Genomic DNA, 143,622 nt, shown 5'->3' with positions numbered 1-143,622 from the left:
CGTTTTTGTGAATGACAAACTCATTAACAATTCATCAGCACGGGGCCGCTCCATCCGGCCCCCGTTGCCAGGGCGACCGCCACCGAGGCCTCATCCGATTGGCCGCGGCGGACACAATGTGACCCGGTGGACACGCCTTCCCCAGTTTGTAGCCACTCAGCGAGCACCGGCGCCGCAGAGAGAGACAGAGGGGGAGACAGAGACCGCAGAGCGCCGATTCACATCTCGGACCGAGCGCAGGAAGAGAAACACGCGGCGCCCCGCACGCACACAAACAAGACGCGCTTAACCCGCACGGCGCGCGGTGTCTCCGGCGCGACCCCGGACCGTCTGCTGCAGGAAGAGGAGCCGTGGAGTTATATAAGAGCCCCGGCGCGACTCATTGAGAAATCACACGCACAGACGCATGAATGATCGCGAGCGGAGGCATCGATCTGTGAAGGAAACCCGCGTCCGTCCCGAAGCGCGCGGAGCGCACTGAAGGATTTTAGACTGAGCTTCTATTCCGCACTTTTTCTGCGCAATTTTTTTTGCTTTATTGTCGCTGCCTCCGCGCTGCAGCCAGAAAACCTCTCCAAGGACCTCACTTCTCCAGATCCTGCCCCCCCCCCCCGCCCCCCCTCGCACAACCTCCAACTCCTGCTTATAAATGCTCGACAAGCTCAGACCCGTCATCCAGCTCGACTCCGTCATGGCGATAAGCAAGACCGTGTGCTGGCTGCAGGAGCAGCTGGAGACGCGCAGGGACGGCCTGCTGGTGATGGACTGCCGCGCGCAGGAGCTCTACGAGTCGTCGCACGTCGACACGGCCATCAACGTGGCCATCCCGAGCCTCATGCTGCGCCGCCTCAAGAAGGGCAACCTGCCCGTGCGCTCGCTGCTCTCCGACGGCGAGGACCGCGAGAAGTTCGTGCGCCGCTGCACGACGGACACCATCGTGCTGTACGACGAGTACAGCCGCGAGTGGAACGAGAACGTGGACGGCGGCTCGGTGCTGGGTCTGCTGCTGAGGAGGATGAAGGACGAGGGCTACAGGGCCTACTATCTGGAGGGTGAGCGCGGTTCATTCACGTTTTGGGCCAGATTGCGCAGAGACGGAAGCGGAGTCTCCCGCTTGTTGTCATTTGAGCTGCGTCGTGTTTACAACTTTTGGAACTTGGGAGTCCAAAATATCGTGCGTGTGTATGTAAACACGAGGGTGTAAACAGAGGATATTCAAATAGAACACGTGCAGAACAGAACCTGATTGATAACATATCCTGTTTGCTCTTCTTTTCACCCCAGGTGGCTTCAGTAAATTCCAGGCCGAGTATCCGGGTCTGTGCGAAACCAACCTGGACGGCACCTCCAACACCAGCTCCCCCACCGCGCAGGTGCTGGGCCTCGGTGGCCTGCGGATCAGCTCCGACTCGTCCGACATCGAGTCGGACATCGACCGGGAGCCGAGCAGCGCCACGGACTCGGACGGCAGCCCGCTGTCCAACCCGCAGCCCTCCTTCCCGGTGGAGATCCTGCCGCACCTGTACCTGGGCTGCGCCAAGGACTCCACCAACCTGGACGTGCTGGAGGAGTACGGCATCAAGTACATCCTCAACGTGACCCCCAACCTGCCCAACCTCTTCGAGAACGCGGGGGAGTTTAAGTACAAGCAGATCCCCATCTCGGACCACTGGAGCCAGAACCTCGCGCAGTTCTTCCCCGAGGCCATCGGCTTCATCGGTGAGTGATCACCCCCCCCCTCTGGGCTGTTTAGTCCACATGCTCGTTCACGGGTTGGGGGGCCAGTAATGATTAGGGATAAACAAAAAAAATGATGTCTTTAAACGAAATGAATGCATTCAAGAAAAGTTGCGTTGCTTGTTTTGTTTGGCCAGCAGAGCCAAACACGTGATCATAATGACACACACACACAGGAAGCACATTCATCACATTTGAGTAGCAGGAAGCGACTTAATTATTGGACTAATCATTTCATCACTTAACCCGGTGGTGTGATTGTTCTGAATGAGGCGGGCAGCAGATAATAATCAGTCGTAATCTCCTTTGATGGGACGCGTTGTGCAGCACAGGTTAGACGAGGTGTCCCCCCCCCCCCCTGTGATCCTATCAGTGAGCAGAGGAGGACGAGTCTGCCTCTGATGGCGGGCAGGCCCAAGTGCACCCTTGTACCAATGGTTTGACTTCAGTAGAGGGGGGGGGGGGGGTGTCCTGGCCTGTCTCTTGTCCCCCGGCGCTTGAGTAATTTGCAGGCACAAAGGGCGGTGTTGAAACAGGAGAACACTGGAGGGGGGGCGGGGGTGGATGAGGGCAGGGTGGTAATTTGAGCGTGACAGGAAGGAAGTGGCAATGAAAGTAATCTAGGACATGGCATTGCCCTCAACCCCCCCCCCCCCTCCCACCCCATCCGCCCCCTCACATTACAAAAGGAGCCATTTACAGGCCCTGTTGACATCCTGTTGGGCCTCGTGACTCCTACGTTTACACGACCAAATGGCACCATTGTTGGAGTCTCCCTGGCGAGCAGAAGAATGGTTTAATAGACCGTAATAGTCAATTTCCCCCCCCCCCCAAAAAGACTGTCTTCTGTGTTTTGTGCACCCCCCCCCCTTGTTTGTGGACTGTCACGCATGGGAGATAGCCGGGATAATAACTTCCGCTGCTCTCGCTGCGGCTTCCAGCACAGCTTGACTTAAATGTCACAGATGTTTATTGCGGGCTTTGTTCGCTCCGTGTGGAAAAGGAGAAGAAGGAGGAAGCAACGCTCCCACTAAAGAACTAAAGAGTTCAGAGGTCAATGGCCCAGAGTGGTCCCGTGTTTTTCTATTGGCGTTTCATTGGATGGTTGAGAACGAGGCCTTTGCGTGGTCCTCCTCGCGCAGTCCGCCATGTTTCTATAGAAGCTCCAGGTGGGCTTCCTGTTACCTGCAGGCCGCCGTAGCTCCACAACATGCTCATAAAGGCTCCGTGTTGTTCTGGAAGATGTCTATAATTTTTTCCATTTTCTTTGCTCCCCAGACGAGGCTCGAGGCCAGAAGTGTGGCGTCCTGGTGCACTGCCTGGCGGGCATCAGCCGCTCCGTCACCGTGACGGTGGCCTACCTGATGCAGAAGCTCAACCTGTCCATGAACGACGCCTACGACATCGTCAAGATGAAGAAGTCCAACATCTCGCCCAACTTCAACTTCATGGGCCAGCTGCTGGACTTTGAGCGCACGCTGGGCCTCAAGAGCCCGTGCGACAACCGCATCGCGGCGCCCAGCCAGCAGCTGTACTTCACCACGCCGACCAACCACAACGTCTTCCAGCTGGACCCCCTGGAGTCCACGTGAGGCGGCCCGCCGCTACACCCCCCCCCCCTGCCGGAGGGTCTCGCGGGCCTCCCCCCCCCTTTTTTCGGAAAAGCTGCAAAACGCTTTCTCTCGTTTTTTCCGCCCTGCGGCGTGGGACCGGGGCGCCACGACCTCATTGACGCGGGCGCCGCTGAGCGGGAACGAGCGGAGGGCCGACGCCGTCCGGCCCGACGCGCAGCTGCTTGCTGACCAGATGAGGAGAGACAGCGAAAGACACAAGGGAAGCGAGATATCTTCTTCAATCTTTACATCGCTGCCGGGGCTCCTGTGGTTCCCCCCCCCCCTCCCCCCCCTCTCTTTTTGTCATTGTATCTTGACAGGACTTAACGTGATTTGTTGGACAGCTGATGCTTCAGAGCTCCTGGGCTGGTGTGCCAAAGAGACGCGATTGTTCGAACTGGACGGATCTAAAAAAAAAAAAACCTCTCTGCTAAGACGGCAGGGTGCGTTGTCTCCTTCGTCTTCTGTGAAGACCCTGCCTGTGGGGGGGGGGAAGCCCCCCCGGCTTCACACGGCACGCTATGAACGTGACTCGATTTTTGCATTTGTGGAGACTTCTCACACATTTATACGTTGTGAATATATCTTCTATATAATATAAAAGTAAAAAGCCTTGCTCTACTATCTACCCTTTGCAACAAGAGGGTACTCATTGTTTCATATTCTACTTTCACGTAAGCTAACAAACTGCATATTGATCAGTATGTCAAAGTTGATTATGCCAAAAAAAATCAAGTAGGATTTTCCAAGAATTGTGCAAAAATATGTACATGTGTAATATATTTGATGATCGCTTTACGTGTGAATTCAGCCGACGGGCCTTGTTTTTGCTCCCACCCCCCCCACGAATCAAAGTCACCTTGGTGGTTTGCCTTACTTTTTCGCTCAGAAGATGTTTTTATTTTGCATTAACCTTCAGAGATTCCCCCGTTTTCTTGAGCATCCCAGAGATTTAAAGTATATATATTTTCACACAAAAATACATTATTTTTTTCCATTTGGCACCACGCAGAAGACAGCGTCCGTTGGAGGCCGAATGGTCTGGATCTCTGAAGGTCAATGTGCGACGTCCTGAGCTCTGCACAAGCGCCAACAGTCTGGGACAATTGGACTAAAGTCGGGCTTTGGTCACCTTCGCCTCTTCAGGGAAATGCAGTTTTTATTTGTGAGAGAAAAATAATGCCCCTCTACAAAGAAGGCCATTTTCCAGAGGAAGCCATCTGTGGCAACCCCCCCCCCCCCCCCCCCCCCCCCCCCGGCCCCCTTTCCTCTCTTACGAATGTAAAGAAAAGATAACTTATTATGAATAAATTGCTATTTTGTCTACACTTTACCCGCCCATGCCTGTTTTTGCATTGTTTGTCGTCTGTTTCCACGGCGACGCGTTTACGTAAGCGTCTCCTCGACAGCCGTCTGTGTCAGAAGCGACGGACCAGAGTCACGACCACAAAACCAACGTCTTCCCCCCCACCCCCGTCCCAACAATCATTCTCCGAGTCACCAAGAACAGCCTGGACCACCTGAAGCCTGAAGGAGCCTCTGAGGTTTCTTTATTTAGTTTGAAGTGGAAACACAAAGCCAGTGAATCATTGGCTACGTAACAAAGGCCCAAACCTGCACGCGCTCGTCAGGACGTAAATGATTTATAGAAAGAGTCACTCGCTGCTTCGCCCACTGTCCAGTTCAAATGAGGTTCACTGAATCCTGAGCAATCATTTAATATTACAATGACTCGTAGAAACAAGGAAGCACCGTTCTTTGGTCTAACTCATTCAAATTTTCTACAAATCGGAGAGTTCTTATTTGGCCATTTTACTCACGAGAGTTTGCAGGGAACAGTTTTAATAACGTATTTATTAGGGCCGGGACTTTAGCGCGTTTTTTACGATTAATTAATTACAATGTGAATTAAGATTAATGTGTTATTTTTTGTGTAATTAATTAAACATTTTTAACGCATTTTTACACTTATTTTTTGCACCGCGGAACATTTCTCACTGGATGAGTTTCGGAGGACTGATTGTACTGGAGCACCAACTAGCGTTCATGACTTCAGACAACAAGAAACCACAGTGAACGTGAACAAGCTGACGAGACTGTGTCGGGTGGCCCCGTGAATGGGAAATCTTATAATAAACACGGATGGAAGCGTCGATAAGAGCGTGGTTGTGTGTAAGCTGTGCAACAAGGAATTCACATCGAGCCTCAAGTATCACCTCAACGCAACACAATTAGCAGCTAGCGTGGACGTACATGGACCCACACCCAACCCACACTGCACCAGATGACTGGTTTAAGGACCAGGGGAACTAAGTCCACGTCTGAAAAAATAACCAATGTTCTGTACTTAAAAAAACATAGTTTACAGAAGGTCTACTTACCTATAGGCTACCTGAATTTCTGAAAGTACTATATTTCTAAATATGCTATTTCTACACTTGTCTGCTGGAATTGGTTGAACAAAAATAAAAATCCATGTGAAAAAAATTACTTCTCACTGTTCTCAGACTGACTGTTTGCCAGACTGTCAGTTTAAGGTTGTCCACAGGATGCCCTGAAGTAGACAAACATGTAATTGTCTTGAAAAATGCCCTCAGAGGCTGTAATAAGTTTCATGTCAGTGTGACCACTGAATGAGACACATCTGCTCATCTTTACTGACTCATCCGGCCTTCTCAAAAAGGTGGAACCTTATAGGCTACGTAGCATGGCTAATAAGTGCTAAAAGCAAAGCAAAGCAATTAACATCAATTTTAGCCAATTCATCATTCAAAAGATTCTTCATCATTCTTGACAATGCCATCATAACTCAAGTGAACCGACTTGGGTTTCTGCATAAACCCCAGCGTACACTTCTCTGAAACAACCAGTGGGGACAATGCCCCCACAACTACCTCCACGGTAGTGCGCTCAAGACTTGGCAGGAGCAGGATTTGAACCCACTGGCAGCGCTTACAGAGACTTTCAGCTCCTTCTTGCACCCCTACACTACCAGTCCTGGTCACATTTTGGCAACTTTGATTCTCCTATTTAACCTTGAGCATGTGAGTTAAACCTCAAAACTCTTTTTAAATGCTATTTCCACATGTGGGCTTGAACCCACAACCTTCAAGTGCAGTGCAGGGGCTTATGTCAGCAGCTCTTCCGATGTGCTACTTCACCACACACTAATCGGCCCTTTGTTTGTTGTATTTAACCTTGAGATTGCTACTCAAACCTGAAGTAAAGCCAAAGGTTCAAACCCAAGACTGGGCTTGAACCCACAACCTTCAAATGCAGTGCAGGCTTGTGGCAGCAGCTCTTCCGCTGTGCTAATTCACCACACACTAACCAACCCTTTGTTTGTTGTATTTAACCTTGAGATTGCTACTCAAACCTGAAGTAAAGCCAAAGGCTCAAACCCAAGACTGGGCTTGAACCCACAACCTACAGGGTAAGAACAGTAGCTCCTCAGCTCTTGTGCTGCACTACCTCACCATGCGCAAATTACATTTTTGTTTCTCGTATTTAACCTTGAGACTGCTACTCAAACCTCAAAACTCTTTCAAAGACGAAGTGATGTCTGCATGAAGGGGCTTAAACTCACAACCTCAGACAGCAGGTTGGAGCCTGCAGCCCTTGAGTTGTTCCCTTGTGCTATTCAAGCACATGCCTCATTGTGTCCGTTTCTCATATTAGACCTTGTATTTCTGAAAGTACTATATTTCTAAATATGCTATTGCTACACTGGAATTGGTTGAACAAAAATAAAAATCCATGTAAAAAAAAATGACTTCTCACTGTTCTCAGGTCAAATATCTGTATGTATAATATGTGTGATTAATTTCGATTAATTAATTACAAAGCCTCTGATTAATTAGATTAATATTTTTAATCGAGTCCTGGCCCTAGTATTTATATATACAGGGTTTATAGTGGAGAAACTTGACAATTTATGATAAAAAGCTTGTAAATCAAGTACTTTGAGGTACTTTTTAGCACATTAATCAACCTTAATAAGAAAAACTAAACAATAACAAGTAGAGAGAAAACACCATTCATTGTAGTTAAAACAAATTGTGGTCCGTTTTGATGAATGTTGCCTAAGACCAAAGACGTCACCTCTCCTCAGTCCAAATAATTTCAATCACTTTCATCCACTGGTTGCAAAAAGTTGACGAGCGTAATCCAAGATGGCCGCCGTTCCAACTTCGAACTGGAGACCTCGGATCTACTGTTCCAAGACGAAAGAGTGATAGTCACGAATAGTCACAAAGCTGAATGAATCACGTGACCATTGAACATCCAGGGTGCACGTGGTGAAATTCAATACCTGAAGGACACGGTGACCGGTTAGGTGGTTGCCGCGGGGATCAGAGGTGTGAATCTTGCAGGTGAAGTGACAGATGACAGATGGCTTCATATCGTCTATCAAAACCTCCACTCCAACTGTAGCCGAGCTCTCATCCTTAGCACAGGGCTGGTGTGATGTCACGATGGGGTCGGGTGGGGGGGTTCACGCGGCATGCCAAGCTCCCCCAGGGACGTTCTTCCTCTCTGTGGCTTGGCCTTTGGTGGTTTTTAAAGCTCAGGATTAAAGGTCACAGGAAACTACCGGCACTAATTTTAGGCAGGCATGTAGGTGTCCCCCCCCCCCCCACCCCCCTCACTTCTCTACTCCCTCAGCCAGGCCTTACAGGGACCTGGAAACACGTATGTTCTGTCAGAGGGGGCTAGGCACGTAGACATGTGTTGTGATGACAGAATGTACAGTAGTCAGGCTGCTCAGAGGCCGTAGCCCACAATGATTCATTTAATCCAAGATAAACTCTAAGCAGCGTTTCCCAAAAAACTAGGTTTAAAATGAGGAAAACTGGATTTGAAACCAAGCAGAGTAATAAAAACCCAAATTAAATACATTTAAATCCATATGGAGATGAACTTTTCCCTAAAGTAAGTAGGCCTTTAATTACATCTTCCGAGGGAGTTATGCTGATAACAATAATAAAATTGGAACTTTGACCTTTATCGTCACCAGTAGGCGTAACTGGAACATTTCCAGTGGCAGTTTGGATTATCACAGAAAACCAGTTCTGAGGCAAACACACGTTTATGGATCTGAAAAATGAACCTTTAAGCTTGTTGTCGAACAACCAAATTTAAGGCAACAAAAAACCAGGAGAAGAGGAAAAGCAGCCAAAAACAAGCGAGATCCAGACCTCCAGAAGGAGCTGCATGTTGGATTAATAACGGCTCATTTGCTGTTTTGGCTCCAGAGTTATTTAGTCGCAGAAATGCATCACAACTCCAGCTGCTGGGCGATAACGCCGCCCTCCATTCGGGAGAAGAGGTTTTTCTGTTCCAGAACATGAACATTGGGCCCAAATTGAAAAAAATAGGAAACTTTTAAAAGTGTGAAAGCGGCACCTGGACGGTGGCTGAGTTTCTGGCAACTTGCTCTGCTTTGTGTTACCGAGGAAGAAGAAGAAAAGGCCTCATTCCTCCCGACGCCTCGCGCAAACTAACGTCTTGCGGTGTTGAAAATGCCACATCCGCTGGCACCCCCCATCTGGCACCCCCCATCTGGTCCCCCCCCCGCCCCTTTCCGTTGCCATAAAAATAAAGGCAAGAGAGGGACCTAAACTTGGCGCCCCTGCTAATCCTCAGCTAACGGTTCCTGTCCCTCTTACCCTCCGGCGACGGCGTGTTGACAGCAGGCTCCACCCCCCCAGACTTCATCTCTGCCTCCTCCACCCTCCACACACACACACACACACACACACCGCCCACCTGTCTCATGTCACATTGCTTCCCCCTCATCCACTCCAGCAATTTCCTGTTGCCCTCGGAGATCGTGTTACAAGTTCCAAAAGTGCAGACACACACACACACACACTCGGCCTTCAGATGCACTCTGAAATCACACAGACATAAAAGGGAGTAAACGTTAACACACACACGCACTGACTCACTTGCCAGCCGTGCTATAATTTTCACTACCAACCCTCACGATCTCATCACTACAACATCACACTTTCCAGCTCTTTCTCTCTCCAACAGACACACACACACACACACACACTCACACACACACAACCTTCCTCTAAACAGATTATTAATCCCGCTCAGGGAACAGGCTGTGACCAAAATCTCTTGGGCAGCAACAGATGGAGCAGCTCACAGATAAAGAAAAAGAAAACTAGCGAACTACTTCCTGTGTTTTATTTCTTGGAGACGTGCCCTGAGCGTATAAACGAACCCAAAAAATGTCAAACATATTACAACAAAACCTATTATGAAAGGGATGAAGTCGTAACCATGGTAGCGACCTGTCAATCACAGTCAATCGCCCTGAAGCACTCCCTGCTTCATGGTCTCTTTGACCATATTCACTGATGCTTGATTATTTTAGTCTTTTATCAGTCTTTTATCAGCCAGGAGGAGCCGGGCCCTGACGGACATCCGAGGGAACGCGGGGTTAATCCGCTGTGACCTCTTTACATTCTGCCAGTGAAAACCACAGACACCAGGAGCTGGGGAATGCAGCTATTACAGCATCAGGTCCTCGCAAGTATAGACAGAGCACAGACATGCGTGCAGGTTTCATCTACATTCTTTGCGCCCTGTGACACCGCCCACCAGCCCTCTGGAATGCTGGGAAGGAATGTCTGGAGTAGGGGGGGTGGGGGGGGTCAGAGTCAGAATGAAGATCTTTGTTTGAGGACCTCGTGTTTTTCTCTCCCTGTGTGTGTTTGGTTGGCTCGGTGTAAAACACTGTTCTCTATCACAGCCTACGCAGCTTCCACAGCGAGGCCGGTTTGATTTCTCAGTGCGACGGCGACCCGACTTCGACTCTGCTTTAGAACAAAAAGCAGTGACCTTTTGAAGCAGACGCCAATGTGTCTTTTGTCTTAATGAATTAAACATTTTCACTCATGGTAAAGCTGCAAAGTGTTTACGCTCCACACCCTCAGGCTGCAGGAGAATATTTAAATATTCAAAACTGCAGTTACTTCAGTTTCTTTCAACATATTTTATTTTTTCCATTAAATTATAATTATTATAATGGTTTAATGGTTACATATCAAATCATTCAAGGAAAAGACTGATGAAACACATTGAATCTTTGGTTCCAAACACAGTTCAGTTTTTCTATGAAGAAAACAGAGCAGTTGTGGTTGAAACTGAAAAAAATAAATGGCGCTATCGGGATGCAAACAGGAAGCAAGGATCTGCACCGCTGAATACACGTGATTCCAATCTCTGGGAGAAATGTGAAGCGGACTCAACAAAGGCCACGTGTTACATTTCGTGGTTGGTGTTTGAATCTCACTCCATGCTAAAACGTGTCCAATCAAAGCCAGACGCAACGACACACCACCTGCAGCCCAAATCCACAAAAGCTGGGTTCCCGAACCCCCCCCCCCCCCTCCCCCGACCAACTGCCGGGTGCTCAAATTGCAGATGTGCCCTCCATTTCTTTCTCATCGAGCGCCGCCGCCTGTGACCGCAGTCGCTCAGACGTTCACGATTTCCTCTTCTAAGGTTGGCGGAGACTGCGTTCCCGTCCCCGCTGCCACCTGGGCAGAAGCAACCTTTGTGGTTGAGAGGTCGGTGATTGAGAGGAAGTGCAAACGCTTCGTCAGCTGTGCGAGCAACAACGATACTTTGACGGTTTCCAACAGCCCAACAAGCATCGAGACACGACTGATGCTGACGATGCTACGTAATCCAGAGTGGGATGAAGCAAAGAGAACGTGGTTCAGCTTCTCCTGCGCTCCAGCCTGGCCGTCACTTTGACAGAAGTCGTCGTTCTTCACCTCCTTTTTCAATGATTTACGCTTACGGTTGTTATGTAGTCTTAGGTCTAAAGTCTCTATGCAGACGACTGCCACCTATAATTAGAATAACATTTTTAATTGAATATTCCTGTGATTCGGATTCAGCCTTTAATGTTACTAATATTACAAAATGATGTTTTTCTTCATCGTTTGTCGCTGATTCGTGACCTAAATGTTCCTTTTTAAACTCACTGTGTGTCGAATCCGAGGCTTATGAAAGCTGCCCTTGAAAAGGCTATCTTTGGCTCCTTGGTCGGCCTTGACTCGACGCGTCCTTCCGCCCCCACACGGCCTCCACCTGAAGTGACGGCCATCTTTCCATTACTGCTGTGCCGGAGAGAAGAGATGCTGAGAGGGAGATAAAGCCGGAGGAGAGGGAGAGCCACAGGAAAGAGAGAAGCTGTGGTTGACAAAAGGCTGTGAATCATCGGCGCTGTCTCCTTCGAGCCCACGCAGCAAACTCAAGAGGAGTATAAATAGTCATTATCATTCAAAAACATCACATCCCGCCCACACGCGCAGACCAGCTGTCGTGCCGTCTTCACTGATCCCGAATTATTGTTATTTTTTCATCATTTTTGTCTGTTTGTGTCTCATTTTCGGTGTCCGCATTCGTCAAACTGAAACCAGTTCTTCACAATCGCGGGGTACACGTCGACGCCTTTAGGCCTCGATCCTGTTGGGCGTAGAGAATGCGGCGCAAAACACGTGGTTTATGAACAGCAAAAGTGATCATTTCACGCAAGCGGACACGTACAAGCGGATCCCGCCTCGTGTCCCATCGGCTCGTTGTCCTCTGGTTCGTTTCAGAGGTGCAAAAAGAGGACGTTTCATGTGAACGCGTGAAGACGCGCGTCGGCTGCGGTCGCCGTAATAACATCCCAGTCGCCCCCAGAGAAAACCTCCTCCTGCCTCTGTGCCCGTTTCCCGTCATCAGCGTCCACCCACGCGGCGCCCTGTTGGCAGGTCGAGGAACAGGAAGCGGAAGTGGGTGATTAAGGCGGATCCCGGTGCGCATGCGGCCCAGGTATGAGTAATGCTGCTGACACAGCGGAGACGGGAGAGAGAGCTAATAAGGGAGGCAGTGGGAGGAAATGGCACTTCATCATCACCCCCCAGCACACTTCACCGACTGTTGGATGACAAACAGAAAAACTTGACGGGATTGTTGAGATCCACCAAAATAGACCCAAAGCGTAGCTGAAACATTCATGAAACATTCTTTAGGAAGTGGCTGGTGACGGCTACAGGTGACAGGTGAACGTTGGAGACTTAAGAGCTGCACTCTGAACGTATTCATTACATTTTGACCCCGTTCATCTGCTGTGTCTCCAAAATGCAAGTCTGCATATTTCATCTTTTGGTGGCCTTGGCTACCTTAGTAGCCCTGTCCTCCCAAAATGTTCTCATTCTCTGAAGATGACCACGAGGCATTCGGGGAAATCAAGGAAGGAGGTTATTTGAAATAAAACTCAGACCTGTCCTGGAACCTCTGTTACATCTTCTCCCTTCTTTATCTCTCTGTGCTATCAACTGTAATTATATCCCTATTCTGAGAAAAAGTAGGTAAATATAGAACACACCTCTTTGAATCACTCCGTTGTCAAGCCAACGGCGGCGAGATAAGTAAATACACATATTCAACCGGCAGGGTGGAGGCGAGCGGAGCGTCCCTGGTCTGAAAGAACCAGTGGGAGGGAGGAGGTGAGTGGATGCTGAGGAGCTCGTTATTTTCAGCATCGGCTTGTGGAGCTGAGCCATGAGGTCAGCCGGGCTTCGGTGATGTGCTCTAAATATCGAGCTGCCAGCTCCGTCTCTGCCACAAGACCATCCTTTAATCCATGAAGATACACAAGATGTTTGTTCCTCAGGTGACATCCACCTCTTCTCGCTCATAGAATAATAAAACTCCTCTCACATAAAGAAAAAGCAGTTTCTTTCCTTCGGGTCGTGTCTGCAAAGTGGTAAAGTCATTCATCTGTTTTCCGTACATGGAGTTCACTGCCCATCTGGTCCTGGAACGTCTCTGCAGACACGCACCGGAAACCAGTCTGAAGGCTCCGGAGCTCCTTCATTACTTAATGTGTGATTGTTGGATTGTGGATGAAGGTCAGACGCAGTGCAGATTAAACGGAATTTACTTTTCTGTGTCCTTGATGCATTTATTAACGCGTCCACATGCGTAAGATGAGGATTTTCCTTATTTAGCCTCCGATGTGCTCCAGTTGGCTGGACCAGTCGAATCCTCCCTCCATGGTCTAGCCATGGTTTGCGCCCCCCCCCCCAGCATCCGGCCTGAGCTCTTCTCCTCTCTAAGAGGAATACTTTTATTAACACCAATGTTTCATGAATGTTTTTTTTTTCTTCATTTTCACAGCACACCTTTTTAAAGGAATTCCGATGCCATCCCGCCACAACCAACAGCCTCGATCTGTCGGAGTGACACTTGGGTGAAAGGTGAGAAGGGGAAGCGTCCTGAAATCAATATAGCGCCTTTGTGGCTCGCCTCCCCCCCCCCCCCCCCCCCCGGATTCCATGACGTGTGAAACCACCGAGGACGGAGGGACTCGAGCGGATTTAGCAAGGCGATGCTATACTGTGCTGACGGAAAGAGGCTTCTGGTAACACGAGTTCTCAAGGAAACACCAAGAAACACGTCAATGGAGACGAATGCACTGAGCCACAGGGCGGCTCTGACTGCGCTGAAGTTCAGGCCTACGGGACGTCTGGAGAGAGTCATGTGACCACCCGCTTTCAACGTTAACACCGGGAAATCTTGCGTACGTGACGTTGGGACGTGGACTTGGCTACAGACGGGATGCTAACAGCGTTCACCTGGGTGAAGGTCCCGTTGTCTGACACAACGCATTTGAACCGGGGACAAGAAGTGTGCGGGTGTTAAAAGTGGGGGCCATTGGGTTCCTCCCCACATTTCTCCTCAGATTCCAGCCGCCTGTTCCCTCGAGGCAGGCTCGTACTACTTTTAAAACAAAAGTATTAAATGTGGCGTTCACGTGAGATAAAATCGTGTGTCTGCAACATTACACACATGGATCCAGTACACCAGAAGACGGACGCACAACTCAAATGCAGCCGTCATCGCGCTGAGGAAACACATTCAACTACTCACAAAGACATTGACTGGAGCGACAAGAAACCAGAGACACACATGGTTTAAATACACTGGGCGGGTGCAGGTGATTGGACACAGGAGGAGACAATCAGGGACACGGCAGGAAGTGAAGCTAACCGAGGGACACGAGAGGCAGGACACTGCAAAAACAGGACACAAACCCACACCGTGACAGACTCGTTGGGCAGCGTGACCTCCTCACCTCCGGCTCCCGGTGAGCTCTGTCTGCAGGTTCCCTCGATGAAAGCCACCATCAGGTGACACCTTGGGAGGGACGATGCACACAGAGGGGACTAAACTCAGGTGGGCCTGTGCGTGTTCACCACCAAGCCCCGGAGAGCCTCCTGCCTCCTCTGTTCCTGGAGACCAACGCTAATGACTAGCATTTACTGGCTAAATTACACATACACACACACACACACTTTCATACACACGCAAATTATGGACTCACACAGGAAGGCGCACACATGAAGTACACACTGCGAACACCCAAATGCAAACGTGAATACAGCGAACCTGTAAAGCAGTTAATACAAACGTATTCATGGAGTGTTTCTTTGGTTCAGAAACTTTCCTGTTTGAAACGTGCGACACACACACACACACACACACACACACAAAAGTGTCAGTCTCCTGTCAACCCTACAAGCACACACAGGCCCTGAGCCCTCCTGGTTTACTATGCAGGACCAGTGTTAAATTGCCTCGACCCCTATTTCAACTCGGCCCAATTGATCCCGAGGAGTGAGACGCGGGGGACGCCATTCGAGCCGGAGGCGTGGCGGGCCGGCACAGCGCAGCTATCCGGCCGAGGGCATAAAACGGTTGCCGAGGGCATAAAACGGTTGCCGAGGGCATAAAACGGTTGCCGAGGGACGCGTTATCCGGCTTTTTGTTTCACAAAGACCGGCAGGTGAACAGCTGTTTGGTGTCATGCAGTTTGCTTTTTGTCTTCAAAGTGATACTCCACCACCAAATGATCCGTCAGATGAAGACGTTATGGGCAGTTTCTCTCACAGATCCCAGCGCTAAAGCACCGAATGGTGGAATTTCAATATTCCGCCCCTTTTCCCCGTAGACCTGCATCGGGAAAGGTTTGTCTCTTAGTCACCGTATGAATCAACCGCACAGTACAGGTCTTTTATTCAGATCACTAAACGTTCTGGGAATGGAGAACGTTGGCATGATGGAGGAGGAAGATCCCCAGAAGATCAGAACGAGTCTTCAGCGCGACACCTGTTTGAGCAATCTACACCCACGGCTTCCCAGAGAGGCTGAAATATCTTCCCGTACACTCGGTTCTCATCCCAGTTCCTCTCCTTCTTTGCCCCCGAGGCTGGATAATAGAGAGCTGATGGCGGCAGCTGCACTTTAACTGCTCCACGAGGAGGGGGGGGGGGGGCAGTGAAAAGGAAAAAAGGAACCGAGAACAAATGGTTTCCAAATGAGAAGCAGGGGAAAAGGGTGCGAGTCAAAAGGTCACCGAGGTCGCGCCTCACCTGAGGAGAAGAGCAACGCAACGGGGTTAAAGTTAAGTCACTTTTACGTTGATGTCAGCCAACAAAAATGTCGTAAATGATTATTGTGGCGGTCAAATAAAAAGCGCCTCCTCTTTGATCGCTCATCACGGTACACTGCAGAGCACGCCAGCGTGTGGTGGGAGTGGAACATTCCAACCGTAGATCACGAAACCTGAAACATTCATCCCCACAAACCAGTTTCTTTCTTCTCCTTTTTCATGGTCTCTGAGTTCCAACAGCTGAGCATTGTAGTTTTTTCTTTTTCTCAAACAGGAAGAAATAAACCAATTGAAAATAACTCATAACACACCACCTGTCCGCCGCAACGGCGCGGCTCATTTATGCACTGAGGAAGAAGGATGAAGGCCATGAATACATGATTTGTGTCTTTTTAGATCAACAACCCTCACCCTTTTACTTTAATACTTCTAATAAACATTTTGTACGTGTTTTTACCGAAAATAATTCAACCTTTTACTTCAGTAGAAGATCTGAATCTTTCATCGCTGACTCGGATTATGTGTGTTTTGAATCTGGAATGACTCCAGGCCTGTTGGCTGGTTAGTCAAACAGGAAGCCACACAGAAGATGAAAAGTCCTGGATGAGAGATTTAAATACCCCCCCCCCCCCCCTCCCCCCCACTTCATAAAAGCCCCTAAACTCCTGCATCAGTGAGTACGCTGCACTCTGTATAACCCCTTCTTCCAGGCTAGCCACGGGCCATCGATCTGCACAAAGGCCTTATGGGGCCCCCGAAGGGAGGCGGAGCCAATGGAGAATGGATGAAAGCGAGGAGGAAGGAGAGGCGGTGGGGGGGGGAGTTGGGCGGGGGGCAACCACCGATGTGGGGAGGATTTCATGCTGTCTGAGAAGCACAAGTGGACAGAGCGAGGAAAACGCTCTGGATCCGTGTGTGCGTGTGAACGTTTGTGTGACTTTGTGTAACCCTGAGTGTGTGGGAGTGACTGGAAGTGTCGAGCTGATCTACCCAAAGGTGTCAAATGTTTTTTCTTTCTGTGTGTGTGTGTGTGTGTGTGTGTGTGTGTGTGTGTGTGTGTGTGTGTGTGTGTGTGATGTGGAGGAGGGATTAGAAGCAGGACCATGCGGGGCAGTAATCCTCTGGGTTTTTCTTTCCATTCCTTCCACCTCCTCCTGAGGCTCCTTCTGCTTTCTGCGATTTGGTTTTGCATTTTCAACTGTGAGAGAAAGTTGAATCAGGATGAGGGAGAAGCTGAATTAGTTTGAAGGAAGAGGGGGGGGGGGGATCAGCGAGTACAGGGGGTGTTGGAGAATGAAAAGACAAGGAGATGTTTGGCCATTACATGGACCATTGTTATTGGGTTAGGGTTAGGGTTAGACACATTCTATTTCAGCTGATTCGCGGTAGGAACATTCCCATTGGATAGTTTTATTGGGAAAAGAGTAAAGCAGGTAGCACCCTGATGGAAAGCTCCGGGCCACAGGTCTTGTGCTGGCGCGGAAATAACACAGGAGTGTGCTTGAGAGCGCCGGGACAAATGGCGTGGAAAAAATCATCACCTCAGAGTGTGAAAAAAAAATGAGAGGAGGGGTGTCCGGGGTTAAAGGTCAGGGGCTTCCTGCAGGCTGTGAGGCGGCGCTTCTTTTCTTACTGTGGTCCTTTTAGCATGCCGCTAGTGGGGGGTGGCAGGGGTCACTTCGGGGTCAAGAGGTCAGCTTTTGAGTTGACAGAAAGAATTGAATCACCCCAGGGATGAAAAGATGAAGGTGGTGGCTGCTCTATTGAGTCTGAGAGGAGCTGAATAGAGTCTGGCCCATTTTAGTTTATGTGACAGGGTTATATATTACCTCCCTGATTATCAGGATTTAAGTAAGAAGAATATAATCAGCACATGCAAAGATGTTCAGAAATCTCATTGGATTTTATTCTTGAAGAAACAGCTGAAAAAAATGCTTCTTTTCAATAAATCAATATCTCTTGACTTTTAATTCACTGCAAAGATGTTTTGGTTTAGCTCGTATTAAAGCTGGAAGCAAATGTTAGCAGTTTTATCTTGTAAGTTATTAGTTGTAAGGCCAGTCGCCCGTACGTTTACTGTTTAGATTCTTCAAAATTGGTTTAGACTGACAATATTATATTTGATTATAATTTAAATAACATTTTCGATGTTGGAAGGATCATTTGAAGGACAGAATCGCTGAATGAACAAAGATAATCACAATCTTGTCATCAATACCAGTCATCAAATACACAGCCACAAATTTTAGAACCAAACCTTACTATAAGCCTGAACCAGCCCTTACTATGAACCTGAACCAGCGCTTACTATAAACCTGAACCAGCCCTTACTATAAACCTGGACCAGCCCTTACTATGAACCTGAACCAGCCCTTACTATAAGCCTGAACCAGCCCTTACTATGAACCTGAACCAGCCCCTACTATGAACCTGAACCAGCCCTTACTATGAACCTGAACCAGCCTCACTATAAGCCTGAACCAGCCCTTACTATGAACCTGAACCAGCCCTTACTATGAACCTGAACCAGCCCTTACTATGAACCTGAACCAGCCCTTACTATAAGCCTGAACCAGCCCTTACTATAAGCCTGAACCAGCCCTTACTATAAGCCTGAACCAGCTCTTACTATAAGCCTGAACCAGCCCTTACTATAAGCCTGAACCAGCCCTTACTATAAGCCTGAACCAGCCCTTACTATAAGCCTGAACCAGCTCTTACTATAAGCCTGAACCAGCCCTTACTATAAGCCTGAACCAGCCTATACTATATGTCTAAACCAGCCCTTACTACGAACCTGAACCAGCCCTTACTATGAACCTGAACCAGCCTATACTATATGTCTAAACCAGCCCTTACTACGAACCTGAACCAGCCCTTACTATGAACCTGAACCAGCCCTTAATGTAAACCTGAAACAGGCCGTCCTGTAAACCTGGATCAGCCCTTACTATGAACCTGAAACAATTCAGTTTGTTTCATTTTTTTTTTGTAAAGGTCAAATGAAAAACTCTTCCATGGGGAAAGGGAAGAAACATTAGGGAGAACAAATAATAATGATGATGACGATAGCTGCAGCAGGGCCACGGCAGGAGGCAGGAACAGGGTCCAGATAGAACCATGATCCATGGAAACCTGTAAAACGAGAAAGCACAAATACTAAAAGAGGAAAGTCTGAAGCCTACTCTTAAATAAGTAAGTGAGTGTTTCGGCATCCCCAACTGAATGGTTGTTAACCAACAATATCTACCCAAGACGTATTTGGCTAAGCTAAAGATGACATCTCTTCTTCTAACACCAAAGGATTTCTCTTATCCGTCCGTCATAACGATTTGTGGATTCATCACTCATGCCCGGTCACACCCTAACGTTGACTCGTTTTGACCATTGTGCTCAAAGGCTGCCACGACTAAGTAAACTAAGAACAACCTCTGGTCTTAGAGTATATCATGACAGCAAGTATTTTCTCCTCAGCCGATAATGCATCTGTCGGCATTCTTTCCCAGATAAGCCGCAGGCCATAGCATCCCGTTGTGCAACACGTGCAGGACAAAGATTAGTGTTGTGAAAGAGTGTCAAAACAGACGACTGGACTGCAGTAAAGAAAGGGAAAGGTCATACTCCATGTTCTTCTTTGCAGTCAACTGTTATAAACAGAAGTTTTGATTATCAATAATAATGCTATGTATGGATATTTTTCTAATCGATGTGAATTGAGATCATTCCGTCCAGTTATTTTTGCCATAGTGAAATTATTTTACTAAGTGTTTGTAACTGGTTATCGTTATATAATATGAATGAAATCCAAGTCCAAATTTGCTAATATGAGTTTTGTACAAAGTTTATTAAGTAAACAAAGACATTTTCTTTTTCTTAGCACTTTAAGGTGAGAAGTGTTAAAAACTGCAGTTCCTCAAATGGCCACTTGAGACTGTATCCTAAAGTATGACGATCCCCATGGACGGCCTTGTTGGATTTTACATCCTTGGAGTGATTTATTTTACAACAAAAAGCTTTAAGCTTTGTAACTCCTCTTCAAAAACCTGCAGGTGGCGACTTCAGAGTCTATGATACAGTCTATGATACAGTCTATGTTACAGATTCTATGTTACAGATTCTATGTTATAGAGTCTATGTTATAGAGTCTATGTTACAGATTCTATGTTACAGAGTCTATGTTACAGAATCTATGATACAGTCTATGTTACAGAGTCTATGTTACAGAATCTATGATACAGTCTATGTTACGGAGTCTATGTTACAGAGTCTATGATACAGTCTATGTTACAGATTCTATGTTACAGATTCTATGTTACAGAGTCTATGTTACAGAGTCTATGTTACAGAATCTATGATACAGAGTCTATGTTACAGAATCTATGTTACAGATTCTATGTTACAGATTCTATGTTACAGAGTCTATGTTACAGAGTCTATGTTACAGAATCTATGTTACAGATTCTATCTTACAGAGTCTATGTTACAGAGTCGATGTTTCCCATAAGAGAGCACAGCTGCTGTGGAGTGATACTAAAACAGCATTTTTCAACATCCAAAAAGTGGATCAATCTCTCTTTTGCTCTCTTTCGGTCTCTTTGTCTTTTCCTCTTGTATCCAGACTTCCTCCCCCCCGCCCCCGCCCTGATATTAGCTAAAATAGCAAATACATTTGCAAGAATATGAACTTTTGTTCACATTCCCTCTTGGCACAAAAATACTCCCACACCTAAAAAGGTTTAAAGTCAAATACTTGTACAGCAGCTCTTCATCACAGCTTCTTCCGCTCCGAAAAACCCACACCGTGAAACAAAGTGAACACACACACACACACACACACACACACACTGTGAAACGGGACACCGAAGGTCTCTGGATCCATGCCGCAGCGAGAGGGACTGAACGGTTGCTGGCGCTGAGGAACACTTGGCGAGCACTCCGTCACGTGTGAGGCTTCTCGTCACGCCTAACCCGGTCTTTTCACGCTTCGCCCTGAAGCACGAAACAAGAATTCCATCCGGGTGTTGACCGTGTCTTCCTGTTTTGGAGATGAGTAAACTGGTCAGTTTGATGCGCGGACAAGAACAGATCGGATTCTGTGTTGTCTTTACTGCAAAAAGGAACAAAAAACAATGAAAGACGACGCTGCAGAGAGGAGCGAGATCCCCGAAATCAGAACGAGGTGTTGACGATGTCCCAATGTGGACTGATGTTAGTCAATTACGCGCAGCCAGCTCACACTTACAGACTAACTGTGCACCTAAGTGTTAAAAATACAGCAGGTGCTACGTGCATGTGTGGATGCCTGAGCTGCGACGACCTCGCCGCGACCCTGACAGGGGGGGAGGAAGCGCCGCGGCGAGGTGGGACGTGGCCCACGCGGGTGCAGCAGGTGAGGAACAGTCGAAGGAAAGACCTCGTCGACAATGCTGCGGTTCCACCTTCGCGTGGAGAAAAGTCTGCACGCTTTCTCACCTGGGTTTGATTTCACAAGCTGGAGTCAGAGAGGAGGCCCTTGGCCTCTGGAATGGCGAGCGCCGTCGGCGTGCAGATCTCTCTGAACACGTGGAATCCACGTGAGGGGTGTTCTGCAGCGGCACACGGCAACCTCGCTGACCTCAACTTGATCCCGCTGTCTGGAGCTTCAACCAACCGCACCAATAATGAGGAATGAAGCCAGTTTTTACTGAGAGGAAGTCACTAAATGATGGGGGGGTGGGGGGGGGGGGCGCTACCTGCCTGTTTACAACCCATCATATAAAAACGAGAACAGAGGGGAGCGGTGGGCTTAATGCGTTCTGATCCTGAGTTTCGGGTCCCGTTCTTTGATAACAAATGCGAACCTACAAAAAAAAAAGCATGTCTTTGATCCCGTTTCCATGACAACAAACATAGTTATCAGCACAGGTACATGTGTGTGTGTGTCTGTAACACTTCTGTTTCCCTTGTCTGATGTCAGGTTTTGCTTTTCCTTGTTGCATTGATCTGATGTTTTTGGCATCTTTATATAAATATAAATGAAATATATATATATGATCAAGGACAAATAAAGAAGCTCAAGCTCAAAGGGAACCCGACACGAACCAAAGTGTCATTTGTGATTCTTCCTTCGACCTCCTTTACATCGGTGGAGGTTTGTCCTTCATCCTCTTTCTTTACATCTGCTTTTATTGTTCCTCTTGATGACCGAGCACAGTGTGCAGAGCAATATGCTTCAGCTGAGTCAATAAAAGCCAACAGACGACTGCTAATTAAAGGAGCTGGAATGGAGGGGTGGGAGTGGAGTGGAGTGGAGGGGGGGGGGGGGGGGGGGGGGCGGTTCAGGAAGCTCCACGGCTGCTGTTTTCTTTCCCATTGCGGCGGGCTGGTAATGAAGGAGCTGCGGCTCGGCGGATGCGAGGCCGGCTAATGGACGAGAGCCGGGGTCGACTTCAAAAGAAGCTGGGGGGGGGCTCGGAGTGCTGAGAGGAGGGGGCGCTACTTCATGGCCAAACAAGAATGCCTGTGTTGTCCGCCTGGCTCGCTCCGGTCAGATAATGAGGAGGGAAATAAAACAGGACAAGGACTGTTCCAGGAGGCTGTCTCTACGTAAAATACACTCTGATCAACCAGCTCATGTGACCCACTTCAGCAAGAACGAGCGACCTCTAATGCCTCCACTTAACATAAAACAAACGCTGGGCTTACTCCTTCTTCCTATCACACACACACACACACACACACACACACACACACACACACACACACAGAGTGGCAGCAGTCCTCCCCTGAGCTGCTGCTGCATTATTGAAAGGCCAGCTCATTCATGTCAACAGGAACTTCCTGCCTGGGCAAGTGTAAGGGATACGCACAAGGACGCGTCCGTCTGCACACTCAGTAACCCGAGAAGGCCGCGGCCCGGGCAGAGAGGAGCCGCCACATCCGGGGGGGGGGGGGGGCGTGCGAGGGCACACCGGCCCGAGAGTTCGAGATGTTCCTCCTCCGTGATTAGTGATCAGGAAGCTGAGAAGAAGAGGGAGGGGGTTTGAATGGGGAGTTTGTGAATGGGGTCGCCACTCAATGAGTGCAGCGCGGTGGGGGAGGGGTCACATGATTTCAGTAACCCGGTACCCTAAAACTAGCCCATCGGCCCCCGGCCCCCCATCAAGACCACCAGGCCGACCTGGAGGATGTGATGAATCTTTAGGAAACAGACAAGGTGTTTTCACGCTTTCCCCCGGATGTCCAGTGGGTGGTAGAGAAGGCCGTTGAGCTTGTCTCATTTCTCCTATTTCTCAGGTCCTCGATTTGTCTGAGTGGCCAAGGGGGGGGGGGGGGGGGGGGGGGGGGGTAGGTCTCAGGAATGAAGGAGGTCTTTGGAGGAGGAGAGCTTGAAACTGAGAAAGTGAGAAGTGTAGCTGCTCATGTTTAGTTTCACCTGGTAAAGGCGACTCCAGCCTTTAAACTAAATGAAAAGTGACTATTAATATCATCGCCTTCTCTGTTGACCCTAAACAGCAGAGGAATCACGACTTTGAAGAAACACCAAACGAATGCTGCATAATGACCAAGTCCATAAAGGCCTTAAAGGCCACATTCTTCTGCGTTGGCTTTATTTACTTGACCTCTGAGCCCTGGGGGTCACGCGTTTGGCCTTTTTTCCAAGGCAGAGCTGCTCCCACTTGAAGACGGCGACTTGAGGAATTCCCAGCAGACCTTTCATGTCGTAAAGATTCCAGCGCATCCCGGTAAACAGACGCGACCTCGTCCTCGCAGGAAGTTACAAAGGTCGGCGGGGATAAGGCCGGGGGTCTTCTCACACACACCTGATAAGCAGCTGATTACGCCGCTGAGCCGCCGGGAGCGTCCCCGGTGACCTTTGACCTCTTCGGAAGACCGATCAGCGACCACACAGAAACAAAGGCCTGTGTGATCGCGGTGGCGTTGCGTCGATGCAGAAGAACTCAAATTCGTAATCCGGCCCCCTCGTATTAATAATTAAAGTCATTCCGTTAATCATTTTAAGGGTATAAATTATTCATTCTTATATAAAAATGATCCTTCAAACTGAATCACAGGTAGGACTTCGACCCACGCTGAGCCTTGTGTGAGAAACCTTTGTCTTAAGAACATTTCTATGCTGCCTTCATTAACCTATTTTAACCCCCCCCTTCGCAAGATGACGCAAGACAACCAAAGTCAGCCCGTCTGACTCCGCATGACGTCACCGCTGAGCGGAAGCCGGGGCTTGTGTGGGACTGAAATATTGATGCAGTGGAATCACAGGGGCCCCTGTGCGGAGGCGGAGGGGGGGGGGGGGGGGGGCGATGCTTTCAGGTTCAAATCCCACACCTAGCTTGTACCTTTCCCAGAGGGCCACAGGACATGATGATTTACGACCGAATCGGGTTCATTTTATGCACCGGGTCCGATTTCCCCTTCAGTCTGGTGACCCCAGAGACGTAGGTCTGCTGTCAATCACTGGACTGGAAGCAGCACTAAGCACAGAAGATCCTTCGCTTACGGGACGTTGCGTAATCCACCGGATGAGTCAGACTGGCTTTGGACACAAAAGGGTTGATGAAAACGGTGTGTGTGCAGTTAGATAAACGTGTTGGAGCGAGTTGTGCAACTGTAGCTTGGTGAGCCAGAGAGAATGAGCCCAGCGGGTCTTTTGTCCTCGGCTTCTGTGCAGGTAGAAACGATCAAGTTCCAATTAGAACTTAAAAGTGCCTTAAAATAACTGATCGCTGCTGCTGTCTCATGTCGCAACACAACCGAGTGTGAGAGACGCACACTTTAATGTACAGCAGACTCCTGCACTCGCCTAATTATAGTGAGGGTGGATTTCACTCTGATCTGTGGGACAAAGAATCAAATTTCTGATTTCTGAAGAAGCTTAATGTAAAATGAAACTACTTAACGACGGAAAAATGGAATCAGTGCACACAGAGCCGTAAACAGGTGAGTCACTTCCTTTATAATCACCATCATTATAAAGTTAACGTTGTGCAAACACCTTGTGTGACCTGCAGGTTGTAACATTGCTCAATGTGGGGGTGACTCATGGAGACGCTTCAGCCGCCAACACCACTAAAACTGTTGTGAGTCATCATTATTTCTTGTGTCAAATGACTTGCTCTCAGACTGCAGGTACGGAAACACACTGCTTTGTCGTAAAGTGCTTTTACGATTAACACGATTAACATTATGATTAATTTCATCAAAAGAGGAGGATGCGCCTTGCATTTCTGAACCCGTTTATTACGAGTTAAAGTTGTTAAAGTTACTTTAATCTAGTGTTGGTTCTGGCCAAACCTCTTATTCTACTGGTCGGGTCATCCCTCTCCTCCCTCTAAAGGTGCAAGGAGAAGCTCCGCCCCCCCCGCCCCCCCCCTGTCCGACTGCAGGTCGAAGGCGGCGGCGAAGGCTCCTCTGGATATGAGTGATTTTTTTTGTTCGATTTTTTGTGGAATTAGGAGACATGAGGAGTCCTGAGGAGACATGAGGAGTCCTGAGGAGATATGAGGAGTCCTGAGGAGACATGAGGAGTCCTGAGGAGACATGAGGAGATATGAGGAGTCCTGAGGAGACATGAGGAGTCCTGAGGAGACATCCACGATGGGCTGCAGACGGACTCCCAGTCAAAGGACCACCTGGTGGTGGTGGTTGATTGGGTAAGTTTTTAATGATGCATCTTGTCTGGGTTCGTGGGGGTTTCTCAGCATTAAACACAGGTGACGTAGGCTCCCTCCAGAGGACTCCCTTGAATGATGTCACCTCCTGGAGCCATTGCCGCCTGTCTGAAAGTGAGGGCAGGTCTGCAGCCTCCTGCTTTAACAACCATTGGTAAAAATAAATAAAGGAAAAGGTAGGGAGGGGCTCATGGGTTTTTAATGCTCTGGTGCTTTAGTAAGAACTAAGGCGCTGAGGTAGCATGCTGGTCTGTGTGTGTGTGTGTCTGTGTGTGTGTGTGTGTGTAAGCTCTCTGGCTGCTTTAATAAATTTTTGAATAATGTTAGGTCAAATATTGTAATGAAAACAATATATATGATGAATGCATGAATAAAATAAAAAATGTTTTGAAAAAAAAGTAATAAAAAAAAATGTATGAAAATTAATTTAAAGAAATGTTAGGTCAAACAATGAGGCTGAAGTCCCAGCTAAATCTGTCAAAAATATTCTTTTTTTTTGTTTTGAAAAAAAACGTTTTTTTCAAAAAGGCAAAAAAAAGAAAATTGGAAAAAAATGTTGAGTTGAAGGTTGAAAAAAAAATCAAAAAATTTGAGTCAAAAAATGTTTTCAACATTTGTAGAAAAGCCTAGAAGTAGAAAAATGTACGTTATGTGAAAAGATATAATTAAGTCAAATGTTTTTCCTAAATATTTCCTGTCATGGAAATATAAGAGAATAACAGAAAAAATGTAGGTCAATTAATTTCAGCTTTACTAATTTCTGTTTTCAGCAGTGATTCATTTCCAATGCATTTTCTGCAAGAAATGCCTTTTGTAGTAAGTTTGCACATTTAGCTCTTGCAGCTTTGCACGTCTCTAGGTGTCTCTAATGTTGTGGCATTGGGCTGAACGCAGTGATACACACACACTTTAACTTTAACACACTCTACTCCATTACACCTCATTGCATAACACATTATATATTTTCGGTTTGGACGGAGCAAGAAAATCCACGAGGGAAGTTTGCATGGCACTGCAGGATGACGTCAAAGGGAGGAGGGCGATGGAGGGAGGACCGGGCGGGGGGGTTGGAGGGGGGGGGGGGGCACAAACACAAGTAGGCCATTGCCTTTAAACAGGGGAACTACTGCACACAAGGATTTCCTCGCATCAACACCACATGTATGGAGTCTTTGATGGAGACTGATGTGTGATTCTTTTTGAGGTTTAACACATTTTGGTTCTCATCCTTTCAGCCTCGATACGATGCTTTGTAGTCTAGTTTATTTAGCGTTGTGTACTGCACACACAAATGTTTACAAGATTTGTTTACTGGTCTCATTCCCTATGGATGATGTCATGTGCTCCCGCGTGACGTTTCCTTTCCTTTAGAACCTCATCAAATTGTTTTGATGTGTGAAAGGCATCAGACTGAATGATGTTTGCACCCAACATCCATCCATCTTCAAACCGCTTATCCTGTACTCAGGGTCGTAGGGGGGGGGGGGGGTGGAGTCTATCCCAGCCAACTGTGGGGGAGAGACGGGGTTCACCCTGGATCGGCCGCCAGCCAATCGCAGGGCACCACAGAGACAAACAACCATTCACACTCACATCCATACGTGATTCATCCATGGTTTACTCGCTGCACCCTTAAACTCTTTTTCTCTTTCCTATTCAGGTGACAGAATTAGGCAGCTTTTCCATTTCACTGTACTGCAGGTGGTAAAAACACCTCAAAGGGGCCAGAAGCCTCAGAAGAAGGAAGCCAAAGTCAGGAGGTGCAAACCAGTCACAATAAACGTTATCCAGGTCAAAAGGTCATGCTCTTTGTCCACGACTCGTCGTGTCTCCTCATGACTTTGCATCAGCTGTGTTTAGTTATATTTACATTCAGTCTGACCAGCCTGAAGACAGATTAGTTCATCACAAAGCGTGAAGGCGTCGTCCTCCGGTTCTACTGAGGGAAGCAGAGTTTACGTAACAAACACGTAATCACAACTTTGAGGTATATATTTGTATTAAAGACTACAATCCGACTGAATGTTTTACCAGGTAAAGATTGCTCATTGTTATTGAGAAAGTATTTAGTTATAGATTCATACATAACTGCAGGACATCCTGTGCTCTTTGTTTCAGCCTAAAATGATGCAGTCGGGGCTTCTCCTTTTTTTATGAGGCGCAGTGCACCACCATTAGAATGACAGCATCAGCATCTCTGTTTCATTCCCTCTGTCTCCTCCCTTCTTCACCTGACCTCACCTCCCGTTGCCCCTCCCCCTCTCCCTCTTACGTAACAGGGCGATCGCAGCCGACGGACGGTGTGAATGAACGAGAAATCCTGAATCATTTAGCGGCCATTCTTAATCCTGGCTTCTCCTCGCATCCTCCATCTTTATGTCTCCCTCTCATCTCTGGGTCTCTCTGTAGCGTTTTTAGCTTCGCTTCTATTCTCGCATTTCTCTTCCTTTTTTTTTTTTCTTTCTCTCACCCATCCGCTCAGCGAGAGGAGCTGTTGCCGTGCAGATTAAGTGCTGTAATCCTGAAGCGCAGGGTTGCGGTGATTGTGTGCAGAGGACCGGATGTTCCTGGTTGCCCCACATACCACATCCCACACACCCCTTTCCATCATCATCAGCATCCCTGTCATCATCGCTCCATCTCTCAAGTTTGGGCGGACAGGGGGAGGAGGCGGGAGGGGGGGGGGGGATGCACAGCTGAGCCAACGGTGAGGTCATGGGAGGGATTTCTGTGCTCATTCAGGAAAAACAGCAGCTGGATGAAAGAGGGGGAAGGGAGAGAGGAGACTAGAGAGCCGGAGCGGGAGGGGAAAGCATGAAGTCATCGGAGGAGATAAACCCATTCAGAAAAACTGAGAGGGAGAGAGAGAGAGAGAGGGGGGGAGAGAGAGAGAGAGGATTCACAGTACCGAGCTGTACCAACACTCCGTAGGGCATTTTCAGCAAAAGAACGACCAAAGGAGACGGAAATGTACACAAGGAAGCAGAGGAAACCTTAGTGCTGTGTTGAAGGAACGAAGGGAAGAGCAGACTGTGTAGAAGCCTTCGATGACCTGAGGAGGGGGACAGAGAGGACAAAGAAGTCCACATGTTCCGTGAGGAAAGAAACAGGCCGTCCTGTTTTTGTTCTCGCAACCTTCTTTGTCCTGAGGAAACTGAGTGAGGGATCCAAATAACTACACAGTACACGGTGTCACGTTGCAAAGCGTCAGCCACAGAATAACAAAGATATGACATTCTGAGAATAATGTTACAAGCACTGGCCTACTTTCCAACATGGCCTTATTGGGAAAAAGGTGGATTCTTTTTTTTAATGTTCCCTAAATGGCTTCATTGACCCAAAGCTCGCTGATGTTTGGTAAAACGTCAGCGCTAACAGGGTCAGTGGAGGCCGGGGGCCCTTTGTGTTGACCGGGGTCCCACGTGTTCGCTTTTACAAACCAATTGACAGGGTGTCACAGCAGCTTGTTCTACACAACAGTTTACCTCAGAGCACCAACTGTCCATTGTGGACGTCTCCCGCTCTTCAGCTCATCAATTGACCGAACCATTGTTTGAGCCATATCCCACTTCCCTGACTGACCTCATGCGGGATCCACGTGGTCCAGATCCACGGGCCTAGGTGCGGGATTACCACAGATAATCTCATGTTGCAGTAGTGACCTCATGGGGTTATGGCTAGAGATTAGGATTAAACTCATTGGTCCTGAGAATGTACCTTCGTAAAGCCCAGGCCGACGCATGTGTGGACTTGGTGAAGGAGATAAGAAGGCACCCACACAAAGAGTGAGTTTGTTTAGACTGCGACACAAGTCTCCTTAATCAGTGTGGGAGAAGACACCTGGAGGGAGAGGCGTGGCTTAGTGAAGGGTAAACTGCTTGAGGTGTTCCCTTCAAGACATTTTGAACCATTTTATTTACTTAACTCTGCAGTGCTGCAGGCGTCAAAGATCCCATGACGTTTTTATTAAAATCCACATGAAATATGAGACTTGTGCATGATTCAGCACGCTTAAAAGCGTTCACGCAGGTGGCATCAGTCCACTGGAAACACCTGTGGCTGTTGTGGTTCCGCTGTGGTTCTCGATGTTTCAGTTGCCTTGGACGGGTCCTGACTTGTCCGGACGCATTGCTGAGCGGCTTCCTTTGTCTAGTCAGCATAGTGCTTCTTTGTAGTGTGTTTTGTTATTGTTGTGCAGCCTTCATGTTCAGGCAGCAGAGCGGAGAACGTCTCACCCTGCCTTTGGATATGCTTCCATCTTGTGGACAAAAAGGTCGGCAGCCTTTTAGTCCCTCAGCGAAGTTCAACTCGAACGGGTCCGGTTTGTAGTTGGTTCCAGCAGGTTATTCTCCTGCGAGCCAGTCCGCGTGATCCCATAGCAACGCTGTCGCTAAGCAACCGTCACACATATAGTCCAACGCTTTTTTTCCTCTCACAGTGACACTGAACTGGACTCGCACTGATACACCATTCGATTGCAAGCAGCTTTTAGTACAAGATAGTTTCATATATGTGAGGCACATAACGTCAGTATATTTAATAATATTAAGTGCTACTGCCCGAAAAGTACAAATTTGTTGCTAATTTCCCGAAAATTCTGGACTTAATACATTCATTTATGAGTAAATTAAATATAATGCAGTGTTATAGAGGGAAAAAAACGGCGAGGAAGGAAAGTAGGAAAATAAATCCTCCAGCCAACTAAAAGATTGAAATGCATTGTTGTCTCACTTCTCTGATAATTCTGAATATTTTTGATCATATTAAAGAGCCCATTGGGCTGCATAGTGAGTAATTTACATTTTGTTGATTATAAACTACACTTTCACTGAAGTGAGCATTTTGAATGCAGGATTTTTTCGTCTTATCGTCCAACATTTAGTTCTATTTGTCATTGAAAACCATTTGTTGTCAGTAGTGTGAAACCTGGCCAGGGAGCAATGCGGCCCAATGATGACTCATCAATTTGTCAGCCTTAATTGAGCATTTTATTATCGTTCTTGAGCCCAGTAGTAAGAGAAAACGGTCAATGGATGAGCAACTCCCTGATAGCCCTTTCATTGATTTACTTCAGGCTACGATGAACGAAATACAAGAACATGGTTGGTTGGTCACATTAGATCAACATTAGAACATTAGATGGGCAACATTGGACTGAGTCCAATGTCACAGTAGTCGAGCTTAGATGGAATAGAAGGAGAGGAAGGACTCAGGAGGGAAATTATGAAAAAAGACTCAACAAGACAAAGTCAACAAGACTCAACAAGATTTGTTTATTGAATTTGGAATCAAAGATAAAACCAAAATGAGAAAAGTCTTAATTGGATGCTCTGCACCTGAGATGTGAACTTGACTCACATGACTTGGAGATACAACTAAAACACCTGTTGAGACCTTACCTACGCTTGAGAGCACGCACAAAGGTGATGAAGCGCTCGGCGTTGTTTACCTTTCGACAGAATCTTTCCCTGGGACTCGACTCAGGACTTTCAACCCAACGACTCTGTTGCCCCTGCGCTTTGTACACGCACCGTTTGCCCCCCCCCCCCGACCTCCTGTGCAGGTTGAGTCTTCCCGCTGAGGACGGTCACGCCGATCCGTTCGCTTGCACCCGGGTCAACAGCTGCTGCTTCTGCGCCGTCACACCGTCACAAGGGGCCACGCTTCATCAGCGCCTGGATGTGAAGCTCTGATCGATTACAGTCGACGGACATCTACTCACATGTCTCGTTAGTCACCGTCTACCGTATCTGTCCGATTGTTCGAGGTGGTTGGCAGCGTAGTACGAATAGTTCTGACCCCTTTAAATGCGTTTTGTTTCAAACGTGTAAAAGTGTTGGAAATGTATTTTTGTGTTTTTGAATGTACTGTTTGTACGGTTTGTGTTTCCAAAGCAACACAACAAAACCGAGGTCTACTCGTTCAGGATTCCTCCCACCTCTGGAGAACTCATCACGACATGGTTGTGACCTGTGAGAGGCTGAAGGTACAAAGAATCGTTTCAGTGTTCAAGTGGTTCCACGTCAAATCCATTCAGACACTCGCTGTAAAGACATTAAGAAAATACAAAAGCATTTTGGAGTCCGTGACTGCTGATATTTAAAAGGTTCTCTAAAAAAACGGACATGAATGAGGCTCTCACATGTCTGCAGGAGGACGGGCCGTGAAATGTTGTTTACCGTTGCCTGGGGACCTCTTTGTGCAGTTAACTGAAGAAAGGTATGATGAGGAACATCGAAAGGGGGACTGGATCTCGCCAGGTCGCCTCAGAGTTTCTAAAGCCGGCCTTCATAAATCATTCCAGCGGGATGTTGCAGAGAAACAAACTCTATCCACAAGCTAAAGTCGAGCACCACAGCTGTTGAGTCCCTTCATTCAATCCAAAGAGAGGCCCTTGTTTCTTCATCCACTTCAGACTTTTTTGGCTCGGCATAAAAAAAGAAGGATTTTGTATAAAGTCTAAAGCCCATTTGTTTTGTTGTCTGATATTTATCACCTGCAATGTAAGTTATATGTGACCTTTGTGAATGTACACTTGGACCTTTGTATACTTGTTATAGAATATAACATTACTGCAAAAGGGTAATAATAATACTTTATACACATTAAGACGATGTATGATGCTTTAAAGCAGAGAAAGAGTTTGTTAATATTTATAGCATTGGTGATTCGTCAAAGCATGTTGGAACATCAACCACCACAAGTCTGGAATGCGACCTTAACAACGTGACTCGTCACTTCAGGACGAACTATTGGTGAGTTGGTAGGATCCATTCGCCCAACATTCATTGGCCAAATTTATATATGGAATACATTTACATACGCTGCACCAGGGAGAAATTTCACACATGCAAGCCCTAAGATTGTCCTGATTAAGTCGATTCAAATCAATTCATTTTATTTTGGATTGCCCAAAATCACGAATCACATGTTGGCCTCAGAGGGCTTTAGAGTCTGTACTCATACGACATCCTGTACAGAACAACCTATACTATGACAAGAATCAAAGTTTGGGGTTTTAAATAAGTGCTGCAAACTGTTTATTTCCATGTTTTTTAGCATTGGTCGTCATATAGCTGGAAGTCATGAGTACTTGAGTTGGACCTTGGTATAAATGTAATCTTTCACCATGAAGCTTTCCAACCGGGTGGCTGTGTTTGGCACTCAGTTGTAAAAGGGTCAGTGAGATCAATGAAAACAGTCTAAATGCATACTTAAGAACACCCGTGATACCGTACTATACTATACATATTTTACTATGGTGTTGAACATGTTCATTTGGAAAAAAATCCTCTTTTACACAAATGGACCTAATTCTCAAAAGATGTAGCTCATGCAACGAGTAAATTGTAAAATGTAGATTACATCATTACCATTTTACTCACAAAACACATCTACTTATTTTATTTTGTAAACCAGCGACTTTGAATGAATAATGTAATGTATATATATATATGATGTATATGTACATTTGATATTCGTGCTACCTGGTCTGCGTAAAGATCCTCACATCGAGAACAACGCTTGCTTATATCAAATGTACATTCCCCAACCAGCAACCTTCATCTGACCCGTCTCTCGTTGACTCATGACACGTCTAAATATGCCGTGACGAAGTGGTGGATTGATTTATTCTTCCTTTAGCAAAATAAACAGTTACCCCTGTGGCATGCAGCACAGCGGTGCTAAACGTAGTATTCATAGCGTGTGCATACTGTGCATATTGTACAGTTCGTCCAATTCCTCAGGATATGTGGGAATAATAGTGAGCCAGCTCAAGGGTATTTCGTCTCGGACAAGGTTTAAATTGTGGTGGACCAATTTCAGAGAGGGAATTAGTTTGAAAGGCTAAGAAACGGTGAAGTGAGCTAAAGTATATAAATATAAATGTATATAAAGCCATTGGCTGAATGGACCTGTACGTACAATAACTTAAATATATAAACACTCAGCCAATCTCCCTCCCCCATTCACACCGATGGACGGGGCCCCCATGCAGGCAGGGGGCCACGTCTAACATTCTCTGCAGAAAAAGACATATTGAGCATCAGGTGAATATCAACTGCAGCAAAAAATCGGTAGACAATTATTAAAAAATACAACAGACCTTTCAGACATCCCACTTGTGTTATTACTAATATGTTTTATTGGACTATTTCCTTTGGCCACCAGTACAGAAATGTCATTCCCAACGAGGACGCAACCCATTTAATTTATAAGAATTCAAAGATCCTCATAATTGTATAGAATTGTGAGTATTATTATTAACATAATAAAATGATTTCAGTAGTGTACTATTCAATGAAACTTCAGCCCTATAATAAGTTTTAAAACTGTAATTAAACTTAATCAATGATTCAGAAATGAAGGAGCATTGTTGTCATGTTTCAATGTGCATTTTAAAAAGTTGCAACAAAGTTGCACAATATCTGATGCCGAGTGGCGGGAGGCAGAACACCTGATGTCCACTAAAGCCCAGGTGAAGCACGGCAATAACATCATAAAGGGCCCCAAATGCCTTCAGCCCAAACCTTTGATAAGCAAAGGCCTCCCTGATGAGCACGACAAATGAAAAGACGCATGTGACAAACGTGCTTGTCTGCACTCCAACTGTCCCCCAGTCACACAGCAGCAGGCACATGACCGCCTTCAGAGGAGCTAAAGGCCACATTCGCTGAGCGGCGGACCAGAGACGACCCGCACAGGAGAGATTACAACGCATCCCGGGCCGCTCACTTTGGGACTCGCTCGGCTCGGGTTTCCGTGGCAACGCGAGGCGGCCGTTTTTTCCGCCTTTGGCCTTCAGCCACTAAGTGCTCCACTCCCAGCGCCGGCCCGGGTCACAATGCGCCTCACCACGGAGGAGAGGGTGGAGATGGGACTGAAGCAGCAGGGAACGGTCAACCCGGCGTTCGGGGTGAGTGTGCCGTCCTCTCGGATCGGACTCAAAAGACTTGTGTCTGCAAGTTTGAGATGGATCAGTCCGCTGTAAACCTTTTATGTTGGGATTTAATGAAGGGGAACACGCTTGTTTTTGCTGTAGTTACAAGCAAGAGCTGAATGTAAGCCACTGTGGAATGTGAAATGAGCGAAGCGCGGAGGGGCTGCAACAGAAACAGGATATTCCAGTGGAATCGATTGCATAGCTTCAGAGCAGCAGTCGGTCTTGAGTGAAGTCGGGAAAAAAAAGAAGCCCGAACTGGATAAAGCCTGTTGAAGTGAAGTCAGGGATGTGTCGTTTGTGTGTGAGCCCCCCCGTGGAGAAAGGTCAGGCTGCGTGGGGACGTGCAAGTGTACACAGCTGAGCCCGCGGTCCACGACATCCCAAATGAATGAAAAATCTGGGGGGAAAATAATGGGAACACCGAACAAAAGCAGCTTCGTCTGCAGATGGTCGAATGCGTCAAACAGTCAAAATAATACAAGCAAAGCTACGGGGCACCATTTATTATTATCGCCCTTGTATGGAACCTGACAGTCCCACACAAAAGGCCCAAGGAGAGACTTCCAACATCAATACAACACACGTCAAAGATGTTGAACTAGGATTTATACAGCAAACAAATGTTCAATGTTGCCGACTTTGAGGTTTGCATCATTCATTTTATTGGCTTTGAGGCTGTGGGTTCGTTTCCCAATAATGCCTTCAAAACATGTGGCCATTTTAGGTCACACTTCACTTAGTTGTTCATAAGATTTACCTGAAACAAAGTTTTTAGAGATGATTCCCCCCATAAAGGTGTCACGGTATTGGAGTCACTTCACTCTGTAGAAGACTTATTATGTCGCGTTGGCAGCAAGTACGACATGCATCATGCCGGTGGGAGACATTCCTGTCATACTGGAGATTTATTTAAGTTATTAGCATATCTAGTTTCCTTTTGGGGTCTTGTACAGAGAAGGAATCTAAAATGGAAGCGGATCAGGACCTGGTACAGAATGTCTTCTCTCAGGACTCACCGGGACGTTTGCTTGAATGAGCCTTTCATTGGCTTTGTGGAAGCCCTGTTACAGTTTCAGATATCAACGAGGGGTGGGGGTCCAAACCACCGCAAACAAAGGCCCCCGATTGTGTGCGTGTCTCACCTGTCTCTGTGCTGGACCTTGGTATTTCCTTGTTACTGGGACACTGTCATGGTCCAGTTTCTAATGCCGGTGAAAACACTACCTTTAATCATTGAATCACGATCGAGTGAATAATTGTCTTTCTGCCCCCCCGGAGGTTGGAGGAATGAGTCTGTTGGCGGGAGGCGCTCGGTGTGACCGGATGTGCACAGAACTGTTCGGAACTCTGTTCGCTGCGTGCGTGCTTGGAAGGAAGCGTGGAAATCAGGTGACCGGCTCACAGGCGGAGCCGCTCGTCCAGTCTGGTCTCCTCGGGCAGGTCTGGAGTCTTTTAGTTTAAGTTTGTCTTAGAAGTTGAGGCTACGGTGTACATGCAGATAGGAGCAGATGATGTACAAATGGAGCTGGAGCAGTGCGATTGTTAAGAACCCCGCGTAATGTGCTCACGTGTCTCTCATGGGGAAACGGAGGGTGGGAGGAGCGATGGGTTCGCTGGTTTGCGTCTTGGAGAGCCTCTCAGAGTCCGTGATGCAGAGATACCGAAGACGCTGTGACAGTCTGTGACAGTAAATTGAGACAGTCCAGAAATCGATGGAGGACATCACGATGACGATGGCCACTCATATATAGACCAAGTGATGTAGTTATTCTTCTATAATCAGAGCTCTGCTGCCCTGTGACTGGTTCCCAGTAGCCCCACTCTGAAGTGTTATTTGCTTGAGTCCGGGACAAGAACACGGAAGTTCACACCCGAACGCTCACCACTCATCTGGTGACCCGGAGCCGAGGTCAAGCTCACTGAGAGCAAATACAGCTGACGCTGACTCACCATCGGGAAATACCTAAACTGTCTCACACCCTTAAAAACAATTCACAAGTCAAGACTCTTTAATACATAAAGGAAGAAAAAAAATCCACAGTGGCCATGAATCCAAATGCACGGTTACATATTCGTTAAAAACGCACCTTTTCAACATTCAGCCTCCTTATCTACATCTGTGAAGATAAGTAAAAGTAAGAAAGTGCTCTCCAGTAGACTAACTAAGTGTATAATATACATACATATTACAGTACACATATGCAATACGATACGAACACGCAACAGTTCATGAGCACACTCGTTATTGTTTAGCGGAGCTGACCGATCTGAAACGTGTGGGGAACAACATCCAGCTGACACCTGTGAGTGGATTATTTCATGTTATCATTGATGCATCGCGCTTCACGCGTCGGTGTTCCTCCTTCGCCGGTTATTTCCGGCTCCTTCCGCCTGAACACGCCGGTGACCACTAGATGGAGGCACCTCTCCACCTGGAGCAGACGGCCTCTTACACCACCTGCCGAGGCCTCGGTGACGCAGCACATCAAAGAGGGAGGAGAAGTGGCGTGCAGATGGGACTCAGATGGGGGGGGGGGGGGGGGGGATTGACATTACAAATGCATTAATAATCGTGTCATAGTGACAGGAGGCCCAATGTGAGAACATGTGGAGCAACATCTTTGACCAGTAAAGTCTAGTTTATAGGGGATATTTAGGCTTAAACCTGCACATATTGGAAATGTTAACCTTTGTTGGAAGGAGTAGTAACCTCCCACTGGGAGGATGAATTAAAAGTGAAAGTTTTACTCATAAAACAAAGTTTTACTTGAGAAATGAAAGGAACAACCGTCTATGGTTTTCTATGTTTTTAAAGAAACCCCTTGGATAACAAATTCTGACCTAATCCTGATCCTGACAAAGATGACTATTTGCTACACCTTGTATTTCCACTTCTTATTAACGTCCCTCCTGTTTCTCCTTCTGGATCATCTTGTTCCTCCGCCCAATAAACCTGGACAGTAAAGGAAACGTCTCAAAAGACTTTCAATACTGAGGCTTAATCGCACATATTTTATGGATAGATGTGCACCGTCATTGACTGCTGGCTCCTGCCTCCTCTGAACCTGCTAAAAAAAAGATTTTAAGTGGCGAAACTCCGAAAGGACGACACTTTGGCATAAAATGCTTGATTTACATTTACACGGCGCACGTCTGTCCCTCACGTGGAAGCAGCAAGCTGCGGCGCTGTCGGCGTCGTAAATTTCACACAGAGAAGTTCCCCCGGCTGCAGACACCCTGCTTCATGACAAAGGTTCTTCATACTACTGGAGCTGCTGCTTAAAGTTCAACAAGTTGATTGCTGGCTTTTAATTAATCTGTTAAATTGCAAATTGGCTTTGCACAGCGTGGATTAGCCCAGCGGCAAGTGGACGTCTCCCTTTCTTATAAATCTTCTAGTCCTCCTCACGAGGTTGTCCTCCATGAGGCTACAGCAGGTTTATATCTGCTCAGACCTTGTAAAAGAGTTATTCCCTGTTCACAGTGTCCTGTTTAGAATGCAGCGCTTTCCGTTGCCAGTTTCATAATCCTTCTGTGTATTAATATAAAAACGGCACCATGGTTTCATTTAAAAAGATAAACAGTCTACTTGTATTTGTGATTTTCTCAGTCCAAAAGTCCCCATATGTATTTTTTCTTTGGAACTAAATATTCAGCTTGAATCCATAGTTTTTATATTTTTATATGATCTGTTTCAGTAAGCAGGACCACACATTAAACACCAGGGCGAAGATGTTGTCTCCCTGAAGGTCGACGCTCTTTGGAGGAAGCCATCACAGATTCTCTTCAAAGCAGAGATTGGCTGTAAATCAGCTTTTAGCACCTTAATCGTTTCACTCGGTGTTCCTCTGGGGAATGTGGGTCCTTCCTCTCGTACACATGGACGCCGTGTCATCGTTAAAGCGTGCTCACGGCCCCCAGAGACTGTTGACCTTCAGCCTTGCTTCCCCTCCAAGGACAAAGAGCACGACGGAGCGCCGCAGCTCGCCGCGGACGTCGCCCAGCCGCAGACGGAGGACCTGGACCGAGGGCCCGATCTGGTCTACGCCCTCAACGACCGGCCGCCCTGGTACCTGTGCATCCTGCTCGGCTTCCAGGTAAATCCCTCAGGTTAGCCCCGCCCCCTGGCACCTGTGCGTCCTGCTTCGGCTTCCGGGTCAATCCCTCGGGTTATCATTTTTGTTCGTGCTGAGTTTCCAAGAAACTTTTGCTGCTCGTATAACCCTTTTCACAAGAAACATGATGTGGGGCGAGGGGAGGCCTCGTGAATAATATGAAAGCTGAAAGCAACTATTTTGAGTACTTTTCACAAAATAAATGATTCCCCGGCTTACAGTAAATGGTCCCACGTGTTAAACACTGGTATTTTATTGCCGACTTTGTGTGATACCTTCATAATTGCTGCGAGCAACGCCTGTGGCATTTATTCAAACTCATTTCATCAACGGGGCTCTCTGCGGCTCGTCCTTTTTAGGGCAGACAAGATGCTGGGGGGGGGCGGGGGGGAGCATCTGCTTTTATTTAAAGAAATGATCAAATATGTGGTTTAGCCTTTTCTATACAAACCGCTGCCTCCATTTTGCTTCGTGCCAATCCATCAGCCTCACTTCAGAGGAACTCAAGGCCGTTTATTCATATCTACATTCAAGTGTTGGAAAGTGTTCAAAGTTCACCCCTATAAGCAGCTGTCATCATCAGGTCAGTATTGGGACGTCACACACTTGACACCCTGTGAAGCTGTCAGTATTTTAATGGCAAATGTCGCCTCAGATCCTGGTGGAGGAGAACTTTATCTGGTTAAAGATGACCGACATCTGGGGCCCGTCTGAGGGAACGTTTCTCTCTAAAATTTCTAGGAGCTCGAGTCTACTCAAGTAAAATCAGGGCAGCGCGAGTCATGAGTTTGAGCAACCATGACGTTTGAATCGTGCAGCTCAAGTTGTTTCAACGAAGCTCTGCACAGAATCACCTCTGAACAAGGTTTGATGTAAATGAAAACACTAAGATCGGCAAATGCTGAATCTCAATCAGCTGCACGAAGCGTCTCGATGAAAGGACGTCGGTCAGCGCGCACCATGAAACCATTTGGCTGCTCGGTTTCTTGTTTGAATTAATGACATTTATGACGTTTATTTATAACAAAGACCCACATTTTAGAATCCTTTTAAGATAACAAAAAATAATAGCTTCATACCCCCCTGAGGAAGGCAATTTTTGCATGTTTGTTATTGCGATTAGAGGAGGGTGGGGGCATTGTGTGAGAGCATAAAGAGCAATTACTGCTAATAATGGTCTGATAAGGATCTTTTTGGATTGAAGCCATTGACTGATTGCAAGCCTCAAACATTTTTGAAATAGTTCATTGCCTTGCCAAATAGTATTAGTCGATAGTTGTTTTATTGTAATAGTTTTTTCATTAAAGTATTTGTAATTGTATTAAACTGAAACAAAGGTTTTTATTCGGTAGGAGGCATCGTCCATTGGTTACCAAGAGGACTGTCTCTTCTCTTCTCTAAGCCCAAATGATTATCAAAAGTAACCTTTATAAAGCTTGTAGTGTTTATTCATAGAGGAGTCTATAGCGTATTTACCTCAGGTTACTTTCATATGAATGTAGTATTTTTGAATTGAGTGTCACCTTGTTGTTGAAAGCATGTAAAGTGGAGCCTCTGTCAATATGTGATTGAAACGCATTTACTGGAGATGTTTTGCGGCCTTTTAAGCAGCCTCCTTGCTAAAGGAATCTTTCCCCCAGTTCCTCGTCCTGGAACTGGAATCTCCATCTGATTTATGGGAGATGTCTGTTTGAAAATACCTCCATAACTCTGCTGAGACCCATCGACATCTGCCTTGAATTCTTTTTTCTTCCCTTGATCCAAATTCTTTAGTACCGACGGACATCTTTCTTCAACTGAACCGAACCTCAATCACGAGGTGGTACGAAGAGATCCACCCGTGTCGTGTTTGCAATGTTCTGGACAAAAAAAAATGTTGGGGGATCAGAGTGCTGGATGGGACTGTGGATGGCTGATAGGTGCCATTGTAGATGATGAACAACCTTCAGGGTTGGAGTACACCTCCACACGTGGGATCTGATTCCATGTGGCAGCTTCTCAGGCCGCTGCTGAGCCTCCCAAGGACGGCCCCTGTGAACCAAAGCTGCTCAACGCTTAATGTGATGCAGTTCCAATGTTCCGAGTTGGGTTTTCCGGCTCGGGATCCTCTTTGTTTCATGTCGTCTTCACACGTTTCCTCTTTCTTTTATTTTACCGTAAAGGCTCAAGATTGAAATCAATGGAGTTTAACACCTCAATGAATACATATTTTTTGGGGATTGAGGAGAACGTTTGTCTGCTGCTCACTTTACAACAAAAAAACCAAACAACGTCTTGATTTTGAGAAACCAAAGCAACAAATATGTCTCCTTTTAAGCCCTTCTGGTCCTCCACAGCACTACATCCTGGCATTTGGGGGAATCATCGCAGTGCCGCTGATACTGGCCGAGCCCCTCTGCATCAAGGACAACAACGTCGCCAAAAGCCAGCTCATCTCCACCATATTCTTCGTGTCGGGGTTGTGCACGATACTGCAGACGGCTGTGGGCACCAGGTAAATCCAGTTCCACACGTGGGAGAACCACTTCAGCGACTTCCTGTTCCAACCCCCGTCTGGTTTGAAGATTTATAGCTGGTGCAAATTGAGGGAATGCTCCGGTTGACAGTTGAAAGGGAACTCCAGTTTATAGCCCTACATTTAAAGCATTTCCCCCCGAATGCTTTACCGGTCTGATGATAAGGACGAGCGAGTATTTAAATGAGAGGATTACACAACAGTACAGTCCTGCTCTATGACAGGGCCTCCTCGCAGGGGTCCCGTGAGGGTTTTATGTGCAGCCGGAGCTTCATCGGCAGCAGCCCGAAGGTCCAACCCCGGCTAACGCCGTGGTTCTCGTGATGCCGACTACGTCACTCTGTCAGTTGGATATGAGCTTCATCCTCGAGGCTAAGTCCTGAGAACCTTTTCCTGGTTGATCTCCAAAGTTTACACGTCATATTCCGTGGGTTCCCTTTCGTGATATAGAAATCCTGGGAGCTGTTTGGCACTTTTGAAGGAGAATCCGCCTAAATACGATGCAACAATCTCGATGCAGAGCAGCTGTCGCCCACGTATACAGTGGAGTGCGGTGCACACGTCCCTTCCCCTGCATATACGAGTGAGCCAGAGGGAAGATGCAGTTGTGTCCAGTTTTTCACCTACACGGTTTGTCAAAGCTTAAAGGGCCACAAGCGGAATCCCAGCAAACACGTTGACATTTACCGATGAGTGAGTCCTTTTAGAAACAAAAGGAAAGGCATAAGAAGATAAAGTCACACGGGCACATTTATTATTTCCCTTATTTAATATCTAGGGGGGGCTGTACAATCTGTACAAATACATCAGAAAAGAACACAACCCTCTCCTCTCTCTCAAACCAACACACAGTGAGCTCTGACCTCTAACCCCCGTCACCTCGCTCACTCGCAGGTTACCAATCCTGCAGGGCGGGACCTTCAGTTTCATCACGCCGACCCTGGCCATCCTCGCCCTCCCCAAGTGGCAGTGTCCGGCGCCAAAAGGCTCCGTGACGGGCCCCACGCCGCTGCAGAACACCACGGGCCTGCCGGACAATGACAACTCTGATGAGGTTTGGATGTCACGGATGCGTGAGGTATGCCAACGATTCACTTGAGCCAGTGGTGGTGTTTTTTAAACTGGTTTTTAGCACTATGAGAAAATGTTTAAAAGTTTATAAAAAAGCTTGCAGGCCACAATAAACGCTAACAACCTAGCGGCTAAATGAGGGATTCAAAGTAACAATGAATATTCCAAAGACACTTTGATGATGAATAATTATACATAAATTATTAGCTCAGTCGCGTCCTTCTTGTCCACAGATCCAGGGAGCCATCCTGGTGTCCTCTCTGCTGCAGATCGTCCTGGGCTTCTCGGGGCTGGTGGGTCTGGTTCTGAAATACATCGGCCCGCTGGCCATCGCCCCGACCATCAACCTCATCGGCCTGTCCCTGTTCATCGAAGCCGGGAAGAAGTCCGGAGGTCACTGGGGAATCGCTGCTCTGTGAGTCCCTGGGGGGGGGGGGGGGGGGGGGGGTCACACCACTGCATTACACAAAAGTTATGAACACAATCCTATAGTGGAGGGTATATGTATGAAGCTTATATGCCTTTTCTTCAGTTTGGCCATGTATCGTAGCAGAAATCTCAATATTGCATAATGATTTAGGGCATCGGTCCAAATATCCATGTGTAGAAAATATACCTCTGCACAAAAAGTGCCTCCTTCCATTGTTGTGTTCATGAAGTCCAACACCCGGACTGCTCATTACTCGACACCCTTGACTCGTCCCTTTGAATTTTCACCTCAGGTCCTCTGTGTCCGCGATAGATAACATCGCACCGTGTCTTTGGCATTCACAAACACACCTCAGCAAGATAAGACACAGGAATGTAGGGAAACCAGAAACAGACGCCTTCTGTGCAGCTAAACCTCCAGTGCTGCTGCAGCCCACTGATCCACATGAATGCACTTTTGATTTACTCACCACCATGAGATCCGTCTTCATTTACCGCCGCCATCTCCAGATAATTCAGACTAAAGTCATTACACTGTGGGTTTTAAAAGCTTCGGCAGATCCACCTCCTGGTGCTCTGTACTGGGTGGTGATAAGTCATCCACCCTTCTCAGCATATGCCCTCACCCCCCTCAGCGCTCTCTCTGCAGGAAAACCAGCAGCTTCCATCTCCTCACACAAACAAACAACGCGACCGCTTTATCCCGATCCTTTATCCCGGAATCAGAACCCTGAGCGCGGACCCCTCCACCCCCCCCCCGCAGCCCGCTCAGAAGCGCTTGTATCTGTGCACTCAGTTCATTAAGTGCTCGAACTAATGTGTGAGCCATAAGAGATATTCCACGGTAACCAGACCCGGCCTGTGGGGGCCTGCTGTAGGCGTTTGCACAGCGTGGTCTCTGCCCGGGAGTCTCTCCTCATAACGTCCCGATACCGACGGTACCAACACACGAGTATTAGTCCAAGAACATGTCAATGGACATCTGAAGCGTCAAGGGGCTGCATGAACATAGATACAGTATGCATTTGCCTGCTTGTGCCCCGAACTGCTCGATGAAAAATGCACCATGATAATGCAACCCTAGCAGTGTGGATGGTTAATTTCATGGTATGAATAAGGTGAATTCAGAGGGGTTTTCTGCAGGGAAAGCTCTTCACGCTCCTTTATCACATCATCACACACTCCCCCCCTTCCTCGGGCCTCCTGCCGTTTTCCTGATCTTTCATAAAATACCCATTACAGTTCTCTCTCATTCTATATATTGAAGACATGTCGCTGCCGTTGATCCCTTGCAACACTTGGATGGGATTTGAGTGAGTCGTTTTATCTTCGTGGGGCCAAGACTGATAGAAGGGAACTCATTTTTTTCCTCTCCAGTAGACCTTTTATGGCCTGTGGACATTTCCACAGGCTGGAGACTTTCCCCCCGTTGAGATAACATGCAGCATGACGCTGGCGTGCCGCGTTCTGCGCACAGCGTGAAGCGCCTCGCAGGCAACACGAGACGCCGCTCAAAGGCAATACTCAAGTATTTTACAATGAATACACGTGGCCGTTTTCACTCCGACCCCCTCTCCCCCCCCCCCCCCCACCCCGCTGTGATGTATGGAAGCATAGCACGATAAGGCTGACTAACAGCGTCTGGTGAGAGGGCCGGTGCCTCTGGGGAAAAGCGGCGGCGGAGACTCGTTTTTCATCCCCGTCTCCCTTCCTCTCCTCCCGCAGCACGGTGTGTCTGATCCTGCTCTTCTCACAGTATCTCAGCAAAGTCAACGTTCCCATGATCGCGTACAAGGACAAGAAGTGGAAGGTTTTCCAGTATCCTCTCTTCAAGCTCTTCTCCGTGAGTGGCCACCACTATAAATACATCATATACAAAATCAGATCATTATACATCATATAGAGATATTGCTTAAAGCTGTTTTTGATCTGTAGTCAGATACTTAACTCTGAAAAAGTCATAATTCTATACTCAAAATGAGTACAACTTGATTTTGATCCGTTTTTTTTACATTGTCATTAATCCTATCTCCATTCATGAAGTCTTTGTGCTTTACATCTTACATCAAAATCACCATCACCCACAAAACACTTATAATTACAGTTTTGTCAGAAGAAATTTGCTAAATTTGTCAGATCGACTGTGGAGCTGAACATGCCAGCGAGAAATACATTAACTTTATAATAAATCTAATCTAATGTTTTATTTTTCTCTTCTTTTTCCCAACATAAAAATACAAGTCATTGTGACCAAGATAATTACACTCAAGCATCGGTCGATGTCGTGCAACACAGGGATGCACAACGCACTGCAGCGCACAATGAAGACACTACAGCATTCCTGTTACTACATTACATCACGTGTCATTTAGCTGACGCTTTTATCCAAAGCGACTTACAATCAGTGCATTTCCACATAGAGATACAAACTCAGATTACTATCATTATTATATTACATATTACTACCATGATAATGGAATAACATCAGGAACTCATGTCTGAGCATGTGAACATCTTCTAATCCAGAGTCCTGGTCTCTGTCCCACCGCCTGTCCGTCAAGTCCAGCCTAATCCTGGATGCCTCTGGATGTCTTCAAAGCCTTCCCTTTCTTTAGTGGGTGAAACTTCTTTCCTGGGCTTAAGTAAACCCAACCCAGGTCACAGTCTTTCGTGACTTCTGAGCCCTTCAAATATAATTATCTTTTGATCTTCTGATGCTGTCTGGCAGAGATCTCTTGTGATGATAAACCAACTCAGCAAATGTGTTTTAACCTGAATTCTCTCAGGGTGGGTTTTAGTGCCGCCCACATTACTTTTCTGACATCTGCCCTGCTTCACTTTTTAATGCAGTGGCATTCCTGCAAAACTGACCCGTGGCTGTCAGTGAGGCTCCGCTGATACGTGCGCTGCTTCTCGGTGCAAAAGCCACTTGTAACAAGTGATTCATATATTATTATTATTATATATATTTATATGCACACAAAGGATTAAGAGAGATGAACGCTGTGCCATCATAAAAACAGGACCTCGACAACAGGAAAAATAAACAAATGTTGACAGCAGCCTGAAGGCTTGTCAGCCTTGTTGGAAGCACTTGGGTGGGAATATGTGTGAGTGATCAGAGGTACACACTCCTCTGACTTCTCTCTAAGGGAACTCCACCAGATTTGCAGAATGAAAATGTTTAAAGTTGCGTTTTTAAATCTGCAAATGTCAAAATGGCAACCCCGGTGCCGAAGGGGAGTTGAACCAAGGCATAAAAATGTAAAATAGCGAGATTAGACTGTAAACATAATCCAAGACCTGCTTGTTTGATCGATGCAACAGTGGAGTTCGTTTGCACGAGGCTTCTTCTTTGGGTCAATTCATTGAAGGAGTCAACGTGACACCAGGCACGTGGTTGATTTGAATATTCCAATGTTGGGTTTTGTCATTTCGATGCCCTGAGACGCTGTGTGTGTGATGCCAAATCGCAGGCTTTGTTCGGGATGTGCGGCGCGTGGCTCGTCTGCTTCCTGCTGACCATCTTTGACGTCTTCCCCACAAAGTCTGACCAGTACGGCTTCTCGGCCCGGACCGACATCAGCCTGGACGCCGTCACCAACTCCCCCTGGTTCCACGTGCCTTACCCGGGTCAGTGCACGTGTTATCACTGTCTTCTGAGGGTGGAATATTAGATGTTTGCTTTTCAAGAAAAAACACATCTGCACAAAAGAAATCTACAAAGTCAACAAGATGACAACGAGATGAAAGACAATAAAATGATGTAACTAAACAGACATTGGGAGACGAGAGGCACCCTCTCATACGGATGATCCAATCACAAAACCAATACCAAAAGGATTGCCATACAGTTTTAAAGGTTCTTATTCCCATGGATCTACACTTGTATAACAGATTAAATATACAATAACGATGGGGGTATTTGTGGTGTCCCAAAGCGCTGCAGTGGTTATGCAATTAACCAACAATCTGTCAATAATGGGTGCGGCCATTGGGATTCACACCATTCAATCAACTTTCTTGCCTGCCTCTTCTTGATATTTTTCTTTGAGAAATTGCCAAAACTCAAGGACAGGACATACTGCTCCTTGGCTGCAAAACTGCTCGTCATTGATCCATAGAAATGTTTGACAGCACATAGTTAAGTGTCTAAAAGGGACAACGCAGGATCGAATTGCCAGATTTATTTCACCACGGCTTCAAGTTGATTATGCTGCTGCAATTGCACGCAACAATTTATGGATACTGGGTTTATTGGTAAATAAATGCAAAGGTCAGTTTGCTGTCAGTTTCCTTATTTACTATTTTTAATGCCATTTTTATGTTTTGGCACCTTCTGTTTGAAGACGGTACGTTCACTTAGACCCTTAAGTCCATGTTTACGTTGACATATGTTATCAATGTGCTTTTGAAGTCACTTCAGATGTCTTCTTTGGGACATTGACGTGTCCATGGCTGCCTTAAAGAGTTTCTGGTGAAAGCAAATAAACGTTGAATAACATCATATTCCTGCAATGACATGCATTGAATAAATCACTGAATCAAAGTGCCACCAGGTTTGGTTTGTGATTTGAATGATGAAGAAAAGATGATTCTTTTCTTATTGTTGTTTTTTCATAGATTTATGTAAGAGTTGGAGTGAGCCGGACATGGCGTCACATAAACCTTTCGGTTTGGCAGATGTTTTCTACTGCTGCATGTTCTCTAAATCCCTCGATGGTTTAAGAAAAGTGGTTTTTCTTTTAACAAGCTGCATGAACCCTCTTGGTCGGTCATCTGGTAGTGGTCTGCCTCGGGTCGAAAACTAAATATGCAACATCGTCCATGTGCGGGAACAAACTCATCTGGTATTTAAATTGATTGTGGAAATAATCCGGTCTTTAAGCGTAAAGTTGTGTCTTAATGTGGGTGGGATCTAAAAGATGTCTACCCCGCAGGTCAATGGGGTATGCCCACAGTGAGCGTGTCTTCGGTGCTGGGCATGACGGCGGGCGTCTTGGCGTCCACCATGGAATCAATCGGCGACTACTACGCTTGCGCTCGCCTGTGTGGCGCCCCCCCTCCGCCGACTCACGCCATAAACCGAGGCATCGCGGTAGAGGGCATTGGCTGCATCCTGGCTGCGCTGTGGGGAACTGGAAACGGCACCACGTCCTACAGCCAGAACATCGCCGCACTCGGTATCACCAAGGTACCGCTGGTCTCCCTGTGTGTTACCGTTCCCATTTGAGCAAACAATTGGGACTTTATACAGCCATGTTTCTGCCTAAATGGCTCTGTTTTGATTTCCAACAACAAAAATATTCAGTAAGTATTTCCAGAAGGTTGCTGCAATTAGCTTTGGTCATGGCTTAAATGGCTTTTTCCAACACCTTTTCCTTAATCCTGCTCAGAAAGATGACGGTTTTCTCTGATGTCTTTGGTGCCAGGGAACTGCAAGAACTAAAGCCTCCTGAAATTCACTTTATTCAAGGAAGAAATAAAGTCACCTGCCATGCTTTTGTTTTTCTTCCAGGGTATTACATTGGGTTAAATAAATCAAGGAATTTCTCCAATATTGTCAATGGATTACTCAACCACAAAACTTGTTTTTCGATAAGTACACTTTCCCCTCAAAAGGAATAACGATTGCTGCCTTTAGCTCTAATGCATCACAGTGAGAACTCAAGTTGAATTTATTGAGTTCAAACTTTCAGCCTGGGGAACAACATGTTATAAGTTCCTTTGCACATGCCTCAATGGAAGATCAAGCTTTATGTGAAAGGAAATAATTGCAAATTGTGTTCCAGTTGGGATTTAAGATGAATTATGTGGATAGTCAAATCCTCATTTTCTGAATAGCTGCGAATAAATCATCATAAATGAATCCCGATTGGTTTTGGCTTGTTTGAGCCTACAAGAGCTCACTCATGTGATTTACTCCTGCACATTAGGCACACAGTTACACATTACTGAGTTCATGTCAATGGTGTGAAGTCCATATATAATCCATCTCCTGTGTTTCACACAGCTGAAAAAGTGCATTTAACTCAATGACATGAGTGCAATCCGTTTTATGGTACTTTATACTCCACTACCTTTGGGAGGGCGATGTTGTACATTTTACTCTTAAATTATTTCACAGATTAAAATGCTTAATACAAAAACAAGTTAGATCATGTTTTTCTTCAATGGTTTATATATATATAATTCAATTCGTTTTTGTTGTTTCCTCTGCTCACAGGGTTGGATAGGAGAGTCTATATATATATATGTATATATGTAAATAATATCATCTATGGCGGGGACTTAGTTGGTGGAGTCAGAAGGTTCAGATGGTAGTTGACCTTGTTTGTTTATAACAATAATAATAATAGTAATCTCTGTTCTTCACATTCTCAGCGAGATTGAACACAAAATCTTCATAAAAAGCTCTAAAGCTGAAGACCTAGTTCAGTAGGTGCCTCTTTGGCTCAACCCAGTGTGTGAAATATGTAAAAACAAATGTGTTTATTAACAACAGCTTGCTGTGTCATGGCCCGTTTTCCCATTCTGCAAAATACTCTAAAAAATGAGAGCAATAATCGCACCAACCTTGGTGAAAATAAAAATAACTGAGTATGGTTGGGACTTGCTATGGCGCCCGCCGAGGTGTACCAACTTTCCTGAGATTTGGAGTATCCAAAGCCCCTGAAAAATTGTGAAAAACAAATTTGACCGTCTGGGCCTTTTTGTTCTCTGACCCGAATAACATTCTGTGAGAAAATTGAGTTTTGGATGAACCAACCATCAGGATCACACAGAGCATAAATAGTCTTGTTTAAAGTTGTATTTTTATTTAGTTCCTTACTAAAAAGATGAAACGGTTTAACGGCTTATTCTGCAGACTTGACTTGGTGAACTGTCCCCGAGCTTATTTCCCCCCGCTGAATAGTGTTCTGGTAAGACGGCCCAATGACAATGCTGGACAAGAACCGTCTTTAACAGGATTATTGATGTGTGCTCATTTCATGCCAGGTGGGCAGCAGACTGGTCCTCCAGACGGCCGGCATTCTGATGATCATCCTGGGGATCTTTGGGAAATTCGGAGCAGTTTTTATCACCATCCCAGACCCGGTCATCGGAGGCATGTTCCTAGTAATGTTTGGAATGATCGCAGCAGTGGGAATATCCAACCTCCAGGTATAATTATTTCAAGACTATAACGTGTTGCATTCCAATCAAATCACCTCCCGCATGGAGTGGTGAGATAGTCCGGCCCCATTTGTCTCCAGATCAAGACCCTGAGACAATTAGATGTTTTGTGTCACCACTGAGTCGATCTGGCACCAGGGGTGCTGATATGTCACTGACCCTGTGACCTTGAAATACAAGCGCAAAGCAGAGTATATATGGGTATACTGTATATAGAATTGCTTTTCCTTTGCTCACACGACTGAACTAGCACGAATCCTGGAACAAAATAGAAAGTTACAGCATTTTGCTGAATTCCATAACAAACAATGAACAAATTGAGTCTCTCCCTTTGTCTCTCTCCCTGTGTCCCTCCCTCTCTTCAGTATGTTGACCTGAACTCGTCCCGTAACCTGCTCATCCTCGGCTTCTCTACCTTCAGCGGTCTTGTTTTACCAACCTGGTTTCACTCCAACCCCGGCATCATTGACACAGGTAACTTTGAGACGTTTGTCGTTTGTAATCTGTGCCTCAATATTTTGGTTGTATTTTTTTACTTTGTGGAAAACATTTGGGGATCCTTGTCCCTCGATGCTAAGTATTGCATTTTTGGCCTCCAAGTCTGTCTTTTTCGTGAAAGAAATCGAAAGGTGAATTGAAATTGACACATTCAAGTAGGGTTACCACTTTAATACAGAAAAATAAGGGACGTTTGTGGGGTGGGTGGCACGGACGTTATAGCCAAAGGGGGAGACACGGGAGGGCAGGTAGTGCAAATTGCACGATTGATACCTCCCACTCTCGTTAGAACATCTGCATCCAATCAACCCAACGAGGGCAGCGAGAATTCTTCACAGAATTCGTGTGGGATTATTTGCATGGGATGCTGCAAACACAAGACAAACCCCGTCCCGTATTGATTTAAAACGGGACGCGCTATTTTATTCTCAAATAGGGGACGATTCCGTATTTTAAGGGACGGGTGGAAACCCTACATCCAAGCTACAAATCCTCCCCCGGAGAGTGACAAAGTGCTGTGACAGCGATTGGGAAGTGCTCCCACTGCTCCACTTACAGTTGGTCCTTAGAAAGTTGGCAGCGGTGCTGCCAGCCTAAGCTTTTAAATCCAAGGTGTTGCCAAATCCAACAGGCCCAGATGGCCCACACTTGGTTCAACGGCCTAACCTTAAATTGAACTCTAGATTCAGTCATTTGTTGGCCTGTTCAAAGATCACTTTTTAAGGCAGTCGGGTTGAACCGCATGGAAACGAACCACCTCATTGTACCGGTCCAGTTTGTTGGGCAGTTTAACAAGATTAACGCTGGAACCAATCAGCCGGTCTAAGCGCACCATTTACACTTCTTTGAACTCCTATTCTTCATTCTTTTCACACAACTAGGTCCTTGGTTTTTTCGGTTTTACCTTAGGTTAGGAGAGTGTTGTTGTCATGTGGAGTTAAAAATGTCTGTGATGTCCATCCCTTTAAGAGACCTTACACTGCAAGTATTTGGATTAAACAGGCTAAATGAGACTGTGCTGTTTGTAGAGAATCAACTTCCCTTTGTTGTAGTCACGACCCATCTCATTCATAAGTGTCTTTGTCATTTCAAGTTTTAATTGCACAAGGAAACCAGCACGAACACATCAGAAGTACACAAAGACCACACTTTTGATGAACTATGGATCGGCCCGCGGCGCGTCTCTCCTTGGCCCCCTCCTCAGGATTGTTGTCAAATAAGCAATTCACCAGATTATACAGATCTTTTTCGCAGACATAAGACCTTGATCTCATGAGTCATGTGACGCGAGTGTCTCCTTGGAAAGTGCTAATCCAGAATTTAACACTGGGCATGAGGGTTTGTCTGGGTCTCTCGGGTCTAGGCTGCTTACCTTCCAATCCGCTTGGCTAACCAAACACTTCACTGTCTGTAATCTGCGACGAAGCGCTCTTTCACCTGAGTTATTTTTCCCCAGTTGATAGTGCCACACAAGCGGAGGCTTTGTCAACACACTGCTGCTGCTCTTGCAGACGTCTTCAGAGGCCCGAGCTTTGGGATTTAAAACCAACTCAGCGGGGGGGGCCTGAAGTTTTTAATGCTTCCTCTCTAGGAGAGAAGGGGTCAGGAGGGCTCCTTTGAATGGGGATGTGTACGTCAACGCCTTTTGGTATTCTTGAAAATGTTGTTTCAATTTCATGCAACTTAATAAGGAAATTTACACACAATTTTACGGATGGTAATGTTTATTTGGAGCCCGACAGTGTCCCCCACAGTATATATGCAAACCACTCTGCCGTGAAGGATTTTACTCCACCACGTTTGAGATATTTGTCTCAATCCAAATACATATTTACTTTGTGGTGATTACAGACTTGAAAAACAAAATTTTAATCAAAGCTATTCCCAGTAAAATCTTAAGGATGAGGATGATGATTAGAAGTGGGCTTTGCTGGTGGGTGGTTGTAGATACAGGTCAAGTTTGTGTGCTCACTTTAATCTTCAGTATCAATTCTTATCTATTGATTACCGTCGCTGACTTTGAAAGCACCTAAACGGATGAAGAGCCGCTGAATGGTGACGTTAAGATTGGGATTGATCTGTTGAATGTTTCCTCACTTCACTAAAACGACCCAAACAAGACGGCAGCTGGCTTGACTAAGATGGCCAGAGAAGAAGAAGTTTCCTATTATGAATACGAGCAGAGATCAGGGTGAAGATGTGGATTTTTCCAGAAAAAGTTAATTTACTGCCTTCCAACTTTACTATATTCAAATGGTCTGGCCGAGGGGGGGTAGTAGAGTGTGTTCGGCCAGTTTACCAAATAAATCTGGTACCAAATATCTCTTCTCTTACTAGAGATGAATGCATTTTTGTACATGGTCACACCGGGCTATGTTCTTTGCATTTGATGCATATTTAAGTGCTCGGCCCCTCAGGATTCACCCCTCAGCCCAGCGTTGCTTTCGATTCAGAGGAGCTTGTACTTCTTTCTGTTTTAGCAGGCTTAACCTGACCTCTGACCTCCATGTCAGGAGGAGGTCAGAGCAGAGAGCCAAGGGAACATACCATCATGATTTACAGATGTTTTTCCCCAAGTCACTGAATGGGTTAGTAACACATGTTGTGTCGCTACTCTCCTCTGTTGAAGGGATAAAAGAGCTGGACCAAGTGATCGTGGTGCTCTTCACCACACACATGTTCATCGGGGGATTCTTCGGGTTCGTGCTGGACAACACCATTCCAGGTACGTCAAAGCACTCGTGTTGGTCATGAGAAGAGAGATCACTGACGCCGTGCCATCAAATAACCTCGCCTCTTCTTCTTCAGGCACCGAAAAAGAGCGGGGCATCAAAAGCTGGCAAGACGAAGCGCAACAGGAAAGCAAAAACCTGTGTGACGAGTCGTGCTATGACATCCCGTACTTAAACAGTGTTTTTAAACGGTTTAAATGTTTCCAGTATCTGCCATTCCTCCCTTCTTATAAGACCAGGAGATAGGGGACAACTAATGAACCATTAAATGACGTGGTTTGCATTGGTGCTGGCTTCTTAGCCCCATGAAATCATCTAGTTAACAGTAGTATGGGTTTTGTTAAATTACATGCATGAATCTAAACCATATATCGGCTTTAGGACTCCCACGTTGAACACATGAGTCTGTGTACAGACTGAAACATTAACTCAAACACTCTATTGACTTTCTACTACAAAGTGGAGGTTTCGTGTCTCCTTGCAGTTGGAATTTAAAACAAAAAAACTTGATGTATAGGTTAATAAAACCTCTGTAGTGCCTGAACAAACAAAGAGCAGCATGATACACTCACAAAGAGCTTACAAAAAAAACATATATTAGACCAGTGGTTCCCAAACCCCCTTTGACGATATAGTAACATGGAATTAATTGCATTACAATATACTGTATATATTTAAACTGAAAAAAATGTTTCTTTTAAAAATAAGAACATATTACCTCACTTTCCCACTTATTATTCATTTAAACTAAAATAAAATTAATTAATTACCATAATGCTTGTAACTTATTTAAACATATTTAGATAAAAATTCGAAAGTTCCGGTACTTTTCATCGTCGTTGTCTAAAGCCGAATTAATGTGTGCACTGTTTGAAGTCAGTGTGTAGAGACTTTCCAGAGAGTCATCATGAAGCTGCTCGGTAGCCACTGTTCAGGTGTTACAGATGTGTAGTAACGTTTTCAGTAGGATCATTACTACCTCATCTAGGACAGCAACTTACAGAAACAGATCATTGATGGAAGACTTTTTCACATTTTATAATGTAAAATTAATAATTATAACAGTATATATCTATATATAGATATACAGTATATCTATATATATACATTTATATACGGTTACTGCTTTATACATTTAATTGTGTCTTTTGTCACTGTGTAGCAGAGCATCTCTTTTAAATTATTTTTCCATGTGACGCTTTTGCATTTTCAAATATATATATGTGCAATTTTGTTGTGTCAAATTTTAACCTTAGCCCTAATTTTTGTACAATCATTTTCAAAGGGTCCTGAACTGTGATTGGTTGTTGTTAAATAAATTCTGATGTTGATACTGACTTTCCTGTGTACAGAGTTCGACATGAGATGAAGGTTCCACAGGCTCTGAGAGTACAAACCACACCACAAATCCACGCAATTCAACAGGTTTCATTTCATCAGATTTAAAAGTTATTTGGATGTGTGTATACATGTATGAATACTTCCCGTGCTTCATGGGTTTATTTAAAGTATATTTTAAAACTCCCAAGAGTTATTCACTACGAGGTAACAGAATCATCAATGTCAGTAGGAATAATCACCTGGAGACCATAAACAAAAGTAGTGAAGTATTCGTGGATGATTCATTGTCATGATATAACAAAGCGCATGAAATGCAGTCATAATTATACCTAACAAAAACCAAACAAATCAAAAACAGTTGTTTATTATTTGAACCAAACATCTGAGGGGTATTGCACGAAACCCGGATAAGGGATTAAGTCGGGCTATCCAGGTTATCCTGGAGGAATTTAGCTCCAACTTGGTTGCACGAAAGCGAGTTGAATTAAACCCGGCCAGGTAACCATGGCGATTTATTCTTTGAAGCTAACCTGCACCAGACCAGGCTAAGATTAATCCTGCAGCCTCGTGTGTAAAATCAGCTGCCGCTTTGACCCAAAACAAACGTGTTTCAAAATGGTTTTATATTTTATCTTGACATGTTGCCAGGATCTTTGCTGTCCAGTCATGTTTGTTCTGTATGAACATTAATTGTAGAAAGATATTTAGAATTGGACACAGCATAGAGATTTGTGTATTTTTTTTTGGATACATTTCCAGAGGAGGTTTCATTCCCTCTGCTCAGTTTTGAAACAATCATATTAAAGCAATTAAAACAAGAGTGTACAACTTTCATAGTAAGGAGATATCTCTCAATCCTTCCGCATTCAGTCGGTCCGCGATTGTCTGCTTTTTCTCTTTGTTTAGTTACAGCTGCCGTATTCCCTTTTGTGCTCCTGGATCGACTCGGCGCCTCCTTCTCAGCGCGACTCGGCGAACGTGCAACCGATTAAGCCGCGATGAGCAGGTCACACTAAGTCAAGCGGCGCTTAATCACACAGCCCTGATTTCTTTATTCTACTTTTGTGCGATACCCCCCTGGTGTGTGAGGCCAGTATCTTAATATTTAACAGCCGGGAAACATTGTCATCACCTTTGACCGTGGTTGAGCACCCAGCATCCGTGATGTGAACAAACATTCCGTCTTGGGTTTCTGCGAGAACATGTTAACTGGATATATGTGAATAAAAGGGACACAATAATGCTCTCATTGTCTGCCTCCACACACCTGGACTCTGGAATGCTACGTTTTAGTCACAGGCCATGTATACCAAGTGGACATGGTCATTGTGACGTTTTGAATCCTCGAGCTGCCGAAGCATCCCCTGTTTTATGGTCTATTTAACCTATGACGGACCAACCTGTACTAAATAAACATACAGTACTGACTTGAAACGGGGGTCTCAGACCATAAACTCATGACTCTGAAAGGTTTATTGAGGGAATAAACCAACAGAAATTAAATTTTCTCATGAACTTGTATGAAATCATTGGAGTCGCCCCCTGCTGGTCAGTAGAGAGAATGCCGTTTACACCACTCCAAGCTACACGGTGATCTCAAACATTGCATTTTTATTTGAGTGTTTCCTACAGTGTAAAAACAAGGAGGGTAGTAATTATAAGCCATGCAAGTCGTTAAAATTTTACTGGAAGTTTATTAGTCAGCAAACAAATGTATAATTATGGGCAACGTAAAACGTAGGTATGCTTTACTTTAAACAGGTGGTGAAATTTACTCAAACAAACTGAGTGCAAATTGTTACCTCACATTTATTGAGTAGATTGTTTTTGCATTGTTATTCATTTTATCCCACAGAGTCTGGCATTGACTTTAAAGTTAAGTATGAGATAGAACTGCCTCAAGCAGGTGCGTGAAATAACATTTGTCTCTGTTAACATCACTCACGCGAGCACACCTCGTACCCGACACACCCTTTGAAACTGGGACTTATTATTGTAATTATTTTCTGGGAGAAACCTTTCTAAGATCAAACAACTTGCATATTATGCACGCGGTCACCGTGCAATCAGAGACTATGTATGGGGTATTTGTTGCTTTCAATAAGGGTTAGTATCATTTAGACTCAATTATATCAAAGGAGGATCTATTCAAGCTAATCTGTCAATCGTCGCATTGTCGATTTCTGCTAATTTTCCCGCTTTTTAACGGTAACGAGGTTGTTTATGTCGTGGTGTGATTTTTGATACTTGTTGTTTTTTGTGTTCTTCCATTTTCCTGGCAGTAGGAGACGGCGGAGGGCGAGGTTGGTGCTGAACGAGACACACCTGGTTCCCATCCCACTCAATCACTTGTGCCATAAAGACAGGCTCTGCTCGTCACTCCAGTGCCAGAGTATCCCCGCTCGTACCCGCTGTAACTCGTGGCTCCCGGCTCTTTTCTCCCGTGCTCGACTCCAGCCCAGCCAGCTCAACCTCCGTCGTCTCCTCCGTTTCCAGCGCCTTGTGTTTTTTGTGTATCCTGCTGTGAGGATTAAACCTTTTGAAGACCATCTCGTCTCCTGTCTCTGCATTTTGGGGTCCACCGAGAACCGCACCGTGACAGAATACTCTGGCCAGTCATGGACCCCGCAGAGACTGACAAACTACGGCAGGCGTTATCCATGCAAGGCACCCGAGTTGGACAACACGAGCAAGTAATCCACGAAATCATGGAAACGCTCCAGAAACTCTCCTCCGGGGTCACCCAGCTCAGTAGTCGTCTGGATCAAGTAGTCACCCAGATCTCCTCGTTGGCCCCCACCGGAGATCCTCTGGTTTCGGCCGCGGCAGCAGCAGTGCCCTCGGCCCCGCTTCCCAGCCCTGTCCGTGAACCTCACATCCCCACCCCAGACAGATATTCGGGTGAGTTAGGGACATGCAGTCAGTTTTTACACCAGTGTTCTCTAGTCTTCGATCAACAATCTGTGACCTATGCTGCTGATAAATCTAAGATAGCTTTTATTATGAGCTTATTGTCTGGCCGGGCCTCTTCTTGGGCGCTAGCCATCTCAACCAGGGATTCTGCAGTTACAAACTCCTACCTGGCTTTTGTGTCTGAGATGCGCAAAGTATTCGATCACCCGGTGCAGGGTAAAGAAGCCGGTAACCGGCTCCTTTCCCTCCGCCAGGGTTCGGCGTCAGTCTCTCAGTACGCTATTGATTTCCGCACTTTAGCAGCGGAGAGTAATTGGGACGAGGCTGCACTACAAAGCGTTTTTCTAAAAGGTTTAGCTGATAGTGTTAAGGACGAATTGGCCGCACGTGATGAGACCCAGTCTCTCGACGATTTGATCTCCTTAGCTATACGGCTGGATAATCGGCTACGAGAGAGACGTAGGGAGAGGCTAGGCAGACAGGGAAACCCCCTCCCCTCCTTGCTGAACTCACCGTCTCCGGCCGAATTCCTACAGCCATCTCCGGTCACCGTTCCTGCAGCAGCTCCAGGTCCCCGTTTTACTTCCACCCCCAGTCGTGAAGAACCCATGCAGTTGGGAAGGATGAAACTGTCCCTGGCCGAGCGGGAGCGCAGAGTCCGGAACAGGCTGTGCATCTACTGTGGGCAGCCCGGACACTTCCTCGCCACCTGCCCTCAGCTGCCAAAAGGGCAGGCCCATCAGCCACCGGAGGGGCGCTGGTGAGCCGAACCACATCCCCCTCCACACCCTCCAACCGCATTCTTCTCCCCGGCATTCTCCGGTACGCCCAGAACTCCTTGCCATTACAGGTTTTTGTCGATTGTGGGGCAGATGATAATTTTATTGACTCTGAACTATGTACTCAAGCTAACCTGCCAACGGAGACTCTCTCTGAGCCCAAAGACGTTTTTGCATTGAATGGTCAGTTACTCGCTCATGTTACTCACCGTACTGCTCCTATTTCCCTCCAGCTCTCTGGTAACCATCAGGAGATCATATTTTTTTTTGTCATTCCCTCGCCCACCTGCCCTCTGGTCCTAGGTCTCCCGTGGTTAAGGTTGCACAACCCCCATATTGACTGGTCTAACTCGACCATCACCAATTGGAGCATTTTCTGTCATTCCCATTGTCTACATTCGGCTATCCCTTTCCGTACCCCCTCACTGCCAAACCCCTCTGAGACCATTGATTTGTCCAACGTCCCCTCCGCTTATCACAACCTCCAGGAGGTGTTCAGCAAGGACCGTGCACTGTCTCTCCCTCCTCACCGTCCTTATGACTGCTCCATTGAGTTATTCCCCGGCTCCCCCCTTCCCTCCAGGAAACTGTACAATTTATCTAAACCCGAAAGAGAATCTATGGAGCAGTACATTACAGACTCATTAGCGTCGGGCCTTATTCGCCCCTCCGCCTCGCCGGTGGGGGCGGGTTTCTTTTTCGTGGAAAAGAAAGATAAGACCTTGCGGCCGTGTATTGACTTCAGGGGCCTAAATGACATTACTGTTAAAAACAAGTACCCGCTCCCCCTGATCGATTCCGCCTTTGGCCCCCTGCATCATGCTACAGTGTTCTCTAAGCTGGATCTTCGTAACGCATACCACCTCATCAGAATCAAGGAGGGGGACGAATGGAAAACTGCCTTTAACACACCACTCTGCCATTTTGAATATCTGGTCATGCCTTTTGGGCTGACCAATGCCCCTGCAGTTTTTCAAGCCCTCATCAACGATGTGCTTAGGGATATGCTCAATCGTCTCGTGTTTGTATACTTGGATGACATTTTGATTTTTTCCAGAGACCTGGAGGAACACGTGCAGCATGTAAGGCTGGTTGTTGTTTAATGGTTGAGGAGAAGGTGATTCGGTGAGACTAGTTTTTCTAGTGCTTAAGATTCCGTTGAACTCAAGGCAATGCGGTCCCCAGGGGTGTTGTAATAAACAGGCGTCTCTATCTGTGTGTGGGAAATCATGTACGTCTCAAAGCGTTTTGGCATTTCCAAATTCTTTTAAAAACACACGCTTTGAAGTTTATGTTCGCCTGGTGTGTTTAGTCTCGCCTTTCATTCCTCCCTGATATGTGAAAATCTCTTCCTTTCTCAGGATTGGGGTCTACTGAACAGCAAACTGTGCGGATTCACAGGGAGCGATCAAAAAGGCCTCTGCAGTCTGCTGATTAGGCGTATCTGCTTTCGATCCCAGGTCCCAGACTTAATCCCTTAGGGTATTTATTGTAATCTATATCTGTAAGTGCTGTTTTTGCTTTTGTAGTATGATGGCAAACGTTGATGGGAACAAGTATGCAAAACATTGATATTTCCAGAGGCATGAAGATATCGTAGGTATCTATGAAATAAGAAAAGAAAAAGGAAGGTCCCTTATCCATTCACCTTTTTGAAGGCTTTTGTTGCTTTTTCTAGTCTTATGCATCAAATAGGAATATTCACATTTCCTTTGAAGCTATAGCGTCTAATGACATTTTCCCAACGTAAAACCTTTTACCACATGATCTCAATTATGACGCACATTCACTGTGTATACATCCTCAGAGTCATTGCAGTTGTGTTTGCAGAATTCCCAGTGTTGATGGGTAAAGGAGATGTGACCTGCCCAATCATACCTACTTAGTCTTGCTCTGAAACCGTTGGCCATTACAGCTGTTTGTCTGGTTGCACCCCAGTTTATTTAAGCATGCTGTATACATAATCATCACAAAGAAAGTTAAAGGTATCAACAAGAATAACCAGCTTTGTATAATGTGGCACCTTGGCTGATGACGCACCTCCATCATTCATCAAGTTGCTGTTGGCGGTTCACCGGCACCAACGTGTCCTTGTGACTTTAATAATGACACTTTGACTCGCCGTAATCCATATGCAAACATACGCATTCAAAAATGGTAAATGCAAAATCGTGAACTTAATGCAACACCATCGCACAACGTCCCATTGTACACTTAATACAAATCTAAACCCTAGTTCAAAAGGGGATCATATAGCGTACTTGTGATGGTTACATCAGAACCAATAGGGACGAGTCCAGGGTGGACGATGCCCAGATGCCAACAACTTAACTCACTGACGGTTAAACTGAGTGCATCAAAGCGGCGACACAGTTATTCATTTTTAGGGTGACGAGGGGCCACATTGATGGCGTCATTAGTTGGCACTATTTGAAAAGAAAATGTCTTGGTTCAAATTTGTATTTGTTTTGCTATGATTTATCTTTTTTCTTAATAGCAGCTAGCGGAAAGTAAGCCCGTTTTCCTGTGTGGAAACTCTCAGCTTAACCAGATCTGATCCGTTGAGGTACAGTGAAAACAAAGCAACATTTATTGTAGATTCATTAGGAAAGATGCAAGGCTTTCTGTTTGTGAAACAGCTGCCATCGCTACGGGAAACCACGACACGTCCTGCCGAAAGCCACCGATTACCCAGGTCCCTTTTTAAAGCGAAACACCTGCCGCTCTCCGAGGGAAAAAATGAGGGGTTGCTCACAATCTGGCATCTGCTAAATTCTTTGTCAGCCAAACTTTTCTTCTCTTCGAGCGAATACGTAAGACCAAATTCAAACTGGCACTGGCCTTCTGTGGCTGGTGTAATCAAGTTAGCTTCCCACCGAGCGCCCTGGCTAACTGACTGTAGCCTTCACCACCAACCGCCTACAACAAAAATCATACACAGTTTAAACGGTGAACCGTAGACAGAAAGGACCCATTACAACAAATAACATCATAAAATGCTGAGAAATGATCGAATGTTCAAATACTTTAATATCAAAATCACTCACATCAGCCGTTTTTCAGAAAAAGAAATATAGCAAACGTACACTCAGTCGAGTTTTCATGTGACGTATCAAGGAAAGTCTGGTTAAATCACAAGTTCCACGGCTATTAGAAACCCACAAAACACTGAAGTGGTCGTCTTATTTGAACGACAGTCCAGATATACAAGAACTGACACTGTGAGCTTAACAGTTAAATTTGAAAAGATTTTTAACATTTCAGCACACTGTTCAATTAGTAAAAAGAAAAACCTCCAAACTTAACCAGGAGTGATAGATGGGGATGAGAGCGTATGATGGTGGCGGTTTGTTTATCTTTGCTTAAGCAAGCTTTACTTGTATGATTCACCATACCTTGTTAGGCAATAATCTTTATCGAGTCATGATGATCCCGTAAAGTCTCCCCGTTGGTCATGGACATTTTTGGGGAGAGCGGATGGAGAAACCACTCATACCACCGGATTGGTTCTGAAGATGTAAAATTTTCTTGTTCTTGTCTTACGATTTACGATCAATTGCCCAGATTCCTGTGTAAAGAAAATGCTGTTCGCATGTTTCCACAGCTGGTGCACATAATATCAGAGTCAGACTCTGTGCCGTCTCCTACAATACAACTGCATTCCCAATTATGTCCCAAGAAAAACTTACACGTATTACAGACTTACTGTTAAAACAAAGACAAAAGTAAAGGCAATTTTTCAGTCATGTCAAGGCAACATAATCAAATCAAATAAACATATTTGTTAGGTTTCAATGGTTTTTCTTACAAGAAGTGAGTGAGTGATTTAAGTTTCAGATATAATTTGAAAGTAAGTAAACGCTGATTTCCCAAACAGGAGATAAGCGGCGGTTTCCTTGACAAAGCAGCTCTGTTGCATGGGATCAGAAGTCTAAGGAGACCAGGCAGCCGGACTGCATTTCAAAGGAGGTTTTTTTCTAACTGGAAAATGTAAGCATTCCCAAAACCACAGCCGTATACTGCGCATTCAGAAAGTACTCTGATCCCTTCACTTTTTCAATTAGTCTTTAAACTGAATCCTCATGCCAAAACTCGATATATGAAAGTCCTACTTTTCCTTCATCAATCTCCACCGACAAGATAACAATGTTCAGACAGCATTTGTTCAGTTCAGATAACATTGACAAAAGTTCTCAGACCATTTGTAATGACACCTAAAATTCAGCCCAGAAGAGGGTTTTCTCTCTCCCATTTCTCTTGATCATGCCTGAGACGTCTCTTCCCCTCAATTGGAGCGCACCTGTAGCAACCTCGACTGGTGAGGCGTGGTGTGGAAAGGCCCCCACCTGTCTGCGTGAGGTCTGTGAGGCCGACCTGTGCGGGTGAGGGAAGAAGGTCCCTGCAGGGCCTAAATCCGTGGGGGTCGGGCTTTATGGGCCTGCAAACTCAAACTGATATTCTGTGCTCCGATGAAGCCTCTCCTGCCTCCCCATTCCATCCCAATGGGGGGCGGGAGGGGTGCTGAGTGATTTCTCAGAGCCAGGGACTGTGGGAGCGGTCTGAGTTGGGATCTCAGCTAAACAGAGACTCCGACTTGAACCCTGTCCAACATTAACGTCCCTCCCACCCCAACACACCTGGGGAGGGTTTGCAGATGTTGTGTGTCTGATCGATGTCAATGTGATTTCAGTGCAGATGGATGATGGCTGAAGGTATGTCCAGAATCGGGAGTCGATATGAAATGACAAAGAAACAAAAGTGCAGTGCGAAAGCATCAAGGCAGCAGTATTGTCAATAATAAAAAAGGTGAAAAAACATCCAGGCTATATCAAGGCTTTAGTCGAGGCTCTGATGGCTACATTCTTATAGTCGGCATTCAAATTTATAGATTAAATTGCAGAAGACAGCCTGATGTGTGTAAACCAGGGTATTGGTTTGAGTTTGCTGCTTACGCAACATTCTCTAAAAAAACTGGCCTAACTTTCATTAGCATGTACAGATTTGTTTGTTTGTTTGCTTCTTTTTTTCTGATACACAATCATTGGATTTTACACATACTTGATTTATTATGACTAGTTTCTACCCTTTTTATGCCATTCCATAGCTGCTACGTTTGCTTCTAATGTTGGTCCTGTCCAGAAAACACAACAACAAATAACTGGTTTCATCGTGACTCAACGAGACTAAACATAAGCTGATTGTCATGGAATTAAACAGTTGCTTAGGAGCCTTTTCTGGAAGTGGATCCGTATCTGCCGCCTTGTCTTCAGCCGGGCCAGACACACCTGCAGGTGAAACATTAAGCCATTATCCAAGCATAGCAGTAAGGATTAGATATAAACGTCTATGAGGAAGTTCAATGGAAGAACGCCGGTCCCGTATTATTGATGTGATGCAACAACTCGATTGCAGTAGTTAGATATCCCTCTTTGATGTGATGACTGTATGTGTGTGTGTTTGTGTGTGTTTGTGTAGCACACCAAATCGACGTGATTGGTTTGGACATGGCATATGAAGAAGGGCCCTCTTTGCTGCGCCAATTTTTCCTCAGTGTCTTAAAAAAGCATTTGGTAAATGGATTTAAGTCCAAAAATGATCTGTGAGTTACACAGTATTCTGTGTAGGTTACCTTCTTTTGGAAAAGAAGATGTAAGTACTTAAAAATCCACCATTTCTGGAACGCTTCTAATGCATTTTGCACATTCCTTATAAATCCCTTTCAGATCTGGATTGTCTGAATTTGCATGACCAACCGCCGGGCTCGCAGAATCTGAGAATTTATGTCACCCGTCTAAAATATATATAGAGGTTCTCAAAAGCAGAATGTTCCTCAGACATTTTCTTATACAGTATCGTGAGCCCAATGAGGTCATTTAATGGTAATGGTACATTTAGTTCACATATTCACTTTGACCTCGAAGGCCAATCCGCAGCGTCTTTCAGTGGAATGTTTTCAATTTACTGTGAAATTGTGCCATTTGAAATGCTGGTGTGACAAAGTCTTAACGGGCGAGATTTTTTTCTCTGGGAGTTTTTGGAAATGAAAAACAAAGGTTTTAGCCCTCGAATCATTAATTTCACCTGAACGATGACCCAAAATGACAAAAATCATTTTTATCAGTACCGTAATGAAACCAAGACGTTACCCCTGTGTATGTATAAATGTCCCTGTGATGCACTCAGTTGTTGAGAAGAAGCTTGTATCTGCCTTCCAAGTGACTATGAACCAAGTGACTATGAATTTATTTGAACATACATTTTTAATATATTTTAATAACATACAATTGAATAATACAATGCAGTCTCCAATGTAATCGCATCTTAACAATAGTGTGAAAATATACATTTTTGTAAAAATATGAAAAAAATTTCAGCACCATAAGACATGTATATATACTTTGTTAACATTGTCATTCTGTTACATTTTCAATTGAAATTGACTCAAATTTTCTAAGTAAACATACACTGCAATAACATCTTTAAATTGAAAATACAACATTTTAATGTCATCTTTAACTCATCAATGGTAAGCCATGTCTAGTTTAAAAATATACATTCATTCTGATAAAATATACTATTCTTTTATAGGCTAAATAACTAAATCAAATGTTTCAAACAAGTTCATTTATTGCAACTATGTAAAAAAATGAGTCAAGTTGTGTTTGTTCACTATCCATACATGATTAGATGCTTTGTCAAATAATCTGTAGGCATGAAACTGTTCAATAAACGTTGACTTGTAGTCTTTTAACAATAAGAAAACTTTTTGGATGGGTAGAGCTCCTTAAACAGCTGATGATGATCTTTCATGGGGTGTTTCAAAAACACAGTCATACCCTCTGTGACTGAGGGGGAGAACACAATGTTGATGATCTGCAGAAGCAACAGTAACAAATACCAATGCAGGATTCCCTGAGGAATAACATCACCAAAAATCAACGGTGTGTTTGTTATTAAACAAATGGTGTGCAGCATTTAATCCAATGCCATTACCTTCACAGTCCAAGTTTATTTTAGTTGGCCGATTTGATCTTTCCATGTGGCCATAGTTAAAGGCATAGACTCGGTCTCATGAGCATTGTTCGTCTGGCAACATTTTCTCTGTAAAATCGTCTTCTGAATCAACCGATCAAAAAGAATTTTCCTTCACATACAAAAAACATTCAAGATGTGAACGTTGCACCCTCATTCTTACCACGCAAACCAGCCTGTTCGAGGATAGAATATCTTTCGAGAGGGGGTGCATCAGCAGCTTGTGAAAAGTGCTCCTGCAAAAGAAAAACTTTTGATTAATCATATGCGTAAGAAATGCCAAAAACCCAGGGATGAAGCTCATGGAAATTCCATCATATTTATGTGATACTTACACCTTGAGACTTAATGATGCCAAGTTTGGCTCTTTTAAACCAGTTTTTGCTCACGTTACAGTTTCCAGTCAAACTGAAGTAAACACTCGGGATTACATTGCATTTCATGTCACTACTCAAACTTCTAATCATTGCTGGATTGTGAAACATCTTCTGCTACTAAGAAAACGTTTTCCGCCCATCCGGTTTATGTCCCACAAAGATGTTTTTATAGTTTTCTTCAAACTGGACGAGGTTCATAATGCTTTGGACATGGTAAGTGTTAGTGATCAAGTCTGGTTTCTGTGAAATCTGTGAAGATTTCTCTGACTGGCCGATACAAGGAAACCATTGTGGGAAAAGAACAGTTTGTGTAAAATGGAGGAAACTTTTAGATAAAGCAGGCAAACATATGCACCTGTACCGTATGTTAGTTAGTTTCTCCCTGATGAGGTTAACCCACTCTAAATTAATCAAAGGAACGCAACCAGAGGTCCAAGCGTGTCCCCATCCACCTACTGACATCTATTACAATCCATCCTCAAGGTAAACCAATGATAGTTCACCCTTCTTCATTCTCGTTACTGCCCCGGTCACAGCGCTGTCAGTCCTACCCTGTCACTTCCACCTCATCAGCTCCTTCTGTACACCTGCTCGTCACACTCGCCTGTCTGCTCTACTCACTCCCTTCGGTATTGTAAGGTCACGGTCGGCCCTTATGGCCGGCCAGGGAGGACAAGTGCATGAGAGTTGAAAAGAAACACCATAGATTTATATGAAGGCAAAAAAACCTGTCCCTTAACGGGGAAGCATTGAGGATTGGAAGTACTATTGCTGTCTGTTGTACCTCACCCGTTACAGCCCCAGTCATTGCACTCCACCCCATAAGCAAGCTGTGGGGGCGTCAAAAATTCAAAAACATCCTCCACCATTTTCATTATTACTTCTGTTGTGTGTGATGGGACTAAAACACCAAAAAACACATTTTCTTGCAGGCATTCCACATCTGGATCTACTTCATTTACCTTTTTTCTAACTTCTTGTTCAATTCCTGGCCATTGCTGCGAGGTGTCCTGTATTCCCCTGTAGCTGGTTTCCTCTGCATCCGCGATCAATTCTATTACTTTCATTAGTGCTTCTGTCATGAGAGCCTTCACTTTTCTCTTCTTTCTGTACTACACACAAAGCACTCCTCCGCAGCTGCAGCTTTTAACCGTGGCATCCTTTTTCACATTTAACACGTGTTGACCTCCACATTTTGCATACCTTACGCTGCGGTGTTTTTTTTCTTTAGCGTGCATAACCCCCGGTTTGGAAATGTATTCCCAGACCTGTAGTTCATGTAGCTTCTGCACTGATTTAAAGACTGAGCTGCTACTAATGGGGTTTCCCTCAGCGAGTCTTCATCCTTGTTGCATCGAATTTTTATCATAATTTAGTCATTTTCACTTATTCAAAATCCTGGTTTCCATTAACTTTTATTTGCAAAATTTGCTAAAACCCAGATGAGTTTTTACGTTATCCCAAAATGGTTTGTTATTTTGTTAGTCGATCCCCCACCCCCCCACTTCCAAGGTCAAATATTTATTATTTATTACACAAAATGTGAATCCCAGAGTCGTAACATAATGATAGGATCTGCTTATCAGACATGTCACAGTGTTCACATTTTCACTAATAGACTACTTTTAACTGCTCCTTTTGCTGTCTGACACAAGTGGGACAAAGTCATCCTCGAAGGTGTCATGTGTGTTCATGCATTTGCAGCATGGTTCAATAAGAGTGGTCACTAAATGCTTTGTGCAGGGTAAGTTCGCTTGAGAAAGTCTCAATATGCTAAGGGCAATAAAACTGAAAAAAGTGCAGTCTGAATTGAAGGACATAACATGCATTGTTTGAACATGTGGGGCAACTTTGGTCTCTATGATATCTTTGGTTTTTCCTGGACGACGTCAAACGATGCGGTTGCAGTTGAAGCCTTCCTATTGTGTTAAATTGAAGGACATCTGCAGTTACCAAGCTCCCTGGTTATCGAAAAGTCACAAGGACACAATGTGGTTGGCAGTAATAACAAGCCGCTCCTACTTCATTTGACCCAGAACCATAACGTGATGGATAGGAGGCAGGGTGAGAACATGTTGTGTGCAAGGTTGATTATTGTTTATTTTATTTTACCTTTTTGAGTTAAGGGACTTTAAGAACACAGACAGGCTGGTGATCTCCGCAGAGAGATGGCAACTAGAGGACAGACGAGGTACGACAGGCCCTGAGAGGACAAGACTCGCACCAGAGACAGCAAAGGGCGTCACGGCATCCATCCTTTTAAAGCAACGTCACACACACCCGAGGTGTAGCGCAGCTCGGGAGTCACTGCTCTGACGGGAGGATGACCACGGAGGATACGCCTGAGGACGACGTGGAGGAGAGACGGGGCAAATATCTAACCTTCAAGGCTTTTTAAAATGGGATTAATACCTGCGTATCAAATGGAGCTAAAGTGCGTCTTTAACATATCACAAAATATTTCGTACAATTATGATCATTTTTATAAACTGTCAACGTTTTAAAACGTTTTTTCTCGCTTCACTCAAGATATATCTCTGTGTCAGATAAAATGAGAGGGGTCGGAATTCAGGACAAGTTCAGAGCCAAAATTAAGAATGAATAATCCAAGGAATTCAAAATGTCTCTTTCCTACGTTGAGGCGGGGAGGTCAACGCGTATTAATCGAAGCAATGAGTCAGCACCGTTCACACACTTTGCCTTCACAATAAATAGATAATCGCTGCCATTAACTACTGTGACTATTTTAGTTTAAGTCGCTGTAATTCAAACTAATCCTCTTGCTCCAACCACAGCAGTGTATTCATTTGGGCACTGACGTACCAAACTGGTTCCTTCGGCCACTTACAGGTAAAACCTATTAATTAGTTTGGGGGCGGAGGGGGGGGGGTAGTCGGTCATGCATCTAAATGCAAAACCCTCTGGGGGCCAATTACAGGTCTGTTTATTTATGCTGGGTTGGACATGTGAGGGCCCGCTGCCCTGCCCCGAAGCCAGTGTCACTGTGCACGCCACTACTACTGCTGCTGCTCGTCGAGTGTTGGCCAGACTGACCGCCTCTGCTTTCTTGTTGACGGGAGAAAGTGGGTCATGATCCGGCTCAATTAAAGGTGTTCAATTTGGAGGCATCAACCGTCCACCTGGTTCCGTGGCTGGTTACCTCGTGGCCGGCCTGTGAGTCACTTATCGGCATTGAACCCTGGGAGGGCCAGACTGGAGCTGCGCTGCGTCTCTACCCAACCGTCGATCCTCAGAACTCTGAATATAGTCACTTCCATTACAAGATTGGGCCCGCCAAACTCGGGGCTTCGGGAGAAAGAGACCAGAAGCAACGGAGGGCGTCACAGTGTATGATGCAGGACGTAGCATTGAATGTGTCGCGCTAGTGTGTTGATTTTCTGATTTGTGATATATGCTATAGTAACAAGAGTTCTGAGAACAAGACTTGAACTCGCGCCACATGCTCAGCTGGCCCACAATGCATTGCCTCTGGCTCACTTGAGACTAAATGGAGCGTACTGACGCCGTTGCTAGTGAGCACTCTGGAGCGGTTTGGGTGGGCGGATTAAAGCAGAAAAACATCTATTTGGTTACCACACTCATCAAAAAGGTTTTTGATTTGCTCTAAGAAAGAAAGTAAGTACATCTCTGAATGATCTTTACTATCAGAGATGAGTTTATTTGCTCAGAACCGTGTACAGAGTATCTGTGTGCGTGTATGTTGCTAGCGGCGGCCAAAAATCACCTTAATCCTAATTGCCTGTTTTGACATACGTCTTGATAGTTCCACTATCGGCTTTTGAATCGCTTCCTGTGCAGCTTCAGGGCAAGTGTGCAGGAATGTGAACTTTTAACAGAAATTAAAACATGTAACACATTTTACAGTTTAACCATGCGATAAAACACCCCGCTTTGGGGTCACAGTGAATCCCTGTGAGTGGGAGTTCACAGAAATGACTCAAGATAAGCAGCCCTGTAGCATGAAAGGTCATAAGGACACAACGGTTTAAAGTGCCTAACTTAAAAGAGATAAATACTCTATGTCTGTGAAATGCACAGGAGACACTTATTACTCTTGACAAAGCAGGTGTTAAATTTGAAGGAATGTGCTCCATTAAAAATAAGACCCAACGTCGAAATCCAAAAAGGACCAATTATTAAAGCCGAAAACAAACTTAATGTTTAATACATTTTACAGAAGACTTTTATTACTCTTGAGAAAGCCGGTGTTCAATTTGATGGAATGTGCTCTGCATATCTCACTCAGAACTGTGGACGAAGCAACGAGGTGTGCAGGGGAAGAAGTAATAGTCACAAATTTAACTTAAATTACAGATTTGATAAAAATGCTCCATTAAAAATAAGACCCAAAGTCAAAATCCAAAACGAAGCATCTATTAAAGCCGAAATCAAACTTAATGTTTGATCCATTTCTGTTTGGACATGTATTAAGTATAGGGCTGCACCAATGTATTCATTAATATATTATACATTTTATTTTATTCTTAATGTATAATATAACCATTTATTCACAGTGAATATAAAAGTCAATAATTCACTAAATGATCTACTCATAAAATCCAAAGTTACAACATAATGGGCCCTGTCAGGTACTGACTCAAAGTCAAATCATTTGTGGGGAGCTTTGGAGCCTGACAGTCTGTTGAACAAATTGCTCATTGTCAGCTTTACAAGATGTTAACAGCTATGGGCTTAAAGGCTTTTTTTTTTTTTTGCCCAAGTGGCCAAAAATCAATTAATGCAGCTTTAATGTGGATTCATACGCCAGATTCTCCAGACATTCCACAGGAGACTCCCATTTTAAGTACAGGAAATCCTGTTCCTTTCACGTCTAGATTACATTCCTTTGTAAATATCAGCGTTCGCGTGCAACAACTGTCTTTTATTTTGCAACAGACAGATTTGCATAATATGCACATTGCCTGTCAGGCATCTGCACCAGGAGAGGTTGGGCGGCCGGCGTGTGATCTGCAGGTGCTGACAGAACTGAGCCCGAAGCTCCTGTAGAAACAGCTCACTTTCCTCCGAGTAGTAATCCATCATTAGAGGTTTTTATCCCTCAGGCTGCGACTAATGGAATCTGCCCTTTAATCCTCCACAGAAGAAAAGAGTCACAAATCTATAAAAAAAAATTGCTTTGGCTGTGTTTTAAGTTTTAAAAACGGATCATGTATATATACAGCATGGATAATATATATTATGTTACGGTAATATATGTAAGACGAATGATGATGAAATTTCATTCAAGCTATCGAGAAGACATGTGTTTTAATAACGCAAATGGAATCATGCTGAAAGCGAGAAATGATTTCCTCAACATTTGGAATCCCGATCGAATCGATGTCACATGCAACACAAGCCAAGGGTTGACATTATGGTGAGACAACACCAATAGGAAATGCCATTGAATACAATTAGGCCACTGTGAATTAAACGTTACGCAATAATGACATTAGCAGGGGCGTAACCACGCATTCTTTGGCGGGGTCGTGTCCCCCCCCCCCCCCCCCCCATATGGAGAAAATACCAATCTGCCCCCCAATATACAGCAGAAAATATGTAAAATATATGTTCTCCTTTTATAAACCCTGTCAATGGATCGGTCTCTTGGCTCGTCAGTGCGCAGCTCCAATCAGCTGATGTTTTACTCCAAAATCAGCTGATGTTTTACTTCAACATCAGCTGGTGCAACAAGTACCGTGATCCTACAACACTGTTCTCCTGATCTGGAATCTGTTATCATTAACTGTTAACCCTTTTACTCCACCCGCACAGTTTCGCTTCATTTATCCTGGTCGGTGTTTACAGGCCGCGTGCAGGAGGCACAGCACCACAGTGATACAGACACAGAGGTTGGTTCTAGAAAACATCAAAAGAAGCGAGTTCGATCTCAAATGCCAGATTACTTGCTTGCAGGGGCATTTATTATGTATACAGACAAGATACTGGGTGAGATAAGTGTGTATATGCAGCATGTTTTATCAAGCAGTTTTGGTTTAAACAGTATGCATATAAACTAGATAGATTAAAAAATAACAATAATTAACTAATAAATTGCACTTTTTGAAATTCATTAATCCCGATTAATCACAATTCATGAAAGCTGTATTTACGGTTACCATTTTGTGGTAATGAATGTTTGTTTTTCTTCTAAAAACCACATTTTACAAGTAATGAGTAATTACGTGGGGAAGCATGTGTTTTAGCCACTGTTGTTTAATCGTTAATGTTATTTTAAAGACAAAACTACACACATTTGATGCAGCGTCGGAAACACACGAGGGCAAAGGGCAGAAAATGCCCCCATAACTTTTTCCAATAATAATTTCAATTTAGTTAACATGTCAAAAACATCGTAGCTGTAATAACCCGCTCCAGCTGCCATTAGATGTTTTGATTCTCACCTTGACTGATGTTGCCTGTGTGGGAAGAAAAAAGCAGCGCTTCCAAATCAAACCTGTGAGCAATGGAGAGCAAATCCAGCCTCCGTCACCACCTCTGGTTCAAAAGAAAAAAATCCATGCACCCAATCGACCATCGAAAGATGGAAGAGAGATTAGCTTTGGGTGGAGGAAGACCACAAGAGAACCACCTGCAGTTTTTGCAGGGCACTCAAGGCACTAAAACTGCCAATGTCGTCGTCAATCAGCATCGCAAATTATTCTGCTGACTTCATCGAGGGCGGCGAAAACAAGAAACCAGGCGACATACGGTGAGTGATAACCAAGTCTTAATTATATTGAAATGATTAACCTGTCTGGGTCAGGAGTCTGTTACGTTAGTTAGCTAACGTTAGCTGGCTCTGATTAGCTATTAACTGACGTTAGCTACGAAGGCTCGCTGGCCAGCTAACGGTCAGTGAGAAATGTTTCTGCTCTCCACATAAGTTACTGCCATTTTTTGGTTAACAGCCAATCCTCTATTTGGGTAAAATACAATTAGTTGAGACTGTAGTTGACGTTTAAACAAGGTTTAAATGTGTTGTTCTTTGTTTTTACAGAAGCACGGAGCAATCAGCTCCATGACAGAAAGCCAACTGTAGAAGCTGTGAATCGGATGCAGCATTCTGCAGAATATTCAAGCTGTTTCCTTCACATATTACTTAACACAAGAAACTACAAAGAAATAAGAATAAAATTGAATGAGTCTGATTTATCTTTTCTGTTCATTTATAAAACACTTTGAATCTGTAGACTGCTGCCTAATAGTCTTATTGCTGCCATTTGATGACAAATGCATATACAGGAAGCCCAATGAGTAGTATTATTTATTATTTTTAACAATGATGCACCAACACATCTTGTGCTGTGTCTGTTGGAGGGTTTTTAATTTTAGAAAATGCAAAGTAAATTACGTTAGAAAACGATTTATTGCAAAGTCTGTCGAGCCTCTGGTGGCAACACTAGCACCCGCACGCTAACTAGCTAACGAGCTAACACGCTAACAAGCTTACTTGCCAGTTAGGAGCAAGTTGGCAAGCAAACAGCTGTTCGGTTAGCAGGCGGTCCTTTTAGGGGTCAATGAGTTCATGTGTTTACTTGACAAAGCTATAACGGAATACTGTCAGAATCCTTCTAATACCGCACAGTCCTAACTCATTCTGTCTCCTCAAACCTTGTTGTGCTGTCCAGTGATTTTTGTGTTTTCTTTCTCTCTGCAGGTGATGACCTCCCCAGCCGGTGTATTCAATCAGCATCTGGAGCAGCCTTTTCCAGCTGTGTGTTTGTGTGTGTGTTTGGGTGGCTACTGTTTTCTCAGCTTGACGTCGGTATGGGGACCTACCCGTTGGCCCTATATTGTTCTCCTTTTGTTCAGGGCGTGTGTTAATCAGTGCTGCCTTCCTTGCAGGAAGTATAATGTTCCCTTGAGTTCGTTTTTTTTTATTTTACTGCTAATAAATTCCCACCTCTGATTGTTCATCTGTTGCCCTCGACCTTTTCTCACATTTTACAGTTACTCCCCTCATTCCATGGATCTCAATATGGGAAACCAGCAAATTCCTTTTAAGAAGCAAACATATTGTGGATGGTTTTTACATTTTCATACTTCCCAAATACAGTTTAGAATGCTTAGGGAGGAGGTCAGAAACCTTGGGGCCCTCGGGGGGACATGCTGTCTGTGTCCCTTGTGAGTGCATTTGTTGCCTAAATGTAATCAAGTACATTGTTGGGTTTGTTATGTTTCAATTATGGTTCACTTTTCAAGCCAAAGCCAGGATGTTTCATTGGCGTGGTTTTTGCTTTTTTTTTGTTGCTTCGATTCACAATAACCACGTTTTCTGAGAGGACAAAAAATGTTTCCCTCAAAGTGTAATCAAGAGCGCGGTCTCCTTGGTCGCTAAAAGAGAGCCCAGGCTCAGCGACCACAAACCACAAAGACGTCTCCAAGAAAACCCCAAAGCTTATGGCTTATCTGGAGGAATGCAGAATGCGTGGTCACCGCTCAGCAGGTGATGCCCAAAATACGAAAGTGCACGAGGAGCATTCACTCTGACACCTTCGACCTTGTCATTTCACACAGAGAGCTCAGGATTTAGAAAGTGCTTCAGCTCGCTACGTCTCATCTTCAGGCCATGACGGACCTCCGCCGCTTCAGTCATGCGCGCGCGCGTCTTTGTGGTCAATACACCCGGCTGAAGACTACTGTGACAAATCAGTCAAGTGACTGTTGAGTCCCAGATGTCCATCAAGGAATGTAAAGAGATTTCAAGGAGAAAGAGGTATTACATTCACACGCAATCCTCAAAAATAGCTTTTTAAACAACTGTTTAAAACCCAAAAATTAGCAATAGAATCTCCACAAAAAGAAACCCTGCTTACAAGATGTAAGGGAATATAAGTGAGCAATGGATCTTAATATGATATACTTTATTAAATATTCCCATCTGACTATTTTTGGATAATTCTTTATTTCTTTGGATTAAGACAATTTCAATTCAACAACTAACCAGGTTTTGATGATTTCCAGCACCTTTTCAATAGCAAACCTAAATAAATTTATCGTCTGCAAAGATGACACATTTTAATAATTCCAAGTATTGTTTTTATTGTATTGTCAAGAATTGTAACGAATAATTAACGTGGCACCCTGCGAACTTGTGAGGAATTTACACACACTTTTCAGCTTACTTCTCCAATTCCCTGAACAATTGTCTGTGATCTGCAGTGTCCATCGTGCCTTTGTTGATGTTGTGTTGCTGCTATTTGTAATTGATCTGAGTCGTTGTGTACCCTTGCAGCTATTTGGCATCATGTTGTTGGTTCGTATCTCGTTGTAGTTCTTTTGGTGTCTTTGTTGTCCTTGTGTATCTCGTTGCTTCTTTGGGCCCATGTATCAACATGTCACAACCCAAGCACACACGCACACACACACACACACACACACACAGTGTGATTTGATGAAATGAATGCTATCCAGATTCATGCAGGATACACTGCATTTTATCATAAATATACACCCATCCCAATGTTATGTGACTGTACTTTACTTTTAAAGTAATTACTTTAATTACTTTAGTTCAATAATTCCTTGGCAACGATGGTCTTGAAAAACGTCCAAGCCAATGAGGCCATTTGACCTTTTGAATTTGAGAACAAGGCATCATTCCAAGTTGGAGACGAACAACCACAACGCGATCAGCCCAAATGTCAAACTGTATGGACACTTAGGGGTTAAAACGTGTACTGAATCCACCATGCATTGCGCAATCAACGTCCACCGGCATTCGGGAGTTGTGAAAGCGCTTTCATGTCTGATTTAGACCGGTTCAGAGGTTTCGGAGTGAACCCCGTGCGCGTCAGAGGGCGGCTCTTTACGCACCATTATAAAAGCTTAACGCCCTCCCTGCGCGCGCTGTCCCGCTCCAGTCTGGATCTATGTTGTATGTAGACGGGATTCATGCCCCACGCCGTTAGCCTGCACGTCGCAAAGGTTGAAAGTTTGATTTCACGTTATTCGCCGTTCTCCTTCCTCCTCCTCCTCCTCCTCCTCCCGGGGGGCTTCGTTTCTCCTGTGCTTGGATACCGCGCGGACTTAAGCATTGGATATGTGCACACAGGATGATGACAACCCCTTTCCTCCCCGTAGAAGTAAAATAAAATAGGCTTTCGCACACACTGGATTTGCTGCTGTCGTTCCATATGAAGAAGCCAAAAGTAAGTGATTGTTTTCCGCTTCTTACGTTTGTTTTGTTCTACTTGAGGAAATGAGAGCGCGACGCGGGTCAGCTGGACGCGCTGCTGCTGGACTCACGACGTCCAATTTCACCTGTCAAACGAGTACGTCCCCCCCCCCCCCCTTCTTTCCAATTAGTGCGAGGCTTAGCGTGGGCTCCGCAGAGATGGCGCCACGAGCCGCTTATTCAGAGTAAACTGGACATGCAAGTGGCGGCTTCTTTTTCCCGATCAAGCAGTTTGAAAGAGCGGTGCCCCCCCCGCAGATCGATATCCCATCACATGTGCGGCGCCAGACAGGCACCGACTGCCTATCTGTCCCTAATGTAATTAGTTATTGTATAGGAGGATGTGGTACAGGATTAAAGCCCCCCCCCCCCCCCCAGCACCGACCCGATTGATCCCGCCAGGCACAAGTCACCAGTGGGTGAATTAAGCTGTCGGTAATCAGGTACAGGGCGGCAGACTGTGCTTCCATGGATACACACAACCTGGACGTGCACGAGGTGGCAACTTGTGACATTTCTTAATTCGAACAGCTGATGTCATCTTTAATTCGTTGTTGCCGTGTTCTGGGGGTGGAAGGTGTGATCCTACTACCAAAGAGAGCCTTCTGGCGTCTCAGGTGACATCATTTAGTCCAGAAACCCCCGTGCACGTGTGCACCCGATGGACCCCATGTGAACAATAGTAATAGAAATAGCTCACTCTGATTGGCAATTTAAGATGACGTGATCAGATAACTAATGAAAGAACGTTAATAATAATGATTTATCAGAGTGTGTGTGCGTGCAACTGGGAATAGAATGCTTTGAAGTGTGTGTGTGTGTGTGTGGGGGGGGGGGGGGGGGCTCTGCATCCCTGCTGCTGTTGATCACATCCACAACAGAAGAGTCTCCCTTCATGTTTTTTTAATGAAGTTACACACCAAGTTGGGCCTGGCTGGCTGCCTCGGTGCACACCTTTCATCTTTTATTTAGCGTGCCCCGCCCCCCCCCTCAGGTTGGAAACAGACGTGTAGGTGCAGTCTGCTTCAGGGATGGTCTGATCAGTTCATTCCAAGAAATCCTCCGATAAACTGCGGCTCACAAGGTGAATGTCAGAGCGGGGGACAAAGTGTGTGTGTGTGTGTGTGTGTGTGTTGGGTGGGGGGGGAGGGGGCGTAGGGGCTCTCGACCACCACGGGACACCTTTTCACCGCTGGGGGGCGCTCTGTTTCTGACGCCTGAATCCATTTCTGAGAGATCATTCGCTCAGATCTTTGGGCCACGGGAGGTTAACAGAGCCATCACATGTCTTTACCCCCCCCCCCCCACCCCTCAGTGAACGGAGCCACAGATATGTGGAGGCCCTTGGCCGTCATTCAGCGCAGATCTGTGTTCTGATTGACAGCCCCGATGCCGGCTGGAGGCGGTGAGCGAATCCACAGGCCAGCTGCTCACGTAACACGGGCCTGATCCACCTCCGCTCTGTTGTTGTGTCCTCTTATCTGCTCAGGGACCAGAAGAGGGCTTTTCTTTGTCATTCATTGCAGGAAATCTTCACTGTTTCAGATTTTTTTTTTTTGAAAGATGCAAGTAGGTGCAGAACAGAAGGCGGTTAAATAACAGAGAGCTCCGCATCACCGGATTGATTGTGTCATGCAGTAATCACAGCTGAATGGGTTTTGTTTACGGCAAATTAGATCATCTAAGAAGGCAAATAATGCTGACTTGAATCTGGTAAACGAGTCCAGGGTTTAAGGACTTGTTCTCATAGCTCGCTAATGCCTCCCGCTCTATTGCATTAGAGCCGTCACGCTGCTTCGGGGTTCTGTGAGCTCACGGCTGCTGAATCAAGCAAACGGACCCTCTCAGTTAGAAGCCACCTGTAAGACCTTCGGTTACTAAAACACTCTATCAGCTCACATCGGGGATTCATGCTCCCGCAACTCGTGCCTTAATCACTGCCCGTCGGCTTACGTGAATCTCACTGTTACACAAATTCTACCGAAAATTAGTTTTGTGTGGCTGCAACTCTAAATGAAACCTAGCATCGAAAACTTTAAAAAAAATTGTTGTTTTTTAAATTGATTTTTCAGGTATCCATTTTTTCCATCAAAGGTTGTTTGGCGTTTGAGAGATTCAGTCACGTTGGTCTCCAGGATCTCGTGTTACTGGTTAAATTAAATTCTTTTGCTTCGGTCTTTTTTTCTTCGTACCCTCTGGGAAGTCTGAATGATTTGTGTTTCATATTTAATAAGCAGTACACTGGAAAGGTTGTGGAGGTTGATCACATTTTATGACCATAAAGAGGTCTTCTCGAAGCAGATATACAAAATATATATACTGATATACATAGAGATACAAATAGTTTAAAATAAAAGGTGTTGTCTCTGATAAAAAAAATAATTTGCACCCCTCTAATTCAGAACAGGAGAAATTCCATTTTTTTAAACTGTTTTTTATGTTTTTGGACACGGCCAGAGCCCCAGTTGTGCAGCAGTGTTTGTTTTCAGGAGTTGGTTACGTAAGTCCTGGGAACATAAACTTCTCAGCGCTTCACCGCAGAGAGGCGACCTACCGGCAGCGCTCGCTGTGTCGCGTTGTGGTCGAGTAGATGCAAGACAAACCTTGCGAGTGCAACGTTGTTTCTTCAGAAAATACCATCCAGCTAATCACGTCTCCCCACATTTCCTTTTTATTAGTCACTTTTTTTGTAGTTCCAGCCTAAAATGTTGCGGTTTTTCTTTTTCTCCAGAAATGAACGCCATGCCGAATCCATAAAAGCCACAACGCCAACGCGCTTCTAGGCCTTTTGGCTGCGCTGGCAGCTCGGGCGTCGCGTCCCAGCGTTTGCCGCCTTGTTCAGAAAAAGACTGAGACTACTTTTGGCTTTCGATAGATTCAGCCGGAAGTCTGCATCTCGCAGTTTGAGATTACAGCGCTCCTTGAAGCCGTCCCCTGAGAGGTGTCCGTTGAGTCAGGGACGGGTTTCAGAACATGGCGCAGGAGACAGCAACCATGCTCGGAGGGGAGGGGGGGGGGGGGGGGGGGCGTTTAGAAACAGTGTTTGGAGATTTCGGCACCATTAAGTGCTGCCTGCTGATGTCTGTCAGCTCGAAGATTTCCTGGAGGCCTTTTTCAATCGGGCGGGGAAGCTTGAGAGGTCGCATCGGTTCAGTGATTTATTGGACCTGGGTTCGGGCTTGTCTCTGTACACAAAGTGCCGCCGGTCAGTTAGTGGGGGTAATCATTGTCAGGTGAAGAGAATACTTGACCTCAGCCGGGCTCTGTTGGCTGGCAGGGCGTGTTAACCTCTCTTTTTTCTTTCCTCTCAACTCAATTTCTCAACTTGGTACACATTTTTTAACTTTAACACTGCAGTTCAAGATCAAAATAATGTCATGGTTTATGACAGACCTTAATCTCGAATGACGTGTGCTTCCCGAGTTGTTAAGAGAGGTGACGAGTGAGCCATCTTGACTTTTTCCCATGAGAGACGTGCATGCGGACCCTTCGGCTCTGGTCTTAGTGATAGGTGTTGGTGTTCCTGTGTAGTGAAAATGATTATTTGATAGCATATTGGTTTGTTGCATATAGGCTTGTGACCTCTGTGATACTCATCACAGCATCTCAGCCCTTGAGGCCCCTCAGCGCTATTGGTCCAACGCCTTTTGCCGCCAATTTCATGTTTCTTCTGTTTTGTAGTATCGTAAAAGTAAAAGCTTTGGGTTTCCACGCTGTGGTGTGATGGCCACTCTGTGCTCTTAAAGAATGTAATGGCCATTATCCACATGCTGTGTGTGTGTGTGTGTGTAAAAATGAAACAGTTATTGCTTTTCTGGGCCAACTCGATCCGCCAGAAGTTCTGATTGGAAATGTTGATGCTTGTTTTCGTTTCAGTGCTGTGCGGAGTCACCTCATCTTTCCACGCATCTTCAGGGAGCTGTTGGTTTGAGTGTTTCCAGAGTGTTGACCTAAATAGGAATTAGTTGGTTTTAATAATAACATATATTCATATGTAGCATAAATAAGTCGCCTTGTGATGTAAATTTCATCTGCAGCTAATTGCAAAGGCTTGATTACCCCGTTCCTCTTTGTGCTGTACGCTCAAAGTTATTTCCAATGCCTCAGTGAATGGAAATCTTTTACAAGCGTGAAGTCATCTAAATCAATAAGCTGTCCCTGTGTGCATCTGACTCAGAGCCCACTCCGCTGCAGGGCCATCAGACGGGGGTTCCACATGATCCGGAGGTCATGGAGGACAGTGGATGCAGAGGAAAGGGCGCTGTTCACATGGGCACTCACATGGGATCGCACATTGCTGCAGGCCCGATGTCTTGTGCAGTCGACCAACACAGTTCCTGTTAAGCGCTTTTTGACTGTATAGCTGAACGATCTCTTTGAACGTGGTTGGGGGCCGTTGTTGGAAAGGTTGGGATTAGACAAATCAGGTGTACCCTGAATGCATCCTACAGTCCTACAGTCCAGCGCAAGATACGTAGATACAAAAACACTCTAAAAGTGTCTCCGTAACAATGTGAAGCATTGCGGATGATCAGCATGAACCAATCCTGGCCCTGCAGCTATCAAAGCACACAGCACAGCATACGGTGTGTTGGAATACCTGCAATGAGCTTGTGAACATCTGCGTTTACCAACCACTGCGATGCCCATCTGGAGAATAAGAGCTCCGCTGTGGGTGAGAAGTTGCGAAGGTGAAAAAGTTGGCAGGACATCCGTGTGAGGAATCCGAAGGGGGGGGAAGGTTGGTTACTGAACTCAGAGGGAAATTCCCCTTAGAGTATATTAACCAGAACTATCTTTGTAGCTATTTATTGACATAGAAAGTGGTGTAACTTTACAAGGTGACGATAAAATATAACGTTTCCTTTCCAAGGAAAACACTAGAGAATACACAGACTTCTAATGTACTTTATCTTCATCCTCCCACTTTTTGAAATGTTGGCAAGATCAGATTTCCTGCTAGATACCAGAGGGGAGAGCAAAGGTTTTAAGGCGGGGCAAACACCGGAGCGCGAAATACTCGCCTGCAAATATTTAATGTTCTGGGGGCTTTAATTGTGAAAGTTAATCGGCGACACAGTGGATGTGGCGTTCGCTGTCTTTTTCAAAGTTGAAAAAAGTAATACAGTTTTTGATCCTGGTCTTTCAGACTGCAGGATCTCTATGTTTTTTCCCAAAAATGTGTATTGGTCTGACAGCAGATAATCCTCGGGGGGCTCCGGGGCTGGATTTCGTCCACTGCTTCTAATCCAATTACAAGTTGGAGTTGGAGAAGAAAAGTGACACATTTTTACGAGCTTATATAAAATTCATCATCAGGTGATGTCTGGTGGAAATCCAGATGAAAAGACAACAAATATAATTTATTGATTCTAAATTGTGACCGTCAGGTTCATATTAATAACATGTCCAATTCTAAAAAGATGACATGATATCATTCTTGAATTAGGACTCAAGCCTCGGAGACGGTAATCAGATTAGGCCATCGCGCCATCTCAAACAACAAATGTCCTTGTGGAATAACAAGATCTCCCCGGAGCCAAAGGACATTTACTGGTTCAAAGTTTGAAATGAGAATCTTGTGAGTTTCGCTCAATAACAGCATTGCTCCGTCCTTCCTTCTCTGGAAACACAACGTGCCCTTCGTTTTATTAAGACCTCTAATCTCCTCTTAACTCTTTCATGTTATTTGGTCAAAGGGGGCACATCATTTGGTAAAGTCTCAATTCAGTCTGGTCTCATTACACAATTAAAACGTTTATTTTTTTCTCTGTGCCATTATGGGAGCAACAGGGTCTCTACCTCCGCGTTTGTGACCCACTGTAAGTGCTGTATGTGTATGTACTGTTCTGGTCTTCTCCGGCTCGTCCGTAGAATCCACCGCTGCTTTGGATCCCTTCAGCGCCACAGCAAACCTGTGTTGGAAAACCACATCTTCATTACCACCAAGAACCTCCCCCGTACTTGAGAGACGAGTGGCTGTCGAGCTGCCGGCCTTGATCCCTCCCAAACGGGCCTGACCCCTCTCCATCGCACTCAGGAGTACCTTGTTGTCGGTACTCGCCCATGGAGACGGCAGCAGCCGCTGCTAATTTGTCCGTCTGTTTGTCGGTTTTGTCCTCGTGTAATTCTGTCCAGACTCATGATCACAGTTCATCTGTTGTCAATGAGCATTTTTCATCCAAACCCCCCCCCCCCCTCCGATTGAAATTCCGTCAATGAGAAACACCAAAAGCAGCTGTCTGCAGTCGTGAACGTCGGAGCGTCTGTTCCGAGCAGCCATTAAGATGTTAACTATTGACACGTGCATGTGACGGCTCATTGATCGGCGGCGTGGGGGAGAAACCTGATTCTTTCCTTCTAGTCGGTAAACAACGCAGGACTGAATGGTACAAACAACAAAGCAACGATGTCATAAATGTCCTGTTTTTTTTTTTTTTGCTTCTACGAGAATACGTGGTTGAGGGTTAGGGTTTGGCCTGGAGAGCCCGTTCAGATCTGCCAGATATCGCGCTGTTGGGAAAGTCCACTTTCCTGTCCTCCTCACAGAAGGTCCAGCCCGTCTCCCATTGCGTTCCCAGTGAACGCGGCGCGCACACGGGAGCGATTCGCTTCATTGAGGACACAGAGGCAGCGGTCCGGCCTGGGAAACGATGAGCTCCTGTCAGAGCAGCTGGGACTTCAGTCCTTCAAGGTCACTCGCGGAGCGTCGGGGGGGGGTGGGGGGAAAGTCCTCCAGCTCTTCACCCCGCAGCTGTGCTGTTTATTGCTGTGTTTGGCCCGAGCGGAGTCCCGGGATCTCACCAGCGCTTTTGCTGCTTCTAAAGACGCCATCGGTTTGTTTTTGCACAGGCGTTATTTCACAGAGATGCATTTTCTCGGTTCATTTCCTTGGAGATAAGGAAGCTCACGATAAGATAAGGAATTATTGTTCCTGGATGTAGTGCTGCATCGCAGAGCTGTAAGCATGTTGTTGTTGTAACCTCAAGACATATGTACTTAAATAATAATAATAATAATCAGTCATTTGACAAACTGATATTTTTAAGAATGTGTGACAAATTGTGATTATTCCAAGTAATTAACTCACTTGCACCCTCTACGTTTGAAAGGTTTAGAGTAGGGAACGACATTTAGGACTCAAATGATTTTACTGATAATTGTTTTTTTTAAGTAAGTGTGTATCGGCGGCATCTTTATTTACTTGTCTTTTTTTGTCTTATTGAAATAATGCACATCTAATAACCTCTTGTTAGTTAACTCAAAACATCCTTTTAAAATGAGTTCACGGTCTTTCAAAACGGAATGATGACCATTTAGTTAATTAGGTGCTAAATAGATTACAAAGCGGGGTATTCTGTGGCGCTATTGTGATTGACAGCCCGCCGGCACCGCGCCCACTGAGGCCAAAGCCAAAGGTTCCCACAGAGTTAGTTTCTCGGCGGTGGGTCTGCTCTCAAACCTCCGGGAAGAAACACCCAAGGAGATCAACAAAAAACTCCACGAGGAGAACAATGACTGTTTCTACAACTTGTTGAATCCCATAAACAGTTTATAGCCCTGGAACAACATGTTTCAGCTGTAATCGAGTCGGCATCGATGACATAACCAACATCCTGCCATTTTTAGTAGTAGTCAAATTGGTTGAAAACATGAAAACATGAAATTATCCACTCAGAAACGTGTTCTTCGTAACATTTCCTCTCCTTCATTTTAAGTCAGTTGCATTTGATGCTTAACTCCGTTCCCAACCAACAAAGGACACTCGTCGGCCCGATGTAAGGTGAACCCGGTCGGAACCCGGTCGGTCTGTTTATCGTTAGTAGCGTTCCGCCGGCTCGTTTAATGGGTTGTGAATCCGTCCCATAAAGACTTGGGGAATGTGGGCAGATATTCGCGTCACCATCACGTCCTGCTGTGAGTACTGCGGTCTTTCCCCGGCCCGACCTGATCTCACGAGAAAAGAAACGCCGCGGGGAAGATTTTTTTTTTCTCTGAATAACCAATGGCAGCTCTCCGCATGCAGAGCGCACATGTGTGCAGAACATGTTGGTTCCCCACTTCGACGGCTCTACTTCACATTCTCTCGGAAGGACGTCATTGCTAAGCCTTTCCATGTGGTTTTGTTGACCCGTGTTTTCTCCAAGACTGAAAGAAAGAAGACCTGTGAACAGGATCACAGTGTAATGGAAATGGCAACGCTCACAATTATATTTAAAGATGGCGGGAAGCCTTCTGCACTGGATTCTGCCAAAAGCAAAGTACAATGGTTGCTATTTATTTACAATATTTTTCAGTGATTTTATGTGATTCTTCAGTCTCACAATGTCATTGTCTGTGGAGGCCTCCTCTTCAGCCCACTTTGTAGGGGAAAGCAATGAAATTAACAATCAACTGGTGCTTGTTTCTTTCCAGTGGCAAAGTTGTAAACCAGCACCAGAACAAGGTAAAAAAAAACACATCAAGATGCATGAACCGCCCCCCAGTTGGATCTGAGCTGAGTTGGTTTGTGATTGATAGCCCTTGATGCTTAAAGAAAAGACAACGGTTCCATTCTTTGGGAATGCGGAACGCACTGGAATCTGTTAGGATGCTGTGGAAGGTCTTTGCTGGCTTTGCTTTGGTAAACAGCTCGTCCTTGACCTTAACAGTAAGCACCCTTAACTGTTGTTGTATCTGGAGCTCTTCACGTTTCATCCGCTGTGTCCTTTTGCTCATGTGATTTATCACTTATGACAAGGGGTCGAGGCGCAGCTGATGAGTTACAAGATACCCCGAGCATTTGTCTCTGGTAAATCGCTCCAAGTCCCGTCTGCCATTGGACGCCCATTTGTTTTGGTGAGCAACAGAAGCTTCGTGCAATTGGAGTACAGCCCCCCCCCCCCCCCCCCCTCCCCCACCCCTTTGTCTTTTCCTGCTGTTAATGGATGCTGTTCCATTCGCTTCCTGTTGTGACCAAGTGTGCAGTAGCACAAGGAAGCTGAGTGACCAACTCTGCCTGGAAGGCCCGTCAACAACCAATCAGAACGGCCCAAACTGCCGGGGACACTTTTTGAAATAAATAAATAATCAAAGAGCTGCTGCAAAAAGTAGTTGTGCTGGTTGTGATTAGATTAGACATGGCTCAGCTCACACGGTTCTCCTCCAATGGTTTTTGGGTTAGGCCCTGGCTGGCCCTAATCTCTTTTGAGAGGAGACCTGCAGACCCATTGCATAATATGGTTAGATTGGCACAGGGAACAGGAAGCAGGTCAGCCAACTGAATGGCACCTGCTAATGTACGCTAAGCCAGTGCAACACCAACAGCAAATACCGTATCTCAAAGTTACAGTTTCTTTGTGAAGGAACAAATGTTTTTCATTCCGCGGTTCCTTATGAGGCGTTGTGTCTAAAGGATGTTGCAACAAATGGGCCGGGTTTCATGTCTCTTCCTCAAAGAACAAGAGCAGAGCAGATTTTTTCAAAAGATTTGAAATGTGTTCATTGTTTCCTTTTGGCGCATTACTACTTTCGGTTTATCATCATCATCATCGCCTGTGTCATGTCATGAATGGACACAAACATGCGGATGCAGCGGAGCTGTGACCCGGTGCATCCGAGGACAAAAGAGTGTAACCACGGCGATGGATGAAAACATACGGCCGCTTAGTTGACGCCGGTTTGCTCGTTGACAACGAAGGTGCTGCTTCTCAGAAACGGACTCTGCCGTCCCAAGTCGTGGTCTCTCCGGCACTTCTTCTGCCCCTGGGGGGGCAACGCATGTGGCGGAGCAAGACGTGTCGGATTACTCGACAATGCAGGTGCAGACACGGAATCGCAGATTGCGATAGTGAGTGAAATATGATTTGTGAGAAATCTCGCTGGATGCATCCTTGAAATCGTATCCACCTGTGTGTCACAACAACGCAGTGTTGCAACATGACTGATTTGAGGTTTGCTTTTCTCAGGGCCTAATGGTCCGCTGAGAACCAGCTGCGTGGCAGGCTGGGAGAGAGAGGCCCGGCCTGACCACTTGAAAGCAGCTTTTTTTCAGCCCCCCCCCCCCGTCTATGCACAGACCCACAGCCACATAGGCAGTCGGCACCCTTTGCTTTCCAGCTCCGAGTACCTACTCCAAGTGTCAAGGAGCCGCCACACAGAAATCGTTTGAACGCGTCGGCATGCAGGGAAAGTGCAGGCGACACATTGTTAACGTTGAAGAGGATGGTTTGCATTGCAGGACTTTTTTAAAAGTCTCTCTTGAAAAGGTTTTCCCAAGGCATTTAGTTTTAGTGGCTAAGGACTCATTTGGGACGGAACCTGATCTGCAGGTTGTTCCACGCTAAGACGACACTGATAACGTACGTCCTTCCTCCTTTGTGAAGAACTCCATTTGTCTTCATCAGAGACAATGAGATGGTACTTGGACTCTTGTCTTGTTTTTTTTAATTGCCAGCTACCCCTCTAAATTGCTTACATCAACATCATTATCAGACATCGGAGCGTTTGTGTTTATTGTCCTTTGCATTAATGCGATGTGAATCCAAATATCCACATATTTTCAGTGTTTGATTACATCTACGTGAAATATTGGCAGTCCAAGCTAATTAGCTAGCTGGTGTCTGATAGAGCGGACGGGCCTCTAAACTGCAGATCGGTGGTTCCTGGGCAGCGTGTGAATGGGTGTGTGCGTGCTTAGTTAGTCCTGATGAATAGTGCCACTTTGCGTGTTAGCCCCGACCACCATTGCATGAATGGGTGAGTGAGTGGGCGTGCGACATGTTGTGTGAAAGCACTTTGAGTGGTCTGAAGGCGTTGCAGAGTACACCTAGCACACAGGCTGAAGGCTTCATGCATAATAACTCTTACCTAACGGCCGTTACGGTTGCGACTGTTCGATCATGCCCGAATATTTATGTCCTCTCTTTTCAGGGAGAGGCAGGAGCACCACAAAATGTGTTTTGTCTTTTGCGTGGTCTAGAACGACCTGCTTAAAGCCAGAAAGGCTTTGTGCGCTCTATGACAATGACTCCTAGTGGGTCCATGTGGATTCATAAGCCAATCAGGCTGCTCATTGAGGAACATCAGAGCAGCCTGGTCACAAAGAGTTGATCATCATCATGTCATATGATGGTATTCATTATAGCTAATAGGTCATTATTGGATAATTGTCAAAACATCTTGTGTTTGTCTTGTTTTGGATCTGCAGATTTGGATACGCGTCTGTGTCCATTTACTGCTGTTCATCACGCTTGGGGTACATTCAAGCAAATTTGACGCCAACCCAGTGACAGATGACATCTCTAGACTTTCTATTCTGGTAAGAACAAAGCTGTGATTCACTACAACGTTCCCAGCTCTGTTTGGGGGTAAATTTCATTCTGTTTTTAAAGTTCTTTTAATTCCAAAAGCAGTTTGGCTTTCATTTCGAAAATGTAATTTGTCTGCATATTTTTTTGTGCTCTTTTCCTTTTACAGAGACAAAATATTCCCAAAGATTACAAAATTCCTGTAAAATACATTCCGAGGGAAGAGGTAAGGCCGCTCTGGGAGGATTATGGTACGTTAGTGGACATGCAGTCTGTTATGGACACTCAATTAATGCCATACATCTTCTCTTCCTCTTTCAGGGAGGGATGTGTTGGGTGAAATTAAACGTCTTCAACTTAGAGGAAAGTTTAAAACGTTTAGAGGATAAGTTTGGAAACATTTCCTCCAACAGGAAAGATATTAGCATATTCATCCAAATGTTCCAAGAACTGCGGATCAGCATGGGCTCTTTGGTAAGTTCCTGTGGCAGAAGTAGTAGAAGAATAAACCCAATATCCACACACTGTCATGATGTCAACAGCAACCACACAATGACGGAACCTAGTCTGTGAGATGCGACTAATGTTGAAATGTGTCTCTGCAGGAGCTGATCATGTACGAGTTTGACTGCCACTGGAGGGAAGAGAGGTGGCAGACGGCGCGCTACTTTGACTTCGTCAAAGACTTCCTCAGAGCCGCACAGAATAAAGAATATTCAGATGACTGCGACCCCCCTCCCTGTCCCACAACACCATACGCAGTAACAACAGAAGAATACTCAAATGGTGAATGTTCCACTCTTTGTGCTCCTTTACAGAAAACCCTCCACCTCATGGTTGTGTATTTTCATACTGATCGGGTTTGCGTTCTTGGTGGTTTTGACCGGGTATTCGCTGGCTCGACGGGAGCCGATGAAGTGAAGATGAAACGGCGGCTGGTTCATGACAAAAACCTGTCGAGGCTGTCAAATGCCTACAAGTGCAGCAAGCAACTACATCTCAAGAATCAGGAATCAGGAAACGTCGATTGCCATTTTATGTTAGACATACATCTGACTTGGCGGTTGGTGCGTGACGGAAGACAGTACAATAAAGACAACATAGTGCAGCAATAAGATAAACATAAAATAAAAGTATAATAAAATATATGCTATGGTTTAGTACGCTAAAGCTATGGGTTAGTAAGTTGAGAAATAAAAATAAAGATAAAGTGCACCAGCTAAACAGAAAGTGACAAGTGAAAGTGACAAAGTGAATGAACATGGGAGTGAGAGTCAGTCAGGGGGGGCCCCGGGCTCTGTTGATGAGCCCGACTGCCGAAAGGGAAGAAACTGTTCGTGTGGCGGGAGGTCTTAGTCCTGATGGACCTCAGCCTCCTGCCGGATGGAAGGGGCACAAACAGTTCATGTCCAGGGTGGGAGGGGTCGGCTACAATCTTTCTGGCCCGCTTCAAAGTCCTGGAGAGACGGCAGATTGCAGCCAATCACCCTCTCTGCAGAGCGGATGACCCGCTGCAGCCTGCCCTTGTCCTTGGCTGTGGCTGCAGCGTACCACACGGTGATGGAGGGGCAGAGGATGGACTCCATGATGGCCGTGCAGAAGTGCACCATCATCGTCTTTGGAAACCTCTAGTTATAAAACTAAAAAATCCACAGTTTCGAGTAAAGAAACATGAAAGTGTGCTGCTCCTCACCAGCTTTAAATCAGTGCCGAACATCTTGGGCCTGAGGGGTCGGACAAAACCAGGAATTTGCTCCTTAAGACCAGTAGTCATTATTTGCAGCCCGTTGGTGCCCTTGTTGTCTGTTTTATGGACGGATGGTTAAAGGCGCAGACCGTTTGGTGCCTGCTTGTTTGTTGCTGCCGCCATTATTAACCCCATGACCTCTCTACCGAGAAGCTTAGGGTTTAAACAAAAATAAGACACAGCTGTGACTTCTGACTCTCGGGGAGGAAGCTACGACATAAACGGTTGTGGACTGGCAAATGTCAGGCGCTAACGTGGTTATCTGACGTGTTTCATCGGCACAATGAGCCCATCTGGTGCGAGATGTGAGCCGCGGGATGCTACGATAAGACAACAAGACCGGTCAAAGATAACAATCAGTCCGAGCTTTCTCTGGCAGACACTCTGTGCGAGTGTGGGTTTCTCTCCTCATGCGGGACGGGTGGAGACTCAACATCAACATTGGTTCCACATGCCACGCTGACAGTTACGTATCTATCATTTCACTGTCAACTGGTTTTTCAGGAGCATTTCATTGGAACAAAGTTCCAAAGCAAATCTGATGCTGACAATAACATTTTTTTTTGGCTGACTGTCAGGGTTTTGAGTTACTGAAAGGGAAGTCTTGGTAGAAACTGGTTTCCATCGGGCGTACGTGTTACTGAGGCTCTGCAACGTCTCCACCGTGGCACAAAAAGGACAAACCAGGCAGCAGCTCTTGGAAGAGCCTTTTTTGTGTTTTCCAAAGCCCCAAAGGGTCACAACAGTCGCAAAACCGCGTTGGCGCCCACAAATCATTGTCCAAAAGGGTTGAGTCGACGGTCCCGAAAGACACCGCAGCGTTTCTTTAGGGGTCTTCAGATGGAACCTCCCCACTAGTGTCCACTAAATCCCGCACACAGGACCTTTCAAGTTGTTTTACTGCCCGAGTTGACGATTTAGGTCACACTTCCGGCTCATTATTTACCATCCAGTCTACAAATTCGAACCAGCAGTCGACCTCGGCCTGTAAAGCGCCCGCCCGTCTCCTTTGGTCTATTGTGAGCCGGCTCCATTCAGCGCGGATCTCTGGTGGCCGCCTCCACAAGCTTTTCAGTCCGGGAACCGTCATTTGTTCTCAAGAACTTTGCGAGATAAAAAAAAAGAAACTGAACTGAAAAACGTTCCCGGCGCTTCGAAGGGCCCATTGAGACGCGGCTGAGTCACAGGGCCGAGGGGACGGCGTCCCCAGGTAGCGCATGTGAGAGGGAAGAAAAGGGGCCGAAACCTCATTGTGTACGTGTTGATTACAGAGCAATCTTCCAATCTAAGCTTGGACCGAGTGGTTGCATTGGATCTTTTGTGTGTGGAGGGGGGGCGGCAGCATGAAAAAGGCACTATTGAGTCTACCTTTTTGCACCTGACAATGACATGTTTTCACCATGAGGCCCTCACTAACTCAAACTCCCCCCCCCCCCCCCCGTCTCCCCTCTACAGTGACACCGGCGCCCAGCAGTAAAGACGCAGAGTGTGAAACAGGCTGCAATCAACGTGAGTGCGTCTTGGGTTCATTCGGGTCTGTGTTCCCGTGGCAGAAACCGGCCCAGCTGGTGTGTCAAAGCCGGCGGTATTTTTGCGACACTCAGGCCCGTAGCCCACGGAGCGGCTGTCACTCGGAGAGAGCGCCGCGGGGCGAAATTCCTCGCCACCTCCCGGTGGGCTGGGTCTCATCTCGTCGGGCTCGTCGGAATCTTCCAGTTGACACATTAAACATTCATGGGAAATATATTGTGTGCTTTGTTCCTGAACCCTTTGAGGTGGTAAGAGGTACATTAGGGCCGGAGCGGGTTTGTCTCGTAAAATGTAAAACGACTCAATTGGGCGAACGACTGGGCTTTTTTCACCCGGTCTGGCTTTGACGGCATGGATAGATTTAAGAAACGTGGTAATGTGACACGGCTTGAAAGTCTCACTCGAAAAGTGTGTTTCGGAGCTCGTTCTCTCAGATGTTGGCTCTCTCGTTTTCCCGGATTATGCGCTGAAGGTTGACATTTGAACCTTCTGTGGAAGCCAAACCTTCCGTCATTAGATTCATAGAAACAGAACCAGAAGCAGGTTTTTTCAATAATGCTGTTGTGATGCGTGAGAGGTTTTAAAAAAAATAGATTTTTTTACACTTAAAACTAATTGGGGAAATATAGATTTCTAAAGTTACACATACGCGAGACTAGAATGACGTTAAAACAACCTCAAGATCTCCAGCTACTTGTTAAAATGTGAACCGTTGAACGGTTGAAGTGGGAAGAGTCCGAGAGGAGGAGGTTTTCACGTTTTACTCTGCTTTTTCCCCCCAGATGCTGAAACGAGAGCCCTGTCTGAGGTGGTGGAGCAGAGCCTTCTGTCCTTACTGTTCATTCCACTCCTAGCGCTCATATTGCTGCTCGTGTGGAAGGTGAGTCGAGCTTTGAGCCGCTAATCTGTTTCATATCCAGGGCCACTCGCTCATTGTCCAGAGATAGCTCTCTGTTTGGTTTGACGGGTGTGCAGACTGTTGAGTTGTGTCTTGTGTTAATATTTATTTCCTAAAACAGGTTCGATCATGTAGGAACGAGGAGGATCCGCAACAAAGTCCTGGAGAAGTTGGACTCTTCCCAGGAGCCGAAGCGACCGCGCCTCCACTAGACACTGAAATATCAGAAAAGTGAGCCTTCTTTGACGTTGTTCAGATGAATATGTAGTCATCTTGATTTAATGAGTTTAAAGCTAGCGCTTTGTTAGCATTAAAACCATTAGCACCGGAGGAAATGGTGACAATATGAGTTGCTGCAGTGTGAAATCCCAGCGATGTCATAACATTTTAGCTTTTAACCAAAAGGCCGCGCTGCAAAGAAAGGATTTGGGAACCTATGCCCCGTTTATAAATGTCTTGACACACCACTCTTCATCCCGTTTGGTCCATGCTCAGTTAAAGCTGTAACGTTACGGCATCGAAAGCCCCTGAGCTCCAGCGTTAAAGGCTTCCCGGCTCGTTGTTGAGCCGCGTGGGGACGTGGTGTTTACTGTCTGACGTTTTCTCTTCCCGTCTGATTACAGAAACATGTTGAACGTCATCGAAATAGAGTAACGGCGCTGCGCCCGCCCGCCTTCTGCGTAAGTGGTGAGATTTTGAAAATCCAAAGCAAATCCACCTTTAATCCTTCACTAGCAGCTGCGCTCTGAAACCTCTCTCCGCACACGTTTCTCTCCCACAGGGCTCCTCCTCCCCCCCCCCCCCCCCCCCCTCTGCCCCTCCCCCTTCCCCTCCCTGTTGGCGTTCAGACCAAAAACCCGTGATGAGGCACCCGGCGCGTTTCCGACTCCTCTGCAGGCCGGCGGTCACAAGGCGCCGTGGGCCGAGCTCCGCCTTCCATGTGAGACTCCATTAAACCTCGTGCTTCTGAAAAAAGACTAAGACCCTCCACCACCACCACCGCCCCCCCCCCCACTGACTTGGCTCCCGCGGATCGTCCTGCAGAACCTGCTGCTGCTGCTCCATAACCCCCCCCTCCAGGCCCTCCAGGCCCCCCCCACACAGCTCCTTCAGCGCTGCGACAGCCTGCCTGTGTGTTTTTTTTGGAGCCGGCGGTTCGTCTACAAACAGGCGGTGCAGAGGCTGACGGACACTCGGCGTCTCCTGCACCAGCTGAGGCATGAATTTCTACCTCCGGTGAACCCTCCCCCCCCCGCCCCCCCACTCCGCGTTTTTGACCACATCTTCGACGGCTCTGCGGCCTCTTCTCCCGGTCCGGGCTTCCCCTCAAGAATGTAACGTTGGACATTTGTACTTCCAGCTTTGTAGTCACGCTGTCTGGTTCCGGCCCGTCGGGGCGCTCCATGTATTTATTTATTGGCGGCAGCACTGAGCTGCTGTTGTCGATACAACTGAGACGTTACAAGCGATCACTTAAGAGCAACTCTACTAATGGGTCACATTTAAAGAACAATTATATACTAACCCCCCCCTCCCCCAATGTTCCCACTACATCTCCTGGTGTGATGCCGTTGTTGGTGTATGTGACTCGGATGGTTTAGGTTGAGTGAATGGATCACACGGAGAACAGAACCGAACATGCTGCTTTGAATGACTATTGGACCATCGTGTTGTGAGTATCAGGGATGACTCAGAACACAGGTGACAGAGGAATGACAACGACGGGCCTCCCCTAGTTAACCATGGCTCTAAAACGCCTTTTTGTTAAATCTCACCAAAGCAAAAAAATCTTTTTAAAGGGCCATTCAAAAAAAAGTTCAATCAGAGAAGTAAGACTGATTATAAAAATGCTGTATAATATTGTTAAATGCTTTTTACTCCATGACTTTATTACAGTCGCAAACCCAACCCGTCGGCTTATTCTTACTCATTTTGCCTTTGTCCGGTATCAGTGTTGTACTTGCATAATAAAACCCACTGAAGACAATCTGACCAGGCTAGTTAGTGCATTCATCATGATTCCAATGCGATTCTTACAGACGTGCACCTTTATTTGTTCCCGCAACACGCAGCTCGCCGGGTGGGAACGCCGGGCGGACCCAAATGTCAATGTTGCCTTAAAGTGCAGAGATCCACGTGAAGGGCAGAACATCACTACACGTCGGTTGCATGAACCTTGCGGTGATCTGTGGGAAGTGAAGAAGTCAGGTTCAGGGCGTAAAGGTGCCCCTCCCTGAAAAATCTGATCATCCCGCTCCCTTTCTCACTGATAACAGACCTCAGCTGGTCAAAGGCATTCGAACTATGGCACGCAGTTGACGCTCTGCAACGAGCGCCGCGCCTGCTTGCTAACCAGAGTAAAATCAAAGGCAGCATCTGGCCACGTCCGCCCCATTGGGCCCGTTTCCCGGGAGCGCGCCGCTTCGACCCGGGACAGAAAGACGACGCAGAGGTGCCGAAGCAGCTAACGCGACCCGCTTAGCCTCGCCCCAAAGCAGGTCGAGGTCCATTTAACTCCGGGCGTCAAGGTGCGACCGAGGAGCCGATGAGAGGTAGAAGAGGCCCGTTTTCCCACCGGGCCCCAGGAGAGTAGACCGGGACCAAATCACACACATCTGTTTCTAGATTCTAGTCATGTTTGTGGTCTCACATTGCACCATATCCATTTCTCTGTTTTGTGCCTTGTTGGGTTAGTTTGATTGAGCCGTTGATGTAGAAAAAGAAGCCTCTCTGAGTTCCTGCATGGTAGCAGAAAGTGGTGAGGCCACAGATCAGCTCCCCAAACCTTCTCTTCTTTTCTCGCATCTTTCATGTTGTTTGAACTTTGACATCTGATACGTCGCTTGACTTTTGACTTGGGGCCGGTCGTGATTCTCACCGGCAGAATAATCTGCAGTGGTTGGGACATAACTTTTCGTGTTATCCTGTTGTAAACCTTTAGGAAACAAGTTGAGCTGCTTGTTTCACGTGTATTTGGGATGTAGGAGGAGTACTTTGTGCAAAACGGAATCTGTGTTTAAGGAGAACGAGTATACCACATTGGTGTTCATATAGTTGAGAGCAGCAGTACCATTCAGCATCAATAGCCAGGATTATTCGCTGTGGTTTTGTATTGTTTGTTGTTTTGACCTGCAAGAGGATTACATGCAACCGAAATTGAACTTTTGAACAATATTAGAGCATATTATCTACGGCAGCCTGGACCCTCACTTTGTTCGGCTTTGGGTTCTGCTTCTCTCCGTAAAGGCCAAACTAACAAACAAACAAAGGTATACTCTGTCAAAAGCTTCTTTTTGTTTTTAATGCATAGTCTTTGAATATCATGAGCTGCAACAGGTCTAAGCTGTGAACCAAAAAAAAGAGAGAAAAGCAACACGTCCTCCCATCTTGCCGCTGCGTGTTCCTGATGCAGAGAATCCACGTCATTCCAGCGTGTTGCTGTGCGTGTTGCTGTGCGTGTTGCTGCGCGTGTTGCTGCGCGTGTTGCTGTGCGTGTTGCTGTGCGTGTTGCTACGCGTGTTGCTGTGCGTGTTGCTGTGCGTGTTGCTGTGCGTGTTGCTACGCGCGTTGCTGTGCGTGTTGCTGCGCGTGTTGCTGCGCGTGTTGCTGTGCATGTTGCTGTGCGTGTTGCTGTGCGTGTTGCTGTGCGTGTTGCTGCTGTGCGTGTTGCTGTGCGTGTTGCTACGCGTGTTGCTGTGCGTGTTGCTGCTGTGCATGTTGCTGTGCGTGTTGCTATGCGTGTTGCTGCGCGTGTTGCTGTGCGTGTTGCTATGCGTGTTGCTGTGCGTGTTGCTGCTGTGCGTGTTGCTGTGCGTGTTGCTGCTGTGCGTGTTGCTGTGTGGTCCGAGTGAGCAGAGCTACACACTGAACGGTGCATTCGGGCTCGATGGATCCACCTCACTGCAGTAGGAGGGAGAGGGGGGGGCTCCAGGCAGGAAATAGGTCTGGGTGCCAAAAAGCAAATGTAATTATTATTGCCGGTTGGTTTTCTGGGTGAAAACTGTTTTCTGTATTTTTGTATAAATATAAAGACATATACAATGATATATGAGATATGAATAAAGTACATGTATTCAACTGTTATTCTTTTAATGTTGTATTCTTTTTTGATCCTCTGGACTTTTAATCAAGCTTTTTGTGTGTTTTCTTTCAAACTGGACCAACAGAGATTCAACTGGATTTTTGGGGCTGCGTTCAACTTTCAGACATTTGCTTTGATCCAAATAGCTGACGTGCACATATGAATGTGTGAATGTGTTCATCCTACAAGGGGGGCGGGAGTTTACCAAGTTTAACCAACGGTGGCCCCATTGGAAGAGGAAAGGCTTTATTTTAAATGGACATTAACCTTCTATTTAAGTGACAGACCAACACATGAAGCCAGGTCAGATGTGCAGATCAGGCCTCAGCAGACTTAGCACCTAGCTGGGTTAGCTTAGCATGCCGTTGCCGTGCCAACGGAAACCAGATAAGTTCGGGAAAACGTCTTCATCGTTGGTTGATCAGATGGTGTCCCACGGGGGCTTAATACTCTAATACCTTACCATTTTATACAATCAAAATTATGAAACGTCACAAATCCATTTAAATCTATTTTTTCCCATCTTGAAAATTCAACATGAAAGGAAATTGCATCTGTTCGAACGTGCACAATGTTTTGTATATGTATGTATTTGGGAAGCAGGAATCGTTTCTTGCCATAATATGTCAAACATTCCTCTGCTTAAATTACAGAAAAATCACTTAAACTGTCAAAATAGCATTTAATCAAATGCATGCCTCTGCTTATTTGAGCCAAAGAGGGGGTTCTGTCACCAATGTTCTTGCTGCTCTTTTCCTTAAAGCATTTCAGATGAAGGAAAAGCTCAAATGGAAACGCGTCACTTTTTTTGCCCAATGCAGAAACGGAGAAGAAAAGCAACACACAACTTCTCTGTGGTTTTATGAAACGCACGAAGCCCACTGGGTATTCAGACTCAATGTTTGTTTTACTTGGCCGGTCCTTTCCTATTTCCATAGATTTTCTTCTATCAAGTGTTTTGTAGATATCAAGGTCATACGATTTTTTATCAGGAAAACGACAGGAAAGCCTCAAATGTACATTGTTCGCATGAATGTGCGATTGTTGGCGGCAGGGCGTGCGGCGTGACATAATCGCGGCCATGTGGCTCAGGGGGTCACTCGGGTCTCCTCCATCATGCCGTTCCAGTTTAGAGAATCTCACAGAGCCAACGAGTGGTTCAAAGGGCACTCCCATGACCGTGAGTGATTCGATTGCTCTTTAATAATTACGTCCTGGCAGCGGCCGTCGCTCCGTGACTCTGTTCCCCCCCCCCCCCCCCCTGTGTTGTAAAAAAAGAGCTGATTACAGATGCGAGGGGTCGGGGGGGTGAGGGGTTGAGATGCGGGACGAGGCAGCGAGGAGGAAACAGTAAAGGGGACCACGGGTGAGTACGGGCCTCGGGTTGAAAATATACGGCAGATTACATCATTGCAATTGGGTTGTATCCACGGCAACAGGTGTGAAAACAAGAATCCCCGCATGCTTAGCGAGGTCCTTCTCTCGATGACAAGGAAAACAAAGTTACTCATGAATCTGTGGGGCCTGTGAGCGACGTGGGAACCTCGCGGGGACGCCCCCCCCCCCCCCCCCCCCGCGCGCCTATCAGCCAGCGGCTTCCGTCCTCTCCTCCGTCCCCGCGGACGCCTCTCAGCTGCGCACAGTGATGGAGGACAATCATTTAGCAACCAGACCTCTTATTTTTTGTTTTTCGTGACTGCAAGCCAGCTGACCTTGGACCGCAGTGTGTTGTCTCTTTGTGCGAGAGCTGCTGACGGATGCGTCCCTCATGCACTCATGAATGTGACTTGGATGCGAGTTCAAAAAGGGGTTTGTTTCTTTTTTTTGGGGGGGTGGGGGGGGAAAGAAGCAGTTTGCGATGTGTCTCGAGCGGAGACAAATTTGTCCCCGTGTTTCTCCACCGGTTCTGCTTCAGATAACAGCGCTGAAAATAATTAAGAGGCAACGACTCCGTCCGGCAGCCGGGTCCAGAAATAACAAGAAGCGCTGCGACTGCGGACTGGAAGTTAACGGCGTTGTGGACGAATGGATCACAAGGAGACACTGTCACACAGCTTTCACACACATTCCTGTGTCCTTCCTCCTGTTCAGGTCCTGGACGTGGCTCAGCTGGGAAACAATGTACCAATGAAACCAAACTGACGCACAAAGAGGATTCGAGTGTGAAAAATAAGCAAATATGTGTCATCTCTATAAGCTGTTTGTGTAGTGATGAATAACCGAGAACACACTGGCTCCAAATCTCTCTTCCTCTTCATGAGTTTATGGTCTCTGCTTCCAGGTCTTCATCCATGCTGCATCGCGTGGGTTTAGTCGCTTTTGGGGGGCGGGGCTTACTGTGATTGATAGGCCACTGGGTGTGGGTGCAGAAGATTGGCATCACCACCAAGATGAAAAGCTGACACTCTCCATCCGGTTCGTCCAGACCTTCTGCCTCTTCCTTTCAGGCGGCCGTGTTGGTGCTGTGATGTAATCGCTTAAACACTTCACGTGTGTTTACACGTGTCTTCATTTGAACACGCAGCCGCCGTGCGAACATCACGACAAATCATCCTCTAAACGTCCCACCTGTAACAAAGGATCATTTCATCTCCTCTGGCTAATAATGAGTGGGAGTTATTTCTGTTGTTGCATGCGTCCGAGTGCCTTTGTGTGGGTGTGTGTGTGTGTGCGTGTGTGTGTGTGCATGTGTGTGTGTGGGAGGGCAGGCAGGGAAAAGAAGAGCGAGTCATACAGGTGAAACAGTGAAAGGGCTCGGCTCCCCGCTGTGTTGACGCATACGTTAACCGCAACGCACAATAACACAAAAAAGTGTGTTGTCAACTCCCTCCCACTCTGCCCGTGAGTGTGTGTGTGTGTGTGTGTGTGTGTGTGGGAATCGGCACAGGACCCTAGTCACAGGTCAGGGGATCTAAGGTTACTAATAGCCCACGCCGATAGACTCGGGATCCCCGTCTTGCCCTTTATGGCGCTCTTCCCTGCGGCCCCACCTCCCCCCTCCCCCCCACCTCCTCTTCCTCCCCCAGGTGGGGAGCGCGGCCATTGCCAGCCCCGTCCCGGGAGGGCGTAACAGGAGGCTTATCGGAGCGCCGGGCTGTGCTGTAATACTCCTGTGAAAGGTCTTTCGGGCCACCTCCCAATATTGATTTTTCTGGGCAGGAGGGAAATGGAGATGGGCCCCCCTCAGAGGCCCCGTGCTGGGGAGGAGGAGCAGGAGGAGACAGGTAAAGATAGAAGTTATCGTGTGTGTGAGGCGCATTATTTGGGCTGCTGTCCTCGCTTTTTTTCTCCCCCCCCCCCCCCGATCGATTCGACGCCCGCCGACCCGCAGCGGCGGAAGCAAACGGAAAAAAGGCTTCCTGCTAATTGATGCAATGAATGTTGACCTTTGTGAACTAAAACCACGTTTCATCTCATCCGGGCGAGAAAGCGCTGTGAAATCATGGGTTCTCTTTAGGCATCGGATCGTAAGGTAACTTTGTTACGGACCTAAATGAGTAACAGCAGCCTCCACGAATGCCTAAAGAGAACAGTGGGTGCTGAACTTCGAAGTGCAGGTGAAAGTCTTGTTTTTGATTCACACCGTCATGTGGGTTCCGCGCCGATTACGCCACGTCATCGGATTTCCTTCACACACAGATATTCCCTAAGCAGGCAAAACATGTTAATATGTTTCATTCTTTGGGCGAGGATTGGCCCTCTTTGAGGGGTCGTAGGTAACTTTTTCCTTCAGCTTACGAAACATCGTGCCCTAGTTCTGAGTTTAGGTACAGTAACATCCTCATGATTACGGAGCCTCAACCTTCAACCCGAGCAACAAAAAAGCAACAGCCGCAGGATTTAGTCTTTGACTGAAGGCTCGTCGGCCTCTGGACGGATGAACAAAAGGGGAGAAGAGAGACAGGAAGTGCCGAGGGGCCCCCTGTGGGGTCTCGGCCTCGGCTTCTTCAGCTTCAGATGCCACGTTTAGTGACGCTTTGTGAACGAGGCCAACAACAAAGATGGGTGGGGGGGGATGGGGGTGTGAGGTGGAACTCGATCTTAACGTGTGTGAAATGTGTCCGCGATCAGCCAGAACTCGCTGTGAGCCCCCCCCCACCCCCCTTAACCCCCCGTAACCCCCCCTTTAGAGGTCATTGACTTGAGTAAGAGGTCCCCAAAGTCTAAATAGTATAAACTTCAACCTTCCTTTTTCAAAAGAGGGAATTGTGCAACGTCTACTTTGTTTCTCATGCTTCCACATCGGATGTTTCATATTTCACATTTGTCTTTTTTAAAGAGGAGCGTAAATCAAGTGGAACAAGCGAGACGTGACATTAAATGATGCTTCTCCAGAAACATTTGGACCGGACACAAGCAGAACAGCAGTAAATATTGCGGCTTTAAGTTCCGGTCTCGATTCCCACAGTGATTTATTCGAGGTTCTGGACACAAAGAGCAGGATCAAAGGTAACTTAAGCAAAGCTGCATCGCTTTTAGAAACAAAGAAAAGTTGTTTTGCTGCGGTGCAAGCGGGCTTGATGACTATGAAGCGGGCTTGATGACTTTGAAGCGGGCTTGATGACTTTGATGGGGGCTTGATGACTTTGAAGCGGGCTTGATGACTATGAAGCGGGCTTGATGACTTTGAAGCGGGCTTGATGACTTTGAAGCGGGCTTGATGACTATGAAGCGGGCTTGATGACTTTGAAGCGGGCTTGATGACTATGAAGCGGGCTTGATGACTATGAAGCGGGCTTGATGACTTTGATGCGGGCTTGATGACTATGAAGTGGGCTTGATGACTATGAAGCGGGCTTGATGACTTTGAAGCGGGCTTGATGACTATGAAGCGGGCTTGATGACTATGAAGCGGGCTTGATGACTTTGATGCGGGCTTGATGACTATGAAGCGGGCTTGATGACTATGAAGTGGGCTTGATGACTATGAAGCGGGCTTGATGACTTTGATGCGGGCTTGATGACTATGAAGTGGGCTTGATGACTATGAAGCGGGCTTGATGTCTATGAAGCGGGCTTGATGACTTTGATGCGGGCTTGATGACTATATCGCGGGCTTGATGACTATGAAGCGGGCTTGATGACTTTGAAGCGGGCTTGATGACTATATAGCGGGCTTGATGACTATGAAGCGGGCTTGATGACTTTGAAGCGGGCTTGATGACTTTGAAGCGGGCTTGATGACTATATAGCGGGCTTGATGACTATGAAGCGGGCTTGATGACTATGAAGCGGGCTTGATGACTTTGAAGCGGGCTTGATGACTTTGTTGCAGGCTTGATGATTTTGATGCGGGCTTGATGACTTTGAAGCGGGCTTGATGACTTTGATGCAGGCTTGATGACTATGAAGCGGGCTTGATGACTTTGAAGCGGGCTTGATGACTTTGATGCGGGCTTGATGACTATAAAGTGGGCTTGATGACTATGAAGCGGGCTTGATGACTTTGATGCGGGCTTGATGACTATGAAGCGGGCTTGATGACTATGAAGCGGGCTTGATGACTTTGATGCGGGCTTGATGACTATATAGCGGGCTTGATGACTATGAAGCGGGCTTGATGACTTTGAAGCGGGCTTGATGACTTTGATGCAGGCTTGATGACTTTGATGCGGGCTTGATGACTTTGAAGCGGGCTTGATGACTATGAAGTGGGCTTGATGACTATGAAGTGGGCTTGATAACTATGAAGCGGGTTGTCACTTCCTGTTTGTTTAGGGGGTCGTACATTATTGTGCGTGATGATTTTAATCTCACCAAAGGCCTCAGATCAAATGGGCTCTTATTGTGAAAGGCAATGTGTATGTTATAATTTATGAGAGAGAATAATTTATGTTGAAGGTCGATGACCTTGCTGCTCAGAATGTGGGGTCCAGTGTTGGACGCATCAGGGACATGTTTCCTTTAGTTATATGTGCACGTTGGCCAAAATGCTCCATCACAAAGTAGATGATTTACTATCGCCATGGCGATCTTCATCACAATAAACACCATGTTTTCTTGCAATTCAATAAATAATCTCTATATGAAGTGACCACATGTTTTATCATTTTGTTGTATAAGCTTCTCATTTCATTAAGAATTTTCTGGGACATTTTTGTTTGTATCAGATGTCATTGTCTCACCACTGTGATTGTATTGATCTATTGCATTATTTTATTAGCTCTTCATAAAGTCTCTTCATGATACATTACTCTCTTCACTCTTTCTTTTTTACACTTGGTTTCTCGGTTAGAGTTTGGCAAAGAAAAGCAGCGCTCGGTTAGTCTGAGGGAGAAGTTTGTGGTTTTGGTTGAAATATGTTTGTGTTTATAACCTTGGGAGAGACAAGTGGTCGAAGGCCCTGAGGTTTGGTCAAAAGAATTAAAGGGGGTTTACGTAACGATTTCCCGTTGCGTTATGATAAGATCGTGTGATGTTAAGTGTGTTATTTCAAGCGGTTTGTGTTTAAAAACGAACATTTCCCCCTCACTCAACAGCGGAAAACAGTTTGCAGCTTTATCTGGGATTTCTATTACACGTCTCTATATATATATATATATATATGATATGAATATTATGATATTTGATTATTAAATATGATCATTGTTCATATCTTGATGGAATCATGAAGTGTTACACATAGATACCTCAAGCTACACACTTAATAACCCAAATGTCTCAGATAAATCTGATTATCTACATACTGTATATCATGTACAAATATACATGAAATAAAGCGCTACGTGCTGTAACAGAGGGAATGAAAGGCTTCTGCAGAGAGTGGGAGGTGGTGACAGAGGGAGAAGATGGCTCACCTGTGTGGGAGGGGGGCGACAGAAGGGGGGGGGGGGGGGGGGGGGGGTGTGCGGATGAAGCGTCCAGACAAGGCCCCCCTTGTCCGGACGCTCTTGTTCGGTGTCACCTCGGAGAGTGCGCAGCCATCGCAGCCCCCCCCCCCCCCTCCCCCACGGCGTGACTCGGTGGCTCCTGAATGCGGCTCGGCGATGAATCGCTTAAATTCGGCCCTTTTATTCCTGCAGAGGATCCGGTTTCCTTCGGCCGCGTTTCCGCTCCGAGGGGAACGCCGGTCGTGGCCTCGCCCCCCTCCCCACCCCCCAGCGAGGATCAGACCATCTGTTGAGCTGTTATTTCAGTGGGAGGGGGATTAATCCTCCGTACCGTTGCACAATATACTTGGCTCTGTCTCTAATCACGCGTGTGGATTTACACGCACACAGTGGGACACGATCAGGTACAGGTCACCCCAAAGGTCAGGGCCAACGCGCTCCAAGAATGTTGAATAACGCCAGATGCACTTCAACAAAAATGAAATGGTTCTGCCAGGAGCGTCTCCTTAGAGCCGACACATTGGCAAACGTGTCAACAAAGGATGTTGGATGGGTGTTGCCATATTATCTAGACTTGAATGACACAGCGCGTCCCTGTTTAGTCTCTCTTTTGACTGATTTCAAAGGGGTAACGTGATGATACCGAAAGCCATCTGACAAAAAAAATGCAAACAAAAGCTCCCTCCCTCTTTTAGGATTATGACATGAAAGACACCTGTTTCTTTTTGTAATGCGGCACAGAATCTATGTAATGAATACCGGCGTGGACAAGCCTGTCATCTGGCAATGGTCAGAGCCCCCCCCCCATCACAGGCGCAAGGTTGTCGGCACAATTACCCCCCGGAGACGTGTATGCATATACTGTATATGTACACTCACCTAAAGGATTATTAGTAACACCTGTTCAATGTCTCATTGATGCAATTAACCAATCAACCAATCGCATGGCAGTTGCTTCAATGCATTTAGGGGTGTGGTCCTGGTCGAGACGATCTCCTGAACTGCAAACTGAAGGTCAGAATGGGACAGAAAGGTGATTTAGGCCATTTGGAGCGTGGCATGGTTGTTGGTGAGTATTTCACAATCTGCTCAGATTTTCAAGCACAACCATTTCTAGGGTTTACAAAGAACGGTGTGAAAAGGGAAAAACATCTGTTCAACTCTAACCATTGTATGGACCTTTGACGTTGAAGAAATAACCGTGATTTTAGTGGAGCCAGCTTGAACTGTCTAGCCTACTAGGTTGTTTTTCCAACAATGCTATATCCTATAAAACTGTTTGGTAATGCAGGCAAGCTCTCGAGTACAGGTCAGAGGTTAAATCCAAAGGCCTCGTCAGGAGACCAACGCAGCCTAGCGTGTGTGTGTGTGTGTGTGTGTGAGTGTTCTTGCTCAATGTGAACCAGGTTGAACCCCAATCATTTAATCTCCCTTCAGAGGACGGCATGTTTCCCAGTGGACCATCAATCGTTTAAATGATAATTAGCACGACCTTTCATTTTCCAGCCGTGCAGGACCTAACTACATTAGGCTTTGATAAAACATCCACTGAAGCCCTTTCGCATGACAGGAGTCAGCGTGAGGGAGGACCGGCGGAGGGAGGATGTTTTTGAAAACACATCCAGTCGTACTTGTGTGGCAGAATTTAAAGTGCAAAAATGATTTGATGTTAATTATTTGAGGCAGAAAGGATGAAATTTGAACTCACCAAGTGAAGCAAAGTGCCAGATCCTTGCAGCACGTACATCTGTGCTCGGTCAAAATAAGCTCGATCCCACGTTCAGTTGATTTACATCCTTTTGGGAAACAGGACGCCGCGCCGGCTTGTTGATGTCGAACAGACACAAATACACGGAATTGAATGAGAAAACGTGTCCAAAGTTTTGACCGGTGCCGAAAACATTTTGTAAATTTAAAACCATGGAAACGGTAACAGTTAGAAGGAAAATGTAGTAAACCCTGAGGACTTGTGTTGAGCGTCTAGAATGCGCTCCAACGCCTCCTGGCCAATCAGCTGGAGGATCTTTGGAAGACGCGACCGATGGTTTCACTTTGTGTCGTGTGCAGCGCCCGGCGTGAAAGGCGTCTGTGTTCAAAAGGGGTTTGATGTGGTCGGGGGGGCTTCAGGGGGTCGTTTTTAAAAATGATTAAAAAAAACTACATTTGGATGCTTTTATTTATGCTCTCAAAGGACTTGTCTTTATTTTGGACATTGTAATCTTAAAAGTATTTCTAGTGGTTCTTAATTAGGACTTCACTTAATTAGGCAAACACGTTTCAGAATAATAATTATAATCATGATTGAGGAATAATAAAGGAACACATTTCTGCATCCACAATGAAGGAATATTGTTATACTGCTGATTGAAACTATCCTCTTTACCCAATACAATATTATTCTGCATAACATATCCTTATATTATATGTTATATACTGCTTTACATAGAACTTGAACTGTGAGCAGTCCTGTTCTTTCCTCTTGAAGCAGCGTCAGAGTGCTTCGCCAAATGGAACAAAACAGCCCCCACGGCCGTTTGCACCTGGCCGAGATCTTGAGGAACCGAGCGGTCCGACACCAGCGTAATCCCTCTACTTTACCGGCTGATTTAAGACCACGCCTGTGCCCAGGAACGGTTGGCAGTCTTAACAATAACACGCGAGACATGTGGAAACAAACAAAGTCTGTTGATAGCGGGGCTCATTATCAAGTGTAATTTGTGCTTCATGCATCTTAATAAACACAAAATGGGAAAATTAGGGTAGATTTAAACATTAAAGCCACATAATTTCAACTCCGGTCTGTACAGGTCTGGACTGTTAAGGGCTCCTTCCAATCGGCTGCTTCTAAAGCGCTGAGGTCACTTCCTGGCTTCGACAAAACGATGAACACGGGTTGATTTGAGTTGCAGCTCATCCAGTCTCCCCTCGGCCCCCACGGGGGGGGACAGAAATAAAACCATCTCTTTAGGATCACGAGTCTGACAGCTTCATGAATCAAGCCGTTATTTAAAGCCAAAGCCGTTTTATGTGAGCTCTCCTCACAGCATCGTGTACAACCGGCTTCTAAAATTAACATATGTGTGTCATCAATCTATGACAAATTCTGTTTTAAAAAAAAAACGCCCATGCTGTGTTTAACCTGCTGGTTTGAAACGCTGGTCAGAACGGTTTCGGCGGTTTTTGTGTGGAAAACAGGACTCGTGATTTTTGTCGTCTCTGATCACAAGGCGATTGTTTTTCCAGGTTCCAATCCTCTCTCCTGGGCCCAAAATCCCCCAAATGATTTTCTTTCGCCCATTAACTGCTCTCTGTATTCCCCTCTTCTGCAGTGCTTCTATTGATTCACAGTGCAGCTCTAATGACGCACAACATGGCCTCTGCGTAGAAGACCTTGTGAGCCCTTTTAACAGTCCCTGCACAAACATTTTGGATTCCATCGCCCCTGTTAGTAGTAAGAAGTGGACTCCATCATCTCTGCCATGGCCTACTGAAGATGAAGGAGGAGGAAATGAAAACAAAAATGCAGAAAGGCTGAACGGTTTTGGGGAAAAAAGACAAAACAAGTGAGTCTCTTGTTTCCCTAAAACAACGAATGTTCATTAAACATGCTCACCGTCCCAGAATGCTTTTTAAAACAATAAATTCAGACCCCCCCCCCCCTCCACTGAACCAACCTGCACAGTCAACTCCAGAGAGATGTGAGGAATTTTTAACTGACTTTCAAAATAAAGTCCTTGAGATTTGGCTCCATTCCAATACAGAACTTGCTGAGCCTGATGCTGACTCACCTTTACCTTCTCCACCTTCACTTCAGTGAAATCTCTCTGTTGGACTGTTTGTCCCCTCTTAAAGAAACCCACTTTCCCTTCTATTCACCATGCCGTCCCTAGGCCACGGCATTCAACAACATAACGCAGAGTTTCATTGTTACGCAGATGATACACACCGTTACATCCGTGTTAAGCTGGGTACCTCTGCCATTTCCTGCACCAGAGATGAGATGAGAATTTTCTGGAGATGAACGAGTCAAAATGCAAAGTTGTTATTATTACACCTGCCTCCCCAAACACAAGCTGTGTTGCAGATCTTTCCTCTCACCTGCAGAGCAGGAAAGAGTCATCCACGCGCTTATCTTCTCCAGGCTGGATTATTGCAACGTACTTTACTCTGGCATTAGCAGGCGGAGCATTCAGAGGCTTCAGATGAATCGGAATGCTGGTGCCAGGCTTTTAACCCTTACAAGGAGAAGCGACCACATCACACCAGTCTTTGCTGCTGGATACCGCAGTGGATACCTGTGAGCTTTAGAATTGATTTTAAAATTTTACTGCTTGTTTTTAAGACTCTGAACAACTTGCTGCTTTCTTATAAACTGATTGTATTTTGTATAACTCGTGTGTGTGTTGTTAAGCACTTTGTAACTTTGTTTTGAAAGGTGCTATATAAATAAAAGTTATTACTATTATTATTATTTCTGCTCGACGGATCTGTTGATCCCTTGAGCGAGTTCTCAACCCTCCTTTTTTTTTCCCCCCGCAATTGTTGATAGTTTGAATTTTACTTCCGAAAGTCTTGGCCTGCTTTTGGGACAAAAGGCCGCATTTTCCCCAGAGACAAAGCGCGGAGTCTTTGCAGAAGAATCCCTCTCACCAGCAAATAGCCCCGAGGACGGCTGAAAACCCCCCCAAATCCCCCCCAAGCCAACAGCAAATACTATCGCTTTTGTCTAACTTTAATTCATAAAATAATATATTTGATTAAAAAACACAAGCAGCAGCACTATGGCATCGGTCTGCCTGGAGCAGCGAAGGCGGGACGGGAGTCACAAGTTTAACCTCTTTTTCATAAGAGAACTTTAAAATCCGCTGCAGGGAAACTTCGGTTCAACTTTCCACGTGAATCGAAATACAAAGAGTTCACTTCTGAGAAAATAGTGACGCTTCCACTGGCTCATCTTTACATACTTCACACTTTAAAATACACTACAGATGTTTCCACATTAAGAGGATTCATTTGAATGATGTCATTCGGCTGCAGAGAGGAACTTTAAGAGGTGACTTCCACAGACCCCCCCCCAGGACCCCTCAGGACCCCCCCCCCCCCCCCCCCCTTCTACCAATACCTACTGTTACAGTATAATGCAGCCTCGCTGACGGCCTGGTTTAGAGGAATGTTTGCTCGCCGTCTACTCGTTGGCGCTGGCTTGAGCCTCGGGGGCCGAGTTTGGAGGAAGTGGTGAAAAGAGGCGACCGGGCCCGCCTGCCACTCATCATTCCGAGCTTTGTTTCTGGTGTTTGCAGAGCGAGGACAAGCATCTGCCCCAAGGAGCTTCCCCTCGCAAGTCTCTGCACAACGTGGAGATAATCTCGTTTATCAAAGTGGGGTCCAGGCGTACCGATGCATGCCTGCAGACTTTAAAATCCACCCGATTGCATCTTAAAAAACAAAGATTCCCACATCAGCCAATCCAAAATAGAGTTGGTACTTAGAACAAATTTTCTTTTTATTTCCAAAAGAAAAAAAAAATGTCATTAATCAAAAAGGACAGAAATGTCCACAAATAACAAAATAAGAGCATGACTAATCTCTGGGGGGGGGAGGAACTATTAATTCCTCCGCGGAGGGAAACAGGCAGCCGCTTAAGTGATTTTGAAATAGAACATAATGAAATAAAATGCAAGGTATGTAACGCCCAGCTCCTCTACGCGAGCATGTACCCTAACCTCAAGTCCTCTCCGAAGACGTTATCGAAACACAACAAGACGTCAAATAGAGCCGTGAAGCCCCGTGTTCCTCTCTGTCCCCCACTGTCTGATTGTCCCTCCGAGGCGATCAGAGGGGACGGCGCCAAGATCTTCTGACCAATGACGTCGGTTCGGGGGAAAAGGAGGAGGAACTTTAAAAAGAATAATATCACAAAATGTTCAGTTGGCTTTGAACATTCAAAGCTACAGTCCAAGGGTTGTGACCTCTACCAGATGCCTGGTTAACCAGGATGACTTTATGCATTAAACTCCATTCACACACACACACACACACACACATTGACTCTACACAACTGAGACTAGCAGCTGCAGGGCGTGAGATGAAAATGTGGAGCTACTTGGATTCAAAACGTACTGCATGCAGGAAAGATGTGTTGCTTATTGTCAGGTCGCCGACGTTTACCTGCAGCCAATTATGTCCCCTGTGCAGCGTCCAAAAGAAAGAAAATCCGCCGTCAGATTATCTATTATTTACCATCAATGTGTATTTAAAATGTGGAACAAAAGTTTTTTTTTTTTTTTTTTTTTACAACAAACAGCCGTTTTGAAAATGTGAGCTCAAGATGTCAAATGGCTGAGTGATCCCACCTGTCAACTGAGGCTGATATCCGTGGGAAAAATACCTCCTTTACTGTAGTTTGATTGATGTCTGAAGGTTGCCCAACGTTGCATGTTGTTGTAGCAGAATTGAATGTTTTTTTTTGGCCCGTGAACAGTCCTCACCAAGTTACTGCTTATTTAATGTGCCGCCATCCAATCCCCATCGCCGTGATGTCTCGATGATGGATTTGATTTAAAGCCTTTTGTGGTTACTCCTCTCGCCCTGCTGCGTTGTGTTCGGGAATGTGTGTCTGTTTCTGTGTGTGTGTGTGTGTGTGTGTGTGTCACACGCGTTGTAATTGTCAGCTACTTGTGACTCACGCGCTGACTCACACCCAAGAACCCGACCTACAAGAAAAGATTGTTTGTAGCCTTTGGTGCTAAAAGCTCAGCGATGAGAGAGCGTTCTGCTGCAGGAGGAAGACGGCAAAGCTTCCGAAGCACGTGTTTTATTCTAATCTTTATACATGGGGAGTTTAAAATAATTCTAGATATATCTTTTTTTTGTTGTTTCTTTTGTCCAAAATGACATTCTTGATAACCCCCCCCCCCCCCCGTCCCTGATGATCAGTGTGTTGACCTTTGACTTCCAAATTCCATATCAGCGTTCCTCAGGTGTCCCGAGATTAGTATTGGATGGAAGGACCTGGTTTAACTCAAATCAGTTCATCCTCCACTAGGAGTGGGCGATTGTGCCAAATTTGAAGTTGGAATTGGTGGGATTTTATTTAATAGCTCCTCAATGTTGTGACTGAGAATCACTACATTATTGAGAAAGCAGCCAACAGGCGTTCTCCGATAAAAAGTTGTATAAATCAGGCGGCAAATGAATGATAAACAAACTCCTCTTTAGAAAAGATCCATGAGAAAGTAGATGGTAACCAAACATGAAGGTTTGGTGTGGACCTACAGTTCTGTTGGTGTTTATTAAATCATTCCGGTCCACTGGTCTGACAGAAGAAACACACTCCTTCCCTCAGCTGGGTGGGAAACACTTTGATTCCGTGCTCTCTGGCCCGGTCCGGCTGCCTCTGCTTCGTGTTTGGTGAGAAATCCTCCTTTGTGTTTTTCCGCTGCGTCCGTCCAGCAGCGGAGCCTAAAAACACACGGCGAGGAATCCGCCAGGAGGGAAGGCGTCGGCGGGCCGAGTCTGAGCAAAGGGATCCTCATCCATCACAGTGCGGCTCTTTGACCCTGATGGTTTTTACACAAGTCACCGCTGTCGACATTTCTGACCCCGATTGAAGACATCTCCGCTCATTCGAGAAACAAATTCAGAAACAAATAAACCCGAGGTTTACCATTACAGGGTTAAATAAAAGCTCACCGATGCGGCCTCGCACTGAACCAGCGACACACACACTGAACCAGCGACACACACACACGCTACACACCGGATTGACGATTAGGAGGCCGTGATGCAGCGGAACGCAAGTTGAATTTGACCATTGTTGTCGTTGTTTTGCCGAACGCCGCGATGGATTTTCTCCAGTTTCTGCTTGTAATTTATCTCTCCATAGAACGTTGTGCCAGGACCATCATGTGCTGTTTGCCCGAGGGACAAGGAGACATTTCATTTTCATCCGGGAGCAGACGTTCCCACCTTGAAGGCCTCAGGGACCTGCTCTGATCGGAGGATCAGAATCACATAACCACGGTTACGGACCAAACAATGCATATCCAAGGATGCTGGTCTATGTGGGTTTAAATGTCTAAATATACACACACCCACATATATACACCTAAAGGATTATTAGGAACACCATACTAATACTGTGTTTGACCCCCTTTCGCCTTCAGAACTGCCTTAATTCTAAATGATTGGAGCTTTGTGACATGGCGCATTATCCTGCTGGAAGTAGCCATCAGAGGATGGGTACATGGTGGCCATAAAGGGATGGACATGGTCAGAAACAATGCTCAGGTAGGCTGTGGCATTTAAACGATGCCCAATTGGCACTAAAGGGGCCAAAAGTGTGTCAAGAAAACATCCCTCACACCATTACACCACCATTGCCAGCCTGCACAGAGGTAACAAGGCATGATGGATCTATGTTCTCATTCTGTTTACTCTACCATCTGAAGGTCTCAACAGAAATCCAGACTCATCAGACCAGGCAACGTTTTTTCCAGTCTTCAACTGTCCAATTTTGGTGAGCTAAACGCAAATTGTAGCCTCTAGTTCCTATTTGTAGTGGAGATGAGTGGTACCGGGTGGGGTCTTCTGCTCTTTGTAGCCCATCCGCCTCAAGGTTTTGCATCTTCTGACGTTTGGAGTTCAGGAGATCGTCTTGACCAGGACCACACCCCTAAATGCATTGAAGCAACTGCCATGTGATTGGTTGATTAGATAATTGCATTAATGAGATATTGAACAGGTGTTCCTAATAATTCTTTAGGTGAGTGTATATATATATGCATACAGCTGTTTGCTACTGGAGCTCCTATTAGGAGCTACACCAACATTCATCTGGAGTCATGTTTGGGTCCACATGCTGAATTGAAACTTCTCCTTTCGCTCCGTTTAGGACTCGTAGGGGAAAGTCTCTGGTTCCTCACACGTGCTCCTGCAGCTCGGCGCGGTTCATTTAGTTCCTCGTTGTGGCTGAAAACGGCCGCCCTGCTGCCGGTAAAACACGAGGTCGATGAAAGCGATGAGACAGTGTTCTGCGACAAAGGGGGGCTGTCAATCGAGGTGACGGATGTCGAGGAATGAGGGTCTCTGTGGTGGTGGTGGTGAGTGAGTGTCCACTTTGACACGAGACGTTGTTGGTCATTCCATTGATCGGAGCAGCTAAAGGCAACCGCAAGTTACTGCGTCACCGTGCGCTACAATATCAGGAATTCGAGGCATTCTGACATCAATTAATACTTGTTTTCTCTATTGATATCAAGAGCTTCCACTTGACTCATCGAGAGCCTACAGCGCATCGCGGCTTTGTGATGCTTCATTCCGTGGCTGTGTCGGATTATTGCTTCTTGACAGCTGGTGTGCAAACACATCAGATTGAATTTTGTCCAGATGCGTGCGGATTTCTACATTTTCTCCGTTCAAATTCCTGCCTTTGCTTTGGGGAATTTTGACATCAAGATGTCTAAAATTCTAAAATCAGGAAATGCACTGGAAATAGTTTAAAGTTTACAACTGGCCAGGTGTCTTTGTCTGCAAACTCTGGTCACTGGTAATGAATTCATCTACTGAGATTGCATAACTAAGTAAGACTGTATGGATCTCAGCCTCAACCCTTTGGATTTAAACGGTTTGCTGTCCCCATTAAAGGATTTTAAAGTGAGTTACAAAGATTGAACTCCAAGATCCAAATCACCGCATGGTGATACAGTGAGAGGCAGATGTTGGGCTGATGTTGCAACTTCCTGTCTCAATGACCCCTTTGTGTTCCGTGAGAAAAGCTATTTTTAGCCATGTGGTCACTCTCGTGCCAGAACAATGGTGGGAATTTTATGGAAAGACATTAGGGTTAAAGTTTTTGTCAGGAAGGCAGACTGCAAAGCCACATGTGCAAATGTGCGCCGTGTTTGAAGTGCTTCGTGGCGTTCTTTGCGAGAGCCAATGACACGGATCGGTTGGGATCAAAGCTCAGTCGCTTCACCGCAAAGGGAACACGCAGTACTGGCGTCGGCGCTCACTGCTTCTTGCCTCTCAAGTTTGAGGCTTTGTTGATTAGTGGAAAAAGGCGTAAACGTGAATTGTCACTCATCACTTATCAAATGGACAGCAAATGAAGTGCAGCGTAGAACATCTCGACTCCCTGCAGGCCTTCCTAGTGTTCTCCTTTACTCCCTTTCGGCATGAATCATCTCCTCTTCTTCCTCCCCACTTCCTGCAGCTCCTGTGCCTTATAAAACACGAACAAGTTAGAGTTCAACTCTTCATCCGGAGCAGGTCGAAAGCCAACATTTCCCCCGGATGAACAAGGGGAGAGGGGGGGGGGGGGGGCACAGGTCTCTGGGTGGGATCCATTTGGCCGCGAGACGAGAACGCACCAAGACTCCGGGGGAAGAAGCTGAGTCACCGGCGTGCGTTACCGCGCGCAGATGGCGAGGAGGCGGAGGAGAGTCCCCGGGCCGTCTGGGCTCACGAGCTGTCGCGCAGACATCTCTTCAACATCCGTCCATCACGTCAAACACGCTGCTGCTGCTGCTGAGTTATTCAAATGCACACGTGTCTCTGTGGGTTCGGGCCCGAGGACGCCGTGTGTCAACGGGCCCGAGGACGCCGCGGCGCCGCCCCCCAGCCGGACATCCGTCGGACGGGGTCTGTTTATTCTCATCGCCTCTCTTTGAATGACGCCGCTGTCAAACATGTGCATCGCCGGGGGAGAGGAAGGTGGGGGGGTGGGGGGGGGTTCATGACTCAAGTTTCATGTTTTTTGGGCTGTCGAGACATTCAAAAACATCAATCTGGATTAAATCAAGACTTGCTTAAAAATATGTAATGAGCTGGCAGTCTTGTGACCACAATTAACTTCCATCCCAGGGGTTCTCGTGGGCTAATTGAGTACTTTTTTTATTTTGAGTTATGATGGTGCCTTTCAGGGCTTTATGGGTGAGGAAAAGGATTTTAAATTGAATTTAAAAAGGGAATCAGTGCCAAGAAGCTAAGGAGTATTTATCGTCATGTACAAACAAGCTAAATTACCCTCAATATATCCAAGTAGGACATTTCTACCGTCAATTAGTTTAATTGAATGATCAAAACAGTATGTTTAAGATGATCCAGATTGCATAATGGACTACAAGGCAATGTCAATGGCTGGATTTACAGGTGAATTGTTATATACTTATATTGGATACCTCTATTTTAAATTAGATTTGACTGTAAAATAAGGAACAAAATATTCAGGTTATTTAAATCAGTGATTCTCAACTGGTGGGTCGGACCCGTTTTTAATGGGTCGCGGGCCTCTGCGTGGGAAATAAACATTAGAATAAAAAAAAAAATCACAAAAAATTCCTGTAATTTTATTTTGAAAGGACTTTTTTAATGAAGTGTCGTTTTATTTGCCGGCTCGTCCGTCCATGTTCTCAGCAGCGTGTGCCAGGTTGGGTCAAACCATTCTGATATGGGGGAGACATTGGGTTTTTAGGATAATTAAACATCCTGAATATAAAATGGAAAATTCAGCTTATGAACTTGATTTTGAATAAATTTGAGAAGTTGAGAATGTTCCTCGATTTGGGTCGCGGCTTCTCATTAAGGGGTGAAGGTGGGTCCCGGAGCCAGAACCAGTTGAGAACCACTGGTCCAAATGAGTGTTGATACAAAGGATCGGAGGACGAGGTTCTGAAGGGGAAGGCAGGCTGAGCGGTGTCAAAAGCAGCTGTGAGGTCAAGACGAGCGACAGAGACACGTCTCACGTCTGATCCAATGAGGTCACTTGGCCTCGCACTTTTCCTGGGGGTGGGGCCGCCATCCATCTCGCCCTCACTGAGTCATGTGACTGCTTCCCTCCCTTCAACCGAGAGGAGCCGCACATTGACTTTGCATCAGTGTGGCGATGGGAAGCCGTCAGACTACCGGCTTCCTGGGTTTAACCACCTCAAAATGATTTTAGAATTTAGACATTAGGACCATTAGCAGGTGTGAAATAATAATCTATTCATTGTTTGTCGTGTACAAATAAAAAAACATGAATAATAGTCATTTGGATCTCTTCTCCCTTGACAATCAAGCTCGGCGTCGCTGACGATGATGATTTTAAACGTGTAGACGCTTGTTTGGTAAAGTTAACCAGTCGCATCTTTTAGTTTTCTTGGTTGTGACTTGCCTACAATCACTTTCCTCAGAATCCGATAACAGGGAGGACCGGGACCCGAAGCTTTTTAGATTTGGCATTTTTAAAGGTTCAGCGGGTCAAACTGTGGTTTGTAAACCCGTTTTCTGTCGGTTAGAAAACCTGCAGAGCTCGGGATCAGATTGCAAAGATTTCCCCGTTTCTCGCCTGCAGCCCGCTTAAAGCACGCTTGAAACACATATTTGGCCTTTTCTCCTAATAAGCTTAGATGACCTCATCTGCTCACTTTAAAGCAGGTCAAATAGTTTGGAAGTGAAGCGCAGACCACCGGCCCGCCGACCCGCCCGTCATCCTCGCTCTGAACTCTCCTCGGCAGGTCCAGACAGCACCAGTTTGAATCCATCTTAGCAATAAATCCAACCCGGCGTGAACGTCGACTCCGCCCCTTGCTTCTTGTAAGCTGGAAGGATGTCACCAACTCTCTATTTTTATTCTTTCAACTACTTGCTGATATATTGATTCAGCTATTTTTCTACACTGCAAAACTTTCAGAAGAGGCCTTTTGGGAGTTGCCGTGTAGAAATAGATTTTAATTTAATTCATGCCAAGCATACCCAGACAAGCAGTCCCCTGCCGTTTGAAATATTCTTATTTTTGATAGTTTGACATTTAAGTGGTACCAGATGCACGGCATGCCGGATGCTGCAATATCCAACCATAAACTATGAGTGCTTTCCCTGTGCACGCTCTGTTCCTTCATTATCCGTCCATCGTTTGATCCGGTGCTTCAACCCATCCATCCGCTGATCTCCAGAACTGAGGCCGGCCCACGGGGCATAAGCGCCTGAAACATACCCGTTGTCATTTTATTAAGACAACTGGACAAAAGAATGAATAACTACTAAAAGTATGAACACGCATATTAATGAAGCTTAGGCGTAAATTCAGTCAGGAACACTGGAGGAGCTAATGCTTGCCCTCGGGGGCCCCTGCTGTCTTGGTGGGTATGCCATAAGCCGATTGGGGGCAGAGGCACCCTTTCTGTAAACCAATCGCTTCGGGGGTGTCAACGTTAAAAGCTGCTCTCATCTCCGTTGCTGTCAGTTTTTTTCATTTCAGCAACCGCCAGACGCAACCCTCCACCCACCCACCCACCCACACGTGACGGCTCCAATCAGCAGGGGGGAACTGGCATATCCAAAGAGGGGAGCAACTTATTGTCTACCAGTGTCTGGACTCCCAAAGGGGGGGGGGGGGGGGGGGGGGATATGACTCATCTGATCTCGGGATCTCGGCCCCGGGTCCGCCCGTACGGAGCCCAAGCCCCAACACACTTTGCACTAGTCGTACTTTGGCTTGGTTTAATAAATCCTTGTTAAAAGTCTCTCGTGATTTATGATATATGAATTCTGGGGAAAGAGGAGTCAACGACGGCTTGCTGAGCGACACGTGACAACTCTTTTGGAGAAACCACACGAGTGCACCGAACACGGCGATACCTGCTGTCGCCCGGGGGCGATCGTTCAGTCGTGCAGGCCGAGACGTGTCTCCTCCCCCACGTTTAAACCTCCCGAATCATTGAACAACGTGTCGTGTTCCTGCAATTGCGATTTCTCTCGTACCAGCCAGCCCTTGTTGGCATTGTCTACTTCTTAAATTACACAATAACCTTCAGACCGGTTCGGGAACAGGTTTGGAATATGAGGTTTTTACGAAATACCTCGCCACGAGAGCGTGCAAGTTTCCGATCTCTGAACGCCAACTGGCGAGTGTTTTTTTGGACGGCGGCCACCGTAGGAACCGGAGAACTGAACCCGGGGGGGGAAACACCGTTACATAAATAAATCAGATTACAACGTTTAGCTCACTGTCCCGGTGACCAAACCGCGCCATACTTAGGAACATGACAGGAGCATTACTGAGGGGATGACATGTCCTTGTAGCTTGTAGACCAGGCCGTTTGGTGTGGACAGTGGGGCACGGTCAGTTTTGGGTCGTTGGTTAACCCATTAGCTACCTTCGGCCTGGAGGTAGCGCTCTCTGTGAAGTGAAGATTCCATGCCGTTTCAAGTTGGTCTTGCACCACGATACTCCCCCTCCCTGCTCCTGGCGCGCCGGACCAAGGCTCCGCGGTCGGTTTAATTCAGGGGGGAAGTCCGTTCACCGAAGGTGTAAATCTCCAACATCTGGGTGCCAGACAAACTGCTCCGTTTACAGTAGGAACTCTGTTTTTTTTTTTTCAGTGTGTTTTCTTGTTTGATTCATGTCCAGAGGACTCCCTGCAGCTCCTCCATTTAAACATTCCCCTCTCTTTAAAAGAATGCCAACAGCCGTGCCTGTGTACAATCACAGAGGCGGGTCCAACTTCTGATCCATTTTTCAGTAAAAAAAAGATTTCAACTCTTTCTTCCTGCGCAAGGCGCCACCCTATTGCCCGTCATCCTGCTCATTCCCACACAAAATGTGAAGTTGGAACTGGAATCTACCTCAGAACAAGTACCTGCCTGTGTAGATGGATCAGCTGAAGTCGATAGTGTGGCATCCTTTACTCAGAAGGTTGAAGTTTTATCGTTTTATATGAAATAAAAAATAATCTAAAAGCACAAACCCATCCTCAAAAAGCTGTTGGAAAGTGGACAGAAGTAACCAGTGTGTGATGGAACATGACATTGAGACCCAGTGGCTGTTTCTCAAAGATAATTCTACTGGATGTTGTGATTTAGTTTTGCTGTTTTTCCACCACATCATTTTTCTGACGCTCTCCTTCCAATAACTGGGGATGTTGCTCCATGAGACGTTGCTCCATGAGACGTTGCTCCATGAGACGTTGCTCCATGAGACGTTGCTCCATGAGACGTTGTTCCATGAGACGTTGCTCCATGAGACGTTGCTCCACGCTGACATTGTTTGTTCAATAAACATCGACTACAGTTTGTAGAAATGCAAAATGCCAACTTCCTTTCCTGGCGACTGGTCACTGAGCTAGTAGAAGTTAGAGGTTAAAGTTTCTCTTCCACCCAACAAGCACGGTCGTGCTATCGTGCTATCGGTTCGTGCTGATGCTTAGATATCCAAGTCAAGAGATTGGCCTGACCCAGAAGAGTGGAGGATCCTTTAGGGTTCAGCGGTTCAGCAGTGAGGCTCCCAGAAACAACGTCTGTAACGACGTAAACAGGATAATCTTCATACCACACTGTGAACGGCTGTCACTGGAACTGATTGCACCCGAAGGAACGCTTCAAGCAAAAACGTTCAAAACACGACACCGAGACCAAAGAGGGATATTCACTGAGAATCCGATATTCTCAGTGTGAGAAAACAAAACTATGCGGTGAATTATCTTGAATTAAATGTGGCCGTTAGTACGGTTAAGAAGACTTTGACAAAGACTGACAGTGGCTTCAGAGAGCAGAATGCTGTCTTTTCTATTCTCAGGGTTCATGCACATTTGACCAATGGATTTCTATAACTTTTTCCATGACTTTTCCAGGCCTGGAAATGACCATTTCAAAATTCCATGACTTTTCCAAGTTTTCCATGACCGTACGAACCTTGTTATTGTATTTTCAGTCCATTTTGTTGTGGAGCTGTGTTACATTATCGGACACGGGTTCGTCTTTCAGAAGTAACATGAACTTTCCCCCCCTGTTCCTTCCAATGCTAGAGGGCTTGTGGAAGTGAGTCTCTTCCTGCTCCTCTGCCCTGCCGGAGAACCTTGAGGAAGGAGCTCTCCTGTTGGAGCTAAATGAATGTGGTCCCCTAAAACAGTCTTTTATCACACCCAGAGATGTCAAAAACCTTTAAATCATGCATTAAAGGTCAAATTCACTTTGTTTTTCTTGGGGGATTAACAAAAAAAGACCAACTTCTTTATGTCTATACTCCCCATGAATGGCATGTGAAGGAAACAAGTTCTCGTTGATTCCAGCCACTAAATGCCACTAAATTTCAGCAACTTTTGGTTTGTTCTACCTTTTTTGTTCTCACCCTGAAAACTGTTCTAAGATGAGAAGGGGTTTGCTGTCAGGATCCGACTAAATTTGATAATGTGAGTCAACAAGTCAGTGGTTGAGTCTGTTTATTGGGATTTTACATTTCTTCTTCTCAACAGATCTCACCGCTTTTATTCACGGTCTTACCTCCGGACAAAAACATTTTGATTTGATTGATGGCGAGTTTGACCGGTGGAGTTGGTTGAGAGGACTATTTAAGCAAATTGCCTTTTGTGCTTCAAATTGTCCTCTAAACAAATGGGTTTAATTACGCATGAAGTGTTTGGAACCAAAAGTAACTCTTTGCACATGGAGACCGAAACGCGGTTGGATGGTTGAAAGGCACTGAGCATTTAAATGAGAGGAAGAGGAGGAGGAGGAGGAGGAGATCCTGCTGAGCAACGGTTGAGTAAGAACAGAAGGAGTCTCCACATGATCGCCTTCTAGTGGGAACAGATTCCTCTCTCGACGTCTGGTGCAGGATGTGAGAAGCTGCATTGTTAACAGGTGTGCAGCTCCAGCAGCTCAGTGTCGGGTTGACACTGTGGGAAGAAGATCACAGAACACCCACTGAACCCGCCAAGGATCCACCCATCAAAGCGCCGAAGGCCCCGAAAGTCGAAAACCATGTGGTTCCACAGTGACTGCGAGTCCCTTACGCTTCTCGGCGCTCTCACAATGAAAGTGAGCACTACATGTGAGGGAAATGGTTGCAACAGTAAGTCGGTGCAATAACTCACTCGTTTTGTTTGTCTGTTCCTGTGTTGTGAATTAAAAGGCCACTCATGTGTTTTAACTCAATGTGCATTTTTTTATGTGACGATGATCTCTTCATTTAATTTGTTGCTGTATGTGTTTGTGCGATTGGATTCGTTTGTGATTATTTCCTCATGCAGCAGAAACATGTTGCTGTGGAGACAGGAACTTCATGTACATGTTTGAACTGTTTCACAGATGAGTTATTTTGTGCGGCTAGTTTCAATGAGCTATGTGTGTTTCTGAAATGTTGTACTCTTCATTTATATAGAAAAGGAGGAATTAGATTTTAGAAATAACAATGTGTATATTTTATATGTAGAGATACAAGTCTCCACTTCATTTATATTTCAAAGTGTTCATTCAAGTTAACTTGTCATAAAGTGACGTGTTGCCATGGATACCAGTAGTATATATGCACTGAGGCTGGATCTGTCCTGTTGAAGCGTCCTCAGGCAGCCAATCCAAGAACATGTATGTTTCAGCTCGGTTCCGCTCACGAGGTCTTTGAAATGCTTTCGTTGAACCAGAACTGTAAATTGCCAAAACCATCCATTCCTCCTTTTCTTTGAGGTCTTTTCTCGCTAAACAAAGCCGCTGTTTGTTATGTTTTCTATTAATAAAAAGTAAAACGATAACCATTGTGGGAAACAGTGCAGTTTTTGTTGTTAACGAATTGTTAAATTGTAAATAGGGCCGGGACTCGATTAAAAATATTAAGCTAATTAATTAGAGGCTTTGTAATTAATTAATCGAAATTAACGCGCTAAAGTCCCGGCCCTAATTGTAAACCATAACACATTTAAATGAAAACATACAAAAAAAACAAATAGAAATGTAGTGAATGAATGAATTAAAGCACCATTAATGCTTGAGACCTCTGCGTCCTGCGGCTTCACGGCGCCGCGTGAGCTTTGCCACCTCGGGTCAGACGGAGCCAAGCACCCAGGTGGCAAACCCGGCTTCAGAGGGCCCCGGGGGTCAGAGGTCATGTGTGCGCGGGGAACTTAAAAGACCTCACTGACACTCGAAAGATCTGTCGCCCCTCGCTCGTGCTTACCTGCCCTGTTTGCCGCGCGCCTCGTCGAGGTCAAAGGTGCCGGGCAAATGGACGCCACACAAAGCAAACTACTGTTTGATGGTGGCTGGGAAAACGGAGCGCCAGACCTCCAGCAGACACACGACCAACCAGCGGCAGCGCGACCCCTTGACCCCCGGGGAGGCTGAGGAGGTAAATCACTCTGTGAGAGTGTGAAGAGATGTGTGGGCCAGTAATTCCTATTTTTGGCTCCGGTAACTGGTTTTTGCATTTTCACTCTTTATTTTTTAATAGATTCCCCCCCTCCCCCGCCCCTCCCTCAGATATTCTTTATTGCACGTTTCACAGCAATGCAGCGCACTAATAACTCAAAGCGGGCCCAGCTGCAACCACCAGCTATTAAAAGGGTCGCATTTCATTTAAGAGGCACAGGCCTGTATACTTCCTTCGTTGAGATGTTTCTTCTCCATGTCACCTTGTGTGTTTATTTGGTAAATAACTAATTATACACCGGAGGTCACATCAGAGCCTCCTGCCATCTGGTAGATCTTTTGGCTGTTGTCTAAGTGAGCGACTTAAGCCTCTTATTCCCGTGGTCGATAAACACCAAACTATTCCTAAGCAGCGGGACCTGAAAGCGGGACCATGACTTGACGCGTTGGACACGAGGACACTCGCAGGTTAATTGTGTGCTTCCTCACTGCGCGCAAAGTTTGCAGATGGCCATTTCCTGGACGGGAACAACGCCCCGCAGCACAAAGCCTGCTCCTTAAAGGGAATAATCCCCACTAGCGCGGGCCAGACGGAGCCGTGACCCTCAGCGCCGGCCGACGGCCTTCTGGGACCAACCTGGAAAGCCGCTTCAGCAGGTCCACGGCAAACGGGCTCAGAGCGGAGACCGGACATCTCCAGAAGGAGCCTCCCTCATGTGCTCTCCAGGAAGAGAGCCATGAGCAGTATTAGTTTACATGAAAGGGAGGTCTTGAACTATTTAAATGTTTTGATGAATTAGGAATGTCACAATTCGAATAAGGAACTCTTGAGCCTTTCAGTAACCAAAGTTATGGATGTGATTAGGACGGGACATAAAAACATAAGAATGTTGAATGGAACATGATGTGATACAGTTGTAAACAGACAGTAATGTGGGAATGTTTGTTGATCCAAACAACCCTTAAATCATTTTAAATGCCCAGTAGAGACAGATCCCCCCCCCCCCCCCCATCAGACCCCTACTCATTCATTCATCCAGATCCAGCTGATGTTATAAATTATAGCTGCAGTACGCCTCACTCGCTGATGTGACCGTATGTGTGTGTGTGTGGGGGGGGGGGGGGGGGGGGGGGAATACTCACAGCATGGGGCAGTTTCCGATAACCAAAGCCTCTGAGAGGTGAACCCCCCCAGGCAGAACGTTTTCTCTATGCAGGCCTGATTCTTAACCCCGAGCAGCTTTGGGAGCATCACAGTCGTTTTGGTTGTTTTTCTTTGGGACGGATGGGTTCATTAAATCTGAGTGATGCTTCAGCTCCGGGCTGTGATTAGCTGTAGTTGCCCTAATTGTCAGAGGAGACCACCCCTCAGTCCTACCTGAGTAGGTAGCTTTTAAGTATCGCTGCTGGGCCTCTGCTGTTGTTGTTGTTCTTCTTGGTACATTTTGGTAGGAGAGCCAGATGTTGGTCCATCCCAAACGCACCACACTATCCTGCAGCAGACCGACACAGTAGAACAAGAGGCAACGAGTCGTCATCTCACTTTATTTATTAACCAAAACGACCAACACCACCCCCACCGGGCCATAGCAGAAAGATCAGCCACACAAAATGAGGTAAATCAGGATGTTTCCTCGTGAAAGGGCACACTTTAGTCACTTGTCGTACATGTGGAACACTGACGAGGATCTGTTGGTTATTACTGTTTACAAGTGACAGAACACATGACCGATAACAAAATAAACAGCATTTGAAACGCATGTAAAGATAATAAATAACGGCGTAGATATATGCACACAGAGCGTCAGGATGCGTAGCAGGGCTCGGGCCGACCTACGACCTTCAACTATGGCCCAGAAGAGTTTTATTGCACTGCGAGGCAGCGGAGCGGCAACGTCCCGGCGCACGCCGTCCCTCGAGGAGCCGCGGCCTGAACTCCATTTGCTTCGCAGCGGGCGTGATTGATTGGACTTTCTGGCGGAGAGTCGGCCTCACGACCACCGGGGCTCGTGTGCTGGAAATGATTTGTGCAGTGAGGAGAGGGAGGGAGGGAGGGAGGGTGTGTGTGTGGGGGGGGTTGTTGGTCAGCTATGTGCCTCTCCAGGAGGTCTCCAGTCGAACATCACGGCGGGAAGAAGAACGGGAGACAAAGTAAACGCAAAGAGGAAAACGCTGCGGTGCTCTTTTATCGTGCGACATCGCCGCCGTGGAGCCGGATGAATGGAAAGATCTGTTTCCAGCAAATGTGCCGTGAAAAGCCCCCCCCACACAACGTAAAGTTGAAGGAACACATGATGAAGCCCGACGTGGGAGATGAGCGTGCGTCACTGTTGACCGATTAAATGGGCGGAGCCTCCGGGCGGAGCAGTGTGTGGGTGGAGTATTTATTTTAGCAACACTATTACTGAGGGGGGGGGGGGGGGGCGGGGGAGTCTATAGAAGAGTCTGCAGGAAATGCCCGCATGAGATCAATAAAGATTAGAAGATGCAACGGAATGCGAGCCTGGAGGTGACGTAGTGTGGAGGCTTATTTTGAGGCTCGCACTGTGCAGAAATCACTCTGTGGAATTTCCTTTAATTGTCCCCCCCCCCCCCCCCCCCATTCATCTGTCCATCTGTTTTTCTTTTGTTTGTTTGTTAAATAACACAAAAGGAGTGAGTGGAAAGAAAAATCCAGTGATAAACAATGACTACATAAAGAAAAACAAATATATTTCTACTGGAGCTCTGCGATGTGGGAAAACCCGTCGGATGCTTTAAATGGAAAATCACCAAAACGGCCTTTGTGCTTATTGTTAGTAAGTGTTTTCAAAACTGTCCCTTTGTTTTAGATGATTGGTGTCAAATGACGTGATGCTTCTGCTCTGCAGCCAATAAATCAATAAGAAGTCTGAAATGTTTTTGATGTGCAGCTGTATGAAAGCAGTGAAGTCAGTCTCCACTCAGTATGCGTTCGATCTCCTCCAGCCTCCTGAGGGCGGCGGCCCTCTTCTTCTCTATGTCGCTCACCTCCTCTGTGCTCTTAGGCTGCTCCACGCCGCCCAGGCTTTCCGCCGAGGATGTCCGCACATTCTTCTCGCCCCTCCCTTCCTCCGCAACCCCGGCCACCCTCCCCGGCGCTTCCTCCTCCTCCTCCTCCTTGCCGCCGGCTCCGCCCCCTCCGGACGCCAGCGGTTCGCCCGCCGCGCTCATGGCGGCCATTTTGCCGCGCACGATGCTCAGGTGGCGGCGCACGTACTCCTCGTTGGGCGCCATCGCCAGCGTCTCCTCCAGGCAGGCGGCGGCGCGCGGCAGGTCGCGCTCCTCGAAGTACACCACGCACAGGTTGTGCTTGCCCTGCACGTTGGTGGGGTCCATGCGCACGATGCGCTCGAAGCAGGCCTTGGCGCCGCGCGTGTCCTTCTTGTGGTTCATGAGGATGTCCCCCTTGAGGATCAGGCCCTTGACGTGCTCCGGGTGGTGTCGCAGCAGCTCGTCCAGCGCCGGCAGCGCGTCCGACTCGCGCTTGGACTGCGAGTAGAGCAGCGCCAGGTTGAACAGGGCGCTGCGGAAGCCCGCCTGCAGGGCGATGGCCCGCCGCATCCAGCGCTCGGCCGCCGCGTTCTCGCTGGCGTCCATGGCCAGCATGCCCAGGTTGAAGTAGCCGTTGGCGTCGCCGGGCTCCTCCTCCACGTAGATCAGGAAGCGGCGGTTGGCCTCGGGCCAGAACTTCGGGTCGCCTGCCGCCAAAAGGAAAGACTGGATTTAACGTCAATTAAAGCGGAATGTACTTAACCCCGGTTTTCATCTGCCGAAAAGTCTTTTTTGGGATCTTTCGACAAACCGTCAGGCTGCATTTATTGGTCACGTGACCCTTCTGTTGAACTTTGTTATCTAAGGGAAAAAGTGAGGCATTAACAATGGACTACACATATAGAACAACCAGATAACTCGTGAACAATATAAAACAATCGTATCACTTGAGATGTTTATGTTATGTGTGCCCCCCCCCCCCCCAAAGAAATAATCTCTCATCTCAGGATCTGCAAAAAAAAACCAACCCAAAAAAAACAAAGAAAACTGCAGATCCAGAGAATGTTTCAGAGTATGTGACAAATGCTTTTAAGAGCCACGAAATGTGCACAACAGAGGAGACGCATACGGGCTTACATGGAGCACGTTGCGTAACACTATACTAATCTTTTAAACCACCGAGTAAACATCACTTCATTGTGCTGCAACCACATTGTTAGAAACCCCTAATTGATCAGAGTCGCAATGAACAACCTCCCGCCCGCGTTGACAAGGTATCAAAAGGTCGAGCGGTCACTGTGAACCGCGAGGGGAGTGCGCAGCAAAAGGAAAACACGCCGTGTCAACATGAACTATCGCTGGCTTAATGACTCCCTCCCGGAGGATTTAGTACTCTGCGTAAGAGTAAGCAGATTTTAATCCTTGATGTTGATGATTGACAAAGTACTCTTCATAATTATATACACACAGTGGATTTTTCACACTAGATCAAGCTGCAGCAGGAACGTGCTCGCAATAAAGAGCGAAATGAACGCCACAAGGAGACATGCGGAGGGTGGAGAAGCCAAACAGCTGCAGCCAGTCCAACCTGCTGCAGATATCAATGCATTATTTTTATTATTGCCTTGGATGCCACATGGCCACCTGACAGAAGGTTGGCCATGAACTCAAGTGCCAAACCTTCCGGAACGCGGTTACACCCTGAACTCTCAAATGGCCCTTTGAAAAGTGCCGCCCCTTCCCCGCAGCACGGCTCATATTGAAAACCAAACCCGGCGTGGCTCACCAGACTCCTGCATGAGAAGCGCCGAGTTGAAGAGCGCCAGCTTGTGGCGCGGGTTGAGCTCCAGGGCGTGGTTGAAGTTCCTCAGGGCCTCGGGGGGGTCCTTCATCTCGATGTTGACGATGGCCAGGTTGTACCACAGGTCGGCGTTGGTGCGGTCCAGCTCCAGCGCCCGCAGGTAGGCGTCGCGGGCTTCCGTGAGCTTGTTCATCTTTAGGAGCAGCTCCCCTCTGACGCAGATTGAATTCAAGAGCGGCCATTATCACACGATCATGTGACACATATATATATATATATATATATATATATATAGACATAAAATTATAACCACATTTACATATAATCAATCAATACTGCAAAGAGCAAAGAAGAATTTAGACATTCCAAAGAATGTGACCATTTTCTAAGACAAATCTGAGATTTGATTTTTCAAATTGAACTGTAAGTGACTTTCGGTTGTGACGAATAATGCGGCAGCTTGGGTAAACAGCTACAACAGCTGCACCTTCAACAGCACTGTAGACTTCCCGTGATCTTAAAGTACATAGAGTCTCCAAGTAGATATCAATGAACTGTTGGTTCAGTGGGAGGGGCCAAATTAAACTAGTAAGGGCAAGTCTGACAGGGTTTACTGAGAATCAACCTGCTTAAGATGAACGATAAGGTCCCTTCCATAGAACTACTAGCGGAGCTGTAAAGGTCTGTGGCTCGTTTACAGTGATTTAAATGAGTGGAACGCCGGTAGAAGGTGTGTAGGATTGAGTTCCTCAGAGATGGACCCCTCCCAGACGCAGAGTTCAAAGCCTTGCCTGCTGATGTAGGCCTGTTTGAAGTCCGGCCTCATGCTGATGGCTTGTCGGTAGAGCTGGTCGGCCTCCTCCAGCCTCGACTCGTTGGCCCGGATCAGATTGGCCAGGTTGATGTAAACATTGAGATGGTTCGGCGCCACGCGCGTTGCGTACTTCTTCCCAGGAATCACCTGGCGAGCGATCAACAACCGCTTATTTTATGAGGGTTAAATGGAAAACAATGAAACCGAGGTGGCAGATCGTACCTGTAGATCACAAACAATCACAAAGCCACCAGCATGCTATGGAGTTTCATCTCACATGCAGCGAATAAACCAATCCTTTGAAGATGTTTAATCTTGGCTGCGCCACATAGTTTTGACACTGAATGTGTTTTGCTTAAAAGCCTCTAGTTCACAGCGAGGTCATCGAAAGGCAGAAAGACGGATGAATGAAGGGGGATCAGTGGGTCACACGATGACGTACCTGAGGCATCAGGGACTTAGCCACCAGGTAGGCATCTTCTGCCTCTTTGGACTTGTTCAAGTTCTTGTAGGTTCTCCCAACATTCATGTGGGCTCCAATGTCATCTGTGGAAACACGGTATTGTTTATAAGACACAAATATCCACTAAAGGCTGAGACATAAATGACTTCTTAAATGCATTTATTCCTCACCCATCCCTGGGTTTCTCCCCCCTTGCTTTGCTTTGACATAAATAAGCTCAACCGGCGTTCTGTTTACACAATTAGAAACAAACCTTTGATGGTGTATTTAAAAATAACTCTATAAATCCTTCTGGAAAGCAGCAGGAAAAGGGAGGCGCTGAGAGGGGCCAGTGGAGTCGAGGGGGCAGAGCAGGAAATCCTCAGAGGGTTGTTTATCTCGGGGAAACACTGTTGCGTGGTGAAGCAGCAGAAAGAGTCTCAGCTGACCACAGGCTTCCCAACAACAAAGTACTAACTGACCCACTGTCACTGCACACTCTACTCGAATGAAGCACGAGTTGAGTGAACTCGCGTAGTCACGAGTTCTCAGAGCAACGGGTTGAAGGATGTTTTTCTCTCTTACCCATCGTTTTTTCTTGGCAGAACTGGCATCACATTTGATCAACTAAAGATACGGTTGTGTAACATTTGTCAAATTGAAAAGATCAGGATCCGCACGCAGGACGCGATGAGGCATGTCACATTGATGAGCAGCCATTCAAACGAGTCCCAGCACATTTGCGATGGCAAAAAATGTCAACGAGTGACAAATGGGCGTCTTCTCACCGGGCTGGACGCGGGTGGCCTGGAGGAAATACTGCAGCGCCTTGGCATAGTCGTTCTGGTTCTCCAGAGCGTGGCCGACGTTATTCCACAACTTGGCGTTGTTCTTGTTGACCTGCAATCGGCGGACGGTTTAAGAAACGCCACAATGAGCTGGTTTCATTCCACCAGGTTCCTGTGACCGCGTGTGGCAGAGGTCTTCCTCGCTTACCTTCAGGGCGGAGGTGAACAGAGTATATTCTGACTCCCAGTCCCAGTTTCTTTTGAAAGTCTTCACTGCGTGTGTAGTCAAAAGCACACCGATTACCAACCAGGAAATCTTCTTCAAGTGTCTGCAAAGACAAGAAAAGAAGAAAGTCTCACCAGGACTTCATGGAGCCCGATGAATTCAGCACCAGCGAGCACCGTGTTCTTTAATTTAAACGAATACATTTGACAAAGCCCGGTTCTTTTTGCACGACAGGCGGCTCACGCAGTTATTCGGTTCCCGGGCATGGGAACAAACGCTCACCCTTTGTGCGAAACGATCCGGAATCCATGTGCGACGAGGACACAGAAGCCCATGCTGGGCACGTAGAGGACCCTCTCCGCCACCACGAAGCCCACCGGGAAGAAGAGGTTGGAGGCGGGGATGAAAGGCAGGACCATCAGAGACAGGGCCTGCGGGAGGGAAACCACACCAGTCGCCTTGTTTCAATGCCGGGCCGAACATGCAGGCGGTTATTCTACCGCGGCTGAAACAATGGGCCAATTAAGGGGATGCTTAATAGACATAATTCATTGGAGACTATGAGAGATTTGTGCACATCGTAAGTGCCTAAAACCATCTGTTCCCAGGATCTCAAATGAGACTTCGTGGGACTTTTATGATTTCTCACAATGCCTGATGTTTCTTTGGGAAACCACAAGCTTTTTAAACTTATTAAAAAGGGGATCATCTTTCTTTCATCCTCGGGATCAGGTTCACCGCCCACGCAAGAAATCTACTCGTCTCTGCATGTGTGATATGAGCCGATGGCAGGAAGAGATCTGACTCCATAGGTTATTGCCCCCCCCCCTCCCCCCCTCCCCCCTCCAACAGGTAGAAGGAGGCTCTTTAGACCAGGCTTTTCTTAATGGGAACTGTTCTTTGAAAGTATTTAGAGCTACATCAATAGAACCAAGTAGGATGATGTGTTATAATTATTTCAAATGCTCCTAGCGAACCAGAATAAACACTCCAAGGTCATAATTATGTGTATTTTGTGCTAATTTCTGTTCCCCGGTTGTAAAGTGCAGCCGTCACTGATCCTGACGAGAGCCACGGGACGCTGACTCGTTTCCGTGCTCCACAAGGTGCACGTTTACTAATGAGAAGCCTAATTATTTTTAACTCACTTCATGACAGACGGATCCGGCTAATGTAAGTAAATGAATAACATGAAACGGCAAATAATCAAACCAGTGCATGAAGCCTATCGAGTCTATTTTATTCATGTAATAATACAATACAAAATATTTGTTGACAGCACAGCTAGTGTTCTGCAATCTGTATTTTGTCTGGCAGAAATTCGGTGACGTCATGTGCCGTCGCATTGTCCATAAAAAGCACACTGTGAAGATCAAAGACGAGCCCCAACAAAGGACACTAAAGCGCAGACTCGAGTCCGGCATCTAATGGATCATTTCGACAGAAATGCTCTCAGCCCACATTCAACAAAGAAGCAAAGCCTAGTCCCGTTTCTGGAGAAATGGCGGCTGTGGACATGAGGAACATCTGTAAGTGCAGCTTACATCATTTGAGTTCAGTCATCCTCACTTTAACCAAATACTTTGGCCCCTTAACTACCCGAGGGCGTTATTGTGATCCATAGGCCTTTCAGATGGCAATATTATCAGAGTTCTGTTCTATATTCACTGTACTCTCAGCTGAGGGGAAACTAGGAGGATCTTTCCAATACCATGAATCGAAAGTTGGTTCAATCCACAGCCGGTGGTCGCCAGGCCCCATTTTGAGGGGTTTTAAAAAGCCGTTTCTTTCTGAGGAGGCTGTGGCTGAAGCGGCAGAGAAAAGCCTCCTCCATAAGTGACGCACAAGCGGGTCGAAGATCGCTCACCATGATGACGGTCCTGGCCGAGCTGTGTCGGTAGCGCAAGCTGTGGTAAGCCAGCAGGCCCAGAGAGGCGTAGAACACCAGGGTGGCCAGGTTACGCAGGTCCAGGAGGGACTCCACCAGAGGGATGGTGCCCATAGTCCAGTCGCAGCAGAGCTCCGACGGGTTCAGCAGCAGCCACGCATTCACCGGCAGCAGGTAGTTGAAAGTCAGCTGCCTGGTGGGAGTGTGGCTGACGGCTGCCGGGTTATCAAATCTACAGGGAGGACGGAGAAGAATAGTTCACCCGAGCACTGAAGCAGGGAGGATATAAAAACATGGCGTTCTGTTTATGACGAGGAAAAGCAGAGACGGCTGAAGGAAGGAACGATCATCTATCAGACTATCAGTCTAATCTGCATCGGTCTAAAAAATCCCTTCAGAGTGCACTATGCAGATGTTGACAATTTGAATTGAAAATGTATAACGTTTGGTGCTGCAATCCTGAACAATTGGGACCAATGAGGACCATCTCGGCCTCTCGTTTTGTAACATTAGTGTCAAAGTCTGCGTGACTTTTCTGGCCGTTTTTGCTTTACTCCCCCAGCGTGCGATCCAATCGGCCAGCCCCGCCGTCCTTTGATCCCCCCGCTGAAGTAAAAGCTATGAAGGATGTAGAAATGTGTAACATCTGGTGAAGACACTGGAAGCCTTTGATGACGGAAAGAAGGCACTCTAAAATTTAGGCTGTCCACCCTGCAGTCACCAGGAACAGGTTTTGTGGAAACAAGTGCCAGGAGACGTGAACATCAGAGTCAGGCTTCATCCATCCCCTCCGGCACGTGTTTGTATCTCAGCCTCTCGGGTAAAGCAGGTGGTCCAAACCCTTCTATCACAAATAATCCCAACTGGGATGGCGGTAATCTAGATCGGCATATTGTTATGACTCGGACGCAGAAATTCTCCCAGACAATCCGGAGACGTCTCTGGGATGGCGGCTGGAGGATTAGCCGACCTCGGCTAATAGTCTGGAATTTTATCTTTGCTATCAAATGCCATCGGGCTGAATGTCTAAGTGGAGTACAGACCGTTGCACAATAGTCTTAATCCGATGAGTCAAATGACATTTGCTCACATCATTCACTGAGAGTCAGATACATTATGATCCACAACGGGACAATTCTGATGTTGCAGCAGAGGACAGAAATGCGTAATAGGAGGCACATGAACTAAAATAATAAGAAAATTAAAAGGACATGGCAGATTGGTGGCAGCAACTAGTGGATGAAAACACCAGTAATGCAATATGATTATGTAATTGTGCTCTGTGCACTTAATTCAGCATATTAACATACTAGAGTACTGCGCAGTGGGTTAAGTCTTGCAGGGGAGCCTCACTGCTTTACATCCTCGGATGTAGTGCGAAACCGCCTGCAGCCGATCTCTGAACCCGACCGCAGAACCACAAGAAAGAACGACAGGCCTGTAAATAACATCCCTCAGCAGCAGGATGTCAGAGGCCAAGAAAGGACGACTTTGATCAAATGAGACATTATGCAACAGTTTGCACAATCGTAACCGAGTATTTCCAGTATAATGTGTTTATGTAATCTGAATTAACATGCGGATCACGACTCCACTGCCCTTTATTATCCACTAATGTCTTTTCCTTTTGTGCAGATGGAACACAGCAGCTGCACAGCGACACTTTTTTTTCCTCTCTTTTTTTTTTTTTTTTTTAAATGAGCCATACACAAAGATTTACCTTACTAATATTGGAATTGAGTGTCAACGTTATGCTTTAGGTTTAATCCACCAGTCGAATAAACCTAAAGGCAGCACAGACTGCCAGCAGTGGCTTTTTAACTGCTTTTTTTCTTTTCTTTTTAGAGCGAAATGCAAATGAAGGCGTTTTACCTGGTGAAGACTGGAAGCTGGGACTGGATGACCTGCACCCTGACGATGACGAGCAGCAGGGTGCTGATGACCAGGACAATGAGCTTCAGTAGAGTTTGCAGGACGGCATACGGGAAACCGCCTTTGCCCTGCAGGAAGCGCCGCAGCGTGTCCAGCAGCATGGGCAGGGTGAACTGAGGGAGCAGCAGCAGAAGAAACACACAGGGAGGTGAAGGGTCAACGCCACATGTGGCGTACGGGGTTCACACCAGATTCACAGTGAAGTTCCATTTCATCCATCAAATGGCGTTCCTTTGGGGTTTTTGTTGTTAATCATTTTCAAATCTATTTCGGTCTGCGACTAACCGCCAGAGCCGGTGAAAGTCATATTTAACACATCGTTCCACTTTTCTCCCCAGAATGATTAAAAATGATTTGTGCACTGCGCTCTCGCTCAACCCGCGAAGCCCTCAATCTAAAGAATCTGCATTCATACGCCGCGAGTCCTGCAAGCTGAAGCGTTAATGGGGGGTATTTAGAGCAGCAGGGTTGGGCTGAATGTCTGCGTGGAGCTTATTAGCATGAGGGATATTTATTACTTATATATTAGACACACTATGACTGGTTTAAACCCCCCTTCTGTTCAATTCATGTGACCCTAACCCTTCCATGAGGGGGGCGGGTCGTAGGGGAGAGAAAAGGCCCTTTAGAATGATTTGGGTTTGTTTGGTTTTAATACCTAATCGGCCGTGAACCATGGCGCGTTATCACAAACGTTAAATTAGCGCTGAATGCTTGATGTTCCAGGTGTGGCCAGGTTAGAGGCGGAGCCTTACCCCCTGAGCGACGAACACCTCGTGGACACAGCAGATGCCGATGACGGTGATTCCCTGCTCCTTACAAAGCGTTGCTGCCGCCACGAGGGCCACCGTCAGCGTGATGGGGGCCCAGACTGAGGGAGGGAAAGTTAAACATCACGTTGGATTTTCCTTAGTAGTGTTCTAAGGATTTTCCCCTTGTCCCCAGTGACATTTATTCAAGTCGTCCATCCGAGGGAAACATCTTGTTCAAAAACGTGACTTTGTAACCTAATGAGATTTTCCTGAATGGACGGAGAGTTTCTAGTCTCAGTGAGGCTCATTAAAAATGAAGAGTTCTGCCTTTCAATTTGTTCCCAGATTTGGCCTCAAAACATGTGCCATGTCAGGGGAGGCCAAACAGCGACCTGCACAAAGGGGCCACGCCATGGAAGGAACAAATGGTGAGACCACATCCGGGTCCATTCCATGTTATCAAAAGATATGCTGCTTATCTGCCGACATGCTATCGGCAGATAAGCAGCAGGAAATGGCACCACACAATCTACACAATCAACAAGTCATTGTTTAACTTAAATTATTTAATAGCCAAATCTAAAAAGCATCCTGAACAATGTTGGTATCGCACTGAACCACTAACAGGTTTTGCCGTAGTTCAAAACTTCAGGACTTCAACAGCTTACAGTTTTTTTTTGTGGTTCTGTTGTTGGTTCGTTTGTCCTTTTAAGATTTAAGCAAAGCCAGAATCAAAGCAACATAATGTGAACCCATCAAATGGTTGGAAGGCCTTCGTTATAGATGGTTACCACATGTTGGTGAAACAAACTTAAAAAGGCGCCGAGGCAGCACAGAGGTTTTCCTTTGGGGCACAATTACATAAACTAATTCAAACAGGTGTTTTTAATGACAACTCCCCCCCCCCCCCCCCCCCTTACTGCGTTAAAGCTTCCAGTGCATGGACAACATCCGACTAATTACCAAACACCCACAAAACTCCACCCGAGGGGGGGAACAATGGGTTCCGTAATGCGGTGGACATGGTTATGGGTAACACTGTGATGGTAATGCTTCCCTATGCCATCCTGAAAAGTGGCCCGGACCCCCCCCCCCCAAGAGCCGCCCCCCGACCCGACTGTCCCCACCAGCCTCCTTATTCACACAAACGTGTAACTGTCTACTTCCACGGCTCCTCAATGAATGGACTGTCCTAAAGGAGGAGTCGTGGGGGGGGGGGGGGGGGGTCGAGATAGTGGAGAGCTCATTGAAGCACGAGGGACTCACCGATGGAGCGGTCGGCACCGGTTGATTTGGTGTAAGACAGGAAAGCAGCCAGGAGGAAGATTGAGGAGAGAAGTTCTGCTCTGCCAACGACACCTGTGACCTGAGGACATGGGTGGGGGGGGGGGGGTGATGAAGGACAGGTTTCACTTCTCCTAACCAGAACACGGATTTGATCATTTAAAGTCCATTTGTTGTAATACATGTGATGGGTGAGACGTTTTATAGCTGGAGTGGAGCAGCTTGGCGGCTGTCTTTTACTGCTCAAATGTTTGCTTGTAAACAAGGAGGTATTTTATTTGCACTACCGTGTGTTTTTGTTCTCATTGGCGGACAGTTTCCTCTCAAGCCAACGTCTTCCACGTGTTTATTGTAAAGTTGCTCTGAGATTTAGGGAAACTGATATAAACCCCACTTTCATTCAACATCAGTCAGGACCCATTATCTTTTTTTTCTTTTTTTTTTATGGCCACAAGCTCTCGGGTGTTCAGGTATTTCTCTCCAGGGTTCAACCACCAAGGAAAAACACTCCAATAAAGCTCTAGAAAAGATAAGGATAATGTTGCGCTCTAATGGCTTTGAGGACATTACACATGTTCAAGGCCTTGAATCCAGTTGCAAAAACAGGTCTAGTCATGTAAATCCTCTCAGCAGAGGACAAGCACATACATCTCCTTAAACCCGCCTCTCCGACATTAACGCCTTTTATTTGTGTAAATGATGACTGCCCTCGTGTGGAAGGAACAACATCCTCAATTCCGTCGCAATCAAAGGCGTGCGTTGCTTGAGAAAGACGCCTACCTAGTCAGATGGGCGACATCTATTCACATCTGGATTCAAACCGGGCTTACACCGACCCATTAGACAAATACTAAACACTAATCCCCTCGTGGCCCATTTGTCTAAAACCAACAGCCAGTGGGTGTCACTGTAAGTGGTGTGGCCTGTAGATGCAACAATGTGAAAGAAACGCCGCGCGAAAAGGCAACTACACTTTATCATCAGGCAGCCGCGCTACAGCGTTAGCTCCTTTGATAAGGTTTGTCATTAAGAAGGTGAGAGGGAAATAGATTGGGATATAAAGCTAAAGAACCACAGATTTGGTTTGTTAATTGTCTGTTTGTGCGTCTCTTTCCTGGTACTGCCATCTTAGAGCGTTGACATACTGTGGGGAACACAAAACGAGTTGCATTGGAAGATACTCTTTAGAGGAGGAAGGAAAAAAAAAAAAAGAAGTCTCCATTCAAAAAGATAGAGCCTAAAAAAAAGCGACTAAGAAAGACATGGGGGCACACAGGGACTCTTTGTAGACGCTTATCATGAAGAGAGCTTCAGTGCTCGCAGCACAACTCAAAAACAAATGATCCGTTCAGAGGGAGATTCCAGACGGCGATAACGTGAAGGCCATTCGCTGGACCAACTCTTAAGGCTCATTTGTGAGGCAAATTGTTTCCATTCAAGACGTCTGAGAGACTCGGCGCAGATTAAGAGAACACCAGGAAGAAGACTGGCGCAGCGGTGCACGCCGTGTAACAGAAGCACTGCGCCCCCAGAAGCAGAATGTCCTCTTTGTTTTTCCTCCTCCGGCCAGAGGCCGTCTGGTCATCAGTTGCGCCGGGCTGAATAGGATGTATTACAGGCCCTAATTGGGGACGAGGGGCTTCTCAGGCGGGCCCTTGACAAGAGAACGAGCTCCGGTTCAGATGACAAACAAACGCGATGGTCCCGATAACATTCACGGTGACCGGATCAAGGAGAATCTTAACATACCAACATCTGATTTAATATATAAAAGGCCAGAAAGCCGAAGAAAACAATGTGTGGTGAGAAGAAAAGGGCTGATGGTAATTGCTGCGTTAACAGAAGGGCTTTAAATGACAGTTTCAGGAAAGTGAGATGAAAAGCACAAGTAAACAGTCCACAATGGGTACGATTAGATGGCTAATAAATGTTCAGAAGCAGTGAAGCGGACGTTGGGTGGGGGTGGGTGTGTGTGTGTGTGTGTGGGGGGGGGGGGGGGGGGGGGCATTGAGTTGACAGCAGCAGACGAGGGATTTCCTAAACACTCCCCGTGTATTCAGCACCATGTTTGCCTTCCCTGTCCCTGGGAGCTGAGCGGAGTTCTGACCTGTTCTGTTGGCTCCCTCTTGTTCTGCAACTCGTCTTTGGTCGGTTTATGCTTAACGAAGGAATCTGTGTTGTTTTACAGTCTTTAGGCGAGGGCCTGTGATCGGAGGATCATTTTGCAGGATGTTGAGTTAAGCCGTTTGCTCAGGTTGAAGGGTCAAGTCAAACGAAGTAACGCTGCACAGGCTTGATGCCTTCGATGTGCTCGTAACTCACGCCACTAGGGCACGTGGGAAAGGAGCTTTGATTTCGAACGCGAGTAACTTCTTCTTGAGAAGTACTTTGGTATTTCCTACTTGGAACTGTAGGAATCAGATGCGCTTTCCTAGAAAACAGCGTGCATGATGACCCCCCGCTGAACTGGAGGTAATCGAGGAGTCACACCAACAGACCTCAGTCTTTTAAAACCAGAAATAACAACCAATTACTTTACACTTTAAATTGATCCATCGATGGTTATTTTAACATTGAAGTGATTATACAAGTTTTAAATGAGCAAAAAACAACAACAATCAATTTAGCACAGCAATTGTCACTGTTGTGTGTGTTCGTAATTTCATGTATTTACACAGCCGTCTTAGACGTTGTGTTTCATGCTTTTGTGTTGTGGAAAGTCCTTCTTACAAATAGATGTTATTTTGTATGAACAAAACACTGCAATAAAAATAGAAGTAATCACCATTCATTAGTCAGTTTGAAGATTTAGCCTCAAAATATTTTTAATCAGAAACAAGTTGCTGTTTCAAGTGTAAAATATGTGATACAAGCTGGACAATTAACAACTGTGTTGTCTACAAAGCAAAGCATTTTGTGACGTTTTGAGTCCAACTCAAACATATAGGAGGCTAAATCCAAGCACGGCTCAACAACTAAACGCAGTCACTTTTGCTTTTCTGCACTGAAAAGTGAAACTGACATCAGCTAGAGGTTTTAATGATTTAAATGTTCCTTTGGAGCCAAAAGTAATGAGTACCCTTGTATCAGAATTTCACACACATGACATGAACAGTGTGCCTCGACGCAGACAATGCATACTCACGGCTTCAGTGTGGATGGGGTGCACAGCAAACAGCAACGCCGCCACCAAGCTGGAGGTCTTGTCCAGGAACAGCCGGCCGACACGCAGGAAAAGCACACACACCACGGCGTGCAACACAACGTTGAGCAGATGGTAGGAAGCTGCGGTCAGCTCACTGAAGAGGTAGTTCAGTCGGAAGGTGAGTACCGTCAGCGGCCGGTAAGACTTGTGGCTCCTCTCCTGTAGTCGAACGTTCACAAGATATCAGTCGACGGTTCGACAGACATCAAAAGTGTTTGTGTGATGTGATCAAACAGATAATTATTTTTTATCATGGTAGCAACCTCAGCCAATTTAAAATCATGTCAAGTTCAACAGAAGTAACCTAAATAAAACGGCTCACTAAGCACCCCTTAAACTAGCCAATACAGATAAGCCAAAGGTGTATCATGGACCGTGACTTACCTCCGCCATAGGTGTTCCCCAGAAGTCATTGAGGAACAGGTTGCGCAGAGGGGTTGAGGGCCGTAGGTCCTTGTTGTCGAGGATTGCGGAGACATCGTCAAACACAAAGCCGCACGACACGCTGTTCCAGTAACATCCCACCACCAGTCCAGTCAAAAGTAAAATCTCCTTCCATGAGACGACAGACATGGCTGACCAAAGCCGTCATTGATCACTGTGAAGGAAAACCAAGGGATTTGACAAGCAGTCAAATGAGCAGACACTTGGTGGATTGGTTTCCTGATTCGACTTGAGTTTCTAAAGAAACCATTCAATCATAATAACGATGCAGCTTTTCAGAGGACCACACACACACACACACACACACACCAAGTAAGTTGCAGCGAGTAATCCATTTGGTTTTTACTGTTCTTTTGTAGCGTCCATGTCATATTACTCAATGACAGTTAGTGTGGCTTAAATGTGTGGTGGTCTTACTTGCTCACTACCAGGACCCTTTGTATCTGCCACCCGGTTAAATAGATTGGCATGTTTTTATTCTAGTCTGACCATTATCTGGCAGATTAATTACACGACAAGAAAAACTACGGGTGGGCATTTTAGACCACATGCTGAAAGAAAACATAGCAGCCGGTAGTTAACTTCACAGTAACAGCTGGCTGCAAACGCATTGCAGGGTGGACGGTAACAGCTTAGCAAGTGAATTAACTTATATCCTGATGAAATAGCTATCTAAGGGCAGGCACTGGACTTACGAACAAAAAACGCATTGCTATCACTTGCCCGAGGCAATATAAAAGTACAAAAAGCCCCAAATACCATTCAAAATCCTGCAATTGCATACTGGCTGTTGCAGCATAACATTAGCTAGCGGTAAAGCACTTAGCTAATGCTAACTTGCCTTTGACAAAATGATTTGCGCCGGATAAGGTGGGCGCAGATGTGTTTAAGGTCTTTACTGAATTCCTCACCTACCGTGTCTATAAAATGGCAAACGGTGACAGTAGAGGTGGCATTAGAAACTTTGAATGACGAACAATTAGTTACACACCTACGAAGTGATCGATTCAGATAGCGACATTCCGCTTGAGAAAGCTAACGTTAGCTCGGACGCGTCATAACTATCACTTCCGGGGCAGAGGTGACCGCGCAAATGAAACGTTAGCCGCACAGACTAGGTGCGTTGAGACAAACGCGGGTTCTTGCGACCAATATAAAGTTCTTATAGTTACGACTTGCCAATACCTTTTTGTAACGCTACATCCGTTTAAGTTTACAGTTGGGTTAAGACGCCTGCGAGGGTCCTCTCAGCCGTGTCGTACTTAGCTTTCTATGCCCGTGGACTAGCTTGACTAGCTAGCTGGCCGGGTCACACTGCTGGTGTTGTCACGGTAACCTGGCAGCCGCGGCTTCACGTCACGGGAGCCCAACGATGGCTTCTTACCGCCGTCTCAACTCCCGTGAAAATGTGGTACTGGGACATTTCAATGTAACGTTATCTTACTGAGCGATGTAAAATTCATACATTTGGTTAAAGCAATTACCATAAACCACAGCGTCTTGCGAACTTATATCATGAACACGAGCGGAGTTATTGATCTCTTAATGTCGTTAGCGTAAAGTTTACTCAGCGTTATCACAAATGCAGCTAACGTTAGCTCCCGCTAGTTAACGTTAACTCACGTTAGCTTAACTTTAGAAGCAAAGTCTAGAAACGTGATGCTTATTTTGAGGAGCGTGGCCGTAACTTGGTCAACCTCAACGTGCTAGATGACTCTAGTTCCCTCTCAGCTCAACCGACATCTCTTCTCAATTCCTGCCTGGATATTTACAAGCGCGCCGCAGCCACGATGCCTGCTACTCTGGATTGGGATCGAGTGACGAGGATTAAGCCGGCGAGCCTCCTCGATTTTGACAAATCCCAGTTGGAAGAGATCGTCGCCATGTTTGTTTTGGTAATTGTTAACGCCCACGTCGACAAACATTCCAAGCCTTAATTGCATTTCTGTTTAGTTTGGGCCAATCACCAACGTTTCCCTGTTTTCTTAATGACGTTGTGAATCGATTGACGTCACAGTCGTGATGTTGCTGTTTAGGAGAGGCTACTGTCCAGCTGATCCGATGTTATTGTGTGTGGTAGCACACGTCCTTGCTCAGTGCCTTGGTCAGCAGAAGGCATTTAGCGGAGTGTTTTGCTTTGACTCGGCTGCCCCCCTCTTTCTGTGGTCAGTGTCAAAACCTGGCTATTTGTACTGTAGCAATACGACTGCATACTCCCCCCCCCTGAACATATAATGTATACTTAAAAAGAATAGATACATAATTTAGCTACTGCTTTTGTCTGCAGGCATTTTTGCTTCGTTCTGTGTTATTCTGAGATGAAATGACTGTTTTTTTTACTTCAAACCACAAAGGCAGAAGAATGGGAGTTGAAGGATCAAGCCCCAGAGAACATTGTTCAAGTCCTCCGATTGTTCCAGACCCTGTTGAAGGTTCCCAGTACTATTATTGCTATATTCTCCCATCCACATCTAACAACCCCACTACTATGTTTAATGTTTTTCAAATATAAGGACTCTTTACTTTATAAGCATAACAACTATATGTTCATTACGTTTCTAGCATGGGCTGCTTGATACATAGCGATTAAAATAACAACTCTTTCTCTCCCTGTCAGATCAAAGACAGAGAAGCTGCTTTTGGCTTCACAATTCTTGATCAGGCTGGAGAAAAACATGGTAAAATTGGTAAGTGTAAAGATAAAGTTTGGCAGTCCAAATCTTTCACATGTTTCGCTATGAAAGAGCAGGGTTTACATGCTTGCTTGTATGTTCTGCACTGTAGAAAAGGAACTCGTCGCCAAGGTGTCGAGGCTGGAACAAGAGCTCAAGGTAATGCATTTGAGCAGTTCTCTATATTTTTGTTTATGTCTGCATACTTTCATACTGTTTGTCACATAACTGACATTCCTCACTGTGCTACTGAGGTTTTTTCCTTTATCGCTGCAATGAATGTCGGTCCAAAAAAACAGAACAAACGCATTATTTGTTTAACTGAGAATCTTTAGTTTTACTTCTGGAAAATCTTTAGCCAATCAGAGTGTAACCATGGCCACGAAGGGATTGGTTGCTGTGACCACTCTATGACACAACCTAAGAAGATTACTGCTAATTCCTCACAGGCAAACTGCCCATTGCGTCTAGGTTCAAATTGATTATTAGGGCCTGAGCCGACTGAAAGTCGGGCGAAAGCCCTATTGAAATTGCAAGAATTCTTCTTATTATTATTCTTATTATTTCACCACTTCAATCGCACTTTTGGGGCCTTTGCCATGTTCAAAAACTCTTGAATTTTTGCGTGCGCTTCAGAAGTGCGAAAAATTTATATATTCTTGGGGTCGCGCAATTTGGCGATGAAAAAAAGTGCTCTCTAGCGCCCCCTAAAGTGCTGCCTCTGGGGACATTTTTGTCCACTTTTACGGATTGACTTGAAATTTTGCACACAGGTGCTCTTGGATGTGCTCTACAAAAAAGTCAATCATGGTATGCAAATGCGCCTACCGTTTTATGGCCGCCATTTTGAATTTTGTGAAAAACACGTTTTTGCGAACTCCTCCCAGACGCTTGGTCCGATTTTGACGAAATCTTCACCAAAATGATCATTGGCTCAATGCCATCAAAAGTTATCAAAAGCTTGTTGATATCTCATTGCGTTTTTAATTGATGGACCAATCAAGTTGTAGGGGGTGTGGCCTAAAAAGGAAAGACTAATAACTTTAAAAGTAAAAGGCCTATCGCCACCAAATCTTTAGGACATGTTCACATTGGGTCCTAGAACTTCCCCTGAGAATTTAAAAAAAATCGAACATTAGGGGGCGCTATGGTGATTTACTGTATTTTGGCCTTTTTTTCGCAATTTCCACCGTATTTTGGTTTTACAAACGAACGAACTCCTCCGAGAGTTTAACTCCGATCGATTTCAAAATCGGGAAAGTTGATCCTGACCCCCTTGGGGTCAAAAGTTATTAAAATCAAGAGTTTTCATAAAACTACCTGGCCGTGAGCTTGCGTGCAGTTTGGACGATTTTTGACGATTTTTCTCAAAAATGTAAAATGGTATAACTCCAAGGAACATTGATATTTCTGGCTAGAAATTTTGATTCATGATGCTTGTGTAGGCCTATAAGTATTGCCATGAAAGGATTTTCGAAAATGTATAGCGCCACCTATTGGCCTAGGTCAATGCAAAATTTCTACAGTCAGATGTCCATTTCCTAGCCCTTTAATCTGATCCACTTCAAAACTGGGAATATAAGCCTTAAGACTGTGATGATAAGCCACCGTGAATATTGTGAGTTTTGGACAAACTTTGTTGCTGTGACGACACCATCCTCGCATGAAAGTTCGAGCACATCTTCTGAGCCTTGGCAAACTCCAAAACTCTTGGAAAGCTCACTGAGTGTCCTAGGTGATGACCTTTACAGACCTGATGTAGAGTTTTGGATCAAAAGTTAAAAATTCCCTTCATTGCGCCCCCTGGAAGTTTTCGACAAAGCGGCGCCGGCACCATGTTTGACCTAGAATTGTGGTGATTTTTTAAACAATTGTATTAAAGGGAGACTTCAAATAAAGTCTCTGGGGACCATGTTTTAAAACAAACAGGAAGTCAGTTATAATTTCTTTAGTGTGAACATTCCCTGTAATTTTGCAAGAGAGTCACCAATCCTATTTGAGGGACGTTTCGAATTACTACATTGTATCAGAGCAGATAGCTCATCTGCAGAGCACTCGGCCCCTGGCGCTGGAGATCTGGGTTCGATTCCCAGCATGGCAGATCTTTTTTTTTTCACCTCTATTTCGGTTTTGCACTTTGTAAGTCGCCACAACTTATTTAATAAGACTCCTGATGTTACGTAAAATGTGTTTAATGAATCCAGGATGTAATATTTGTTCAGTTTGCAGGGGCAGTGATTTCATTTGTCATATTTAGTTTTTTTACAGGAGAATATGGTTGGGTACATGCTGAGTTAATGTGAACAGCTGACGGGGGGCGCTTGTGGTAGCGGGGCAGCTAACAGACACTTTAATATAATTACATATATGGTTTAAATACTCGTTTTCTGCCACATACTGGTGGAGACGCCAACACGTTTACTCTGCGATCTCCATAAACTGTCTCTGCTCTTCTCACTGAAGCAAAAGTCTCTGACGACTATGCTGTAAAACAAAAAGGAAGTCAGCTATAATTTTTTTAGTGTGAACATTCCCTGTAATTTTGCAAGAGAGTCACCAATCCTATTTGAGGGACGTTTCGAATTACTACATTGTATCAGAGCAGATAGCTCATCTGCAGAGCACTCGGCCCCTGGCGCTGGAGATCTGGGTTCGATTCCCAGCACGGCAGATCTTTTTTTTTTCACCTCTATTTCGGTTTTGCACTTTGTACATCGCCTCAACCTATTTATTAAGACTCCTGATGTGACTTGTCAACTTTTTGCAGGCCTTTTGCAGCTCGGCAATAGGCTAGTGTTGGTGGATTCCGTTCATGAAACCAGACTCAGGTTTGAATGCCAGCCCCAAGAGTGATTTATTTTGTCTCTTTAGTCTCTTTTTGACCCGCGAGTCCGGCCGACCGCTGCCACCCCGACGTGCAAGGAGAGGCGAAGGCCCGTTCATCGCTGCTTGCAGCTTTAATTTGTATTATTATATTATTATTTCATTTTCTTTAGGTTTATATGTCATCAGACTCGGCACTCGAGCAGTTTACCAGGCTAAGATGAAATGAATCCTTGTAGAAGGACTTGTTAACCGCCTGAATGTATTAGAGTTGTGAACAGATGGTGGCGGTGATTGGAGACTAAGAGGTTTCTTGGTGGGGTTTCTTTGTGTGTTTTTGTTTGTCTCCTTCCGGTCCAAACCACTCGGCAGTCCGGCAAAGGGCGGGACACCCGTTTTCTGAGAGATGAGATTCGGCAGCTCGAGGCCAAACTGGAGCAGGCGGAGAAGGAGCTGACCCAGTTACAGAAAGAAATGGGCAAGGAAAAGCAAACCAAGGAGGAGGTATGTTCCCATAATTCCCACGCATTGCACAGGACCATTCAGTCAGTAATCAGTCCTCAGATGGCCTTCTCATATTAACTTAGTAGTTCAATAATTATCTGACTAATGAGCTTGACATAGTGTCCCATTAGACAGCTGTGCCTTCGGAATGTACATGCTAGTTAGGGGAATTTTTGTCAAATGTAGATTGTGTTCATTAATAGTGTCATATTTGGGCTTTTTGAACAAACTAGAGCATAGAACCGCCACGTGTCTGTTGTGCAACTGACGTTGTTGAATTCAAACTGCCTTTCTGCAACCTCTCTGTTGTGTGTTTCTAGTTGGTTGTGCGAGCAGAGGAGGCCGAGGATGAAGCCAAGAAGCTGAAAAGAGAGGTATGTGCCAGCTAGTGCTGAACTTGAGGATGCATAACTTCATTCTTAATGAAGTTATGCATCAATCAAAGCTTATGGAGTTGCATGCGCTCTGCCATCATTTTTACATTACATGTCATTTAGCTGATGCTTTTATCCAAAGCGACTTTGCATTATAACCCATGCATTACGTTTTTGCCTGGCGAGCCAGTAGGGGTTGGGTGTCTTGCTAAGGGGACACTTCGACATGGAGCAGCCAGAATTCAAACGGCCAACCTTGACCATGCGCCACCATCGCCCACCATTTTCTCACATGAAAAGCTTTCGCGCCCTTCATCCTTTCTGTCAATCTCTTTTCCATTCTGCTGGCATAGATTAAAAAGCTTAGGAAGAAGGTAAGACATGTAGCTCGTGAAGTAGCTTTTAGCCTTTCACAATCAGTTCCATAGATTGTAGTTTTATAAAGGTAGAAGTTAGCCAATTTATCTTGCATACGTTCTAACAATCTCTTTACAAGTGGTCACCTATTGCACATGTATTACTGTTGCACAACTGCTATTTTGCTATTTGCT

The 143,622-nt window shown here is 46.0% G+C and overlaps 5 protein-coding genes and 1 long non-coding RNA gene across 9 annotated transcripts in view; 4 read left to right on the top strand and 2 right to left on the bottom strand.

Moving 5' to 3' along the window:
• The window catches only part of dusp6 (dual specificity phosphatase 6), a 4,646-nt gene extending 45 nt beyond the window's left edge, over positions 1–4,601 (top strand). The window contains exons 1-3 of the mRNA XM_037452148.2: positions 1–1,052; positions 1,285–1,719; positions 3,016–4,601. The exon at positions 1–1,052 is cut by the window's left edge and continues 45 nt beyond it. Of these exons, the coding sequence (XP_037308045.1) occupies positions 650–1,052; positions 1,285–1,719; positions 3,016–3,329 (1,152 nt within the window). The 5' untranslated portion in view covers positions 1–649 and the 3' untranslated portion in view covers positions 3,330–4,601. The remainder of the gene's footprint in view (positions 1,053–1,284; positions 1,720–3,015) is intronic.
• A 29,514-nt stretch (positions 4,602–34,115) lies between these two features.
• Positions 34,116–55,557, top strand: si:dkey-106n21.1 (solute carrier family 23 member 2). Its single transcript, XM_037452298.2, has 12 exons — positions 34,116–34,410; positions 38,394–38,534; positions 40,889–41,046; positions 41,962–42,145; positions 42,372–42,553; positions 44,293–44,410; positions 46,044–46,200; positions 47,508–47,761; positions 49,567–49,731; positions 50,109–50,217; positions 52,871–52,966; positions 53,050–55,557. Exons 1-12 carry the CDS (start codon positions 34,339–34,341, stop codon positions 53,217–53,219), a joined length of 1,806 nt encoding a protein of 601 aa, XP_037308195.2. The 5' UTR covers positions 34,116–34,338; the 3' UTR covers positions 53,220–55,557.
• Positions 55,558–64,241: 8,684 nt separating this feature from the next.
• LOC134131254 (uncharacterized) lies at positions 64,242–72,137 on the bottom strand. Its single transcript, XR_009956656.1, has 2 exons — positions 71,841–72,137; positions 64,242–65,274 (listed from the first exon to the last, which is right to left on the bottom strand). It is a non-coding gene; the product is annotated as an uncharacterized LOC134131254 (long non-coding RNA).
• Positions 72,138–75,179: 3,042 nt separating this feature from the next.
• kitlga (kit ligand a) lies at positions 75,180–95,146 on the top strand. Its single transcript, XM_037452306.2, has 10 exons — positions 75,180–75,590; positions 86,805–86,915; positions 87,074–87,130; positions 87,226–87,378; positions 87,510–87,690; positions 90,107–90,160; positions 90,964–91,061; positions 91,201–91,310; positions 91,703–91,759; positions 91,861–95,146. The coding sequence occupies exons 1-9, from the start codon at positions 75,576–75,578 to the stop codon at positions 91,731–91,733; spliced, it is 810 nt and encodes a 269-aa protein (XP_037308203.2). The 5' UTR covers positions 75,180–75,575; the 3' UTR covers positions 91,734–91,759; positions 91,861–95,146.
• A 26,493-nt stretch (positions 95,147–121,639) lies between these two features.
• On the bottom strand, positions 121,640–137,996 carry tmtc3 (transmembrane O-mannosyltransferase targeting cadherins 3). 3 transcript variants are annotated; one of them, XM_037451930.2, is made up of 14 exons: positions 137,884–137,996; positions 136,639–136,852; positions 136,195–136,413; positions 133,032–133,131; positions 131,769–131,884; positions 130,954–131,126; positions 129,061–129,313; positions 127,476–127,624; positions 127,176–127,296; positions 126,968–127,079; positions 126,180–126,283; positions 125,715–125,884; positions 124,909–125,135; positions 121,640–123,829 (listed from the first exon to the last, which is right to left on the bottom strand). In XM_037451930.2, the coding sequence occupies exons 2-14, from the start codon at positions 136,825–136,827 to the stop codon at positions 123,042–123,044; spliced, it is 2,721 nt and encodes a 906-aa protein (XP_037307827.2). In that variant the 5' UTR covers positions 136,828–136,852; positions 137,884–137,996; the 3' UTR covers positions 121,640–123,041. The 3 variants fall into 3 exon arrangements, with proteins under 3 accessions (XP_037307827.2, XP_037307824.2, XP_037307825.2); XM_037451927.2 differs by lacking the exon at positions 137,884–137,996 and adding an exon at positions 137,614–137,861; XM_037451928.2 differs by lacking the exon at positions 137,884–137,996 and adding an exon at positions 137,690–137,861.
• A 48-nt stretch (positions 137,997–138,044) lies between these two features.
• cep290 (centrosomal protein 290) overlaps positions 138,045–143,622 on the top strand; it is a 27,583-nt gene continuing 22,005 nt past the window's right edge. For both annotated transcript variants that reach the window (XM_037451925.2, XM_037451924.2), the window contains exons 1-6: positions 138,045–138,593; positions 139,053–139,130; positions 139,316–139,385; positions 139,483–139,529; positions 142,566–142,697; positions 143,018–143,071. In XM_037451925.2, coding sequence (XP_037307822.2) covers positions 138,489–138,593; positions 139,053–139,130; positions 139,316–139,385; positions 139,483–139,529; positions 142,566–142,697; positions 143,018–143,071 — 486 coding nt within the window. In that variant the 5' untranslated portion in view covers positions 138,045–138,488. The remainder of the gene's footprint in view (positions 138,594–139,052; positions 139,131–139,315; positions 139,386–139,482; positions 139,530–142,565; positions 142,698–143,017; positions 143,072–143,622) is intronic.

Source organism: Pungitius pungitius, chromosome 6, assembly GCF_949316345.1.
Source record: "Pungitius pungitius chromosome 6, fPunPun2.1, whole genome shotgun sequence".
NCBI classification, from domain to species: domain Eukaryota; kingdom Metazoa; phylum Chordata; class Actinopteri; order Perciformes; family Gasterosteidae; genus Pungitius; species Pungitius pungitius.
Note: the sequence above shows the minus strand (reverse complement) of the source record. Positions and strands in the feature narration are given on the sequence as shown.

Excerpts from the sequence above, each read along its gene's own strand:
- si:dkey-106n21.1 (XM_037452298.2), top strand. The coding sequence starts at position 34,339 with ATGCGCCTCACCACGGAGGAGAGGGTGGAGATGGGACTGAAGCAGCAG. Across the intron at positions 50,218-52,870 it reads CCCCGGCATCATTGACACAG|GGATAAAAGAGCTGGACCAA; the intron begins GTAACTTTGAGA and ends CCTCTGTTGAAG. Across the intron at positions 52,967-53,049 it reads GCTGGACAACACCATTCCAG|GCACCGAAAAAGAGCGGGGC; the intron begins GTACGTCAAAGC and ends CTTCTTCTTCAG.
- kitlga (XM_037452306.2), top strand. Across the intron at positions 87,379-87,509 it reads GGATCAGCATGGGCTCTTTG|GAGCTGATCATGTACGAGTT; the intron begins GTAAGTTCCTGT and ends GTGTCTCTGCAG. Across the intron at positions 90,161-90,963 it reads TGAAACAGGCTGCAATCAAC|ATGCTGAAACGAGAGCCCTG; the intron begins GTGAGTGCGTCT and ends TTTTCCCCCCAG.
- tmtc3 (XM_037451930.2), bottom strand. The coding sequence starts at position 136,827 with ATGTCTGTCGTCTCATGGAAGGAGATTTTACTTTTGACTGGACTGGTG. Across the intron at positions 127,297-127,475 it reads CGGATCGTTTCGCACAAAGG|ACACTTGAAGAAGATTTCCT; the intron begins GTGAGCGTTTGT and ends TTGTCTTTGCAG. Across the intron at positions 123,830-124,908 it reads GCTTCTCATGCAGGAGTCTG|GCGACCCGAAGTTCTGGCCC; the intron begins GTGAGCCACGCC and ends TTTTGGCGGCAG.